At 40.7% G+C, this 109455-nt stretch overlaps 3 protein-coding genes across 5 annotated transcripts; 2 read left to right on the forward strand and 1 right to left on the reverse strand.

The window, feature by feature from the left end:
• The first annotated feature begins 2398 nt into the window (after positions 1-2398).
• STAMBPL1 (STAM binding protein like 1) lies at positions 2399-25382 on the forward strand. Of its 2 annotated transcripts, none has more exons than XM_014875385.2 (11): positions 2399-2685; positions 14722-14916; positions 15830-16047; positions 17461-17536; positions 18960-19055; positions 19676-20030; positions 20658-20782; positions 21670-21807; positions 22448-22560; positions 24080-24179; positions 25078-25382. In XM_014875385.2, the coding sequence occupies exons 2-11, from the start codon at positions 14833-14835 to the stop codon at positions 25132-25134; spliced, it is 1362 nt and encodes a 453-aa protein (XP_014730871.1). In that variant the 5' UTR covers positions 2399-2685; positions 14722-14832; the 3' UTR covers positions 25135-25382. The 2 variants fall into 2 exon arrangements, with proteins under 2 accessions (XP_014730871.1, XP_088025226.1); XM_088169100.1 differs by lacking the exon at positions 2399-2685 and adding an exon at positions 3546-3564.
• A 464-nt stretch (positions 25383-25846) lies between these two features.
• On the reverse strand, positions 25847-108542 carry ACTA2 (actin alpha 2, smooth muscle). Of its 2 annotated transcripts, XM_088169101.1 has the most exons (12): positions 108479-108542; positions 65626-65773; positions 61281-61348; positions 54615-54756; positions 33675-33846; positions 31821-31949; positions 30404-30514; positions 29830-29914; positions 29584-29745; positions 29125-29316; positions 28044-28225; positions 25847-27263 (listed from the first exon to the last, which is right to left on the reverse strand). In XM_088169101.1, the coding sequence occupies exons 5-12, from the start codon at positions 33801-33803 to the stop codon at positions 27120-27122; spliced, it is 1134 nt and encodes a 377-aa protein (XP_088025227.1). In that variant the 5' UTR covers positions 33804-33846; positions 54615-54756; positions 61281-61348; positions 65626-65773; positions 108479-108542; the 3' UTR covers positions 25847-27119. The 2 variants fall into 2 exon arrangements, with proteins under 2 accessions (XP_088025227.1, XP_014730872.1); XM_014875386.2 differs by lacking the exons at positions 54615-54756; positions 61281-61348; positions 65626-65773; positions 108479-108542 and adding an exon at positions 36387-36616.
• Positions 51010-63490, forward strand: FAS (Fas cell surface death receptor). The gene is made up of 9 exons (XM_088169102.1): positions 51010-51137; positions 56929-57076; positions 57617-57751; positions 59656-59764; positions 60276-60340; positions 60695-60775; positions 60912-60982; positions 61444-61468; positions 62283-63490. Exons 1-9 carry the CDS (start codon positions 51081-51083, stop codon positions 62696-62698), a joined length of 1107 nt encoding a protein of 368 aa, XP_088025228.1. The 5' UTR covers positions 51010-51080; the 3' UTR covers positions 62699-63490.
• Positions 108543-109455: the final 913 nt, after the last annotated feature.

The raw sequence follows: 109455 nt of genomic DNA on the forward strand, positions 1-109455 counted from the left end.
TCAATAAATATGCCTGCCAATATCAGTAAAGAACTTGAAGCTCTCCTAGGTCCTCAGTTCATCATGTCAGTGCTTGTCTATAAGACTGTTCCAGGGGGTAAAGATCACACCAGATGCTTCATCATTACATGGGAAGTCAGGAGAGCTCTGGCTCTGTGGGTGTTTCTGGGTGGGGGCATAAACCCAGATTCCTCAGTCAAGAATTGTGGAAAGTGAAACCCATTTGATAATAATCTGGGAGATAAAGACCAATATAAACAAAACATGTTTGTCTCTCGTACTACAGAAAACACATGCAAAGGACATCTTCATGCAAACATATGCAAGTGACACACCTCCTCGAGCAACGTGTGGAACCACTGGGGACTGAGTTCTCAGCTTCTGGAGACCATTGCGGTCCAAGACACAGAGTGGCTACTCTTGCCTACACCACATCATTTATAAATCCCAGTGTCCTGAGCACCCCAGGGAACTCAAAACACACCTGGCTCACCTCCATAAAGCAGCAGGGCCGACCCAGCACTGGCACAACAAACACTGCACCCAATACAGACAGGGGCTCAGGTCTGAAGGCAGGAGGAATAGGACCCACAATTCCAGCTTAGGTGAAGAGGAAGACAGGGGCTCTCTGAGGGCCTCCCTTCACCTCTGCTCTCATTCACACTTCTGCAGCAGCAGACAGCATTCAGATAAGGTGCACAGGATGAACCTGACAGTGTCACTTTGCACAGAACGTACAGTGCAAGGGAGGGAAGGAAAGGGAATCACAGTCCTAAACTCCTTCTACCCTCGCCAGTGGTCTCTTTTACCTTCTTCAGAATCCAGGCTAAAATGAATTGGAACTGATTCTTCATGAACCAGAGCACATGGCTCTGCCCAACTGAAGAAAGCAGTGGGCACACACTGGGGACTGCCTTTTCAAGATTATGAAGGAAGGTGGATGTAGCCATTCCTCAAAATCTGGTTGTGCGGACACAGGTCTGAAATTACGTTTACTCATTCTGGAAGCAGCCACCAAAGGCTGCCCCAGGACATCAGGTTCAAACCTTTTTAGAGCATCTTCCCATGCTGTACGAGAAGAACCAGCCATAGACACACCCTGCAAGAGTTACAGGGAAATATTCAGGTCAGTGACCAACAGTTCTTGGGAAAGAACACCATGTGCAGTGTCTTGAATATTAACACATAAATCAGCCTAATGTTCAGCCTAATTTCAGCTCTGACATAACTGAGTAAGGGATTGCCAGTTTTTCCAATGGAAGACAGTTTCCAAATACCCATCTGATAGGATCTCCATTTACCAAAGTTTCCTGCAACTAAACATTATCTTCTTATTGTCATCCAACAGAAAGGCAGTCCTTGAATTCACAGTGTCTGGACAACAGTAGTACCCATTCTTTACACTTCCCCTTGGAAAACTGTTAGCTACCCAGACAAAATCCTTGCAGCACTGAAAGTATCCATTCTATGTCTGCTTCAGGATAGGATTTACTCAATAGTTCCAATGAAAATCCTCCATGGCACAGACTGGAACCTCTATTTCATAACTCTCTCAGCCAAATCCAAGATACCAAGTGTTTTAACACAGTGGATTTTTGTTGCTTGCCCAAACCAGTCCCTCTTGTTCTTAAAGCCAGGACCAAGACTTGTGGTCTCACTCCACAGGCACTAGCACCAAGAGTGGTACTTCAAGGCCGAGATGCCAAGCAGCCAGAACATCCTCACATACAATGAAAGGAGGGAAGGAAAATGACATTACTGTGTTTGAGGGTGCAGAATGAACTAAATACAAGTATCTTAGATCTTGTCTAGACTTCCATGCCCAGGTTTGGGGTCCAGGAAAGGTGTCAATATGATCAATACCTGCCGAGCAAGTTCAGCAGGAAGACAACAGGAAGGTCGCCCAAACTTATCGCAGAGTGAGTAACTGCTGCATTGGCTGAACATTCCCAGCAGAGATCTAAACCAGCCCAGTGCCCTGCCCTGCCTACTCAGAAACTCAGGCTACCTCTTCTGCTTCAGCGGAGGAAGGCTCTCCTGTCTAGCATGCTTCTTCCCTCGTACCACAGCTCCACACTGACAACCATACCTCCAGTTTAACTTTCGTCCTTTTCTCATTACCCACAGCTTCCTTCGTAAAGGGGTTAACATTGTTTCCTCTCAGTTAGCCCTTCCCAAAGTTCAGTAGAGCCCAGATGAGGTGTGCATAACCTCGGGTACCCAAGCAGATAAGGACTGATTAATGATGGCCGGGCTGACAGCGGGACCGTGGGAAATGCGGAGGGGATACATCTCAGGTGCGCACGGACCATGCTGCACCCCAGCACGCTCTGCCCTCGCCCCCCGGCAGCTCCGGGGCTGCGGTGGCGGCCGGAGCCCGCAGCGCAGAGCGGGACGCGGCCACGCCGCTCTCCCGGCGCGGCGCAGGCTCCTCCCTTCGCCCCGCACGGTGACACGGCCCGGCTGCGGCGGCGCAGGGCGCTCGGTGCCCGCCGCCACCTGCCCGCCCGGGGCCGCTCCCGCTCACGGCGCCCGGGCTCCGCGTCCCGGCGGGGCTAGGCGAGGCGAGACGGGAGGAGGAGGAAGAGAAAGAGAAGCAAGAGGGCCAGGCCGCCCCGGCGCTCCTGCCTCCTCCGCCTCGCTCTTTGTCCACGGCAGCCGCCGCTCGCACGGATGCGAGACCCGGTAAGCAGCATCGCCCTTCCCGCTGCGGGGAGTGCGGAGCGCGGAGCCGGCGAGGCGCTGCTCCCGCCTCCATGCCGCTGCTCTGCGCCAGCGGCCCCTGCGGGCAGAGCGACAAGGGGCTGGTACCCCTTCCGGGGCCGCAGCCGTGGCAGCTCCATCCGCCCCTCGGCCCGGCCAGCGTCTCGTCCTCGCCCCGGTGTCAGGGGCGGCGACCCGCGGAGGCCTCTCGGAAATAGCCCTCCTCCGGGCAGGGCGGAACAACGGGCGGGAGCGGCTCGCGGGGCGTGCGAGCAGCGTGGGCAGTGCGGTGGCACCGGGGGCTCGGGGCTGTGCGGGAGGCGGCGGGCAGCGAGCCCGGCCGGCTGAACCTGCTGACTCCACTGCGTCTACGCAAAGAGGTGGTGGCAGTGTGGTGGGGAGTCCGGAATGTTACCGTGTGCCAGAGACAAATCAAACTGATAACAATATTTGTTTTTAAATGACTTCCATATATATATATGAAAGATGATAATCGGAACAGAAAGTGAAAGAATCTGAAACAGTAGAAATAGTGTTCGCTGAGCATCAGTAACTTTCTGCTGAGCTTTATCTATTCATATACTTGGTTTTCTACCTGCCTCCTTTTGACCTCTGTAGGATCTCAGGTGTCCTTCTGGAGTGCACTGAGGAATCTAACTCACTCTTGCACATGTTGCCCTGTTTCGGAAGGATGCCCAAAAGTCTCTTCTGGGGGAATTCCTCTTGGTCTGGAATTATGTGTATTTAATATGCACGTGGTTCTCTGAATGTTCTGAGAAGTCATGGGCAGGAAAACCCCACCTTCTTCTGAGAATGAGAAGTAGTGAGATTGTAAGATCTTGTAGACAATGTACTCCCCAGGTGAGCACCAGCTTTGAGAAAGTTCTGTCTTCATGGAATAGGATTTCTCCCTGTTGCAGGTTTAAGTGGATTACTAACCAAAACTGTAGTTGGCACATGTTGATGACTTGCCTTAGGCAGCCAAGTCCTAGAAAATAGGATATAGACCTAGAACTTCATTGAATATTCCCAGGAGAATTGAGCCCAGGTTTGTTGTGGGCGCTGCTCAGGCAATATACTCTGAAATAGATGAGTTTTCTCATGTACTAAATGCGTTACAACTGATATATTGCATGTCTAGGTGCTAAGTGTTTGGATAACTAAACCAAAGGCTAGGGTTGAAAAGTCTGGAGTTTCATAGATCACAGGATACTATAGGAATGCAGGAAGCATTCATCCCAAACTCTGTATAATCTGTAGGTACCAATTTCATAGCTGGGAGTATTTGTGCGTGTGTGTGTACAGTATTTTAAATGTCTGTAAGTGCAGGGGGGTATTTTGTAACATTATGTTTAAAAATTGTCTTGATCAATCCTGAAGTCATTTGGATTACTTGATACTGCTCTGCAGACAATGTGAAGGCATTTCTTATGTGGTTTTCTTTATGTGCATGAAACATGTTCAAGGTTAGGCCTTAAGGCTTTTCCTGGAAGTTAATCACCAAGATCAGGAAGAGTATAGCTCAAGGTGAGGGATGTTGTAAAATCTTCAGCTGCTGAGGGAATGGCAAAGTGACTTGTGCATGAAGATACTGAACAAACACTGCATAAAACTGAGTATTTGGTCTCTGTTTGCTGGACACGTATGAATAATGGCTTTTTCTGATTTTGTCAGACTCCTGAAATGTTATTTCTGCACCAAAGATTTCACTTTCAATTTGTGTTCTGAAAATTAGTTTACTGCCATGTAAAGGAAGTCTTCATCTATACAATTCTAATAAAATTAGAACATTTATATTTTCATGCCAGGAAAAATATTTTCTAGTCATGCTTTCCATTATAAATAGAAGTATCAGTCCATGAAAGAAAATGATCTTTCTTGTGCAGTTCCTGAACAATCCATGTGCAGAGGCTTAGTACTGTTGTTGCAAAGAAATTCCTATGATAAAAATCCAGCCTTTTCCATCTTGCCGGGCTGCTGATGCCTTTCAGTAATGCTGTGAGTCAGGCAGCTCCTCAGACACAACCCATTGCCTACCACTTCCTACTGGCAGCTCTGGATGAGTCACAGCTCAGCACACAACATATGGAATTGCGTTATGGAAGCTGTGGGCTCTCCACATAATCAACGTAGGAAGTATCTTCCTCTTTTAACATCTCTGAATCACTGTCAGAAAGCCTTCAGAGACATCTATTGCTCTCTGTTGATATAAAAAGGAGCTTGTATAGGCTGCAAAGATCAATAGGCTCAGCCTGACAGGAAAAGCAAATAATTTGAAAGGCTCAAAGGTAGACTGTGCATAGCTTCACTGGGATGAATAGCCTGTTGGCCTGCAAGGGTACAAAATGTTAACCAGGAATCATCATGCTCAGCTTTGATATTCTGGATAATTCAACTGACTGCCAAGCAGCCCTGTGAGCTGACTGTGTTACAGCCAGTGCTGCTATAAAACATGTGCTTACCACTGTCAATCGTAGAAACTTAAGTAAGAGAAATTAAATATTGTAACCATCCAAGTAGGACAAGCAGTCTAAAGCTCACAGAATTCTTCTTATGGAGCCAGACATCCCTCTTATTTTTCCTGGGGTTTATTTGCTCATAGCATGCTACATCCTGAATTGTCTAGAATAGGGGAGGAGGTCAAAGGTTTCCTTATGAAATCAACTAACTGCATTATTTTAATATAAACATTGTACTACAGAAACATGCCAGATTAAATGGTAGCTATTCATACTGATTGACCACACTTCATCCTGTGGTAATCTCACTATCCATTTCTTACCTGACCTTTCCTTATTTAATTATTTGTGTACAAAACAGTTAGAATCCCTTGAACTAAGGTCTCAAATTATTTTTTCTATATTTGAGGCAAAAAAAAAAAAGCTTCATTCTTTTTAGACATTTTAATAGTCTTTAAATAAATGGTGAATTTCTATGTCAGAAATGCCAAATAAATTTGGCTCTCCTTTATTTTGTCCCTATATTTTGAGCTATAGAAAGTAAGACAGCATAAGAATTTGTCATCAGATAGAAACAGAAATTGATTGTTGCAACCAGTTACTCAATTAACAAGTGTCCTTATACTATGGAGTCTGAAAGTACTCTAAAATTAGGTAGGATATACTTTGCAGAAAAACATCATTGCATTTTATAGGAAGAACCAGAAGATTCTAAACCCCTCTAGCCTAGTGGTACCTTGCCCCTGAAAGAAATAGGGATACAGACAGAAAAAATCTATGAAACCAAAGGTTTTGCAAGGAATCATGCTTGCTTTGTTTCTCGGAAGTCTATGAAGTTGCAGACCTCTGTGCTGATTTTAACCTCTCATTTGTTTCCCTTAGCAACACAGCTTCTTGTCTTCATGGTAGAATTTAGTTTTATCACTGATGTAATGGATTGAAACTATCTCCTTTTTCTCAGTATTTCAGTTGAATCATCAAAGAACAAATTGTATAAAACCAGCTCTTTCTTCTACTTCTGTCCTCTTCTGGGTCACTGTGCCCTGGTGCAATTTTCTTGGGGGATTGTTGTGGATTTCCCAAAGGAAGGAAATGGCACTGTTTTTCTACACCATGTCTAGAACATCCTTTTAGTGGGTCACTGGAAAGATGCTGTTCTGTGTTGCATAAGTACATTTCACTGACTGCCTAAGAAAGCTTTTGCTTGTAATCCAAGACTTTCTACATTGGTTGATATTTATCCATTATGTTAAAAATGTTTTTTTGCTGAAACTGAATGGTGTCACTAAAGAAAGGAGGGGGGAGGAAGGACTGTGCTTTGTTTTAACACAAGAATTCACAAGAGAAAGAACTGCCAGTTCACAAATGCACATGAATCCAGTCCATTTTTCAGGACATTCTGTTAAAAGTCACTAATATCTTTGTAGACAGAGCATAAGAATGAATCTGGTAATGAGCAGTCATCTATGTGTACAGCTCAAATGCATAGGATTATGTTATAGTAGCACAACCATGCTAGATGTTGATTTCAAAACAGCCAGCATAAAAATGAATGAGAAAATAGTTGGCACTCAGAGCTCTCCTCTGTGCTTTGAAGCAATAGGAGAGAGAAGCCTGTAGGTTCTGCATTCACATACTCTGTAGGGAGCAAAAGCCAGATTCTTGCACGTGCCATGTTGGACATTATCTGCATATTGTGGTGGTTTATCAGAGTCTTAGCAGACCCAGTAGAAATCTAATTTTATTTACGTAGCTTCTTGATGCAGTAATGTTTGTACCTATGCCAAGAGGAATGCTGTCCTTAGAAAACAGGTAGTCAATGATATCCAAGTAACTATGCTGACTAATTGCAGTAGTCAAAATATTTGCAAAATAGCTATAACAATCTTCAGATAATTAATTCAAACTTCATTTTGAAATGGGAAAACAGATCCTTGTGTCAGCCATTCTTTTTTTAGATTAAAATAAAGCTCAGATTTGTGATGCAAGGGACAGCACTGAGTGGCCTAAGCATATAAGAAAGGCTTGGGTTTGGCAGACCTGTATATGGAGGCTCTTCCCTGCCCATGGTTTCTGTCTCAGCACCCAAGCAGGTGAAGGTGCTGCTGTCTATCTGTCACTGACACAGTGTGCAGAGAGGCCTCTAGGCAGTGTGCTGGGCCATGGGAGGCATTGGTCCTTCACCAGTGAGAAAAAGGAAATGCTCCTGACCACCTTCTAGGTTCATGGTTGTATAGCTCAGCAGCTGCTTCTGGGAGTTAGTGGAGCTTGTGAGGAGGTCTTGGAACTGCTGTTTAAATGGAGCTGTGGAGCTAAGGAGCAGTGTCAAACTATGAACTGTTACTGAGATGGACTTTTCTAGAGCTGAGCTTAGTAGTAGCTGTCAAGAGCAACTTCTCCATTGAAAGGCACAGGGTTTTCAGAAACTGGCTCCTCACAGTGATTCCTTTCATTGAAAGGCCAATCTGTTGAGTTTTGTTGATTGGATATTTCCTCTGCACAAGAGAATGATCTTGCCATGACATTCAGTGCTTTGTTAGGGTTTTTTCCAGAAGAGACTTACTATACTAGCTGAATCACTTGCTGTGATGATGAATGCTTGTTACAAAAAGCATGTTGACAGATGAACATGCTGTTTCTTTTTGGAGAGAACCAACAGAAAGCAGTTTGCTATTTAGGCTGGTATTTAGCACATAACAAACCTAAGTGTGTGTGCATAAATGATTATGTGCTGTGCCAATACATGGCCTGGCATTTCAAAAAGAACTGGATGAGACAGGTGCCTGTATTTCTAACCTGTTTTTCACCAAATTCATTTGAATATCCACTTCCAAGCACAAAATTTTAAGTATCTGCTTCATGGGTAACTTATGGTCCTTTACCTTCATCTGACAATCACTGCTGTGACCTATTTAAAGTTTGCTGAGACAACTTAGTTCCACTGTGGGTAATTGAAAGGTGTTATTTGCACTTGCTAATTTGGCTATTTTAATAAGGACTGACCTCCTTATGGTTTGAGATGCATCTTTATTCTAGGATTCTGTAATCATCACACTTCCTAGTGCAGTAACATCAAGTATGTATTAACTTCTCATGACAATGGAAAAGTAAGCTTTTTCTTGTGTAGTGGTTTTGGTGCACCAATTTGAAATTTCCTGGCCAACACACGAATTATTGTTGTGCATCTAGGGCCGGCTAAATCGCCAGTGCACCCACTAGAATTTTTTCCTCATTTCCTGCTGTGAGATGGGATTAGGAGGAAGGCAAAACAGGTTCAAACTTTAAAAAGTACAAAGAAAAACTTTATTAGTAGAAGCTATAAGGAAAATTAATAAGAATTAGAATAAAACTTTCAGAACACTTCTCCTGCCCCCACAACTTCTTTTCTTTCACACTGACAATGTACATAAACAAATCAATCAGTTTACCATCTCTAAAATAGTCTTTCACCAATTTACCTGGGAGAGGAGACTTTTCTTCAGTCTATGGAGATTTTCTCCACAAGAAAGTTTTCTCGTAGCCTCGATGTCACAGGGATCAGCTGCCCTGGAGAATGGAAATCTGATCACTATGTAAAAATCCCTCCTGGACTGACAGTCTTCCCACAACTATTATCGAGGACCATGTCAACTTATGGGGCACACTTTAAGGATTGTAACAATTCAAACAAAAGCTCTCTTCGTCTTTGAAAACAGAGGTCTTTCTTCTTCTCTTCTCTGGGGGGCAGCAGGGATCTTCATCTTTCTATTAAATGTCTTATAGGATCACAGCCATTACAACATCTCCTTACTTCAGCACAAATGCCTCTGCTCATATCTACAGTTAGAACATTTCATCTACCCCATAATGCTTTTCTATGAGCTATAGGGAAACAAGAATCTGTTCTCCACAGCTTAAAAAAGAGAAATTTCAGTCCAAGAGTGAGGCATCTCCATCAATCTCTTCCACGTTTCATGTTTTTTCCAGGTGTTTTCATGCTGTTTCTATATGCATCCTCATTTTGATCTTTTTCTTTCGCTCAGGAGAGAGAACAAAGTATCTGCAAGTCTCATTTTGGGCAGTGAAAGAGCTCATATCTTGCCCAGGCAGTGGCTGGAGCAGTTGGGGTGGAGTATTTCAGACCACGCCAGGACCATGGGGGCCCAGCCCTGCGGGACGGGCCCGGCTGTCTCTCCCCTCAGGCCGTGCGGGCACTGCTGCGAGATGGGCCCGACCACCTGGAGCTGCCCCTGAGGTGTTAGGGCAGCATTTCTGCCATGCTGGGGGAAGGGGGAGGTAGCCAGCATCTCAGTGGCCCAAGGGCTTCTCCTCCCCTCCTGGCCCAGCCCCGGCCTGGGCCCAGCCAGGCCCGCAGGTCGCACAAGGCCTGGCCTCCGCCAGGCTCGTTACCTTCTGAGAGGCCAGAACGAAAAGAGACATTCCCTGGTTCTGGGTTTTTACACGTGTGTTTCACTAAGGTGCCTTAACTTTCTCATTGGTGTAATAATGTATCAGTCTTAAAAACCAGATTGGTCCTTGTTAGGTCCAAAGGAGGCTGACAGTGAACTGCTTCAGGAAATTCATACAAACCACCACATCTTGCCATAGGATGGCTGCAGAACAGTTCTCACAAATGTAGTTTCAAAAACTAGAATTATACCACATTTTAGCTTCTATATTATCAAATATTTCTAGATATGCTTTAAGAATCCTGATCCCAATGGAGTGAAGTGAATGATTTTGGTGGGAACCTCATGGAGGCTTGACATTCCACAAAAATATCAAAAAAAAGGATGAGTATTTCTGAATAATCTGCTATTAAAAATAAATAATTGCGTAGATTATTTTTAACCTAATCTTTGGAAAATTTTGCCAGTGATCTCTTTAATGAAGATTTTTTTGTAAGACCAATAGTCAAAATATTGATAAATGTAGCTGACAGCAATGAAGTTGATGTTATTATTAATTCCCTTGAAATTTAAAAATGCGTTACAAAGAGGAAACTAATGTTTCAAACTAATGTTACAAAGTGAAAACTATGTATTTAACGAATATTTATTGAAGTTACTCCGTTACTTGTTTAAAAGTCAAAAAACCTCGTTCGACATTTTAAAAACCTCTTCTGAAGACCTGAAGAGGGAAAAGCAGCCTCCAGATGATGACACAGATTTGAAATTCAATGCTTGCTCTCTGCAGTCAGTTTCTGGGAAGTCCTGACACCCTGAGCTTCTCTTTGCGTCCCCTTTGGAGCGCTGGAGCAGCACAGCTCCCACTGAGAGTCCCTGTGTGCATCCTTGGGCAGAGCATGGTCCTGCTGGGTGTCCCTGGCTTGGCTGGGACAGGTTTATAACCCAGAGGCAGGTGATCTCAGGGAAGGGCATTTCAGAGTCTGTCCCAGCAAGGCATGGAGACATGCACCCTTTACCAGAGCTGTGCCCTGACTGCACTGCAGGTGTTGCAAACGCCAGCTGTGGAAGTCCAGCAGCACTGGAGCTGCCACAAGCCTCGCTGTGCAGCCATGTGTGTCACCTCTCACTATCACACCATGCTTCTGTAACACACAAAGTCAGCCTGAAGGGCTCTGGGCACAGCCAGCGTGCCTTGTTTGTCCCTGGAAACTCGTTGAAATGCCAGCATGCAGCAAACTGTGAGGGCTTTGGAGAATTTGTGGTGAATATTGCAGATGTCAGAAGGGTTTGTAGGTGCATGTGTTCCCCAGATCTTCTCACACCACCTCTGTCTCATGAGCCTACTCCTGAGGTATTTGATATCCTTATTCTATCTTCATGTACTACTCTTGGCATGTACTTTCACTTAAAATTGCTCTCTTCTTTACATTTCCCTGGTACTTAGTACCATACTTGTTAGCCTGCACAGAAAGAATAACTTTCAATGCCATTTAAAATACTAATTTTCTCAGTTTGCTCTTTTTCTTGTGGCTGAAGGGCTTCGAGTTAATAAATCTGGATTTTTCAAGGATTAATACATATGATAATAATATGGGACATATAGGAAAGCAAAAGCCTGTTGAGGAGGAAATGGGATTTGGTGAGAAGTGTTATTCTCAATGAAGTCAAGAAAAGTTTCTTAACCGCTGAATAGATGTTAGATTATTATGTTCTGGTAATGATTATCAGAAAACTCATAATTAGAAAAAAACTTAATTTGAATGCTGAATGTCCTACCATTTCTCCTCAAACAAACATTACCTAAGTCCATCTAAGTTAACTGGAATACCTGAAATAGTAAAGTAAAAAAATGTCTCTTAGAATTTTGAGCATTTTAGAGTATAATATACTGAGACAGCTTCAAGCTAGCATTGGTATTTATCCCTTGTGGGTGAGGTTGGAGTGTAGTTCACTGTATTAGCATAAGTGTTTTGTGTGTTTGAGTAAAAATAGTTTCAGCTATACAGAGAGATTTGGTATTTGAATTTATCTTTACTCTTGTAAACTGACATATATGTTTATTATTGGGAAACAGAGTCACTTGCCAGAACTGGGCAATTTTTGTAGGCATTATACAAACTCTTAGGTGCCCTTTCAAAGCCAGGTCCTATCAATCTAGGACAGCACTGCCTCAGAAAGTGACAAATCTCTCTGCTTTGCTGGCTTCATGGTTCTGTCTGCTCCTTTGCATTTTGATTTTGAGAAGGAAGTAAAAGCCAATTTAATTTTAATTTGAATCAGCTACAGCTTGTTGAAGTCAGGGGAGGCAGCAAAGTGAGAATGCAAGGAAGGATGGGGAGGGTGAGGGGAGCCCCTTGGCAGTGTTGTGCCCTTTGACCAGCTGAAGGTGACTGTGAAGCTGAGCCACAAGGAACATTATGCACAGAGGCATTCCAGGCAGCTGGCAGACCTGCTTCTGGTGGTGTTTTTAGTAAAGCTTAACTCTCTGCATTTTAATTATTCATAATTCTGCCAGCATGTCCACGTGTTAAGGAGAATATCTTGGAGTGCAGTCATAAGTCAGCCCACATTCTTTATGGGTTTTCTTTTTTCTTAAATTACCCTGCCACCTGTAATAGTGAATATATTTAAATCAATATGATATTTTTGTAAAAGGGGCACAAATTCATCTTAGTATTTCTTCTTCATTTACAGTGTCTCGTTTTTAGTGTGTTCCTGAAACTAAATTTAAAAAGGCAGTTTCTTCTTTTATTTACAGGCATTCTTCTGCTAAGCTCTTTCACTGTGGTATGTCTTACGTTTTTTGCAGAGCTTCTTCATCCTTTCCAGGCTCTGAAACAATTTTGAGGAAGTGTGAGTTTCTGCTATTACCAGATGTCTCCTTTTTAAAATACCTGTTATTACACTTTAAAAAAATATTATAACTGATGCTTCTTTGGGTTAAAAGTTCACTGAATTATGTTTATTTCTTTAATATTCATAGAGCCAGTCAAGTTGAGAAATATTTGAATGTAAAGGGTTCCATGATGTCTTCCTGTAGCATTTCCAAAGAGATTTTGACTGGGGAATACCATAGGTTTCTTCAATAAGGACTTCTTTGGGAGTTCTGGCCCCCAAAAAACAAACCAAACCCATAATTAGTGGCTCTTGTGTTTGCCACTTGCTGCACTAACTTTTTTGCATCTGCCTACCAGCTAGATGAAAAGGTCTCCAAGGAGTGGTAACAATTGTAAGAAGCATTTGATCCATATTCCATGTCTTCAGTGGGAAGCATCTCACGAGCTTTGTCCTAAATGTCCATTTCCTCTCTAGGCCTTGCAGAAGAACTGTTAAGGGAGAAAGCTATGAAAAGCAGAATTAAAAACTGCTACAGAAAAGCTTTCTTGCCAGAAGCTACTAAATTAAATAAGAAATTGGAGAGAAATACATTTCTGCACCTTTACTTTTAAACTTTTTTTTTTTAATATACACGAGTGACTAGAACATGTTGCAGTTGGATGCAACAATACTTTAGACCAAATCCATTCTTTCATTCAAGTATTTTAGCTGACCCAGATGCTTCTAGGGGAAAGAAAATAAAAAATTCACAAGTGATGGATAAGTGAATGGATAAATATTTTTAAAATATATGCTTTTTAGGTCCTTTTTTGTTTGTGTGTTTGTTTGGTTTGTTTTTTGGTTTTTGTTCCTGAGTTCCACAAAGCATGTGAATGCAGAGTCTCTCACTGAAGATTTTATTTCTGATTAGAATCTGGGCTGCAGGGCCAAAAGTCTGACACAGACTCTGCACTGGTCAAGCTTTTAGCTCTCTCCTTTCACAGCTTCCAGATCTACAGTGCTTCAGTGAAGAAGGGTTTCAGGTGGAACAAGCCATAAAGCAGTATATTTCTTGGAGTAGGCTAAAGCAGAAATATTTCAATATCATTGTCCCATGGGGCCTTTCTACAGTTTGTGAATAGGGAATGAATAGGCTCTCCTGCCAAGCTGATCATTTACACCAGAGCTCTGTGTACTTAAATTAAATGTTTAGAGAACTGTTTTTATTAGCACTGCAACCACAACTAACATTGTTTTCTCAGATGTATAAGCCTTGTTCATTTTTTTGGTTACAAATTGTTCCAGCAGTTTGAATACCTTAATTAGCAAAAATTCTTGAAATTGAATTGCACTAATAGTTAAAAGTAAGGACTGATCTAATAGACAGTGCTGCTTTTTGGAAAAAAAATGAGGAAGACACATACACAAAAATCAATACTTGAGAAATATAGCTATCTAAAAACACATTAGGATTGTTTAACCCAGAGTCATCTGGCCTCTAGAGACAGGTGTGCTGATAAAACATCTTTGCTGAACCCACTCTATGCTTTTATAAAAGCATAAGCATGTTTATATTGCAACATATAAAGAGCCTTCAACATGCAGGGTCTAATCTGTTTTGATTGAGCACAGCAAAGTGAAAAAACACATTAGAAACTTAATTTTCACATTTCCTGTGCAGTTTAAGTATTTCATTCCTCTCTCAGAGCTAGGTTCTCTGGTTTGGGTTTAGTTTCCTTTTCTTGGTTTTGGTTTTTTTTCTCTCTCTCTTTTTTTTTTTTTTTTAATGACCACAATATCTAAATTTTCTTCTTTACTTGTTCAAAGCTGTGCAAGGAAGAATTTTTACCAGTTGACTCATCAGAGTGTTGAAATCAGCAAGCTGTGCAGGTGGAACACATGGTGTTTGAAGCATTTTTCTGCTTTATATTGCTGATACAAATTTGTGTGTAAAGTTTTATTTCTCATTATAGGCTTAGCAGGAAATATAGATACCAGGTTCATACTTCTTATAAATACGTGTATCAAAACATATGCTCAAGGAAGCACAGATTCTGTGATTAGTCCTCAAACTTCTGTGTTTATCACTTAATACTTGAAAGTTTGGAGGGATTTAAGTTGCTATAAATATTGTAAAAATAATTCATTGTGTTCAAATCTGCTGAAATAACCTCAGTACAGGTCAACTAGGTAAGCCCTTATGCATTCCCAATTTAAATTCTAGACACCTGCTAAGTTTTAAATTATTATTAAATGTGGAAGTACTGTACCACCTAGGTAATAAGTGAGTGCTGGCATGCAAAGTTATTTGACATTTGAATATATTTCTAATCGGAATGACTTATTTTTTCCAGCACATGACCACAATCAACATATCTATATTCCATTTTCCCTTGGGCTATTAAACCCTGAGACATCTGGTGGCAAATCTTGAGCTCAGGATTGATACTGCCCTTTTCAGTCAGATGGAGACTTTGGAGGAAAAGAGCAATCTCCTTAGTTTGCAGGCAGACAACAACATGGAACAACCATTCACTGTCAGCTCATTGGTATGTATTACCAAGAAATGCTTCAGTGGCTGAGCAACTTCTCTTTCAACTAGGAAAAATTTCAAGAGAGCTGTTTAGCAGTGGTGTCTCGGAACTCCATGGGTCTCTTCCTGCATGCTGCCACCTTCCTCCCATATTCTGCCTGATGGTTTTATTGGAATTTATTCTCTTTCTATATGTGTGATTTATGGGGTCTCAACAACCAGGTTTTTAAGAAGTTGAAATAAGCATTTTGATTAGAAAGAGAAAAAACCTAAAGTAAGAGGGAACAATTTGCAGTAGCCATTTATTTATTTATTTATTTATTTATTTATTTATTTATTTATTAGCTGGAAGGTAATGACCATAATAAGCAGCTATGGTTCTTCTTCAGTAATAAGTTCTAATTTCTTAGTATTTAACTGCCTCATTTAAAACTGGAAATGAAGATTTGAAATGAACTTCTGACTTACCAGAGGAGCTTATTGCTCTTTGTTTCCTGTACTATTTCTAGTCAAATGCTATACATCATGTAATAGGAGTCTGAGTATTCAGGACGTCCATCAAATTATTTTGGTAACTTAAGAAAGAACCTTGTAGAATTCATATGTGGGGGCTTTTAAAGAGGCACACTTTATATTGCTTATAGTAATCTCTACAGCAATTTACTTTTTTTTTTCCCTACAGATATTTTCCTAATTTTATCTTTTTTTGTTGCTGTTTTCAAAGAGAACAAGATCACTTTTCTTTTTGATCACAATTTACTTGCAGTTGAGAAATATGTTGGAATGTTTCAACTGTAGCTAGAGGTGGGAAACCAATGCCTATTTTCAGAAAAAAATAGCTGAAGATTTCCCTTGAGCTTCTTGACTGACACCACTTACTGAAAGCGAAACGGAATATTCTCTTTGCTAATCAGACTGTTCTTTTTCAGAGAAAGCTCGTAGCTATTCCTGACCACACAGACATCTCTGTGAGCCCAGAGGAGAGAGTACGTGCCTTAAGCAAGCTTGGCAGCAATATCACAATCAATGAGGACATCACTCCACGGCGCTACTTCAGATCTGGAGTGGAGATGGAGCGAATGGCGTCGGTGTACATGGAGGAGGGAAACCTGGAGAACGCCTTTGTGTTTTATAATAAGTTCATAACGTAAGAAACCACTTGTAGCCATTACAGCTTACAATTCTGAGTAAACTGAAATGGAAAGCTGCACTGAGAACCCATTTAGATAAGGAGAAGCTTGTTCAATGTGTTCTTGCAGAACAGCTTTGTTCTCTGGAGATATTTTACACTGAGCATAGGCTTTGTTAAAACTTCCTCTCACCTTTTCATATGGTTGTCCTATCCATGTGTGAACTGCCAGGCATGAATTAACCTAACATATAAAGGTTTGAGTTTACTTTGCCAGGCCATACCATGAGCACTGCTCCCTCAGATTATTCTTTATAAGTTAGCATCTTGGTTAAATATATTTTTTTACTTTAAAATCGATGTTTAAATAAGATTTCTGAGCCTTTAGTAGTTATGTCCTATGAGCATCTGCTGATCTTAAGGATGGTAGTATTGCACAACACTTAAAAAGCATGGGAAAAATGTTTTCTTGCTTCCTTTTTACTTCCATTTTCCCTCAAAAGGATTAAGTATAATTTATTGTTTCTTACAGGAATAAATGCAAAATCTACAATGTATGTTCATTGTATGATTATTCTCCTCACCACAAAAGAACAAATCTGGCCAGTTTTCATTACAACTCTCAAAATAGACAGCTGAAAAATATATCACTGGCAGATTTAAACTTTTAACCTAGCTAGCTTTGCTGTAGGATTGATTGGTTTGTTTTATTACTTCTGAAGGGGTTTTTTTAATGTGCATATTTTAAAATTTCTATAAAGGGGACATCCTTCCTCCCTCCTGATTTTTGTCATACTCTGAAAACTAGACCAAACCTTTCTTAGCCCACCTGTTCTTTAAATGTATCTATCTCTATAAAATGAGGGGCTGGAGGTGAATATTGTGCAAATTGCTGAAAGAATGATAGCAGCTGTGCTTTGCACACTCTTTGCTGCTGAGTGTTGCCATAATTTATATGTTGGGTAGATTAATAATTCTGCAGTTAGCTGTGCAGCTTGGTCTGGTAAAAATACCTGCTTTAATGAGAGTCAGTGCTGCATTCTTGTCTTCCACTGAAGAGTGAGCATTTTGGCTAAGAACAGATAAAGACAGTAGAAACAGGATTTATTAACACTGACTAGAGTGGAGGGTGTTTTTGAGGGATATTTTTAGATGCTGGCTGCTAGTTAGCCCTTTTTTTAACCTAACCCAGTACTAATGGAAACCAAAATATATTGGATGTGGTAAATAATCTCTTGTCTTTATTCTGTGTGTCCCATACAGGTCCATACCATAATATGTTAGTTTAAACATGTGTATAGAAACCTGGTCCAAGTCATCTGGAATTGTGTGTTTAACAGTTATGTGAAACTGATTTTACTGCCAACATGAAAGCTATTATGGATATTCCTCTGATTACTAAGGCAAACTCATGCATGTTTAATTTTCTAGGTTGTTTGTAGAAAAGTTGCCCAATCACCGAGACTATCACCAATGTGCAGTACCAGAAAAACAAGATATTATTAAGGTAGGGTTATGGTTTCCTGGTCTTATGAAATATTTTGCTCAGAACCTCTTCATTTTTCCTAGTACATATAGACCATAGCTTCTTTTCCCCCAGAACACCCATAGCCCATAGCAGCCATCACAACTTCAATTTCTAATACTTTTCTCCACTAGTCATACATGTTTTATTTTGGAAATTATATTGTTAATCTAAAATGTGAATGAGAATGGTCTCTGAGTAAGTTGGTAGGTTGTTGGGAGAGCTCAACTATTTCTGAAAGTTTGCATATTAAAAATGCACATGTTAAGAGTACTTAGTTTGATTCTGGTCTCAATTATGTGAACGGACAATGGTCCAAACTGACTGTTACAAACAGAAGGAGAAATGTGTGGCATTACTGATGCCTGTGCAATATCTGCTTACACTGCTAAATAAGTAAACTATATTTTTTTCTTTATTTATTACCAAATATGTATTTACTTAGTTTTTACCAGATTTTTTTCTCTCCTCTTCTATACAAAATAGTTTTTCTTTTGTTTTTTCCCCCTCTAGAAAATAAATCCTAAATAAATTTTAGGTATAGCCTTATACTGAATTTAAAACAGCTGGAATTGCCCAGTGAGAATTTCTAGTAGGACCATGAGTGTCTCTTGCCCCATGTCCCCATATTTGCTTGCTTTCTCTACTGTTAAACTGAATGTTTTACTCAAAACCAAAACACTTCATGCCAAAGTTCTGGCTTTGGTCCATAATGTAGGCTGAGAGAGGGCATGTAACATTGCTTTCTCCTATGGCACTCAGTAGGTTTAAGCACATGGTCTCTTTTCCTCCCTTGCTTACAGCATCTGAATTATTTTCTAGTAGCTTTCACATGACTAGAAAGCATTGGGTATTGGTTTTGCTTCATAAGTAATGTTGTTTTGCCAGGTCTGTGACAGAAAGCTACAGGTATAACTATCTCTTTAAAAAAATTTCTTTTTTCCCCACTTGGAAATGAGCATATTCCAACATATTTCTAACTGGGAAGTGCCAGAGAAAAATACAATTATCCTACCTGAAACTCTCCAAGTTTGCCTTAGCATTTTTTTACAAATTACACCTACAACCAAAACATTAGTCATCAGACACGTATTAAACAAGACAGAGATAAGAGTCATAGTAAAAGGACTAATCTTTGCTTGAGATAACAAGTAGCCATGTCACACCTTTCACTAATTTAGATCAATGTATCTTTATTGAAACCAGTGTACTATAAAAATTTCATAAACTGATGATTTATTGTGTATTTCCTCTTTTGCTTTTATTTTCCTGTGAGAAGAGCAGGTTGTTTTTCTGTTTTGTATTTTTTAAAAATATGTGTTACAGCTGAATTTGTTTTCCAAGTGGCTCTTTTTAAAAGTGAAAAGTAAACTTACCTATCTTTTTCCTCCCTCTCACCTCAAAGAAATTGAAGGAGGTTGCATTTCCACGGACAGATGAACTGAAAAGAGATCTTTTAAAAAAATACAACTTAGAATATCAAGAATACATGCAACACAAAGTAAGTTTTATATGATTATTAAATGTTGACAGAAATATTTTTCTGTCATATAAAACTTAAAAATTAAGCTGTAAAATGCCAGTTTTATGAGAACCTAATAATTTCCTGTGCTGCTTAGGAATGACTTTTCATTTCTTCTTTAGAATGAGCTGGCCATTTAAAAATAAGTAATGCAAATGTGTGCTAGGAAATACATGTGCTGCCATATTTACTTAATAACTCTACAAAGATCCAAATAGGTTTTTGGTATGCTCTGATTCTCTGTTATAAAGAAAATGAAAATTATTCTTATGTCATTAAGTGTAAAAAATTCCTTGGCTCCAAATGTGCTCCAGTTTGAATTGAGATTGAAGTCATTAAAAACAGGATCTATGGCTTAAAAACTTGTCTTAGAAAAATCATCTGAGAAATATTTTTGTTCCCTCTATCAATGCTATGTTTTCCATCCTACCTTTGGGGATACAGTTGTATTTTCCAGTTCAGTAAACAGGTTACAAAAGAGTTCATTTTTAATGACAGGATTGTATGATTTTATTGAACTGTTAGATTGCTCCTTTCCTACCATTTTTTGGTAGCATTTTTGGTGTTCTGAGAATGTCACTATGTTGTGTATGTTTCAGAACAAATGTAAAACTGAATTTCTGAAGAAATTAGAGCACCAAAAGCTAATAGAGGCAGAGAAGAAACGAATCGCACATATGCGGCAGCAGCAGCTTGAATCGGAACAGTTTCAATTCTTTGAGGATCAGCTCAAGAAGCAAGAACTAGCTCGAGATCAGAGAATCAAAGAGAGTGTGGTTATGTCTGAACAGATAGATGGAAGTATGCTGTCTTGTATTTCTGTGCCAGAGAACAGTTCCTTATCTGCAGTGCTGCTGGAGAAAAAAGAGAGGAGCAGCACCTCTGGCTGTGCTGGACTTTCACCGCCAGTAGAACGAGTCTTAAAGCCAGCAGCTACTCTAAGTGCTGTTCAGAGTAAGTGCAGACTTTTCTGTTTTCCCCTATTTTATTTCATTTTATTTTATCTCCCTGCATATGTCTTTATTTGCTGTGAGGATGTCCATACTGAAATAACCATGAAAATTTTTGTGCAAACACAGCAGCTCCTTATAGTTTCTTCATTTTAAGAGGGACAGTTGCACAGTTTCGCATTTTCCAGTTGAATACCAATGGATGGATATAGAGATTGAGATTTACAGTTCTTGTGAAATGAAATCTGAATCTTGCCATGGACTTCAAGGGAACAGAAACAGAACCTGCAGCGGTTTTCCCTGGAAAGCCCTGGCCTAGGAGATGGTCCCAGCTCACTGTCCCCTCAGGGACAGGCTAATGAGCGTATCTTGTGGGCTGGTGACTTCAATTTAGATGAAGTGCTTGTGCTGTTGATTTATTCTCATTAGAAGTCTATGATGTGATAAGTATAATTTTCCACTTGTAGTAATATAGTATAAGATACTTGTATATTACCTTATTTCAGGAATCTTCATTGTGTTAGCTGTGATAGCTGTAAATACCTTTTTATCTCTCTCTCTCTCTCTCTCTCTTTTTTTTTTTTTTTTTTTTTTTTTTTTTTTTTTTTTTTTTTAATGTATTCTTGGTTAGCTCAACTGGCCGAAGCACTCAGAGGTGTCATTTTGCCCAGGGATCTCTGTCACAAATTTCTGCTGCTGGCAGAGGCAAATACAGTAAGAGGAATAGAGACATGTGGAATTCTCTGTGGAAAACTGGTACAGTTTAACCCTCACATTTGTATGGGGAAGACATACTTGATAGTGCTGTATTAGCCTGTGATGTATTGATTTCAGAGCAAAAGCAAATATAAATGGTTAGCCTTCCATGTAATGAATTTCATATTATAACCTGAGTGGGCACTTCAGCACTGTGGTCTTGCTTTATTGGGGAAACGTCTGCTCTAAGTACACTGCTATTGTTATAAAGCCTAGCAGTTTTTTCAGCATGCTGGACAATACAGGCTTTTTCCAGTACTTTCTCTGGCATTCATCTAAAGTAAGTGAGGTTTAGTTATAGGACAATGAAATATAAAGACTGCCAGAATCCACTGGAGTCATCAAATTAATAATGGTCCAACAAAACAGAAATCCTCCCATCAAGCTGTAGAACATCTGATTTTCAGTCTGTATTTTTTTCCTTTGACCTACATAACACTTAATGTCCTTTGAGAGCAGGGAAAGATGTCGTGGCTGATGCTGACAGAAAGAATTTAAAAGATGATCCCAAGTGTATTTGAATTGCCTGAAGACAAAGAATAACAATCTTGTTCCAAGTTTCACAGAAAATCATGATAGTTTTCTCAAAGCTCTTTTATGTGTTTTTAATTACTTTAAAGGACAATCTTTTCACACTGATCTCTGAGAACATTTCAATGCAACAATCTTGTTTTTGACTAATATTACTGTGTATGTTTTCATGATAAAATGCTAAGGTATATTTTTAGGTACAGTATGTTGGTAGGGCCGCACTGGAGTCGGTTGAGCTGGAATCAATGGAGCTGTACTGTTTTGTTTTAGCTGACAGGCTGACATCTTTCAGCTTTTGATTTGGTATTTATTCCTTAGTTAATCTGTTCCACCCTAAGTCAATGTTCGTTTTGCAGACTCATAATGAATTTACTATTACACATGTAATAGTGCCAAAGCAAACTGCGGGACCAGACTACTGTGACATGGAGAATGTGGAAGAATTATTTGGTATTCAGGATCAGTATGATCTCCTCACTTTGGGTTGGATCCATGTATGTATGAATCATAGATCCTGGTTTTCCTATATTGGCTCTACATACTATGTGGGGGGAAAAAAATAAACAAAAAGAAACAACTGGAGTAATATAAATTTGCTTACTTAATTCAAGTTGTAGTGATGTAAATAAACACTCACATCCTCCACAGAGAACTCCTTAATGTGATTGAGGCATCCTGTTGACACAATGGGCCTGCTTTTGCAGGTGCAAATTTTTTTAATGTTGATTTAGGGGTATTATATTACTTTCTAATGCCATATTCAGAAGTCAGGGAAGGGAGTACTGTGTTTTTAAACTTTGTATTAATTTTTCTCTTAGAGATTTTGGACAATTAAGTAATTTCCATTTGTCTTGTGCTTCTTCATTCTACCCTTTGCCTCCCTATGATCAGAAAATTGCGTGTATATCTGATTGTGAGCATGCGTCCATAAATCTCATCCTGAAAAGCCTTCTTTTCTCCAGGCTGAACAATATAAAGCAATATAGAATCTGGGCTAATAAGAACTTTAGAAACCAGCCCAGGGAAGTACTGATGCTTTCACTTGTAAAAAATTATTTTCCTTCTTGAATGTATGTTGACCTTGATCTGCATGAAATATTTCACGATGCTGAGTTTTCCCTTTCTTTTTTGTAGACACATCCAACACAAACTGCATTCTTATCCAGTGTTGATCTTCATACTCATTGTTCTTATCAGCTAATGTTGCCTGAGGCCATTGCAATTGTTTGTTCACCAAAGCATAATGAGTAAGTTGTGATTTTTTAAGTAATATTTCGGTATTTTTCCCTGCTTCTTGTCATAAAATTTGATCAAATGCAAAGGGTACATATCAACTCAGATGAAGGGCATGAACATTGTGACCATGATGACTTTGTTTTCTGAAAGTTGCCTAGACTTGCATTTCAGTCAGCCTCTATGTACAGTATTGTTTCTGGCTTCTCTCTCCACCCTTCACAGACCCAGGTTTTAAATTTTACTATTTTTAGATATTCAGCTCAACAAAATAATAATTACAGGAGTTATTCTTCTGGAGTACTCATTGCCAATGCCCTACCGCAGATTTATCTTCATTCTGTCTGCTTAAGGATGTGGTGGGAGGTTAGGATTATTTCTCTAGAATGATATGAAAATTGCAATTTGCAAAGCAGAAGGGTAAACATCACATTTTTGAAAATAAGGATCTATTTTTGTATTTCATAAATTACAAACTATGTGTCTGGAAAAAAACAGAATAGTGCAAACATTAATGTGAAGGTTTGTAATGGAACAGGTTACCCAGAGATGTCATGAAGTCTACTTTCTTGGAGATATGCAAAACGTGACTGGACATGGTCCTGGTAACGTGCTCAAGGTAGTTCTGCCAGAACAGGGGCACTGGATTAGACAATCTTCAGATGCTCCTTCCAACTTCAAGGAATTTGTGATTCTCCTTTGGTGTGCCTGGCATCTCAGGGTGCTAGGGCTAGCTCCGTTGTTTGGAGTGTGCATTTCTTCAGCCTTTCCTTCTGGCCTTCTGCCTCAGTAGATGTGACTCCTGCCCTGGTTGCCTAACTTCCTAAATGGGCCCTTCAGGTGGCAGAGCTGTGAACACAGACTGAGAGGCAGGGCACAAGCACTGGGCTTTCTAACCCTGAGCATGCCTGCATGTCTTTCCAAATTCCTGCTCTTACAAACCTCTCTGGTAGTTGATGCTGATACCCTATAACCAAGTCTAACCTGTAACATTTATGTTGTCAGGTGCTGCCCTGTAGTTAATAGGTATCAATCTTCTTTACAGAAGGATGGCTTTGTAACATTTTATTCAATACTAAAGAGTTGCAGCAGTGCATTTTCTAATGTTTTGTGTTACATGATTACCTACAAGAGCGGGGAGGATGTACTCCCAGTAGTCATTCACACAGTTGGTTTAAAGGCTGTTCCCTTTTCAGTTGCCCTGGGTGAAATGCAATCCAGAGCACGTAAGTTTCTGGTTTGCATCTGTTCCTGTGTCAACCAGCCTTACCCCTCAGTGGCCTAACCTGCCTAACAGGAACAGTACCAGTACCGTGATCCTTTTTCTCCTCTTCCCCTCATCATCTCTTCCTTTCCAGGAATACAACTCCCCTTGATTTAAAATATCCCTAAAAATCCAACTCACCTGGGGCTCCTGTGTATTGTAGGTCACCAAGCACCTTTCTGTTGTCCTTTTAAGCTAAGCAATTTGTATGTGAAGCCTGGATATGTACTGCATAGTGTGTAACAGGAGTTTCATGTTCTTCTTTTCAGCACTGGCATCTTCAGACTGACTAATGCAGGCATGCTAGAAGTTTCTGCTTGTAAAAAGAAGGGATTCCATCCACATACAAAGGACCCTAGGTTATTTAATGTAAGTATATCATTCAACACAGTTTTTACTATTCAAACTCTTGAGATCAGATTTCTTGATAATTTTCCCCGTTTTGCAAATTCATTACCTTAATTCACTGACCAAGGTAGATAGATATCAGGAGACTACTTAAGCCATGAGGTGAGTGTTACAAGCTGCCATTCGAATGATGGTTAACCAGATGTAGTTGCTATCAGTCACCACTTTTAACTGCTTTCAGAAGGAGCAAAACCCACATTTTTAAATGGGAGTTACTCTTATGCTCTTCAGTTTTTAAGCAATGAATCAGTTCATCTCTCCAATTTCAGTGTCCCAACAAAACATCCCAGCTGCTTAAAAATTCAGCTATAAGTAGGTTGAGCCCTATTTCCTTCATTGCCAAAAGTTTGCCCTGGCTTCTCTGAGCATTTCTCAGTAACTGCTGTATCTTTTGATGTTTTAGTAGCAAAATGGTGTATGGCTGAGCAGGACAGTCAGTCAGAACTGTCTTCCTGCTAACACTGACATCTCTGATAAGAGTCTTTACCTTTGAATAATTAGGGGTTTGGGTTTTTTAATGGGGTTTACTTCCAATACAGAAGCATCTCCTATAGCTTAAAATAAAATTATCCAATCCAGACAAGTCATGCTGAGAGACATTGGAAATTGCTGTGTTGTCAGGCTCTCTGAATGTCAGCATTAGTCCTCAAAAGACAGAGGTCAGAGTTCTTTGTTTTGTTCTCTTTTTTCATCATTGAGTGTAGAGATAATGAGAAGGCAGTCCAGCTCTGAAAAAAATTAAGATTTTTTTGTTCCAGGTAGGCTCTTTTCAGTGTTTTTTTACAGAAGTAGTTAATGAATGAAGTTACTGGGTATTTTACTGAGATTTCTGAGAGTAATGGGTTGTCTTCTTCTGCAGCCATGTACCCATGTGGTTGGGAAAGACATAAAGATAATTGTGCTGGATCTGAGGTGATACCAATGAACCACATCAATGTTACTCTACAAAAGGCCAAAAGAGAAAAATGGATTCCTGTCTTTTCCTACATTTTCAGAAATTACTTTTATATTTATACATTTTAGATTGAATGGTTTGATATTTATTGTTCTAGCCTGTTTTGGAGTTATTTTGTTGCTCTGTCAAGATGGAGTTCAGTGGCATTAACCCTGAATCTGTAAACAAATCTCACCCATAAAACACAATAAAATGAACTTCAAACTGCAGTAACTGTGTTGAAATAGGTAATGCTTGTTTTGTCACTCGTTCACATTAATTGCCTTCTGAGAATTAGATATTTTTAACAGTGGTTGGCTTTTGCAACTTCCAGCTATGTACATCTCTTACAGCTTCAGTAAATTTAAGTTAAATGTAGTAGAGGCAAATCCATCAGTTTATGTGGTTTTTTCGTCCTTTTCTCCAGTCCAACTTCTACAGCTCAAGTTTCAGCTATTAAGCAGAAAATACTTAGAAGAAATACCCAAATCCTTTACCTGAGATCTGGTCCTCACCATTTTGGGATAGCAGGGATGCATCAGAGTCCCTTGGCAAAATGTGTCTTCTCCATCAACCTGCCAGTAGAGACTTTAAATTGAAAAACACTTCTTATCCTGAAAAGGATTCCCTGGATCTATCTAGAGTTAGACAAAAAGATCTAGACAGAGTTAGAAGGAAGAACCATACAAAGTTATTTGCTTTTACAAGAGTTTATTTAGTAACTGTTCCAAGAACCTAGATGACCTATACTTTAAATAATAAGGTTAGTACAAAGAGGGTTGCAACATGTGCTAACAGTCAGAAGCTGGACAAGATCTGGAACCCCGGGGTTATGAAGACATGGTAAATAACAGGTGCTGTTGCAAAGAGCTTACAGTTTGAAAGATAACAAGTAATAGACAAGTGAGGTAAACTATTGAATTGAGAGAGGAAAATAGGTTAATGAAAATAAATAGCATCCTTTATCCTGAGCTCTAATGAATACAGATTGCAGCAAGTTCCTTAGAAGTGACCTTTTCCAGGTCTGTCTCAATGAATTCTTTTTATATATATACTTCTAAGATGGTATTACTGGCTTCAGCTTCTATGCATATACTTCTAGCTGATCTGTTTAAGATTATAAATGGAACAGAAAAATCACAGAAAAAATTATTTTAGCTACTTTGAACGCATTACCCCCCCTTAAAAAAAGTTCTGAAGAGAAAGTATATTAAGCCAGCTTAATTACCCTTTAGATCTTGCTAGAAATCACAAAATAAAAATAATAGGCTGCACTCGTCCCGAGGGCATACAATAGGAAAATCATATGTTTGACCTACTATTAGTGTTTAGATATGCTCCCAAAGGAACAAGTTTTATTTCTTTAAAGAAAATACAGAATTGTGGTACATATCATACACCCCTGGGCCATGCACTGTAAGAAATTAGCTTCTCCAGCATGACAGCTGTGAAGTAAGAAGTGATGTGGATAGATAATATTTCTGGATAGAGCAGATGCAAAGCAGAGTGCCCATGCTCTTCCTGATATTGAACAGATGCCGTGCTCCTTTGGTACTGCCTAAAACTTTGTAAGAACCATGACTGGTTCTGTGTGCAGATTAAAATGTTTTCTGAGGCTAAACTTTGAGAATATGCAGCCTGAGAGGTGAGCAACTTCCGGCACTGGTATCATCAAGCTAAAGGTTACCACCATTTCTGTTAATCCCAGTACAGTGTAATAATAAATTCATGTCACAAGATGGAGCTTCAAGCCAGCTGTAATGGCATCTCCACACACACACGGCTTGGCTTTTGTTTTTGTTTTAAATAGGAGCAGCAATTTCATAGCATATTTAAAATTTATTTTAAGAAATACACAGTATCCAATTAATTAGATTAATTACGATGAAGGATTTATGGAATGAAATTATAAGAATGCATTTCCCTGAATACATTCACACTAAGGAGACATATAAAGAAAAAGCAATTTAAAAGCATTTGCGGTGAACAATGGATGGGCCAGCTTCGTCATATTCCTGTTTGCTGATCCACATCTGCTGGAAAGTAGAGAGGGAAGCAAGAATAGAGCCTCCAATCCAGACTGAGTACTTGCGTTCAGGAGGAGCAATGATCTGTTTAAGAAATAAAAGCATTAAGTACAACTGAGTTGAATAAAATAAATTTTTATAGAAAAATACGAAAGCAGGGGTATGCTATATTAAAAAAAAACAACACTACATCTCTGTGGTAGCGCTATCCATTGCTGCAAGCAGAAAAGTTTAAAATTTGCTGTATAAATCTATACCCTCAAATGCTCTGCCTGACTCAGCCTCCTCCGTGACCCCTATCCCTTGTGCCTTCGTGTACTCCTGGGCACATATGAGGAAAGGGGAGATAATTGCTCTGGAAACACAAAATGACAGTCCAGGTGGGCTTGAAAAAAATCAGTGACCTATGGAGTACTCCTTTTGGTATAGCTGATAAAATGTTTGTAAAGCAAAGAACAGAGGATTTGAAGCAGCAGAATGTAGATTAGTTTGTCTGGGTCTCTTTTTTTCAAACTTATAAGCCAAAGACAAAAACAGCATTCCCTTTCTCTCATGTCCATCAGACTAGAAGGGCTGAAGAAACTCACATACAGCCTCAGAGGAAAACTTATGCTTCTGGGTTCATGCTGTTCTTTGGCCACATTAGGACATTTGACAGAAATCAAGATGAACAACGAGATGAGAGAAGGCTCTCTTGTTCCAGCACCAAAGCCACCAGTTGGTGATTATTTGCTAGATAATCCAGATGTGACTAAAAATATGTTAAAAGCACTTACTTTGTAAAGTGTTGCATGTTTCACTAGATCTTTGAGGACTTTGTAAATGCCAGCTCATGTAGTCTACAATTGATTGCTCTATACATACCTTGATCTTCATGGTGCTAGGAGCCAGAGCAGTTATTTCCTTCTGCATTCTGTCTGCAATACCCGGGTACATTGTGGTGCCTCCAGACAGCACATTGTTGGCATAGAGATCCTTTCTGATGTCTATGTCACATTTCATGATGCTGTTGTAAGTGGTTTCATGAATGCCAGCAGACTCCATGCCTGGGGAAGGTACAGAAGAACACTGAGGAAGCAACTCTGTATAGAGACTTAAAATTGTTAATGCAGAACTGACATGCTGTTTAGTGACTCTTTGGAAGACATCAGTCTCAGAGCTTTGGAAATCTGGAAAGTCATTCTTCAGTTGCCTGAATTATTTGCTTAAGGGTTTCTTGGTGTACAGCCCTCTCTCCCCCTTACGCACAACAACTCTTCCTTAAAAAGAAAGATGGGAGTATGGAATAGTAAAGTTTCCACTAGGCTTTTGCAGGCAATCTCAATTGTCCTAAGAATTCCTTATATGGTCTTGAAATAATTTGTTTTCTTTTTTTTTTTTTCCCCTTTTCAAATTAAGTCAACTCAGAGACAGATTAGTCAAAATATGTCCTAATACCTCTAGGTATGCAACTACTTTATCTCTGAGTTGAAATTCTGCCTACTGGCAGAACTGACATTGTGTGACCTAGTTGCAAATCTGCCTTCATGGATGTTGATTAGCGTGGCATCGTCTTGGCTTTGCTCCGAAAAGGCAATGAACCATGGATTCAGGATTTGGAGCAGTCTTTTGGAAAAACAAAAGTAGGTCTTGCTGCCTGCCTGCCCCTCCCACTTCTTCCCACTCCTGGCAAGCACATTCAAATATACAAAATGGCGCAGGCCCAATGCCAGAAGGCAGGAATAAACATTGTGGGTTTATTTTGGGAAAGCATTTTGGCTAATTGTTTAGTATTAAGTTCTTCCTACCACATAAATAGCCCTGTTCTAAAAGATTGTTTTATAATAGGTGCTAGGACACACTGGTGTATAGGTCTGGGTGAGTTAGCAATGGAGCACAAGCAAAAGGAAATAGGGACTTGGTATTTCTGTGCAGTTTGCCAAAACAGAAGAGTCACTGAACCTACCAATGAAAGATGGCTGGAAGAGGGTCTCTGGGCACCGGAAGCGTTCATTTCCGATGGTGATCACCTGACCATCAGGAAGCTCATAGCTTTTTTCCAGAGAGGAAGAAGATGCAGCAGTGGCCATCTCATTTTCAAAGTCCAGGGCCACGTAACAGAGCTTTTCCTTGATGTCACGGACAATTTCACGCTCCGCTGTAAAGAAGATTCAGACTTTAGCATGGCATTCAGGAAGGACCCAGACATGTTGACTTTCATCTTCCCTTTCATCCTTTTCATCTCTTTCATCTTCCAACACCCTCCCCATATTTTAAACAAATCATCTGCTAGTCTTTCAAGAGACTTTCACGTTGGAGACCTTCTCATGCCTATTCAACTGCAGAACCCCTGATAGTCCTTCTGAGGCCAGTAGAAACACTGGACATGAACAACCCTCCTTTCCAGCCAGCAGTGTGTCCTTACCAGTGGTGACAAAGGAGTATCCACGCTCCGTCAGGATTTTCATGAGGTAGTCTGTCAGGTCCCGGCCGGCCAGGTCCAGACGCATGATGGCATGTGGCAGGGCATAGCCTTCATAGATGGGCACGTTGTGGGTGACACCATCCCCAGAGTCAAGCACGATCCCTTTGAGAAGGTAACACATGGTTCACTCCCATCATAGCCACAGAACTATTTCAGACATCTATGCCATGCTCCCCTGAGGCTTACCTGTGGTACGCCCAGAGGCATAGAGGGACAGAACGGCTTGAATGGCTACATACATGGCTGGCACATTGAATGTCTCAAACATAATCTGAAATGCAATTAAAATAATTGTCTTAACACTAGAGGGCTTAGTTGAAGCAGTTTCCTGGAAAAGAGGTAGAATACATGATTTTCATATTTCTCTATGGCTGGTAAAAACTAGAAAGGGAAATACAAAATCTAAATAAAAAAAATATTTTTCCTGTGAGATATCTCCCTGTATTTGGCCTATATCTTTATCATATTAATACAGCAACATGGACATATTAAAGATAATTTTTTAATAGGCCTGGGCATAAAAACAGATTAAGATGACATAAATTTTGGGCAGACTGGAGTGCTCACATTCAAAGTGGATACAATGATTTTCTAAACTATATGTAATAATACATAAATATGACAGGTGGTCACTATGTGCTTTCCATCTTCCAATACTGAGAGGAGAGAGTACTGGACAGCATGACTAACTGGAATGATGACATTCACATCCTGTTGAATGAAAAGGTTGGATTATTCCACAGTTTTAGTGGGACCTTACCTGGGTCATTTTCTCACGGTTGGCTTTGGGATTCAGCGGTGCCTCGGTCAGCAGAGTCGGGTGCTCTTCTGGTGCAACCCGCAGCTCATTATAGAAAGAATGATGCCAGATCTGAGCATAATGAGGGAAGCCAAAGGAAAGAAACACCATCAGTCAGCAGCTCAACATCACTTCGAGACAGGTGCCGAGATCCAGCACTCTGCTTACAGCTCTAGATATAGGCTGGAGATGTTTCTCATGCAGTTGTTCTTACTGCCTCCATAGATACTACCAGAATCACTGTCGAAAGAAAAGCACTATCCTCAGGCTTTACTACCAGTAAGGTACGACTTAAGGTAAGGAAAGGAAATTAAGGAAAATTAATATGGTACTTTTACAGTAGAAAAGACAGAACAGGACACACTTGGTTCCAGCAATGCTATTCCAATAATGACTGAGAGGGAAATAGTTCTGGAACAACTCAGAGAACATATACAGAGTTCAATAGATAATGGGTTTCCTGTACAGGCCTGCCCAAGAATTCATGAAAGGAAATAAAGATAAATGGTTTGTGAGGTTGAAAGTCGACTTGTGTTTATCACCTCCACACAACTTGTTCCTACAAGCTGTAAAAATCTGAGGCCAAATGGACTGCAATGAGGAGGTTAATACACTGATAAGAAGTAAAACAACCAGAGATTTTGGTCAGAAGGCCAAGAAGTATTTGCTAAGCTTGTCTTCAAGCTGGTGGTGATTAGGAACTGGCTGATATGTTTGGTATCTAAAAGATTTTGCTTTCAAGCAAATTCTACAATACTGAGACTCATTAAGTGCTGGGTGACCCCACACATTTTCAATGTGTTGGGATGTCCAGACTGATCCAAACAGCCCTATTTTCACAGAACAACATTAAATGCAGATACCATTTTAGAATCTTATAAATTATATTATCAGTACAGACTGCCTAGAAACATGGTTCTGGAAACCTTTGGCTCTGAAATGGATGCATTGCACTGCAATATTGCTAATCTTCCAAATATGAAAAAGTATGTATGTAAACACTGCCCTTCACATCAGTATCGAGTACATTCTTTGCAATTTTCCAGAAACAGATACCTTCTTAAATTCCATTTTTTACTAGCAAATTGATCTATTCCTTTTTTTTTTCTTCCTTCCTTTCTCTCTCCCCCTTGTCCCCTTCTCAGTAACTAGCAAAGATCAGGCTGGAGTAAAAGAACTCCTAATTACAATTTTGATGTACTCCTACTGATACTCAAGCTTTAAACACACATTAACCTTGGCTGTCAACAAGCTTCTCCTTGAACCATACTGGATAGCACGACACTTTCATCTAAAATTTAGTGGATATTCTGGAAATACTTGGTTCAAGTAGTTCTGTTTACCAGCAGTACACATGAACTTTTCAAAGCTGAAGTACCTTCTCCATGTCATCCCAGTTTGTAATGATGCCGTGCTCTATGGGGTATTTCAGGGTCAGGATTCCTCTCTTGCTTTGAGCCTCGTCACCCACATAGCTGTCTTTTTGACCCATACCAACCATCACACCCTATAAAATAATACAAATTGTGTTAGTATCTCAGGGAAAAGTGTCATAAAGTAGACAGAACATTAGCTGGGAAATAGATCCAGTTGCCAGTTATACTACTTACAACATAGTTTGCGAAAACTAACAAATGGGGAATTATGTGCTGCTCTTAAATTGCTAATATTAAATGTCTGGTTATTAAATCTCTGGAGTCCATATTTCCACTGCAGTTAAGTAAACAGAACAAGTACAATATTAAATGCATCAAGGTAAAGTGGAAAAAAATGAGTTGTTTTAATGTTTATTATTATTTAAGGATGAACAGTATGTTAAATGGTAATAAAGTGGAGTAGAAGCAAAAAGTGATATTGTGCCATCTAAGGGTCAAGATGGAGTGATACACACTTTACAATTCCCAAAGCTTAAAGTTTCAACATTTTTTAATCCTCTAGTTGAATGCCATAGTACTGTAATTAGGGATGGACAATTTAAATCTACTGTGTGGACTTCTTTACAGATATTTTAATGGATCCTGTAGAAATTATTAAAGGACTAGAAGCTGGAAACTACTCTGGACATACACTGGTCTCTATATTAAAATCAGAAACAACGGAAAAAAATAGAATCTAGTAGGATCCTTAAAGTGCATAATACTCCTAAGAGAACTTAGTCATTACAGATTCCAACCCTTGGCATCTCTAAATCTATGTCTTAAAAACAGGCATCGCAAAATTGCAGTTTTTAATGGGATGATCCCTTCTAATGATCAGGAAAGAAAGGTTCTAGCAATCTGTATTTGTTTCCACAAATATGGCTTTGTTTTGAACAATTAATATCATTTACACTAGCTACAGACAATGGCATTTGAGTACACTTTTCAAATTATGGTAATTCCCAGAGGCCTCAGTTAGCCCTCCAGTCCTAGTTTCTATATTGAAAGGCAGGTATTTCTCCAATTCTGGAGAACTTAAAATATATTTGCTGATGATGAAATGATATGATGAAATTAAGTGATAAAGTGTGCATCTTACAAAGGGCCTGCCTCTTTTTACCAGGGCCTTGGGTAACAGCAGCAATTAGGTAATCTGTTAATTACATAGATTAGTTTGCTGGGATCTAGACAAGCTGCTCTAATTCATGCTAATGGTGATCTGTCTCATAAAATCTCTATAATTAACAGCTCAGATAATAAATGTATTTTGCAAACTATTAAAATATAGTGGAATGCATCATATATGCAAATGTAAACCTTGAAGCTAAAGAAACTCAATTATAGACAGGTGCCCATTTCTGACACAGGTAAATGAATAAAGTCAGAAAGGTTAGGAGGAAGCTAACTGAAAACTTCGGCTTCCTCCTTTAGTCTTCCACACATCATCTATCATCAGCTTAAAGGGCATTCAGAATTTCCAGATGTTCCTCTGTTGGGCTCATTTGGATTTTGGGTTAGGTTTCTTTAATTAGCTTTACTCATCTAGTTCTCTCGGTGATTCAAAATTAAAGGATAGGGAAAAGATGGCATAGAAGGGAGTGAAAAAAATTTAAAAGGATTCCTTTCACAAGGCAAGAGACTTCCTTTGATTCAAGTGAGTGCACTGCTGGACTCATTTGGCCTAGAAATATTGTAACACAGATCAGCCTAGGCTGGACTAGCCCCAGACACAGATGGCCCTGGCTGAAAAGCTGGGGACAGAGCAGCAAAGCCTTCTACAAGCCTAGTAAGGAACAACTAAAGTAGTTCACAACCTGGTGCCTGGGACGACCCACAATGGACGGGAAAACTGCTCTTGGAGCATCGTCTCCAGCAAAGCCGGCTTTACAGAGCCCCGACCCATTGTCACAAACAAGGGCAGTGCTGTCCTCTTCTTCACACATCTTCTACTGCAGTGTCTGCTGGCCTTCCAGTCAGAAAACAGCCCTATGAAAACAGCAGGGAAGACTTACATCAAAACCAAAAATCACACTCAGGTAGCGGAGCCACCCTGGCTCTAGGAAAGCAATGAGGACCTGTAAGGAGGGGTATGGGAACCACAAGGGCTGTGGGGCTGTGGGAGGGCACAGGCTTCCTTCTGAAAGCATGAGAGCCTTCAACCATCTCTGCCAAAGGGCTGTGTGCACTAGAGATTATCCAAGGAATTCCAGAGGAGACTTCCAGCCCTGCAGCATGGGCAGAGAGATCAGGGAGCAGCAAATGTTTATCTAAATTTGGTCTCAGAAATCCACTGCTGGGAGAGGGAGATAAAAGACAACGCTGGACGGACAGCTGCAAAAGCAAAGATTCATTTGCCTTGAATTCAGCACAACTACTTCTGCTATTCCATCACCCTGACAAAATCCTGACACATGTGGATAGCTGTTAAAGGTAAGAGCACTTCAACTTCCCCTTCTGGTCTTAAGCATCCAAAAAACTAACTATATTAAATGCTATGCATGTACCAGGGGTGTTTTCCTGATGCAGATATTAATCCACTGGCGAAGAAGGCCAATTAAGTTTACATTTAACCTTTTAAAAAGGTAGAAATTTTCCAAACAAAAAAAGGGGAGAAAAAAAGAAGCAAGTTTTTTCTAGTTCTCTCCTAATCATTCGGGAAAATAAACCCACCTTTAAAATTAAGCCAGAGACAATATGTGTTTTAAAAACAGGCTGTAACATCTGCTCTATCATCATTTCAAATCAGCTAATAAACTACATTTGAAGAGTGACAGAACAATTTATGTTGGCTCCTTGGCTCAGTAAAAAGAAACTGTTTTATTCCTCTGGCAACAGGAAGATAATATGGGTAATAAAAATGCTTTGAAGGCTTTGTATTAAAGTCAATTACAGAAACAAGCACTGAATACCACGACTCAAGAAGAACTATTTGCTCACAATTTATAGCGTGGTGGGGAATCACTTGGCCCACTCCAAGCCTAGGCTTCCATGCAGAGTTCAAAAAATTGCAATGTGTTAACAGCTAAGGGAGACAGCTGTCATCCCTGGACCAGCTGGCTCCACACGCAGTCTCCAAAACCTTCTGCTGCAGGAATACTGGAAGTGCAGGCAGAAATGAGAACGGGGTCAGCACGAGCCATGGCCAATGAGCAAGGGAGGCCACAATCTGTTCAGCCTCCACGATGCATGGAACAAGCACAGGCAGCTCTCCCAAATATTTCATTTGAGATCCTCTGCCTCTCCCCAGCCAGGCAGCCACGAGACATGACTGCAGCCCTGCTCGTGCAGGCTGCGTGGGCAGAGCTCCCAGCAGAAAACAAGGATAGGGAAATCCTAACTTTGTATTCCAGATATTTTATCATTATAACTGTGGAAGGAAAGTAAGTTGCAATTTTTTCATTTATTAAACTCTTGGGGAAACAGACTCTTCATATGAAAATATGTACTCAATGGAGTACAACTGTTATCTAACATGAATGAACAGACTGGTTTGGACAAACCATTTCCTAATTAGGAAATATGCTTTTCAGCCGTCTGTTTTTGGAACAGCCTTTGAGGTCAGGGGGGTTGCTCAAACCAATGCTGTTAATGCAATGCCAAAAATCACTTGGGGGAGGGGAAGAAGGGGGCAGGAAAGGCTACATTTCTGAGCTTAGTGGACTCTAAATGAAAACCATATTTAGTAAAGCACAAAAAGTTGAAAAATCAGACAGAGGGCTCTGCTACCAACCAATGAGTTACAGCTCAGGATTGCCATGGCAGGCAGTAGCAAGATCCTAGAGCAGCAAATGTCACTAAGTACTGTGGAAGAAAGGAAATTTTTCTCCCAAGTAAACAGTATAGTCTTTAGCCTCTTTCTTACCCCCGTTTTACATGTAAATATAATCAATCACCTCACCGATTTCCACAATAAATTATAAAGAGAACTCCAGCTCCACAAAACATTGCTGCATGTAGCCTGTTTGTTAATGAATGTTTGGCATTTTACAGAGCAGTAGTTTCATATACATAGAGACAAGGATGAATACACATGCATCCTCACTTTATCCTATTAGACACTGCTAATTTGCATACTTCCAGCTCCCCTTGCAGTCACATTCCACAAAACACTCTTTCACTTCACATTCGATTGAAAACACTGAAACAAATCTGCTAAGAAACACTACTACATACCCCATCAGGAACTCTGTCCCAAACTAGCACCCCAATGTCACACGAGTTCATTTAAACCAGAGTATATCTGCAATTCCAGCAATAGCTTTACATAAATAATTTCTTTATACAGTTGCTGAAGTGTTGGTAGAATCAGCAAAATTATTAGGGTAGAACTGTTCTTTCCCTTTCAGAATATAAAGACAACTCACTATAGATACTACAAGCATTTTATCAACTCAATTCTAATAAGTTTCTTAAGCAAATTACAGCACAGCAGTCAGTACATCCTCCTGAATAGCTTCCACTTGACACTATTTAATTGAAATCCTCCAGCAACCTGTAAATCATGTCATTGGTTCTGTGCCACTTACCCTGACAGCGCTTGGCTGGGGATGGCTGCTCTAGGGTGGTACACTCTGTATCTGAAATCTCAGAGGTTATATAGCCCCTTCATCTCTTCTCCTCCCACTAGCCTCCCAAACAAGGAGCAGAGACAGACAGAGACAGAGCTGAAGTCTCTAACAAAACCATATAGGGACCTTAATACAAAAAACTCTAATCTGGATGGCCACAGGCCCTGGGTCTCTTCCACTGCATTCCAGTGTAGAGCTCATGAAACAGGAGGAGACTTTCAGCTGCATAAGATAAACACTTTAAAACTTCAGGAGAGTTGCTAAAATACAGAGAGAGTGTGCCCACAATAGCCATGCTCTGGCAGGAGGATCATGTGTTCAAGCAAGAGAGGTCCAGAGCTTCACAGTAACATCCAAGAAATAGAATGAGAAATTGGAAGAGCAGTCATTTATAATAGGGAAGGCTATTTTTAAACAAACACCTTGCTGTCATTAAAGATTTTGATAAAAACAATGAATAAATATTTTTGGCCAGCTAAACAGCTGCTCAATTTTTCCACAGTCTCTTTAAAAACATAGCATTTTGCTCGTATAATAACTATTGCCCACAGGCTTAAGAGTAGTAAAAAAAGTGCTGGCTGTTGTACAACATGCACAGAAGAAACCTTTGAAGGTTGTGAAAATGTTCAGTTAAAAGATTGTTATGATCCCTCTGGTCTGTGATGGGTTAGAATCCATTTTGTTTCTCTGAAAGCTTTTTTTCCAGCTGCAGAACCTGTGGACCAAATTTGCTCTGGAGCTGCTCCACTGATGGCCACAAGTCTGGACTGTCATAACTTCACATCCCAAATTGTTCATAATTAAGCTGTTGAATTTTATAACCCCAGCTATATTTTTCACTGAATGCATTTTTAGCAAATAAAGGAACAGTTCTCACTGTACAAGTTATTTTCAGCACAGGCCTGGATTTCTACAGCTGTAGTCAACTGTTCTCTGGACAGATTCATTCTTGTGAAGCAGCTCTTTCACAGCCAACAATGTTTTGTTATTAAGTTTGTAGGGATGAAAAACAGCATCTCTTAACTCCAATATTAAACCTCACAAATTCAAAAGTTCTCCAAGCACACAAGCCAGGAGAGATGTGATAATCCAAGTGAGATCCTTGCTTTGCAAGACTTGTTACAACAGGGAGAGGCACTGTGCATTTGTTTACAGAGTGCTTGCTGCCTGAGTAGCTTTCATGCAAGAAAACCTCCCAGAAAACCACAGTGAAAGTTCTTCTGATGTGAAAATTTAAGGAATAAACTACTAGCAGAGATAGCAAATAGGCAGAATTATGGATTGAATACCAGAAGGAATTTAGCTTTTAAGGAAAGGAACTTTTTAGGAATGCAACTGTCTTGGAGAGTCAGAAACAGAAGCTAACAAGTGTTGGAACATGAGCCATGCAAAAGCTATTTATTATTTCACTTCCATCATCAGGGCAAAAGACAGAGATATTTAAGAAAAAAAATAAAAATGGGGGGGAAAAGAAAAAGAAAATATCCACCGAAGTAAGCAAGCCAAAACTAAGTACCTAAACAGGCCCTTTTTTGCATATCTCCAACTGACACGAAAAGGACAGCCAAAACCAAATTCTTTGTTTTCAAACAACACTCAATAACATAGCTGAGAAAACTTGCATACCCCATATAGAACATATGGTATTAGATCAGGGAACCTGGGTCAAGGGGAAGGGGAATTTCACACAGCAGAACCCTTCAATGCAGTATCATGTCTGATTTCAATACAAACATCAATTACCTTCTAGATCAGAAGAAACACACTCCAAGGTTTTCAGAAACATCATCCTTGAAATATCTTGAAAATACCTAGACTGGGACAAAGATTCAAAAGAATTCAAACTTTCTGGCCTACTGAGCAGAGGTTCACACTCCCAAAAAAGCTTAGTGGTGACTGTACTATGGTGGACACAGCACATGTGAGCTTGCAGAGCCAAGTAAACAACCCTTCAGTAGAGCTGGTGCATCATCCACACTGCTCCTTGGCATAGCTAGAAATACAGGAAACAGTTTTCTACAAGAGGCCTTTGTGAACATCAAGGAGACAGTGGCCATGCAGGTACCAGACTGGACCTCTGTTAAGCTTTGTCATGATTCCTGTAACCTTCCCCTGCTGCTTACCACAATTACTGCTGGTAGCAATGGTGGCAGCATCCCCTTGGCTGCTTTGAGGAATGGATATTTGGGTGGGGGTCACAAATCACCTTCCCTGTCAGGGGCACGCAAAATTTCAGGGTGCTCATGTAAAAATACAGGTGACACAGAGTCTCACTCAGAGCAGGCAGTTGTTGATGTGGTGGTACAGAGTAAATACTAGTTCTTTGGAAGGAGCTGCCATATGAAGTATATTTATTAGAGACAGGCACAGGCAGACTAGAAGGAAGAAGTTAGCCCAGAGGCTGATGGAGCAGTAGGGAATGGATACACAGCAACAGCACAGGGAAATGGAGAGGTGCTGCCCAGCCACAGCTCCAGAGCACAATGAAGAGCAGTGCTCAGCAGGCAGCTCGTCTCTGCAGTGGGACATTATGGAAAATGCCAGGGCAGAAAGGAAGGAAGGCAAACAGGTGAACTATACAAGGAAATTAGGTCAGTCCAGCTCCAGGGACATTATGGAATAAAAGAATTTCTTTTCTGTTTTAGTGATTCCATGCTGAAGTTATGCTCACACAAATATTTCTATACATAAAAGCTCATGTGAAAAAAATGACATTAGTAGATTACACCTTTCTTCTCAGTTACTTAGGTCATTGCCAGAGGGGAAGGGGGAGAGGGGAGAATAAACTCAGCATGAGACATGAATGAGAACCTAAAGAGAACTGCATAGAAGTCTGAGAATGAAGCCTAGATGTTGGGGATTAAACCTCTGAACCCTCTGCAGCTATGGACAAATAAGAGCTCATCTGAAATATATCTATAAACGTGGTGTGGGGCTTTGGAGGTTTTGTTTGTTTGTTTGTTTTTTCAAGGAAAATAACAAAACACCACTCCTGAAAGTAGTTTAGCTTTCCCTCTGGAGGCCACTTCCCATACCATCTCCTGCTGCCTGTCTTTCACTCCTTAACTCACTTGTACAGAAACTACACAGCACAATTTGCCTGGTGTGTCTATACCTCAAGGTTCTGTTCTTTCTTTGTATCTGTAGCCAAAACCTATGGTTTTTATTTAACTCCCCCTGAGAACTTCTTTGGTTTTCCATGCTAAACACTTTTGCAGTCTGCATCACAGGAGTATATCTGGAGTACAATCACAGAAAGTAAAAGAAGAGGAAAAACTAATTTTGCCTCTCCTCAGTATCTTTTCCCCTGATCTCTAAATAGAGATACTATCAATTAGATACTCCAATGCACATTGGGGACTCTCCTATTGACTTTAAGCACCTTTCAACATATCAGTGGAAATTTATCTGCACTTTCCTTACCTTCTTTCTTTTCAGTAACTTGTGTGGATTGCCATATGCACATAAAGTGTGCCTGGGACTCCACAGAAGCAGAGGCTGTAGAGCCACCCATGCCCAGGAAATGGGCTCCAGCTGGCCTGAAGAAGGCCCAGCACCCATGAGTCGATGCCATACTTTTTTGGTAAAGAAGGAACAGAAGCTGCAGGCTTATCCCAGTCTATAGAAGACTGTGAATAAAGTAATCCCTTTGCTTTACTTTATAAGGGAAAACAACTTCTGAGATATGCGTGGAGACCTTCCTGCCTCCATCCAATTGGCTGCTTAGGAATGAGGCTCTGCTAAATATGTCTCTGCTCCTTTTTATTTGGGGATTCCTTTCATCTTCGTAACATTAGCAGAATCTCTAAATGTTTTGGTTAGTCTGGCTTCAGGCCCTCTCCTCTATCTCATTGATAGGCTTTACACATCCCCACCCCCTATTTTGAGAAAGACAGGAATAAATAAGCTTTAGGGAGCAGAAAGTCACTTTAATAACCTGATTCATTGCAGCTGTCACACAGTAAACATCTGTAAAGTGTCAGATTAACCATAAACTGTCAGACCCATAGATTAGCTTTCTCTGTGATTGTCAGGCCCCTGCACTGGTCTCTCTCTAACAGCTAAGACAAAATTGCTCTAATAATTTTCAAATATGGCAGTTTTCAACCTACAAAGTTTGGAAAATAGTTTTGCCAGTGTTCTTCAAGAACTAAAGGAGACGGTGTTTGCCATCTGGGCCTCTTATGTAGGCTGATGAAGAAAATTAATTCACAACCTTCCTTCATCTTCTTAACAAGGTATCTTCCTCTATGGTAATGTGGTAAAATTATCCCTCATTCGAAATCAAAGGAACATGTTCAAAGCAAAAATGAGATAATGTCTCTCCCATTATCCTTCTTAGATAAATAAACAGCACATGAGGACAAGTCCTGCTGGGTCAGGCTGATATCCATACAGCTCAGTATCCTGTGTCTGAGATTTCTTGATAGCAGATGCTTGGAAAGAAATGGTGGTAATTTTCTTCCTATATCCTTTCTCCTTCCTTATGTACAGCAGAAAGATTTCTTGAGACAGGAGTATGTACCCATATCCTCATGCATTTGTCCTCCATAAATTTGCCTAGTTTAAATAAATAGTTTTGAATGCCCTTCACAATCCTTTTTTTCTCTTCTTTTTTAATTTTTTTTTGGTAGAAATAAACTCTACATTTTTTCTGCAAGGCATCTCCCATAGCTCACACTCCAACTGGTGTAGACATGCCCAATGTTACAAGGAAAACAACAAATATATCAGGAAGATAGTCAAAGGAACACGGTCTATACCAAGAGCTGCAAATCCAGCAGAGATGCTGGATAAGCCCTCAGGCCAGTGGCCAGGGCTGAGCTCTGACCCACCGTGTATAAACTATCAGCAGCACCTCAGTAGCTTTGTCACAGCTCATACTGACTTATCTGCCCAAAATGGCACTACAGATGAGCGCCACAATAATGTTACAGGGGAGCCTCTCTCAAGAGCCAGATTCTCCAAGAGGATTAGAATCTCTGCAGCAACAAGCTATCCAAACTTGTCAAAATGTGAATGACATCTTCCCACCACATCACTATGGAAAACAAGTCCTGTACTTCCAGGGAAGTCAGAGCGACACAGCTTGTGTGTGGGACAGGGAGAGCACAGGGGTCCTTCCTCCACAAAACATCCCAGCTCCACAACCAGCACATTCCCAGACTGACAGCAACAAGGACATATGCTCCCCCCACCATTTTTGCAGGTGGTTGTCCTCTTATTATCTCACCAAGAGCAAGATTTCAAGGGGAGCTTGCACATTGTAAGAAATCAGATGGTTCCCATGAGAGAAACTTGCTGGAAGCGAGTTTCATGGAGCTATTACAGATTAACCCCGTGGGCTCTGAATGCTTAGTTATATCCCAGCTCAGCTCCTGCATGAGCCAATATCAAACCATGAGGAAAAGGACCTCTACAAGGTCATTTCTTTCACTAGCAAATTTAACAATTCGCTGTAGTGCCAGAGTCTCACTTTTCAGCTCTAGATGACTGCAAACTGTGGTGTCACTCTCACCACGAATGTCACTAAGCTGGTACCTGCCTCTGCCAAAGGCCCAGCCCTGGTCTCCATTTCCTCCTTCTGGCACTGGGATTAGAGCACTCAGAGGTAAAGTGTCACTGCAGGGCAGGACAAGGAGATGTGGCCACACTGCAGCTTCCTTGTCTTCTGCATGAGTCAGTCAGCACAACCTGCAAACAGCTGAGAGCACAGCTGAACTTTTTTGTTTTTTTAAACCTGCACAAGAACCACTAATTAACATGAAGGAATGAGCGTTGCATGGCAATAAACCAGAGAATGTACAAAATACACAAGGGGAAATCTACCACCTTTGTGACTAAAGTGAACACGCACTTTAAAAAATACCTTTGGATAAAAAGGAGATCTACTTTTGAAACTGGCATTATATGAAAGTGTATGCTGTTATATGCAAAGGTAAAAAATATTGTCGCAAATGCAAACAAATTTTATACATGTGCATTTTCTGTATCAGAAAAAAGAAGTCAGAAGTCAATTCGAAAGTTTGCAAAAACTGTTTGGGGCTTTTTTGATTTCAACTCCACTGCAAGAGGATGCTAAAAGAGCCATCAGTGAAGTTGGGCATGGATATTGCAGCAGGCATGATTAGCCTGCATCCACACAGGTGTTACAAATAGGCCAAAGTGCCTCCAGAAAAATCAACACTTACTTTCATTAGCCCTTAAAAATGCTTGAGGGGTTTTCCCCAGGAAGAAAGGAAGTTTAACAAAAATTTCAAGCATGTAATGACAAGAAGTAGCTAATTACAAACGTGCCAGATAAACACACCACCTTAAGTCTACCTATCACAGCTGCCAATACAGAATTCAAATAATAAAAAATAAAAGGAGATAATGTAATAAGCATTGAGAATAAGGCTGTATAAAAATTATTTCTTCTAAATTTTTTTAGGAGTATTATAAACATAGTTGTAAAAGCCCTCTAAGCTCCTTTAAATTATAAAACATTTTAAAAATACCCCTGCAGATCCAACATATGCAGAGTAGCATGCCTCAGAAGCTGAAGCCTTACAGCACAACAAGGTAGGGAAATCACTGCTGAGGGGGTGGAATTCTGTGGGACCCACCACTGGCTATACACCTTAATGCCTTTATCAGTGATCTGAACAACACAAGTTACAGAAAAAGGTCACAGATAAAATGTGTGTGAGTGTGTATGTATTTTTATAACTTGCTACAACCTACATTACAGATCTAAGATAAAACAGAATCCTCCCCAACAGAATGCTGTTTATAACATGAAGCCTTGAAAAGGCTCTTTACATGTGTGACCTGTGCAGAAGGATTCCTCCTCCATCCCCCCATGGCACGTTTGCCGAATATCGTTTTGGCTGATGAAAACACACCCAGGAACCTGGTGCTGCAGCTTGCAGAAAGGACAGGACTTCACTGGTGCTCTCCTGTGCCCCATGTGCACTGTCAGCTGCTGTGTCACAACTCCCTGCACCTCCTGGCTGCTGCTTGGCCCTGGAAGACCCTGACGATGACAGACAGCTGATGACTGTTGGTCATTTAGCACCCAGCTGTGTCTCATGCTCTAGCATATTCATTATAAACTGCTCCCCAAACGTGCTAAAGCCTCACAAGAAAACTGAAGCAGGCAAGTCTTTGGTCCTTGCTTTACAGATGTACCTCAGTTACATAAGGTTGTTTCTTCTTCCTCTTTCTTACAGGCAGCCATAAGAACTATGGAAAAGTACAGATAATGTGCTATTTTTGTTCAATAATTTGGTTGGTTTTCTGAAAGTGTAAAAGTATTTTCCAATCAAACTTAGGGTTTTCTTTTAACTCTTCCAATAAATGTGTTTTACATGCCCAGCTTTAACTACTTGCTCAAAGTCCCTTTCAGGCTGAAGAAAAAATTTTGTTCCTTTTCTTTTATGACTGTAAGGAAGGCTTAGATACATAATTCTGAAATGAACATAACCTTCCTCCTGAAATATGGAAAAACTCAGAACTCTCTAAAGCTTTTCCTCATTCCAGCGCATTTCCGGACCAATTCTTGTACCACTGGTCTCAAGGGGGATGTCAGGACTCAGGTCTAACCTGCCAGTGGGAGATTTCTTCAAACTCAACTGCTTTTTGATCCATTTTTGTTCTTCTTGCAAACCACTAACATCACTAAAAAAAAGACAAGGTCTCAGAATTATAGTTTCTACCTTGTTGTCAGTCATGTGAGTACTTCCCGAGTTTCCCTTTCTTTCAGTTCCTTGCTAGCAACTTGTTGAAGGCATAGTAATTCCTTCCCCTGCTGCAAAACACTGCTGTACAAGGATCCTGAAAATGCCTGGATGGCTTCCACATCAGGATACCAGAACTATGTACAACTCTTCCAGCTTTCTAATTAGAGCCTGTTACTTATTGCAGTGTATTTAGCTGTCTCTGGGAATTCATTTACAAGGTCAAATGCTCAGACCTCTCCAATATAATATAAATAATTTCCCTGCTCACTGATTACCCTGCACTACACAGCATGAATACATTGTTTAATACAAGGAGGAAATGATGCAATTAGCAGATCTTCAGCACAAACACGTCCCCCTTTCTGAATTGCATTTAAATAAAGCAGTGTTGCTATAGTATTTTATTGCTTTAGAAACTGCACACCACTCACACTGCAAATGGCCAGACCTTCTCAGGAAAAGGGGCTGGGAGTAACAGGGGACAATCACGCTTGGGAAAGGACTAACATCTGTGCTCTTTTACTCTGCATACAATACAAGCTACTGTTCTCATGAGGGCTGAACCTTCCCTATTACCTTGCTTTTAACAACTTATAGTTAACCTTTTGTAACTTGTTTTTGTCAGATCCTGTTTTTCAGGTGAGCCTCCTGAAGAGAAGACGTGGGGTTTGTACCAGGTCACTCAGGAACAGTGGGGCAGTAGCTGAGAGGGCAAGGAATAAGCTCCATGTACCAACAGCCCTTCACTGCCCCAAGCTGTGACACTCCAGGCCCTGCCAAGTGCCCAGTGCAAGGCAGACCACGCTGCCCCTTCAGGGAGCTGATGGAGAAGGGGTTGGTGGTCAGCCCTGCCTCCCAGAGAGAGAGAAATCCCCAGATATTGACATAGCTTTACATATGCTTTACGGATAGCTAGGGAAATCTTAGCTTAAATCAGGGCAATATCAAAATTACCATTGATTTAAAAAAAAAAAAAAATCATGGATCTCTGAAGTGAATAAATGAAAGATGAGAATTCAGTCCAAAACCTCTACTTCCTGAAGGTTTCATTTCCCTACATTTACAGCAAAGGCATATGGGCTCCTCTTCATTTCTCACATGGAACTGAGAAACTGCTCTCCTCTCAGCTGGCTACCTCCAGGCAGGGAGGTTTCCGAGCACCCCCAAACTGGGGGAAAAGTATGGGAAACCTGTGGCTTTAAGAGCCAGGGCCTGCACTACCACTAGACTCTGCTGCCCATCCCAGGGAATCACAAATGCATGTTCTGCTGTCCATCCCTCTGCAGTACCTCATCCAGTCTCCCATTCCTGCATCTGAGCTGGCTGACAGCAGGAGAGGCCACAGTGCCATGTGGAAAGGATGTCTCTTTCAAAATACTGGCTTCCAAGAAGTATTTGAGAAATTATTCAACTGAAAAATAACACTGATGTCTTATCTGGGAATTTAACAGACTGCTTCAGACAGCTAACTTCACTGCATTCCTTCTTGTTCTGACCACCCTTAGAGATGCACAGCTATCTAAGCACATCATTTAATTGCTGATGAGAACCACCAACAGAAAACAATCCACTGCATTTTGACAGAAATATAAATCAGTCTGTACTACATACTCAATTCATTTGCTACAGCTCTTAAAACCTTACTAAGCAGTGGGCTGTGCAGCTGAATAGAGAAGATATGACTCACTCCTGCAGCTTCAGCAGCTACCCAGGCCTCTCTTCTGTCTGTGCAAATGTGTTTGTGGTAGAAGTGGGGGAGTAGATGAAGGTAGGGAACAGTGATAACTCCCTGACCTCCAAACTTTGTTCCTACCACAACAACCCTTCTCTAGCAGGATTTTCCTGAAGCACACGTCCTGCTTGCAAGCACACAGCCTTGCCCAGAAGACAAACATTCAGAGTAAGATCACTGCACCCTGTTCTGGCTCTGAAGAACGTCTGATGTCACGGCGGATGCCAGACTGCATCTGAGATGTCAGTGGGAGGGATAAGACTTTTCACATCACTGTCATGTCTTCCCCACCCCCAAAGAATTTCTAAGGTTAAATGATATCAAAAGAAACCAAAACAAGAGCGTTTGGAGTCTCAGCCACACGGCACTGCTTTTATCTAGGCCTGCTAGTCTCACTTGTCAGATGATACCCCAGAAACAGAAGCATGACAGAGCAAAGTGAAACAGTGGAACTGAATTCCAAAGACGTAATATTTCTTACAATATCGGAAACTACAGCATGTTAAGACCCTTTAAAATGTTTCCTTTAGCTTCCCCTCCTCACTACCACGTTTAATAAAATTTTTCTTCTTTAAAATTACAGTGGAAACTTGAAGGGTGGCTCTTTGAGCATCACTTATTCAACATGGGAAATTAAGTCAGCTGGTGTACCTGTTAAGGCCATCTTCAGATTAAAGGTCAAAAGCAGAACTAAAGATCTCCTTTTATTCACATTTACCTTTTAACTCCAGACATTTCTCTGTAGATTTTTCCTCTTTCATCCTTACCACAAGGATTCAGCCTTGGATTTATCTCACAAATGCAAGAAACCCTCAAATTAAATCAGCAGTGCTCTGTCCAGGCAGTACTTGAAGGGAAAACGTTTGAACACTTTCTTACTTACCTCTGAAGAACATCCCTAGCACATTATCTCAAAAGCTTTTACAGTTGATCTGTTACACATTTGACAGTTAGCATTTGCTGTACACCAAGCTTTGAAAGTATAAAGCATAATCTTAGTAATAGCATCTTCAAAAAACAACTACAACCAATTTGCTTGAAAAAAAAGAGAAAATATCACCAGCCAGCCACTGAAGCAAAGCTGCTTGCTGCAAGATCTGGATGGATACAGAGCTCTGCAAAACAATTAAAACAGATGCATCTACAATCTATCAAGTCACAAAGTCAAATTTTATGATTTTATGTCAACCCATGTAATGTGCAAAATATTTGGTAAATAATGCAGCATTTAGAATCTCAGCATTCCCTTGCACAGTGCACACACAGAAGACTGGGACAGGATGGTCCCATGTCTAAAATAAAGTCAATAATCAACCCTAAGACAGAAACACATCTACATTTATGGTAAGGTTATAGTGATTGGCTGTAGGAGCCACCAGGCATCCAGCCAATTTGCTTTTCCAGTCTAAGGAAATGCTCAGTTTGTTTGAAAAATGTTTTGGGTTTTTTTTTCCCTGCTGTGAAGAATGCATTGACGTCATCAAACTGGGTCTGTTGAACAAAAGCATGGATCCAGGGCTGTGTCAGGAAGTTGAATTATGAGAAGAAGGACACACGTCTGTCTCAATTTTCTTTTAGAATGGCAGGGTCTGTGCCCAGCTCTCCTTTATCACCTTCTCCAGAAGTGAAGGAGGAGTCACTGCTACAGGAGACAAATGACTTGCTATGGGTTTCGGTTTCCACTCTGTTTTGTTCTAGGCTGTACTTTTGCTTCCATTCTGTTTTCTAGCTAGTGTGGGTTTTTTTTCAGGTAAACAGTAGCATCTATGGCTCCACAGGCTGGTATATCAGATCACCGTTACTTCTAAAAGAAATTCACTGCATGCCAGAACACCCTGATCTGTGATTTGGTGCAACACCAGGCAACACCCTTATGAAAAAAACCCCACAGGATCTTTATAAACCTCTCTGGTTACACCCTACTTTCCCTCTTCAGTGCTGTCATATCAGCTTCTCCACACGCAGAACAGGGTGCTATGGCCAACAAAACTACCAGATCATCTGACAAAGAACCTTTCACTACACCACAAACCCGGGTGACTGTAAGTAGTACATAGTGGTTTATGAAAAAAGGGAGAAGGACAACCTTTGGTTGTCAGAAGCTGGCCACGCCAGACTGCAACAAACAGCCAATAGTTCCAGTGGTTACAGATCTCCTCTGGTCTATGGGACTATAATGCAAAGGGTGGAGCAAGGTCCCTGTTCTAATGTTTCACAGAAGATCTGGAAAACAATACCACTAGCATAAAACTGTATTTAAAGACTGATGCCACTCTGATCATTTCCCAGTAGTGTTAGCTGATGCTTGTGACATGAGTCACACCACTGAGGAGGTTTGAATCAAAGATGAAGAAGATGCAATCGAGTTGCATGAGTAATGGATCACTCACTCTAGTACTGGAACAAAAATCAAAAGGAGATTAGTTATTCTTGAACATACATGAGGAAGGGGAGCGGCAAAACAGGAAAGCAAAAGAAAACAAAAGACAGGAACTGAAACAAACAAACCAAAAAACAAACCAACAATTATCTTCTAATGTGTATATTAAGTCAAAGGAGAATTTAAGTTTGATGGAACTACTTTGGTTAAGTTATACTGCATGATTAATCTAATTGCCCAATCTTAGTACAAAAGAACTGTTAAAGATTACCAATATGTAAAAAAAAATCTAAACCAACTATTTTTAAAAAAATTAAAAATCTGTAATAATTTAACAGAGAAAAGTGTAGTAGAAAGCAAGTCCAATCTTATCCTTCTTCCCCTATTATTTTCCTTCTGGAATATAAATATGGATTCAGTGTTCTGAGGTGAGACCAATACAATGTACAGGGCTCGGGGCCATCAATTATGTTTTATTGCACCTTGACAAATTTTTCTTCACCTGGAGAGACTGACTAAGTTAACCTTCTCAAAAACTTAGCAATCCATAATGTTGTAATACACCAACAGAGTCAGCTTCTTTAGGTGCAAGCAGCTTTCTGGAGAGGGTAGAAAAGGTTTGATGTCAGTTAAGGTGTGAATAATGATTCCAACTCAGAACACTAAATGCCAGAATATTGTAACCATGCGTGTCCAAAATTATTTCTTGGGTGGTTTTGCACAGAACAGAATTTTCTATGACCAGTGTACATGTGTAGATACAGGACAACAATTACAAGGGGAAAAAAGAAATGAAATGCATACACACACACATAAATCAAAGAATCACAGTTAAAAAAAAATTAACATTTCTCTTTAATTCTACAACCTTACATTTTTAAAGTGGAATTGCGAAGGAGCTAAAAAGTTAAGTATTCCTCGAGCTGTATCCCTTCCCAGAGTGATCCCTGTTCCCACATTAGGCGAGGCACAAGGCCATCTGCTGGCAGAGACATACTGCAGAGCCTGTGCTGCTTAGCAGGCCGCTGCTGACCCCTGGATTACGTTTTAGATGAAGGGTAAGTAAAGAAAAGAGTCAACGCTGCCACTTTTACTAGCCAAAAAAAAAAGCTGCTGCAACAAAAGGAGCAGAGCAAAGATGAAAACACTGGCCTTGTAGTCCTCACTGATACCAACTCAACAGTCAAACAACAGAAAGTCCTTCAAACACATTTATCTTTCTTCATTATATATATAAAATCCCCAGACAACTACAGTTACTAACTACACAAGGTATGACTTCAAGTCACATGCAGACAGTGTTGTTTTGACATGAATCTGGTGGCTTCTCAAACATCTCTCAAAGCTTCCTACCCAAGACAAAAACACTCCACCGCAAGGCAGCTACATGCACACAGTCATCACACCCGGGGGGCAGGGAGGAGCGCAAACCACATGCATCTAATAGACTCGAGTGGCAGCAGAATACCTTCTTCATACTCGGATAAATAGTGCAACAGGCACAGAGGGGTGTCACTGAACCCTGAGCAATGCCCAGCCACATAAGGTTTGGATTTTAGGACAAAACAGGATCCCCTCAGGTGATGGATTTGGAAACAATTCTAGCAACCTTTCTGCTGCAGCAATGATCCGGATCCGGACAACATTGCTTTCGGCCCCTACTCCACCCGTACCCGCACGCAAATTTCCGCTAAAATTAGCATCCTCACAGACACGCTGCTTTGGGTTTGCCAGTAGGAACTAGAGACGTGTAACCCAAGGCACTGTACCCAAGAGACATGCCTCTTCTTCGTTGCATCCCATACTGCCACTGGGAATGCAAAAAGATGATTGTTCAAGGGTACTCCAAAGGCAGCACCTCTAAAAATGTCTCAGCAGCACCTTTTGGTTTATCCGGAAGTGGTTAAAAAGCCTTAAGTGTTTAAAACAGTAGCTATTTTTTGTTGATGTTATGTATTGCAGCTAAGAGCCATATCAGAAGAAAAGCTGAAGGGTTTTTGAAAATCTGAGTCATAAACCACTCGAAAATGGTGTTTAAAATGAAAATACCAGCTCAGTTGCAGCCACGGTCCTCCCAAGGTGATGGAATCATGTCAAAACTTGAAAAATGAAAACACGTATCGGTAACTAACACCGTCACATCATTTCTGGCTTTAAAAAGCAGGCCAAACTACCAGCACTACAAACCACTGAAAGTTTGCAGGAAAAACACAAGAAGTGACTGGGAAAAGATAGAAAATAAAGTCACGGACATGAGCCACCCTTTCCATAGGACAGCAAAGGGCAGTACTGCCTGGTGCAGTGAGTTTAGCCTGTTCTGACTGCCTGCCCCTAGCCTATCCTATCCTTGGCACTACTACAAAATCAGAGTTTCTGCCTTCGGTGCGGAGGCAATTGCTCCTCCCAGCACCTGAAGCACAGAATCGAATGCCTCATTCCCAGCACTAAGGCTGTCGGCTTGGTGACCCCAAGGTCGTGCCTAGTATCCACGAGCCGCCGAGTGCGTGCCCCCGACCGAGCACCCACGATGCCCGGGACACCCGAGCGGAAGCTCCGTGCCCTCGCTCCCTGTCACTGTGGGGCGCTGAGCCCGGAGCTGTCCCGCCTCTGCCTGCGGCTCGCCCGGCGGCCGCAGCCCCAGCCCGGGGCCGGCTCCCTCCGCCCGGGCCGCCCGGCTCCACGGCCGCCCCGCCCCGCCCCGCCGAGCCGCGCTGTGCCGGAGGCGGGTCGGGGCGGGTCGAGGCGGGTCGGGACGGGCGAGGACAGGGCGAGGGCAACTCTGGTTGTCCCGCCGGAAGGTGCCGGGTAGCGCTGGCATGCGGAAGGTGCGGGACAGCGGCGGCGTGGCCCGAGGGCTCCTTCCTCTGCTCCTCGTAAGTGTCAGCCCGAGAGGGGCAGCGGGCGGGCGGCGGGGCCGGGCGGGACGAGGAGTGCGGCAGCGCCGGGCGTGGCAAACTTGTTACCGACATTTCAGTCAATTCTTTAGGCGATGTTTTAAGTGGAAAAAACGCACCTTCAAGTTCAGGCACTTTTGAAGGGTGCTAAGTGAAGTGCGCGTTGTGTAAGAGCGGACGGGGGGATGCAGGTGGCTGTCGGATCGTGAGCTGTAGGTGGGGGACCCAGGGACATCTGGCACTGGCCTCGGTCCGCAGCCACCTATAGCGGCCGGAGAGGCGGGCCAGGCACATGGGGAGTCCCAGTTCTGCCGGGACTCCGGGGGACCAGCCCGGGCTAAAACCGGGCTCGGAGGGAGCCGACCTGCGCTGCACCTCAGCGAATCCCTAACAGCGAGCAGGGAAAGCAACTTAACAACGAATACCTGCGGGGGAGGAGTTTGAACCACTGTGACAGTGACCCAGGAGAAGCTAGAGGAATAGTCCAAACCTGGCGTCTGTGTGCAGCATTTACTGGAAGCCATAGGGCAGGGCCTTGCCTTGCCTGAACCGTGCCCTGTGCACACAGTGAGTCCCTGCGCAGCTCAGCACTGCAACGCACTGGGTACAGCACAGCTCAGCCCTGGGTTCAGCACACATTGCTTCCCCAGCCCTGACTCTCCCGTTTCAGAAACAGCTCACTGGAGCTCACCTTTGAATTCCACACTGTGGGGTTTTATTGCTAACAAATGCAGTTTGTCAGGTTAAAATCAAGTCTTAATGTATAAACCACTCAAATTGTGATTAACTGATAAACTGTATAACAGGTAGTAAATTATTTAAAGTATTTCAGAGCTCTATCCATGCCCCTGCACAAATCATCAAAGCATAATTAAATACAAAGAAGGATTTTCATCTGTTGACAGAAGTGTGTACTAAAGGAGCAGCCAACTAGTGACACAACTATCAGTGTAGCTCAGTATGTTGATACTATCCAGAATACATATTAAGATTAAAAATACTTTCTTTTATAACACTGCTCCAGAGAATATGTAATTTCTGTTCTTATTTTCCAATTGTTTCGAAATTTCAGTGTACCTTAGAAAGACTGTAGCATTCCTACATAATTTCTATTTTTAAAAAGTTGTTTTAATTAGCATGTCGTTTCACTACTTATAAAATAACAAACCTGGTCAAAGTTTGGCATATTATTTGGTTAAACCAGAGCATGAAAACAGTTTGTTGAATGAGACCTCAATTTTGCAAGGAACTCCAAGCTGCACTCAAGTAAAAGATTTAGAGCTAGTCAGGCAAAAATAGCAATGGTCTATAAAGTCAGAAAACAGCTGTGTTCTCTGTGTAGAAAAAGCTACAAAACTACATACCACTGAGAGACACACTTGTCTTAGTTTAGAGACAAATTTTAGGACAAAATGCTCTGGAATGATAATTTCTTCTAAAGAGAAGGGCTCCAATAATTCCTTTTTGCCAATGAGAGAAATTAATGCTAGGGAGTGAAAGTGAAAAAAACCCACCTGTTTATTAACAAAGCAATATACCCACAAGGCATGGGAAAGAAAACAATTTTATACCCTGTGCTCCCTACCCAGCGAGGATGGTGGCTGCTCCCTTTGTGTCAGGGAAGATTAGGAAAAAATCCACGCAGCAGCTCAGGCAAAAGGTAGGTAGGAACCTGTTGAGCTTCTGGTGTTGGTCTGCTCTTCACAGCAGGTGAAACTGGTGGGTTTTAGTGTCCTTTCTTTTGCTGGCTCGGGTCTTTCCCACCGCCCCAGTAGGCTCACTGGACTGCAAGCCAAAACAGTTCAAGTGGAAAAAAAAAACAAAAACAAAAAAACCAAAAAGAAACAACTGAAGGATCTCTGCTGAAATCCAGGAAAAAGGTGGGGGAAGATAAAATAGCTTCTTGCCTAAGCAATCAAGAATACAAATGGAACAAAGGCAGCGAGCAAACAATCCATATCGCAGCCCGATGCATGCCAGAGAGAGAGATGGGCTGGGGTTCCCAGGCTCCTGCTTCATCCTAAACCTTTCTGGGCTCACAGCAGGTGATGAGGGAATTGAGTACCAGCATAAAATCACCTCAAGAAAACACTCTAAAGGAATAGGCTAGAGAGTGAACTGTTAGATAAATATTTTGTAATTATGATAACACTACAGAGCAGGCAATTTTCTGGAAGTTCAGAAAATGTACCTTTGAAAACAAGGCTCCTACATTACTGCACTGGCCTTTCTTCCTTATATCTTGGAAAATTAATACACACATTTAAGTGTACGTGCATAAACAACCATAAAATGATGGGATGACCCAAGACTCAAGTGAAAAGTATAAGGGCCTCAGTTTTGGAAACATGTCTGTGCATGTTTCCTCAGTAACCACTTTTATCTTTGCAGTAACTCACTGAACAAAGAGAAAGTCATAAGAAAACCATTTTGTGTTACAAAAAGAAAAGGGGGAGAGTTGCTAGATTTGTATTTGTCAAGCTCTAATTCATGCTTAGTCTCAACGAAGTGAGGTGAGAGCTGTTAATATATCACTCCCAACTCTCCAAATATTTACTAGATGCTCAGTAGTACTGTACTTCTAAAAAGCAAAACCCAACAAAATAACCAATCATAACGAACTCCCCAATATGTTGTTGCAATTTGCATGTAAGTCAGCTGAGATTTGAAAAGGTAATGGATTAAATTTGGACAGTGAGTGTTTTAAGGTGCTGGACAGGTTCTCTCGGGTGCATTAAACACACACATTTCCCTTGGAATTTAAGAAGCTCAGGGTGCTTCTAGTTGTGGGGAAATACCAACTCCCATTGTAGGGCTTTAAAAAATGGAACTGGATTATTTTTATTCTTCTTATAAAAAATATCTTAGAATGTGAAATACTATTTTTAGAGGTTTATTTTTTAACTATGAGATTCAGCCTTGGTGGGAGAAAAAAATGAATTGGAGGAAAAATGATACTGGAGGTTGTGGAAGCAGAAATTTCTTGTCATAGTGAAAGAATTGGATTAGAGAATCCTTTTAAGATTACTCTTTGTGTGAAATTACTCTTTGAAAAGGCCATCCTGACAGAGTTAATACAAGGGAGATTAATTACAGAGAAAAGTGTATTAAAATGGAGCTAGTTCTAGCAACCCAGCTTCCACAAGGCAAAAAAAAAAAAAAAGCAAGAAAAATCCCCCTCCTCCTTTTTTAACACCTAGAAAGCCCCTGATGAGCTCACACACCTTGGTCCATGTAACAGCTGTGGAGTGGAAAAAAAAAGGCCCCGTTCTGTGGCCATCAGTCTTCTCATTCGTCAGCATTTATAGATTAGAAATGGGAGAAGTGACTTGCTAAAAATAAAATGTATAACAGGAGATAACAGAATTTTTTTCCTCAGGTTTAACATTGTAAAATTTTTAAAAGTCCTGTATGCAAATTACATGTTCACACACTTCCAAAGCTGAGATTACATACCTATAAGCTGTGTCTTGCAGAAGCTTTCCTGTTAAAATGGATTCACATGTTTCAAATAATAGTTTTATAGAGGAAAAACTGGAGGTCTGAGAATCCCAAAACGACGAGTATTCAAAGAAATTAAAGTTCTTGTCACTGTGCCCTGGAAATGCAGATGAAAACAGGTTTCATAAAAGTGTCATTTCATCTGTTAGTGAAAGCATTTTGGAGGAGGCTGTTGGAATGAAGAAGAGGGAGCAGGTAGAAAACACTTTTCATTTTCTGGGCAATGCAAATGCAGAGAAACCAGAACCTTTGGGCTCATATAATAATTTTTATGGGTTCTGCTAAATGCAGATGTCCCCAAATGATTGATCTTATTCCCATTGACTGCTTAGTGCAATCTTCAGTTTAGATACGAAAACAATTTTTTTTTTTAGGTTAAGAGAGAGCCTCTGTGAGTCATTCTAGGCTGAAGACATACAACCACTGCTTGAGTGCATGTGTCATAAAAAAGCACCTATCATCCCTGCCTGTATAAAAGCCCCTAAACTGCTTCCTTTTCAATAGTAGTGATTACTGCTCAGTGACAACAGATAAAGCAACTAAGGTGTGTACAGGAAGCTAAATGAGTATTGACTCTTTTCTGTTTTTTTTTTTCCCTGTAAGACACAGCAAAATTTGTAAATAGCAAATAGTTTGCTTTTAAGAGGGTGCAAATCCAGGAGGAAAAAAAAAGTTTGAAAAAATTAGGGTGTTGCTTTGAAAAAACGTCTTCACAGTTTCATCATTATTCCTTCTACAGGAAGACGTTGTAAGACATCCCTGCAAGCAGAACCAATGTGTTTGGTGCTGCTTGAGTGTCAGATTCTGAGAAGTGACCCCCACTTCTTGTAAGTGTACCAGGAAGTTCATCTCCGTGAGCAGGAGCAGAGAGCATCCATCTAAAAATGTTGTGTTCTGTAGCCCCTCATACCAGCATAGCTCATTTGTATAAATGCATAAACAAGAGGCAGAGAGCTTTGTTCATGTAAGGGAACACATCTCTCTGCACACAATATGTTTACAGGCATTTGGTAAAATCAGCTAAGCTTTACTGGTATTAGTAATTTAGAAATATGTTTCCTTCTTTGATTATATCTTATTTTCTGCGTGATTCTTTGGACATTTTCTTCATACTGCCTTAGGAAAAACCAAACCAGACTGGTCGTACATCCCTGACTATATTTTAGTAATTATTTTTTAATTGGACTTTCTAATCCAGTGTTTAGTGAGACAGTTCTTCTAGGCAAAAATAAAACAAATCACACAAATTTGACATATCCATTTGAAAGCTTCTGTGAAGACTAACTTTTTAACATCATTACACTGGGATTCAGAGGAGACCACCCTGAAAGTTTGGCAGCAAAGGAAGAGAGAGCACCAAACATGGGCTGAGCATCCATATCCAGAGTTCCTCCAGTGCTAATTATGCTCTTTCAGCTGCTGGACCTTCACCTCCAAGTGCAAAGAAAGGTCTCCTTAATTTCAGTCCAGTAACTAATATCATATGCATTTTAATCAGAGAGATGCTAAGGAAATTAAATCCTTTCGACTTTCTTACTTGTGAATAGACTACAGGGTCAAAAGAAGTGGCTACCTGTAGGAGGAAATGGCCTTATTGGTTACATTGGTTACATGTAGTTAGTTAGCTACAGGTAGCATTTCCTTCACTTGAGAACCTAGTTTGATATCCAAAATGATTTTTCAGTAATTTAACATACAGAATTTTCTACATCTAACTGAAATTATGGTCAGCATCCATAGCTCCATTATGTAGACATCTCATATTTAGTGCATGCAGAGTAAATATAGAATTCTGCAGAAAATGTTGCTGAGAAGAAGGCAAACTATACCAGATTTATCCTTATCATTCTTCCTCCTTCTTCCAAAATAAAAAAAAAGCCTCACGGTTTGGCCTCTGGGCCACAGTGCTTTATTATTATCATGGAAAAGAGGCAGGACAGGGACCACTAGTAAAGCTCTACTGCCTAATGACAGAAATAAAAACAAACAAACAAAAAACCCCAACCACTATGCAATTTAACTTGACAGTGCAAAAAATTCAAAGAAATAGTTATATTTTAAATTAACTTGAAAGGAGAGTGCCTGTAGTGGTAGAGTTCTCGGCTTTAATATGGGCCCTCATTGTCCATTAAATCTAAAGTAGTCGACAGTTTTAATAAGGGAGTAAATATCAGTATGTTTAGTTGCACTATTAATGTGATTCTGGTAGTACTAAAACACACCTACAGTCCTAAACAGTTTTTTGGTCTAATTTTCTGTTCTCTCCTAGGTGGCTGTCTCAATTATTGAAACACAGTGCAAAAATTATACTGAAGCCCTAATAATGTACAATAGGAGGATCATTTCCAGGAGGGAAATTAACTGCAACAAGGATGAATACCAATTAGATGCTCAGTGTTGCAAGAAATGTAGAAGTGGTGAGTATGATTGTAAGACTGTGTTGAGAATTCATTAACAGGGAACACCACAGCATGCACAACTGCTTTGCACTGAAGTGGCATGGGGTGGTTTCCTGGATGCAGTGCTTCATTCCAGCTGTATCTGTTTTTGTTACAGGACATAAACTGCTTCAGAGATATTTCCTGAGCTCAGTGCACCAATAACTTCTCACTACATAACATGCTTGTTACAAAAGAGCCAAGAACTAACATACACATATTTGAAAGAGGTTGAAAAAGTGAAAACACATGCTTTTGCCTGCAAGATTCCAAACGTTCATGGGTTTTCCAATTTTTCATGTACAGTTTTGTTTGGTGTGTTCTCCTTCAGTATTAAAATGGAGGAAGATTGAGGATAATCAAATGTTATGTATACTACATTCCTGAAGTGCATCTACATATGCACAAAGAATATACATTCCATATTTGGAATCAAAAAGTACTAGGGATTAAAAATCAAATTCTGATGTTAGTCTTAGAGCTGGTGGCTTCTCTCTAAATTGTTGGTTTTCTCTACAGGTTTTGTTAAAAACGTCTCCTGCCCAACAGATATTATCAAACACTGTGTTCCATGTGAGAAAGGAAAGGAATTCATGGATCACCCCAATCAGCTGGACGAGTGTTGGAGATGCAGATTGTGTGACAGCACATTTGGTATGTCTATAGAAATAGCAACAGTAGCAATGACTCTTCTTTCATACAGGATTCCACTGAAAAGTCTCCACAATATCTTAACCGTGGTTAGCATGTACATTCAAAACTTTTAGTAGTAGAACGTGAATGAATTTGTGAGAAAGTAGTAAGTTTATCCTCCAGTTCCTTTTCATCAAGCACAAAGTAGGAAGCAAAATAGTTGGTCCATTATTTCTCCTTATATCTGCCTTTGCTTAGCCAAAGTCCATGCAAATCAGACACTGTGCAAACTGGTTAGAGTCAAGGAAGGCAAGTTCTCCCTCTTCTTCACCTCCTGTTTAAAACAGGGGTATAAGTAATGATGGTTTCTTCTGTAGTCTTTCATGTAATGGATAATATTGTTTAAAATTGGTTGTTGTCTTTTGAAACGCTCAGGATGCTGTGTGGGATACGTGTGAAAGTCTGTAAGAAAAGCCCTCCTGGGGCAGACCAGTACCCCACCTACTCCAGCATTCTGCATTCAGTGGAGGCAAGAGGTGATATTTAGAGAAGACACACACAAAACCTGTCTGCTTTCTGTGGTCTGTTCCCTGCAGTCTGTCAGCATCCACAGCTGGGGGAAAGGACATTAGAAGATCTATCCCTTCCTAGTCATTTCAGGGTCTGTTTATGAGCCCTTTTAGTTCATAAACCTGCTGGGTGACAGCAGAAATTCACTACCTGTTTCATAAATACCCATCATAGATTTTTTTTTTAAGTCCATTAAACTTATCTCCTACCAGTTCCACCAAGTGTCCTGTAGATCTGCTCTATTTGGATTTAGAGAATTACAGTTCTTCATTCTTCATACCCAAAATCAAGTTTAGTGAATGGAGAGACAGTTCTCAACTCAAATATGTTTGTACTCACTTCACCTCTTGCAATATCAATCTCTAGTGCTCTCCCCTTCCTTTAGGACCTCAGTATGGTTAAAAAACTTTCCTCTCATTTGCTACTATAATAAGCATTTTTGCATGGGTGCTGAAATTGGTAAGAGCAAAACAATTCGGTATTTTATGTGGTGTCACAATTATTTATATTGAAGGGAGGAAAAGGGTGGTGGGATGGCTAGTCACAACATTCCATGGACAGTAATGTAGTTGAAGAGAAGTCAGTAGACTGACAACAGGCAAGAGGAAAATTACCACTGAAGTTCCATATGAACCATTCTTACGATCACTCATGTTCACTATTTCTGTGAGTTACTTCAGCACTGGTTTTACAGTAGAAATTTTGAAACATAAAGTAGTTTCAAATTACAGCGGGGCACTGAATGTAGTAACTCAAAAATTTGTTCTATTTTCAATATGCCTATGAAAATAGCTTTCATATTATGTAGATACAGTAATTTTTAATGTAGAAGTATTTCTTTCATAGACAGAGATAGCATAATAAACGTAGGGCAGGAGAAATTTAATAATTTGTTTTGATTCTTAAGAAGAATACTTAACGTGGATATGTTAGACAAAATAGAGAGGGTGGAATTTCTCATCATTGGAGGTCTTCAAGGAAAGGGAAAACTTCTTGTCTGTCAGGGAGTGCAAAGAACCCATCTGCATTATCAAGTGGGGAGATTGGCTGTGTGATCTTCTGAGTTTCCTTCTGGCTTTACACATCTGAATGGGAAAAAGAAATTGGGATTTGGCTGTGCTGAACGAGTCCTCTTCTGGCAGAGCTGTATTGTGTGATGAGTTTTCTGACTCTCCTCCAGCAGAGGTCTCTCTGACTGCTCCATATTCCCAGTGCTCCTTAGAAAAGCTGTGTGTATCAGAGTTAAGCCTCTCCAGGACCAGCAGAGGTGGAGCTAGCAGCAAGTCTGAGGACAAGACTTTGTAGACAGAAACTTGCTTTTTCAAAGTAATACACTTAATGAAATCTATTTTTAGGTTGGGAGGTTGTAAAGAACTGTACCCCAGAAAAGAACACGCAATGTGCCTGTGCAAAGAACTATTATTGCAGTTCTGCAGAATGTGACCATTGCCAGCAATGTACCACGTGAGTTTATGGCTTCATCACTACATATGAAATTGTTAATATATAATCACTTTTTTTTTTTCCCAGCTGGTTTCAAGAGAGAAGGTCATCTATAACCTCAGGGAAAGCATACTGACTGAGTTCAGTCTAGTCAATTTGCAGCAATTAAGGTTTTCCAAAGGCATGCAGAAAATCTTACATATCCACTGAGTGTATATGTTTTTCAAAAAGTGTAATAAAATAATAAAAAGAGTATCTGAGCTTTCCTGTTATCTATGTGTGATCTACTGCTACATTGAAAAATAATTTCATATGTTTTCCCACTGCCACAAGTTTCCATGCCATTTTCATACCTATTAAATTCCAAACCCCATGATCAGGGGTTTGGAATATGAAACCAGCATATTTATCAGCAAAATATGAAATATTTTGCTGATAAAACATCCTAGAAGATTTTGATTTGCTCTCTTAACAGCTTGAGAGCTTAAGAGAGAAAAAGTCCCCTAATAATTTGTGTTCATATTTTCTGCAGATGTGAAAGTGGTGCGATTGAAAAACAATGTACTTCATCTTCAGACACTGTATGTGGAACAAAAGGTACCATTTTAAAACATAACAAGGTCCATCATGTGCTGTATTTTGAGAGGCAATTGCAATTGTCCTGTTCTACACAGTGGCCCTAGTGATTCCTGACAGCTCAGGGCATTAGTCCTACTGGGCCCTGTACTGACCTGCAGAGCATGATTTTCTCTTGATCACTGTGCAGGTGTGGGAGCTGATAGTCCTTTTTAGGGGCAGCTCACAATAGGTATATCTTTAACATATTTGGCTTTTGTCATTAGGAAAAAATAGGATGGCTTTTAAAATATGACACCGTCTTGTTTAAAATTTGGTGTGCTGCTGTATTGCATTTCTTGAGTTAACTTTCATGCAAATTTTCCAATGTTCCAGGAGAACCAGTTATATTGGGGGTGATCATTCCTTTGGCAGTTTTGGCAGCTCTACTAGCAATAGCTGGAGTAATATGGTGGCGTAAGTGATTCCCTACTTATTCCTATTACACCCTGAGTGAGATATTCAGATGCTTATTCAAATACAATTTTATATTCTTGGAGTCCAAAGGAGAGATATCTTGCCCTAGATTTTAAAAATGTTTTTTTTGTTTCAGGCAAGAGAAAACAGAAAGGTGTTACAATCAGTGATCACCCAAATAACATAGTTTACAAACCAGAGCCTTTTGTAAGTATTGCTACTTTGATCATAAAAAACTCAGCTTTATGCAAAGAACTTTTTTCCATTTAAATTGCACTGGGTTTCCCCAAACATTTGTGTGCCTCTTTTCTATGACATGAATGAAGTAACTTTCACCACAAGGACTCTTTTGGGAGAAGTAAGAGAAACTCTTAGGAATGCTTCCTAAGTCACATGACCACAATCAAAACTTCATAAATCACCAGGCCTCCACCAGCCCAGGATATTCCTGTCCCTGTGCATAATTTTAGGCAATAGCAATTGTGAGTTGATTCCCCAAACTTACCCAAGTCAAAAGAGGTCTGTCTGTCTGGTCTGACTCTCTCAATCTTAAAATAGGAATCATGGATAAAACTAAAAGAAAATTAAAGAAGTATTATGAAATGTATTTGTCCTCTTATATATCCACTTGCTTCTACTTATTTCTCTCTTGCTTTATTTTTTTTCAGGAGAGTGTACCTCTCATAGACACAGGTAAGAGACAAGGAACTTCTCAAAATTCTGTAGAAAGAAAAAACAGAGATACAGATACATAAGTCCTAAATTAAAAAAAAAAAAAGAGTATTTTTATGTAGACTTTGCCACTGTCCAGACCTGTCATTCCAGCACAAAAGTGCATGCTTACTAAAGAAGTGGCGGTTCATATAATGCTCATCAGAGCACTTAGTGGCATCATGGAAGTCTTGCCTCAGGAGGAATTTCTGTTGTATAGGGAGCAATTACTCATTGTCTACAAGTGAATTGCAGTTCTGCACGTGGTACAGACACTAGGAAACAGCAAACTGTGTGTTCAGTAACCATGGATAATTATAAGGGGGCAATCCCACAGTGGGATTGAAGATTCACAAACCCACATTATGTCCAGGGGAAAATCCACAGGAGTGATACACAAAAGGAAAAAATACAAGCTCCAAAACGGTATCACTACAGGAGACCTGTCCTATTTCAGGACGTCTCCCAACACTACTTTGAGAAAAAACATGAGAGATGACCACACTTCAGTGATAGAGAAGGACAGGAGAGGTTACAGAGGGAACTGATACTGTGTTTTAGGTGGTAGAAAGCAATATTGATGCAAGCCTAAATCTGTGAAATACATAGTATTTGGCAGGAACATGTGAAAACAGATCTGCCATGTATTGTAAAAAATCACACATAAACCATACTGAGTCACAAATACCTGAAACTTAATCTGGTTTGGATAGGAGAAGTATCAAATCTGAGTGCAGGTGATAAAACCCAGTAAGATACAAGTGCCAGGTGCATTCATTTCCTTTCACACTCCTAGATGCTGACCTGAGCAGCCACGTTCCTGGTATTGTGGCAGAGATGACACTCGCAGAAGTCAAGAAATTTGTTCGTCACCACCATGTATCAGAACCTGCCATAGACCAAAGCATTCAGGATTGTCTTGGTGATACATCTGAACAGAAGATTAGGCTGTTTCGAGCCTGGTATCAAAGTCATGGGATGAAGGGAGCCTATGGAACCCTAATAAGCAGCCTGAAAGAGCTAAAAATGTGTGCTGCAGCTGATAAAATTGAGGAAAAGCTGAAGGCAGCTATTTCCAGCTCTCAGGAAGGGGGACAGTCTTGTAATCCTGACACTGAGCAAAGCAAAACTTGCTCTCAGAAGGGCAGAAGCTCTTACAATGATAGTACTGAGCTAAGTAAAGCCTATACTGGTAGTTTGGAAGAGACCTAGTGCAGAGTAATTTGAAAACTATTTCTAAATGAGTATTTTTCTAATATAAATAACAAAGCTTCAAAATGGAATTTTCATTGGCAGTGCTGATTGAACTCAAGTAAGTTATTATATGCAGAAGTAATAATTACAAATGTTGTAGCAATATCCTTCCTTGAAAAGAAGTTCTAGCCTTTTTTGGCTGTTAAGGACTGGAAGAAGTTTTATGACTTTTTTACTAAAAGGTGCAATATAAGACTCCAGCTATAGGATTCATTACAAGAGGAAAAAGGTTATCATTATTTGAAGAAAAGGCATGGTTTAAATCCATAGTACTGCATTATTTAATCCATGTAAGGTTTTGGTTACATTAAAAATGCAGGATGTTCCCTTTCTTTGAAAGGAAAACTCTGGTGTTATGAGACTCAAAAGTGTATCAGGAAGAGTACTTGAAAAAAAAAAGTTACCTGCCTTCCATCTGATGAATTTGAAATATAGGTGTTGCTGTGTAGGTTCTACTCTGCTGCAAATACAATTTCTATCTTTCATAAAAACACTTCTGTGTGTATATGTGTACAAGTTTTCTATGCAAAAAGCTCCCAGTTCTATGTAAAAATTATTACCTCTGTTGTTCTCAGCAATGTTTGTAAGCCTCTTCTAGTGTTAGAACCCTTCAAAGAAATAGGAACCGAAGGGTTAGCAGCACAACAGAACCATCATTTCTGGAAGGCATCCTTCAGAGTGTATGATGCTTTTTTAATGCAGAAACTGATAGAATGAAAGCATTTTTTTCATTAAAACGTCTGCATAATACATGACTTCTGTCTTTCTTAGTATATAGATTTCATGTTTAGGTTTGCTTTTACTCGGGTTAGAAAATCAGGATAAAGGAGATAATTCTCATGAAAAAATACCTTACCTTTCTTCCATCACAAAGTGCAGAAGACTCAGCTCCTAAATTCAAAGGATCATTACAGTGCTGGAAGATTTACTGTGAGGCCTTTCCCTCCCACACACCCATTTGTGCAAATCTCACAAAGTCTTTCAACAGAACGGGAGATTTTCCTGGAAAGGTTTGATTTTTCCAGGTTACACAGTAAGAAAGATGACTTTCTTTGGCTCTGTGATCAGCTCCCTAGAGAAAATCTCCAGCCAGTATCAGGACTCAGCCAGAACTGGAAGAGACCTACCTAGGCTTGCTCTCTCCTGCCTGCCAGTGTGTGGGGTAGGGTCCCATGGCTGCCACCTGTCCACAGGACCTGGAAAGGGCAAGGTAGAACTGGCCACAGGGTGCCAGAGGCTGGCAATCAACCCCTGCCATTGCTAGGTGCCCACAGCCCATGTGGCAGGTCCTCCAAAATGCCACATGGCTGGAAGTGAGGTATCTGGAAGGCAGTACATGGCCTTTGGAAACAGCTAAAAATCTGTGTATGGCATCAAGCAGGAGGCTGAAAGGAAAAGCAGGGTGTAGCTTTGAACTCATTACATGTTTCACAGACTTGACCTGTTAAAGGTCTCAATGACACAGAGCATGTTTTGCCCAGGCCCAATTTTTGTTGTGCAGCTCTTAAACCCTATCCATGCTAAGCACTCGAGAACCTTCCATCCCACTTTGGAGCCTCTAATCTAGCTGCATTTTCTAAGTGTCTAATCCATTAGTATATTGCCAAAATCCCCACACTGTGCTGCTTTTCGAAGGAAAACCTTCAGACTGCTGCAGTCAGCATGGTTTAATAGCCATGGGCCAAACTGTGCCCCCATGGACTGATTAACACCTGGCATTGTATGAATGGCCTGTGTGTGAGCTATCTGTGCACAGCTCTCACACACTGTCACAATGTGTTGCTCCTTGTCCTGTTTTGGTCAGGGTCCACATATATAAGAGAGTAAAATATCTGCCTTTCAGAAAAGCAGCACAGCAGTGGCGTTGGCTGTGCCATCTTTTATAGGATGCAGTTGTGTAGGAGCACAGCGAAGACAGGAAGGAAGGAGAGCTCCATGCTCTCACAAACCCTGGTAGATAGGCTGCTCCCTATACCATGTCCCATCCAGGAAGGCATGAATGCACCTTAAAGCTGTTTTGGCAGATGCTTGACTTCAACTTTTTCTTCCCTTGGCTCCTGGCATTGTCTATCTGAGTGAAGCATCTGACCAGCAGAAATGAAGGCAGTCCACCTCTCAGGGTTCCAGTGGAGCAGGGAACTGACCAATCTGAACTACACTGATCTTAAAGTAGAGCCACCAAACCTCACAAATTTCTGACAATGAAATAAAATGATAATTTTTTCTTTCATCACACTACAATTCCCCAACCTCAGCATAAAAAGGACGATTTAGAAGAAGTCCCTGAGCAATGAGTCACATTTTTTTAGGAGATGTCTGCAAGGCCCAGCTCAGACTGCCATTAGCTTTGATGGTTAGCATAAGTCATAATTTTTTGTTCTTAACTGGAACACTGTGGCTCAAGTGGGAGGATTGATTGTACTGTGCAGTTAGTTTCCCAAAGAGTCTGTGTGTGTCTACAGGGCAGTCAGCAGCGTGGAGCAGAGCTGCATCAAGCTTAGAGTATCTGGACCAGGGACTGAAAGTGATTTAGTTCTGCTGACCTGCAGTAGCACATCCAGATTTCTACTGCCTCCTGCTTCTGACACAATTTTCAAACTAGGGCTGTATAAGAAAAAAGAAACCGAAGCCCAAACTCCCCTGTTTTATGGAAACACAGCATCAGAAAAGCAAGTGAAAACTGAAACAGAAACTTGCCCAGGGAATGACTTGTCACTTTTTGAAAACCAGATTACAAAGGAAAAGTTCTCTCTTCAAGAAGCCAAAACTTTGCAAAACAATCCCATTTCTTATGCAAATAGTACACCCAAAACAATTGTTATTTTAAAATAACTACAACAGAAGAACAGGAACATAGAAATAAAAGGCAAGAGGGATGATCTTACTTAAGTTCCTTGCAAATTGAAAGTGACCACGTGTGAGATGTTTGTTGAGAAATTCCAAGGGCTGTTTAGCTGTGTAATCCACACCAGCTGCTGATCCATGCTGCAAAATGTAGTGCAGTTACAGCTGCTCTGCAAGCAAACCAAACACCTGAAGATGACAGAAACAAAAGCAGTAATACATTGTGGTACCAGAAGAACACAGGAATGGTTAAAGACAACTCCAGTGTAGAGGACTGCTGCAATATGAAATAAATTATTTTCGAAGTTATTCTGCAGGCTGCCAGTTCTTGAAAAAATGTAGCTGAGTAATGAAGTGCTCAGTACAAAGAGTATGAAATGTTTCTGCACAGATGCATGACAAGCATATTAAAGTGTGAGAGAGCTCAGGCTTATTTCCTGTATGAAGGAGAGAAAAAGGAAAACAATACCAACAAACTCATGAGACGAATAAAAGAGTAGTGGGAAAAGAGTACTTGAGTACGTGGAGATAGGCAGTTTTCCTGTTTTGAGGGAAGATACAACCTCAAAACTCACACCCCTCCCTTGCTGTTTGTCAATACTTTGATTCTGGACATCAAGGGGAAGCTTGCATTCCTGCTATCCCACTGCTAGCAAGAGCAAAAATATCCACTATGTGTATCCAGCCTCTAGCACAGAGCTGTGGTTGAGAATTATGAGGGATGTGGGAACAATCACAAAACAATGTACAGTCAGTGTTTTCTGAAGAGCTTTTCAGCGGTTTTAGTTGAAATTCCCTTCCAAACTGAAAGCAAGATTTTTAAAGCTTTCAGAATGCTAGAGAGCCCTTTCCCATCACTTTACACAATAGTCTCTCAAGCCTCCGATATTCCAGCAACTATGATAGATAGCAACTATTATTTTCAACCTAGTGAGGAATCAACAAAAAATGTCTGTGACCAAAGGGATGTTGGAAAAATAGGTCCTGAACAAACACAGGAGAGGAGTAAGTGATGAAAAGCAATGGCAGGAGGAAACCAAAGGCAGAGACCTTGGAGAGACAGCACTGAACAACCCACACCCTAGGAGCATGCAGAACACAAAAATCACTGACCCTGCCTCCCATACATCTTCCCACAGTGATATCCACATGACTGGCTGGCTGTAGGACAGGATAGATCTACTTGTATGTGTGTCTTTGGGATATGAACAAGAAACTGATGAAACTTAAGTACCCAGTTTAATTTCCTGCATATTTATCCTGTAGTCAGTGATGGAATTTATATATTCTCCAGATTACCAATATCTGAAGATTTACATTTCTTGGTCTTTCCCTAGTCCTTCCTTAAAACTACACAAAGATCCCTCTCCAGACTTATCTCTGGGATAGCTGAAGCTGGAGGGAACGTTTTATGATATTCCTTAAATTGCTGTGAAGCTCAGTGGAGTCCCTAGCATGCCTCTCTCTGTCCCTGTTGGGACTGGCCGTACCCTGGCACCTGGTTCTGCTGGGTGGGGACCACAGCTGTCACTGCAGCTCATGGGAGGGATGGCCATGATCCGGGCTGTGTCAAGAGGGTTTGAGGTTCAAGGTCTGTCTCAAGGATGCAAGGACAACACCTATGCCTCTGCTTTGGGGGAGTGGAGGGGCGACTAACTTCATACCGGAGTGTCCCTTCATTTATCCAAGAATGAATAGAGATCACTAAAGAAATATTTTTAAACTTCCCAACCACATCTCTTCAGACTTAAATCCCTTTAAGCTTGTTTAAACAAGCACGCTGGGCAGTGGGGGTTGTTTTGGGGGCTGGGGGTGGCAGGTAGAGGCTGCGCGGCCATTCGCGGAGAGCACAGGCGCTGCCGGCTGTCCTTGCGTGTCCCCGCGGGCAGGTGGCAGCCTGTGTCCGCGCTGTCCTTGCGTGTCACCAAGGGAAGGTGGCAGCCTGTGTTCGTGCTGTCCTCACCTGTGTCCCCGCGCTGCCCCGGGCTGGCGTAGCAGGGACAGGGCACCTACGAGCGCTTCCTCCCGGCTCCTTCCCGGCCCTCAGCATCCTGGGATGAACGAATGACTCCCGCGGGGAAAGGAGCTCGCATACGAAGCTTCTCTCTGGCAGAGCTGAGCCTGTCATTGTGCTGAGCCAGGGCCAGCTCTGTTTGTACACGAGATCCCTCAAATCATGTTCCACGAGGTTTAAATGACACCGACAGTGTCATAAAAACTCCGTGTGACAGCTTTGGTGACACACCCCAGGTCTGAGGATGAGCACAGCCTGGCTCCCTTCGAGCAGCCCTGGGATCGGGCGGCTCAAGGGTGCGACACTCCGCTGAAGCACGGGCGGATCACTCGGCATCGCTGCTTTTAAATTTAATACCACATGGATAAACGGTGTCATAACAACACATCCAGGCTGCAGTTGGCAGAATGTGAATGAAGTACGTGCTGCAGTACCCGTGCCAATATGAATGTGCACTACCTTAATAAATATTCACTAATAAATTACATCAGTTGCGACTTAGGCATTCGCTTTGATTCTAACTTACACAACTGCCAAAATACAATCAAATGTAGGTGTTAGCAATGCCTGTGAAAGCCTAGGGAAGACAGGATAGCTGTCCTGAAGTTTGGCCTTCTGAAGGGTACTTTTTGTACCTCCATAATCAAGTGAAAAAGCAACTGGTGAAGCTCAGGGAGGAGAAGGAGTGGGTGGTAAGAGTTTAGAGGCTTTTTGGAGGAACTGGCTTATGAATAATACCCTTTAATTACTGCAACATGCTATCGTAAATGATCTTGTCTTCTTTCTTTTCCAGGCTCATTAGTTAACCTATCATTTTAAATAACTGTACATTAAATGCAGTCTTCTGTTCTAGCTACATAAATGTTGGGAATAACCACCTCATGAAGTTCATTGCCAAGATTTTTTTTATTTTTAATCTCACAAAATCTATAGCTGTTACTTCCATCAGAAAAACTGGAACAACTATGAGTTCTTGAAAATATATAATCCTGTACCAGGAGACAGCAGACAGAGGTTGCAAAGCACTCCATGTATTGTGCTTCTTCTGTTAGGTCTATTTATGTATCTTTGGGAAACAGCAAATCAGCAAGGAGCTGTGCAAGGTACACAGCTCCTTTACTGAGATGTCTTTCCTGAGAAAGCCCCTCCTTGTAGGAGCTTTATTCACACCTCCCTGCAGCACTCAAAAGCCTCTCTCTGGCATCAGACACATTGGTATAAGGAACTGAGTAGAGAGCAGCCCATAAAGATGCTATAAGGAAAGCAATGAGCAATGCCACCCAAATCACAATTATAGGTTACAGGAACAGCTACTCACAGGCAGTCTTTAGTGAGCCCAGGTCAAGTATTCTGATAAAGAGTTACATTAGCAACTGCTAGTTACAATTTATCAGGTGACTCAGGGAATATACACTGTAGGGAACAGCAATAAGCCTGGAAAACTCATATTATATGGTTATATGTCCTCTAATAATTGCTTGCCTTTACAGCTGTAAAGCTATTAACCTGCTGTCAGTGCAACTTTTTAAGGTCTCTTCTTATTTGTAAGTGAGAACAGATGAGTTCTCACTCACTATTAAAGAGCTGGAACATGAGGGCTGAGACAAGTTAAAAGATCTGTTCTGCATAAGTCAACAGTCTTTCAGAGACCAGCTTCATCCTCCCTCATCCAAAGACATTCCTACACAATCACAATAAAAATGCACACATCTTCCAGGAACTGATGTGTTTTTTTATTCCCTAACTCATACAGCTATAAACCAAGCCTCAAAAGAACATCCAAAAACATTTTTCAAAAAGAATTACTGTTTTCCTACTTTTTTCTCTCAGCTGTGGATGTGTTTCAAAGAAAGATAGTCATGAATAGATTGTCTCCCTTAAAAGCAGGAAATGGTTCTTCCAAACGTAACTAATTCGAATTAAATCAATACATTATGTTTGGACAGCAACCAGCTGCAGAAAATTTTAGCAAAGCAAGTGTTAGAAGCTGTAAGTACTTCAAAATAGGACTTCAAATGCAGTCCTGCTCTACTTGATTTCAAGTTAGCTCTTAGTATTGAAGACACTAACTATTATTACTAGAAAGCAAGCAGAATTTTTCTTTTCTAGGCAACATTCCACCGGAAGATCTAATCAGTTATCATCTTACACTCACTACTTAAAAATCTAACCAGACTTACAGAAAAATTTAGTACAGATAAGTCCACGGGGCCATTCATGACAGAGTCAAAAAGCAAAGCAGACTTTTAAAATCTGAAACAACTAGAACAGCACTATTGGAAGTAAAGGCATTACTTAAAATGCAATGATGCCTACCTTTTTGGTATCTTGACACACTATCAAACACAGAAATGCAAGCTCTTCCTCCTCCTTCTGCTCTGACCTCACATTAATTGGTGCTGGAGATGTCAACACTGACACGAGCTCTAGCAGCACTTGGCTGGAATAACTTTCTCTGCTCTGGAGCAGAAAATTGCAGTAGCCCACCTTCCAGAGCATAAGTCTGGGCTATTTGAGGACATCTCTTTCCTCATCACTCTCATTGAGCCTGTTCTGCTATGTGTACTGAAATATTCATTGCTGAGTAAGTTTGAGATGGATTCTCTCCGTTCTAGGGCGCCCTAAATGATTAGGTTAGCCACATTAGCTATCAGGTGGCCACACATCACAGGAAAGGCAGCCAAGAAATCATCATTTGAAAAGCCAAACAATGTTCAAGGGCTCAGCCCTGGGAACTCACTTGTTGACACTGGCATCTACTGAGACATTAGGTACCTAAGCTTTTTTGTGGAACAATTTGGGTTAGATTGCAGGAGTTAGCAAGAATAAAAGTCATGCTGTGAAGAGAGCGTTACACTGTCAAGTTTCTTACTTGGTCAGACTACACAGTGCATTGGAATTTTTCTTTTGTGTTTTTCTTTTTTCCTAATAAGGTGTCTGAGACTTTCTTCTTTGAGAACACTTTTCTGTTTAAAATATCAAACAGGAAATTAGGTCTTCCAGCTAAGGTGAAACCCAGGAATTTTCCTGTTGAACAATGGACTCCAGAGAGAGTTCCTATTTAGATAAGAAAGGGCTGGAAATTCCAGCCACCTTAAAATAGATGAACAAAAGTCCTTCTGCTCCAAAAGCTATTGGTATTTTCTGAGACTGAAGGTCATTTTTGCCAGTCCTTTGTCCTGCCAGTTCTTTGCCAGAAGGGTTTACTAAATGTTTTTGTCCTATCTCAGAGATGGAGACTCAAAAACTCCCCATATTGATATTTCACAATTCTACTCTTCAAAACTATCTTAATATTCTTAATTCTCAGTGTATTTCCAGCCCTGCCATACTCACTACAACATGGAGAAGAAATGGCTCCCATCCTTTTAAGAACAGCCTTTTGCATACTTGAACATCATTAATTGTCATGCTTTTTGACTCTCCTTTTTTTTCTGGCACCTTTAGATTGCACAGTACTAGCTCTTCCAGTGTTTCTTTGGGGGGCATGTCTTGTATTACAACACAAAAATGAAAGGAACATTGTTTTTCTCCTTTTTTGCATGATGACATTGGCAGAATTAAGCAGGTTAATTCAGTTACCCTTGAATTTCCCTATGGCTGCCTATCTCTGAAACTTACTGGTTAGTCTCCAAAGCAAGAGTGTACTTTTAGATGTATAAATTTCTGTGTACATTGCAATCCACAATTCAACAATTTCCCTCAAATGGCAGTAGGTATGCTTAGGGATAAACAATGTCTGATCCTTTTCGAAAAACTTATGCTCAATTATTTCAGTCTAATTCTGCTAAATCTCCTGTATTCATTGCTAACCCAGCAAAAGAAGCAGAAATTATGCAGTTAGTGTTTTAGTGCCACAAATACTTGGCAAAAATGTAACATCTGAAATGAATTTCCTTGGCTCATAACCAGGCACGCTTTGCAAGTGTGAAGGTATTTTACACAGGACCAAGTTTGCTGTCACAACCAGGCCTTGGCTTAGTCTGGCTCTTTTATCACACATCCTCTGGGAAAAGTCCCATGGAGTTGGGCTCTGTACAAAAATATTGGGTATTACTATGCTTTGGATTTAATTTCCAGGGGAAGTCTTGCTTTCATCAGAATGAAGTCTGTATCCATGTAGTTTAGAGAAATAATCTGAAAGAGCTCTGTGGATCTGTTTCCTTTATTCTGCTGTCTTGCCAAGGGTCTGCTGAGGAACTCTCTCATTTCTGCCTCGTCTTTAGTGTAAGAAGGCCACAACTACGCAGTTTGTTTCTTTAAATGGATGTTTTTCTGTTACTGTGTCAGGTCTTAAATACATTTCTTAACTTTCTATGGAATCATTAAAAGAGTGGAAATGTTAGATCAAAATTACGAGAAAAACACTTTAACATTTTATGCTTACTAGAGACCTTAAACCCCTGCCCTTTACTGTCACAGCTTTGCTGCTTCACCCATCTTTTCACTATTTACTTGCAAAATACTGCCAGACTAGTACCAGGAATTTTGACCAGTGAAGAATTAGCTCTTTCCTGGAATTAGTCTTTAAAAATTAATTTCAACATAAGTCTCATGGCCTTTATGACTGCTGCTCTTTCTGAATCATTGTAATGGCTTTCTGAATCATTATAATTAATCAACTCCTTTCCCACTGCTGGACATTGCAGGCAGCCAAAGAAGGTGCTGACTTTTAAGACATGACTCTTGGTGTGCCCTACCTGGGCTGCTGTCCCCACAGGCAGCCAACACACTGTGCTCCACCACAGATCATCACTCTGCAGCAGCAGCAGGAGCTGTGGAAAACAACAGTGAATGAACAAATGAAATAAATACAAATATATTTAGATTCAAAATTAAAGTTTTCTCTTGAATATCAAGAGCAAATGGTCAACCTCCTAGGAAACAACACCTTCCCTAAATACACAAATTTAGGTACTCGTTCAGAGAAGGTTTTAGGATGTGTGTAGACAAGAAATTCATTGAAAACACTGCTCAGTGCCGGAGGAAACTCTTATTTTAGCAATAAGATATTTTAAAAAGAGCTGAAATTAAATTAGATATTTGGATATCAGTAATAATATATGTATTAAACCAAGCAAGGCAAGTACATACTTCTGTCCCTAATTCAAAGGCATAACTTTATGTATAAACATATAGCGGCTATGACAACACATGCAATAATCTAGATGAACAAAATACTGAAGAATACTGAGAAACAGGCATCATGTGCCCTAAATGTCACATATCCATGTGTTCTGTATGCTATTCATTACTGGAGGGATTCCTTTCATGCCAAGGGTTAGTGTAAATATCACACCACTAAGATCTACAGATGCAATTACTATGCTCACTGTATCCATCACTACACCCCTTGTCAGATGACAATGGTGAACCAGTTTATTACCAGTATAACTTTGGATTCCAGATAATTTCTGGAGCTCAAGTCTAGGCAGGCATCTAATTATCCCTTTGGATCTGCATCCCTGGAGATGCTCCTTGACTTACCAGCTTGGAGGGAAGCTCTGTGACCCAAGCTGTGCACTAGCTCCTTTGGCACCTTTCCCTACACAAGCTGTCAGACTTGCTGCATTCTGATGAAGTGAGAGGGAAAAGAAAAAGAAATACGGAAAATGTTTAACAGAAGGCCCATCTGAATGCAAATAAAGTAAACAACATGTGCCACAGTGACAGACAAATGTTTGGAAGAGCACAGTGCTAGAGGGCTGCCAGCGGTCACTCAGCTGAAACAGCTCCAGGATCTGGGACGTCAGTCACAATGTTTGCCATAAACCAAAACACAGCTCAGCTCAGCAAACCAGCCCAGCACCGAACACAACCAGCCTCTAAAAAATCATTCTGAGGCCTCTCAGGTTTGTTGCAGTTTGAGATCTGGTGGTATCTGACAGAAGTTCATCTCATCAGCCTCTCTGCACTCCCACTAACCTGCCAAAGCTCTACATTTGTAGCAGCATCTGAATATCCATGTTAAAATACACAGTGCACTACTTGCAAATGTACTGTAATTGCAGACATATAGATATATCATATTTTGTCCTTTACATGCAATCTTTTTAGTGGCCACAATGGTACAGGTGTTCAAAATATAAGCCACAGATTTCAAAATTCACTTTCTTCTTCTAAAAATCTGGTTTTCTTCTTCCATCTGAGCATCTGTTACTTTTAGTTATGTCAGGTAACAAAAAGCTACTGGCACCTCCAGAATGAAAGCAGCGAAGACAGTGGTTCATCACAGATGCCAACACCTCCTCTGGTACCACAACACCAATTTAATGCCTCCTGCCTCCCCCAGGGATTAGCAGCACTGCTGACAGCCAGGCAGACAGACAGCAGATTTCTCTGGATATTCAAAATTACATTTTCACAGGGCAGGTATAGGATAGACCGTAGGGAGACAGCCCAAATAAATAGGAAGAACTGTAAATACATGGTAGGAACCCAGCTAGAAATCACAGCTGATTGCATCTGGGATGCACACAGGAACCTAAGATGAAGCAGGAAAGGATTTTGCAAGAAACCAAGCTGAGAAGAAAACAGACATGGTAATATAGAGACTGTATGAGAAAAAAAAATAAATCCATAAATGGGTAAATTATTTCTATTTCTAAAAAGTAACTGTAAATAAAAGGAAGTTGATAAGGAATGCTATCAAAGCACAAAACAACAGGCCTTATGGCTGCCTGTATATTTGTTAGACATTTTTCTGCCTTGGTCCGACCAATGTCAATACATGGTGTTTCCCATGCCATTGCTGTCAGTAACACACCTAAACACAGCTAATTTTGGTCATGCAGCTACAAAGAAAGAGCTTCCTTGTTGACTATTGGCACTAATCAAGCCTAGGCCTATAAGAAGAATCCCTTGGAAACTAATAGATTGAATTTTCCTTACATTTATATGGTTGACATGATTCATTCATTTCTATAGAATTATTTTTTAACTTCTACAGTGTAAGTTATACTGGAATTGCAACACGATGATATCTCCTTAGCACAGAACTTAGACCTGACCTTCCAGACAGCTGGTCTGGAAGAAGGCTGTCACATTGTGCAATGGCTGCAGAAACTTTCGGTTCCATCCATGTGTGGAAAGAGTCAAAATAGAGAACTGAAGAAGATTTGGGTTTTGAGATGCGTAGGAAAAAGCCCAAACCAAGGGCTATGATGTGTTGCATTATGATACATCACAGTAAAAGAAATTCCTATTACCTAATATGCAAGAAGAAACGAAAATGAACTACAATATGTACCAGTTTGATATTTAATGGGTTGTTGCTCCAAGATAATTCCAAGACTTAAATTTAAATAGAAGGGTGCACTTGGCTTTGGCTTTTATTAACTGGATAAATGTCAATAATTCAGATTGTTTGAACAGCTGCAGCCATACCACTTCAAGTGCAAGATAAAAACTTTTGCATGACAAACAATGTGACAGTGGCTTCACGTAGGCTCCATCTGCAAAAATTTGGTTTTCCTCCTTCACTGTTAAATGAAGGTGTCAAAAAATAGTAGCCAAACTGCATAAATGGCCATATACATTTCTTCCCCTCTGTCACCTACCTATCCTTAAACCTCTTAAAGCTCTCTCTTTTCTTGGATTGCACTTGATTTTCTGTCATGGCCTCTAGCATGTCCAGTGTTGAGGACAGAAGTACACGGGTTTTGTTGCATGCACACAAACAGGGTGTGCAATGCACAGACTGCCAGTGTGGTGCTCCTTGAAAGCAGTGGAGCTACTGTTCAGGCATGGCACACACCCCCAGCAATGTGTGTGCATGCCTGGGGAGGACACACAAGGAACAGGTGGCCACTGCCAGAGTACTTTGTGCAAGTCACTGCCAGCCACCTTCTTCCTCAGGTGTAACCTGAGAGCACACAGGGACTGAGCCAAAGAACTGTTCTGGCAAGAGAAATAGCTTTTACCTGGAAACCTTGAGCTCCTCAGCCCTTCTTATCTGATATTTGCCCATCCTTTTCTAGCTTGGAAACCACCATATGCACTCCAGGATGACAGGCAAAGAAACAGCTCCCAGCTTTGTTCCAATAACTTGCTAATATATTCCTGGGGCAAACAGGAAGAAAAACATTGGATGCTTTGCCTGGTCTTGAGGGCATCTGTTTCTCACCTGGCAGAGTTGCATTCCTGCCAAAGATCTTGTTCTGCACAGAAACTTTCCACATGCAAGACTGACCCTGGAAGAAGAGGAATTTTATCAATCTTTCCTTGAGGTTCTTCATTTTTTCTCCTCTGCCACAGGTACATTCTAGACAGTGACAGAAAACCTGTGGGCTTAATAGAAGGTATTTTTTTCCAAACCCACAGCTCTTCTGTCCTAAGTAGCAGAAGGGATCAGAAATCCTGCCTTGCAGGATACATTGCTTCCAGCACTTGACTCCTATCATGCCATCCACCCTTACCAAGGGAAATAGTCCACATTTCAAGCACCTTTGTGAAGAATTTCTAAATTTTGCTTTTTCCACTGTGGCAAATCTAAGGTGTCTCTTTGCTCCTTTCCCTCAGGGAGAGGCAGCCACCCTCTGTGCCTGGCAAATTCACCATGACAGACACCACAATGCATCTCCCAGAAAACGCTTCACAAAAAGAACTTATTCCCCATACTGTTGTCCAGAGTGAGTTTGCTGGGGAAGAAAAAAATAGGCTGCTTCCACAGTGTAAGAATGGTTTTGTTTCCTGACTTCTTAATGCAGATATGTTAAGACTGCTTTACTAAGTAGGAACAACAAGGATAACATCAGTGAGAAGAAATAAAGACGTATCCAGGATATGTTTGAAGCAGCTGAAGTTTAAAGCATCGACTGAAACATGGACAGAGAAAGCATGTTGGGATCAGAGATGGGGAGAAAATGAGTTAAGTGAACAGCAAAAGCTGCCTGATTATGTCATGTTTCTGTGTCAGTAGCTAACAGAGGTGCTGTAGAAAGGGATGTGTCACTGCAGGAAGGAGAATCAGCAATACCCCTTGACAGAAAATTCCAGAATATGTACACCTCTCTGCCATGCTGATTAACAGCTCTGGCATGCCCTATGTTCTCATTTTGCCGACAAGATGCAGAGTGTTCACCATTAAGCAGCAGCACCAGACATGTTTATTCTGCTTTCACCATTATTTCATGACAGAGATGACATGGATCTCAGCCCAAACTCCTCCACTGCTCATCTGACCCAGCTCCTCTTCCTCTTCCTTAAAAGATGCAAGAACAATCTCCTGCCTCTGTCCCTTAAAAAACCCAACATCTGGTCAGTCTAACTAGAGCTAGCTAAGTCCCTCCATCTTCCCACTCCACCACTTCTCACTTCCCCTCCTGGAACAGGGTTTTATAATTGTCTCTGTTCCCCGGTGCTGGTGGTAAAGGCTCATCCGCCCCCAGATATTGCACTTGATAAGACCGCAAAGGAAGAAGAACATGTCTCACATGGAATCAGTGTACCACAATCTCGTGATCTGCCTCTTCCTCCAAACTTGGCATAGCAGTTTCCAGAGTGTTTACATGGAAGTGGTTTGGTTTTGTCTGGCTGCTTACTTGTCATTTGTTTCCTCTGCTTGTCTGTTTTCTCCACTCTAAATTCTCATCCTAAGCAGAAGTTTTATTGTAGTGGCAGGCAAATCCTTTTCTGGCCACTATAAAAACCGTGCATGTATGGCAATCCCTTCCTCCCTAGTGTGGGCTCTCCTAAAGCCAGGTGCAAATACGAACATTAGCACTGGGTGCAAGTGTCATCTCAATTTTACAGGAAGTTATTTTTTGGTTTGCTTTTGCTTGGTTGGTTGGGTTTTCTTGTTGGTGGTTTTTTGGTTTTTTTTTTGGGGGGGGGGGGGGGATGTTTAACTGACCTTGCATGAGGACATTCAAAATCAGGGAGCTTTGCTTTACTTCCTCCCACCACATGCCAAGCGAGATTTCTCATTTCATTTTCCTACAGGGTGTGCCAGCTCCCTGCCCCAGGACACTGTGCACCTGGAGATGCCACCAGAGCCCCTGGCACTGCTACACCCAGACAGCTCTGGCTCAGAGACTCAGGAAGCAGCTGCCAACAGAACTGAGGCCATTTCCGAGTTCCTCTGGCTTTCCTTGCTCTCTGGGCTGGCACGGTCCTCCCACCAGAAACTGGGATACCAACACCTCCCCGAGGTCCCTGGCAGAAGCCCCAAAGCAGTTCCTCCCCTCACAGACCCAGAGGGACTGCGGCTGCCAGTGAGGTAGGGGAGGGACCTACCCTTGTACACACGGAAGAACAAAACCGTGTAGGAAAAACCCCATCAAAATGGGAAACTAGAGAAGCAATTACTTATATGCAAATTTTAATCTCCTGTGTGGTTTGAGCTCTCAGTGAAATCACTAAGATTTTTCCAGCAATCAAGGGCAGTAGTAAGCCCAAAACCAATTCAAACTTTTCAAGATTCAGAAGAATCTAAGTTCTTATCTGGGTAAGTGGGAGAAGGGCTGAATTCAATACATCCACATTGATGCATAAGAAAATTTGCTGCTCACATTGTTTAAACCTATGTGGTGGTACTTATCTAAATGATCAGAACCTAAATATAAAATTTTTCCTCCAGCCACTGCTGAGAACACTCTAGTTCTCAACAACAACTCTCAACAGATCAAACCCAGTCATCACTATAAAAGTTGCAACAAGCAGTCACTAAAGCTTGGACTTTCACAATGTAAAGATGTTTTCCTACCTCAGAGACTCAAGAAGAACTTCTGGTAGTATATTACAGACAAAATGTTTTGTTGACTAATGTAGCAATTCATCTTCTGTGCTACTTTTTTTCTCATAAGAGAGAGCTCTCAAGAAAATTAGAACCAGTCTCTGAGGGGGGGGGGGGGGGGGGGAAATTAAAACATGCAAACAACAAAAAACCAAAACATAATCCTTGTTACAAATTTAGTCCCATCCAAAACTCTGTGTCTGGTTATTGCTAATAGGAAAACTATTTGAACATTTGGTCAAAAGTCAGGGGGTCAGTCAGTCAGCAGAGGTTACTCAGGAATTTTGCCACAGCAAATTAATAGGTTCAAATGGCAACATGACTGGAAATTACAGTTTTTATCTCAAATAAAATCACCTGATCAGGAAGTCTCATCAGAAACAAGTGTCCTGCACTCTGCAAGAGCCAGCCAGGCGAGTCTGATCTTGTGTACACTGAACTCAGTGGGAACAGCTCCAGTAGGTTCCCTGGAAGTAGGAGTAGTAGTAGTACCTTGACTAATTGAAATTAAATATAAAACCTTTTTAATGACTAATCATTGACTAGGATGCATTAAATTTTACTAATTTTCAAAAAACGTTCAAAAGCCTGTAAAAAACAATTTTTTATCTCCCCTCATCAAAATGAAAAAAAAAATCCAGCTTGGCATAATTGAGGATTCCCTTGGTGCTGACTGCTTGGACCATAGCCTTAGGGCAGAGAAGTCCATTTACACAGGAGACAATACCATTAAATGCCCAGGTTTACTTCTGAGCCATAAATCAGTCACCACTTATATAAACACCCAATTTTACTGAATAACAGACAAGTCTCCTCCAGCTCCCAGGAGAAATGCCAGCCCACAGCTCACTGAGCCTTAATTTTTCTACTTCACCACTGAGAGACACAGCCCACAACTTCACCTTTAGACCTTCCTGAAGCTGTTGTGCAGCCAACACCAGTTAAGAGGCTGGAAATGCTCCTGCAGGTAACAGGGTGCCCGTACTTGGCCAGGTCCTTAAACTTGCATACTTTTCATTTCAAAATTCTGCCTCAGCAAGTTGCTCTGGACGTAACATTCAAATTATAAAAAGAGCCACAAGCATTATTTTTTTTTTTCAAAGATCCCCTCAGTGCCATCTAACTTAGCTGGCAACAACATCAATAATGTTACATAAGAATGACAAAACTGCCTATTTGCCAAGAGAAAATTCATTAGATATTTGTTATTGTTCTGACACCACAAGGTGAAACTTCTCAATTTCTATTCAGCTGCTCCAAAGAGAAAGTGGCTGTAGTCTTGGCAGGTGTTGTTCCTGGTCCATGGAACTCTCCATGGATCTGTTGTGCATATAAATGGACATTTACAAGACAAGGAACTATAGACTGCAAAGCAGAGAAGCAAACGTGTAATACTATGTCCCTCAAAAATTTTGTGGAATAAGAAAGAATTTCTACATATCACATTGCCTTTTCAATTACTGCCATCAGAAAACTTCTAATAAGTGTTTAATTTTTACTAAAGTCATGCAAGTTAAGCAACACAAAAGGACAGGAATCAGTTATTAAGACACACCAACAGAGTCCTATGGATTCAGAGTTGTCCCAAGGGCTAGGCTAGATTTATATAAAAGGATGTAGTTTGGCTTTTTCCACTTTACCCAAATTAAATCCAGCCAGATACTAGCAACATTCTCTTTAATCTCAAGGGAAAACATCAATAATTAAGGAGGAACACAAATTCAGAATGACTGTGCTTACATGATCCTGAAGGAATTGATCTTGAGACTGCATTCCCAAGGCAAGGGCTTCTGGGAATGGAGAAATTCCATGAAGTGACCTTTAGATTCTTTATTTCTGGAAAGATATAGAGGGAAAAGTCAGCAGACTCTTCCAACACCAGCTTTCCTCTTCTTTATAGCAGCAAAGGTTTAGGGGCTCCTGCTCTCCTGCAGGTGAGGGCTCCCCAGCAGCAGAATGACAGAACACCCTGTGCTGTTTGCATGGCTGCTGCTGCAGCCCACAGCAGTGCCCTGCTCAAGGGGTTCATGGCATGGACAGCTCATGGCCACGGGCACAGCTCACACAGGCCACTGTCTGCCTTGGGATGCCATGGGAATCCCCCAGCACCATTCCCTCTGCTCCCCTCTGCCTCCCTTTCCTGCCATGGCAGGGCAGTAGAACAGCCACGTTCAGCCCAGACTTCCCTGTGACTGCTCTGTGTGCGAGTCAGCCTTTCCTGCTGCTGCCTTCTTTTCCCAAGGGCTTTACAAGCTCTGCCCAATCTCAAGCAAATCTGACAACAGGATACTAGCCACAGAAAAGGTGTTTTCCAGCTTGCAGATAAACAGATAAGGAGGATATAAATTTTATAGTGAAGAAAGGGGTAGAGTGGGGATGCCACCTAGATTAGACACTGAGGAATGCAGGCACAAGCCACGACTCCACAAGACCAGCACAGCCTTAACTCTGTGCTTGTGCAACACTGTCAGTTGTGCCCACAGGAACATCCAGTCCTTTGGGTATTAATCTGGGCAAAGTAGGTATGCCATCAGTACAGGAAGTCAAAATTGGTTCTAATTGCACTTTCTCACACCTGCAGAAACTTGCTGTCCTTGTGACTGTTATGCCACCATCAAGTTTGCTTGAAGGCAGCCAGAGACTGGGTAGGACACTCTTGGGAAAAGGAAATGGGAGGATAGCTGGCAACAGAATTAGTCACTAACATAAATCTGTTTAGACAAAGATTACCAAAATATAACAAAAGTAATTGGCAAAACCTAAAGCTGCTTCTATAAGTGTTTACTTATGAAGCAGCTTCCATAAACAGAGAACTTTCCCAAACCTGAACATAATGGAGATTATTTGATTTTCAAGGCAGTACAAGTGTGTTACGCAAGCAAAGATAATTCAAGAGTTCTCTATTTTAAACATGACAACATTAGAGAAAGACTTAGGGAAAAACTAATACAGGAGTAGAGAAATTTTGGATTGTACTCTACAGAAAATTTCTGTTTGTTAGACTGCTGTCTTCCTCTGCATTTTCTGCTCTACCATTCAAGAACTTATCAAACATAAAATCAGTTATTTTGTGCCTGTAAGTTATTCTATGTGAAGGAGAAATATGAATACAATAATGTAGTAGAAACAAAAAAGCAATGTGGTTATCCACCCTCACATCACAGCCATTCTGGCATCTGTAGGAAAATTCATGTTTTGATTATGGTTTTGTTACACAAAAAATTATGTAGCAATACTGCCTTAAAGCAGTGCCTGCTAGCTATTTAATTCTGGCACACCAACCTTCCCCACCACACCAGACCATGGAATTAAGGAAGAGATCTGACTTTATAAAATAAACTAAAGATGACCATTTCTCTTTTTCCCCTCAGCATTATTTTCTCAGGGCAGACCACTTCCTGAGGCAGCTCACAGGGAAGCTGGACAAACATTTGTACCAGTGCTTCTGAAAGAGCAGCAACATGCCACAGGTGCCTGGGGTCGGGAGCTGGAGCAAGAACATCTTTGCTGATATGACATTTAGGACTTCCTGCTGTAAATCTTCAGCCTCAGGCTCTGGCTGGGCCATATGCAAAACCCAGCTGTGGTCTTCTGTTGCCAGACTGGGCATGCCACAGGCAGATCAAACAAACTGTTGACTCTTTCTAGAAACATCCCAGGACCTCCAGCAAGGTCTCCCTGTTTGCAGGAGTGCCCACAGGATTTATGGCAACTCATGCTGCCAGTGTGACTACCCTGCATGTATTTCCATCAACCAAACCAATCCCTTCTCTCTGGTGCCTTCTGCTCTTCTTCAAACAGGGTTATGAGCCATGGTTTTAATTTCAAGTGTTCGACCTGTTTCTAGTCATTACAGCCTGATCTTGCCCCCAGATTTTGTCTTCAGCTGTGACTTTATGAGTCACTTGCCTCAGTCCCTCTCCACACCCTTGTTTTGTATCTGGCACACTGTGTGACCGTGTCTTATCCTTCTGCTGGATCTCATCCACACCACAATCTCTCTTTGGGAGCCCAGGGGAGCTGACAGGGCTGTGAGCACAGTCAGGACACCTCGTGGTGGCTGAGAGCCTCAGGGAGATGCCATGTCACACAGATGGCTTTGTGTGTGCCCCAAAGGGGCTGGCAGAGAGCACAGCCAGAGTGGGGCTGCCTTGCAGGACAGCCAGAGACAGCAGCAGGGAGGGGAAGGTGTCTTGCCCATACTCCTGGGAGTTTATCCATGTTCTGAGCAGGACTGTATGTCCTGAAGGGCAGGCCCCAAGAACTTTGCTGGTGGTGTTTTCCTGCACTCAGGAACAGTTTGTCTACCTAAGAGAAGCAGAAAGGATTCATGGGGGAGAAGAGAGGAGGAGGAAGAAACCCCTCATCAAAACAGGACTCCTGGGAGTCAGAATAACCTCAGCTCCCCAGTAATTCTAGGAGATAATTGAAAGGCATTGTAAGCTTTTACCTGGCTAGTAAAGAGCTTGTCCTTCCCACCTATTTAAGATTCTCATTACTTTCTATCTTTGTAGCTGGAAACAACTCACACAAAGTGCTGTTGGTCCCATCTCCTACCCTGCTCTGGCCTGAGACTCTGCCTTTTTGCCTTCTGCACCTCTGGAGCAGTGCCATATCCTCTGTGACAGCCCCCAGCCTGACTTCACAACACTCTGTAGTCACAGATGTCATTTCTGCCCCAGCTCTGGAACAGGTCCCAGAGGCACACCTCTCACTGTGCCTTCTCAGCAGCCTTGCTGCACATATTCCTCCAGCTGCAGGCTCCTGGAACTTGCCCTGCCAGCAGGATCACAAGTACAGCTTTTGCTAAGAGGAACAGACACAAGACAGGCACAGCCCCAGCAATGGCTACTGAGAGCAGTTTGTGGCAGTGCATACCAGGACAGCTGGCTTCCTCATTAGCCCTCTGGGGACACTTTTCCCTGTTCACATCACCCGGGCCCATCTGCTCTTGTCTTGCCAGCTCCTGTGATGAATGGGTGCTGTACCAAACAAGTCTGCAATAGATACTTGTGGAGCCTCCTTCCTCCAGTGCATCTGACTCTCCTACACCTTGGATCCCATCACATCAGTCCAGGCTGCTCACACAAGAGGTCCAGTCCAAGGGTCACAGTGCCTCTGTGGAGAGGAACACAGTGAAACCATGAACGTCCCAGAAAAGCAGCATTTCTCCCAGACATACTCCATACAGGATCAGCACTGCTCTGGACTCTTCAGTAAGTGCCTACCACCTCACAGATGGCCCAAGTGGAGAACTGCACCACTTTGAGTAAATTTGTATAACAAAGAGCAAGTGGGAAGAAAATGACAGGTTTAATTTTCTCATTTCAGGAGTATTGATATCCTCAGATAAAGCTGGACGAGCACCAGTGGTTTATTTATAGCCACAGATCCCAGACACAAAGAATGGACTGGAAGCCACTTTCTTGGACCCTGATGTGACTGCCATGAATCAGAACCACACAAGTGCCCCGGGGCCTTGCACAAAACATCCCGTGGGAGCAGCACAGGCAAGACCATGCTGAAGGCTGATGCAGTGCAGTGATAAGCCCACCCCTGGAGCAGTCACCTCTTCACCTCTCCAAGACCTGTACTTATCTCTGCTCCACGCACCCAAGCCCTCCAGCACACACTGCAGCATAACAGTACCCATGATCTGGGGGGTCAAGAGCAGGCTGCAAAATGTGCCTTGTGTCTGATCATCAGCAAGACTCAGGCAGTATGCAAGATAGAGATTGCAGAGTGACAGTACTGGATAAAATCACTGACAAACACTGAAGGAAGCTCAAAGACAACAACGTATGTTTCTTTGTACAGAGGCTGCAGAAGCTCAGCCAAGCTAAAATCCATGATGTAAGGGTTGATGCAGCATTCCTTGCTAATTCTTGGTAGGAGGTTAAAGCAGAACACTACTTTCACAATGATAAGATCCAAGTAATGACTAGCTCTGACATTGCTTAGAAAAGCTACTTCCCCAGACAGTAAATGATCCAAGAAACAGAACACTGAACCACCAAACTGCTCCAAAATCCCCACAAGGGAACAGACATCAGAAAAATCTGTGATACACCACATTGCTAGCTCATGCCAGCACAAAATCATAATTTTCTTATGATCTTACTTACCGGAGTCAGACCCAACTAGAGCCATAGCTTTAACTGTCTCAAAACTTTTCACCAGAAAGATCTGCCATCCCCACATTTTAAGTACACCCAAGAGCACATCTCACTGATTTTTGGGCTTCCACATTGTATGCAGATCCTATCACATCTTCTTCCATCTACCCTTTCTCAATTTGGCAAGACAGTCAACAGTTCAGTGAGTGTTCTGTTTATCCCTCCAGGAACTGAGTTGCAGATGAGATCAGATCAGGGTATTTTATGCTGGTTAAGCCTGCATTAACAGGCAGAAGTTCCAAAAGAGAACATCTGGGTTTGTCAGGAATGTCATCATAGGCATCAGGAGAAACACTGACCTACTGTGGGTCTTCTGCCCTTCAAAGCCATAGAGCCTCAAACACAATGTTCCTGCTTGATGGCCTCTCAGTCAAGTAGAAGGGCTTGTTCTTCTACCTCAGCCAGTTTTGGAAAGGGATTTGTGTTGTCTCAATTCTCTGATACAACACAACAAAGCAGCCAGACCAAACCCAGGGTATTGAAGCAATTAATGGGTGAGTACATCTCCTTAGGTTGTCACCAGAGCATTGCCACAGCATTTTTACCCATCCTCTGCCAGAGGCCCATTTTGCCATGCAGAGTTTGGTGACTTGTGGTAGTTGCCCCAAAATTAATCTTTTATATTTTGACATTGTTTTGGGGCAATGAGATGATCTAGGTAGGGGGAAAAGTTAGTGGAAATATATTCCACTTTAGAATTCAAGTGCCAATTTCTTAGAAGTAAACAACAAATTACTATTTAGCTGCTAAACATTTAAGTGATTTCAATGACAGTGTGTTTAAACTCCTCTGACTCAGTTTAGCTTTTTAAGACAGACCAAAGTTATTATTTTACCAAAAGTAGGAGAATAAGGGGGAAAAACCATGTGGCAGGGAGAACAAGAAGGAGAGGCAATGAGAGAAGAAGAGAGTGTAAAATTTATAACTGACCAGTCTTATCAAAGAAAGATAACTTGGAATGTGACTCATGGATCTAAAAGAAATATGTGATTGTTAAGTCAAGAACATTAAAGTTTAGATTTTATCGGTCTGGCCCATCTGCATGTGAGCAGCAGGAAGGGCTTTCCAATCCTTGCTCCTCAAGCTTGGACACCAGCACTGAGCTGCACACTGAGGAGCTTCCAGAGTATCCCAGCCCTTACCCACCTGACTTACAGAGCTCACTGCTAAAGGCTGGTGATTGCACTGCAGAAAGGAGACAGGGGAGACAAGGCCATGTCCCAGCTCATCAGTGTGCTAAACAGAGAAAAGCCTCCCTTTTGCATAAAACCTTAAATTCTGAGTCACTTTAAACCTATAACGAAGACTAAAGATAAAATGCAGATAAAATACCATTTGTTCATCACAGTTAAGATAGAAAGAAATTTATATTTTTTACAGAAATTTCTTATGGAAGTGGAAAATTCTTGTCCTGATCCCCAGATTATTTGTCTTTCAAATGGGTTTAAGTTATATCGGCCTTGGCTGAGACCAGATAAAACCAACCAGTTCAGGATGATGGTTAGTTTGGGATGACCGCCTCCCACAATATTTAAAGCAAGCTATACCACATTTCCACAGCTTTGTTTCTTGACATAAGCTCCACACCATACTTTTCACAGATTGGTGGAAAACACACAGGCTCTCTCAGAATGCACTGAGGCACCTTTCAGAGACAGAGAAGGTTAAAGAAGAGGGGGAAAAAAAAAAAAGAAAAAAGTTTTCTCTTCTTCCCACCAACTGCAGCCTTACACTCTTCATGGCACTCCTGCATCTTTTCCCTCCCCACCTGGATCTGGCTCTTGACTCCTCACAGCCAAGTCAAGTGTGGGGAATCATCTCAGTCCCTTGCCCTCATGAGTCAGGAAGGACTGAGCATGTTCTGCCATGAGAGACCTCCAGAAAAATTTGATCTTCTATTTTAAGAAGATATAGCTGATATACTTTTCAGTAAGCCATACCTGTGAAATTGTTGCTCAGAAAAGCAATGTTTGTTACAGATTCAAAGGTCACCACCCTCTGTTGATATTTGAGGCTGACATACAAGGGCAAGAGACCACCTGAAAGACTGTATCATCAGAATAGTTTTAGCATTACAAATAAAATGAATTTCGATACCTAATGTAAACTTAGCCCTTTTTATTTGTCTATTATGGAACCTAATCCACTGACTTTTCTCTTAATTTTATCCTCCTAGTCTTACAGAAAGATTGACATTGAAGTATTTAAGGCAGATTTTGTGCAGTGACTTTCATGGGGAACTGGCCCAAAATTTTTGCTTTTTATGGTTTCTACCAAAAGCAAAGCTGCCCTTTGCAGTGTTGCATAGTTGGTAACAGACCATGTATCCCATGTAAAGCTGCATGCAAAGATACAGGATTTTGGATGTCATTTCTGACCAGACTCTTGCTCTCTTTAGTTAATAGTATGTCGTGCAGGTTTGCAAAGATTTGTATACATGCCTTGGATATATTCTTGCTAAAGTAGAATTTGTTTTGGTGTGTGGTCTGCAGAGACAATCTGTTGAAATTTGGCCTTAATAAAAATGTAAAAGCTTCATGTCAGATAGAAACTGTGATAGTAGATGGTCAGCCACACAGTCCTTATTGGTATCAAAGTGTAAAAACCCTAATAATTTTCTTAAAATAAATCTGAAGGCATTTCCAGCTTTCAGCAGAGATTGTTTACAGTATTTGAATACAAGGAAGGTCAAACACACTACACTTGGCACTGCTGAGAACTGGAAAATTTTTGAGGAAAACCAAGAAAGGTCATGTAAAATAAAGCTGCTGAAAAAATCCCATTTCTTTACTACATTAGTAATTGAGGTTTCAGAAACAGTCACAGAAGAGCACAGGGAATTTCCCAAGGTTTCAGGATTTCTTGCCTATTGTTCATATTTAAAAGCAAAAACACATTTTATAACAGAAGGGAGGCAACTATGAGATATAGTTAATTTCCAGCTAAATATGAGATTATAAATGCAGAGACAACAGCACAACAAACCTGAAAAATCCAGCTAGTAGAGAAAGTAACAAATTCACCAGAGACCATTGCTTCATTCTTTCCAAGTTGTATCAAATCTGTTTGCTGAGATCCCATCAGCGCTCACGTAACGCAGCTGGGCCATCTTCCAACCCACTTGAGCTGTCCTTATCTGAAATAAAACTTTCCTAACTTATTTAGGTTTACTAACAATTCTATTTATAGTTGTTACATGCTTTCCTTTTACACAGAGGCACAAAATGAGCAGGTCACCAGGAACTGAACTGAGAGTGCCTGGAGCAGGAGAGGTCACACGTGAGCACAGTGGGCAGTGGGAGTTCAAGCACAGGTTCACAGTGAAGTTAACAGTGAGCTGCTGACAGGGCAGAAAGATGCCCCACAGCGTTTGACAGATTTGTGCCACTGGCCTCCACCAGCCACATGCATCTGGGTTTTTCCAAGGACTGTACAGAACTGAGCAACAGGAGAACTCTGTTAATATTTATCTGCTAGGTAACACTCCCTGTTTAAGGGCAGAATCCACATGGATCTTAATGGATGTCTCTGAACTGCTCTTTCTGATGATGATGACTGAAAACTCACCAGAGAATCATCTCCCAGACTTTCATGATCCTTAATGCTCATATGTCTCCCTAACACATTACATTTCTTTAACAACTAACCAAATCTTCCTTTACTGCAGCTGAAACTCACTATTTCTGTCCTACCTAGAGTAGGTATAGAGAAAAAAGAGCCACTGCTTCTATCTTTGAAGCAGCTCTTTATGCATCTGAAGACCAATATGTTTCCCTTTAGTCCTCCTTTTTGACTAAGTGGCTTAAGAGCCAATTTTTTCCATCTTTCCTCATAGATCATGTATTCTAAAAGGCTCCTTATTGCTACTGTCTGGACTGTCCCTAATCTATCTGCATCCTACAAAAGCCATATTGCTATCACCAGATATGGAGCCACAGCTAACATTTTCCTAATGTCAAGTGGAAAACCCTGATGTCCCCTGTAACCTAAGCTTTGTTTATATGACCCAGGATTTGTCATTTGCAGAATTGCAGCACGGTTGATGCCTTTCCATACTTTCACCCACTCAATCCTTTTTTCTGTCGTCTAAACTCTGGTTCCCCACAAAAATCTGTGACAGACTGCTTGATTTGTTTTAAAAACACATCCTATTTTTATCAGAACATTTCTTCAGTTTGTTAAGATCATTTTGAATTCCACCGTCCTTATAAATAGTATCAGACATGCTCATGAAGCACCTGATTCTTCCACTTTATTCATCCTGTACTAGGTTTATTTACATCACATTTCCCTGATTTGCTTATCTGAACAGCATCAAAAGCCTTACTTAAATCACAAACATCTAAAACCTACTCCTTCCTGCATTATCACAAGGTCAGTTAATGGGAATCTGAGAAAGGAAATAGACTGATCTGTTTAGAAATCCTTTCCTTTTTTATGATGATGTGAATTTAAACTAAGCTGGTGAGTCTTAGCCTTCAGTTCTTCTTTCCTACTTCTCACTGATGCAGAGAAAATACAAAAAGAGTGTCTGAGCAATAGATACAAGTGTACATTCAGCTCAGCTCAGCAGAATTTTGCAGATGAAGCTGCTGAAGTCAGCAGTATGCCAGGAGATAACAGGAAAAAATTATTATGGAATTAAAAGTACCAGTATGAACAGTTCAGTGAAGTAACATGGGATCTTCTGGAAGGTCAGACACTTCAGTAGCTTTCTACTGTTATGCAAGGGAATATTTTCATACATTAGATCTCATGAAATCATTGAAGCTAGTCAGTTAAAATATCACTTAACATACTGATAGAATCAGTAAAGTTGGAAAAGCCTGACTCCAACGCCCTGCTCAGGGCACAGCCAGTTTTGAATTTGGATCGAGTTGCTCAGGGCCTTAACCAGTCAAGCTCTGAGAATCTGGTGTTCATATTATTTTTCCAGAAGTTATTCACTGTGAAAGGCTTTCTTGGGGACTGCTGCTGCAATTTCCCACGTGGGTTGGCTTTAGCACACATGCTGCCTGTGCTCCATCTTTGCTTCTCTCACATTAGATGTGGCCAAAGGCAACAAGTGGTGCAAGCCACCACTCTGTACCACGTACTTGTTTATTCTGATTAAATAGGTATTCCTAAAGAAGTGCTGCCAGCAGGTATTACATGAACTGAAATGGTTAAGTAGCAACCAATTAACAAGAGGAATTTATTTTTCCTCCCATAACATCTTTGTGCTTACAGAATCACCTATTAAAACCTTCCAAAATGTATCAGAACTACATCTTCCACCCATATTTATGGTATTACCTAATGTAGAAAAAAACCTTCTGGGGACTAAGAGAGAACAAGGAAGTGGGATTTGGCATCAGCAAGCGATTTGAGAGGATTCACAGTTTTTCATAATGAGAAAGGAGAATTTGTCTGTGAAATTACTACTCTGCATGGAGCAATGCAAATTGCCCTTGGGGCAGGGGTAAGATCTAGAGCACCTCAGTGGCGGAATGGAAAGTATGAATGCCTCTGAATGCTGACACAGAACACGTAGGTGTGCAGAACTATTATATTTCACTGAGTGAAAGTCCTCGGGCCTACTCCAGTTTCAACCACCTGACATTATCTAGTAGAAACAAGTCAACTGCAGGTTGATCTGTCATGGCACTGCTGGAGGGAAAGTGTGAGTAGATAACGATTCTCTTTACCAAAATGCCCCTTCATCTATTCAGCTTCAAGAAATGGGAATCCCTTATGAATAGAAAGGAATGTTCCCATGTTCTCTCCTGTGTTTTAGGGCATGCAGGTTGGCATCAGGCTTAGAGCTCTTGGATTTATTTAAACTATTTCTTCTCTGGAAAACTTATAGCTTTTATGTACATGTTTAATGGGAAAAAAGTTAATTTATTAATTGACACACACTTATCTAACCTCAACACTATTTTCAGCCAACTTCTTTTATGCACTACAGATTCATAGCAAAAAAGAAACTTTTCTAATAAAATTAAACTAAAAAAGGAAGAAAATTACAAAAGAAATATTAAATTTTCAAAATTACAGTTTTAATGTTGACTCTTCTGAGGAACAATCCTATTCTTTATAGATTTCTTACCTGTTTGATTCTGTTACCACTTTCCATGTTGAAAAAAAATGACCCTGAAAATAAAACATGATCTATCACAAAGTAAATAATCTGATTGAATTGTTTTCTGGGAGAAAAAGAAGAGCTATAGTCTGCTTCAGCTTGTCCAATTCCCACTTGCAGTCATGCTAATTTTACTTCTTATATGAAGAAACCAATTTATTCTTGCCACTGAACCTTCCTGCCATTACCAAAACCAAAATCTGAGATGCAATGATGCATCCAGCTAAGCTCACCATGGCTCAGTTTCCTCTAATGAGTAGAATGAGCTGGCTGATCTTGCCTCCATCCATCCATGCCTGCCCCTTGCTCTCCATCCAGTTAGCTGGATGCACACTGGGATCCTTGAAGGGAGTTCCACCTCTTAGCCAGTGCTCCTGGCTGGCAGAGCACTTCTTTCCCCATCCATAGCACTACCCTTAACTGTGCTGCAATCATCTTGCTCCTCAGTTTGAATTTGCAGTCTCGACAGAGGCTTTCAGCCTAATGGCTCACTCCCACCTTGGAGCATGAGGAATAATTTGGGAGGATTGCTTTCAGTTTAGAAGTGATTGCCATTTATTAAAGCTCTGTGGGAGACTGGTACTGCCCTGGTGCCATGTTTTCACTGCCATCATGTACCAAAGAAAGATTTTTTCCTGAAAAGCAACACCGGCTTTTTCTGTCACACCAAAGTGCTATTTCAAGATGGTAGGTGGATGCTCCACCCCCCAAATTACCCCAATATTAACTCAATTTCTTTTTCCAGCCACTGGTTCAGAGCTACAGACAATCACACACAAGAATCATTAAACCCAAGATCAAGGAAGAGCTATGCTTTTGTTATATGACTTGAGGCAAGCTGTAGGACAATTCGATTTTCCCCAAAAGATTTCCTATTATTATATCAGGTGGTCTTGTTTGGTTTATCTCATCCACTATTAAAATGATGTTATGTGACTGCCAGAAGAGAGTTCTGGATCATTACAACAAATTTCCTAGAAATGCATCAGATTTCCTTGCCACACAAATACATGTTTTGGAACATAAAGAATGGGCTTAGTGTGAACTACCTCTACCTAGAGAGGTAATATGGAAATAAAGACTCAGTCTCAAGATCACCCAAAGTGTTTGTCTGCTCTGGACCTGGCCAGCTCAGGTAGAGTCCAGACATGGGCAGAAAGTCTTTGACTTTTTGAACCTTCTCATTTGAAGGAGGGGCCCATAGGGACCACCTAAGGAACAGAGAAATCCTGTTTCTCTGGGAAACTGCTCTGAAGGAAAGGGTAGAAGAGGAATTAAAGCAGACTAAGTATGCTTAGTTTCTTGGATAAAACATGAAGGATTGCACACATTTTTAGCCACAGAAGTTGAGAGAAGAGGAATAGAGGAAGACCTAAAGGCATAATGTTAGACCTGAGAAGTGGTTTGAGCTCCTGAAAGGAGGTGTTAAATCATTGATAGTGAGAACTCCAACTAAAGAAATGCTAGATTGCTAATACCTAACATGAGGAAACATCTCATTAATAATTTTATAAGAATAAACTTTTATCTGGACGACAAAAAATAACTCTCATCAGTATATGCTACTTATTCAGCTCTCACTAAGAAAGGAAGCCTTTAGTGCTTGAACAAAGCATGAAAACTGAAAAGGACAACTTAATGACTCATTGCAAATGTTTAAATCCCGAAGAGAAGGACATGTCCCTAGAGGAAACATCTGGGCAGATCAAGGGGTTTTACCTTGTTTTTTTCTGGGAAACAAAATCTTTTCAAGTCTATCTTCTTCCCATAAGTAGACAAAACCCTTAATGGAAAGCCAATTTTCACAAGAAGTACCAGATTATTTATATTTGGTGAAGAAAATACATGTATTACACTGAGTGAGGTGAACAATCTGTCAACCATTCTGTAAAGAAATTTTTCATTAACAGAATCAGTTAATCTTAAAATCAAAAGGTGTTGGGTTTTATACAGTGCAAATTGAAAACAAATTAATCTCATTTTCTAAATCTCAGTACTTCCTAAATTGCATTGTCTCAGCTCAGCCTTGGTAAAGTTTGATAAGTGATGGAAGAAGCAGCTGGGAGCAGGCTGAATCTTTCAAGTCTACACATAAAGCAAATACATACAAATGTCTCTGACATCATAGAATTTGCTTCCTAAATTAAATTGAATTTGGCCTTGACTTACAGCTGCCCCAAATGTTTATGCTAGGCTGATCACTCTGCAAGTACTTTCTGAGATTAGATCCCACTTGTTTTGCTGTTTCTCACAAAAGAACTCCAACATTTTCATTATCCTTGCTGACACGGTGCACCATGTGATATCTGATGCTGTCTGTGGAATTGATTGGCACAACAGGACAGCACACATTCCAGTTTTCTGCTCATATCAATGAGTATCACTATAGGAAAAAACCTTTATTCTTACCCTCAACTTGCTCAATAAAAGGTACCACGGATTTTCAGCACACTGTAATGAACGACTGACAATTTTCAAATGTCCCTGCAAGATGATTCCAGTGCAGAGAGCAAGTATTTTCTTAAAATACTTCCCTGGGTCTCCTTTCTTACTTTTTGTCTTTACCATATAACAGGCTTGAGAGGGAACATAAACACTTGAAAGATCACTTCAAACTTGAAACCAGTCATCTCTAGTGTGTGCAGCAGAGAGGTATACATTCCAGTGAGCAGGAGAAAGTTTGGAAATGAAACAATTATTCTAACATTTTGGAAAATATGTGTGATCCAATGGTATAATAGAAGAACAACATTTCTGAAAAAGCTGCTTTGAAATACACAGTTGGAGTTCATGCATGGACTTGGTTACAACTTCCTCAAGTACTTGCTGTGCTTTGGGGAAGCATCATAAAAATTAGGAGCTTCTACGGTATTTAATAAGTTGAAATATTTAGTCACAATATGGGTAATTGTCTTGTGCAGTACTTGATGAAAAATATTATGCTGACTTATTATCCATATACTTTATAATTTAAATAAAGATGTCCAATTTTTCAGTAAATATTGTCTTTATAGGAAAATGCAGTAGAGTTTAGCATTTCCTGTGTTTACATAACAATGTTCACTGAGACGAATTGCTGTTACTGGCTGGCCCAAAACCATTAAAATAATATATCTTTTCTAACTTAGAAATCACATATTGAATAGATAAAAATCACATAGTCTTGAATACACACATTGCTCTTGCAATGACACTAGCACCAGGGAACCAACATAAAGAAAATGAGCCCAGCAGGGACCACAGGAAAATGAATACAAGATTCTGCACAAGTTTCTCAATCAGACAACAGGATAGAGTGGCCTAACACATTTCTGAGAAAAAGTGGCACTCTGCATCAAGATTTTGTCAAGAGGAGAACAAAAAGAATAATGTTACTAAGCCACACCTGAGACCATGAGCCTAAATCCAAAACTACAGGTCTTGCATTTAGGCAAGTAGAGGCAGTAGACCTCTGACAAAGCATGCCTTTTTGAGTATATCTGGAATATCACCAGGAGGTCAATGACCAGACATCAGCTGTATCATCTGCTACTGAGAGGCCCTTAAATGGGGTACTTTTGATGTTGCTAAACAGGAAAAAATGGAGCATGATAAAAACTTAAGTATAAACGTTTGCTGTCAGTACTTACACTTTTAGTTTTCCTCAAGACTTACTTTTGCCTATTCTGATAGCCACTGATGCAGTCTGCAGAGTCCTTGTGTCCTGCAGGTAACTTAGTTTAAGGGTAGGGGACATTCTATATGAAGTAATACACATGAATAATATTTTAACTGATATTAAGCATATGAATACAATGTCTTCCAGAAGAAATTGCTTATAAAGCAGAGATAGCAATAGTAGTGACACATTAATCACGAGAAAAATTGCAAAACTAGCAATAGTTTACTATTGATTGTTGATTATTTTGAAGTAAATTGTTACTCCAGAAATAAGAGGGACAAAAGCTTGCTCTCCTCACTACAACTTGCCTTTTCTTGCAAAAAATATATTAACAAAACTTGTTCACCCTGTATTTCATAAGGATGCAATTTGAATAAACCTCTGAATAGCTCCCAAAATAGAAAACTTCTGTGGCAGTAGGGTGTTGGGAATATCTGTTATACTTCTCTCAGAGTCTAGAATAAATCATTGAAAATGCAGGAACCAATCTGTATGACAAGGTGCCAAATGTAGCCATAGTAAATCAATAGTAGTGTCCTGCCTTTTAGCCCCTGCCTAATATTCCCAAAATCAATCTCATCAGGGTTACTTTAACATGCTCATGAAAACAGAAAGCTCTACCATGACATTTAACTCATGGTTTTTTCCCTCTGTTAGGAGAAGTAACTCATCTCCCAACTCAGTTCCCACTGCAGGTTTCTCAGAAGGCAAAGGCCAGTGCGAGGTCCCAAAGCCTCTCTGTCCATTACTGCTAAGTCCAAATGAGGAATAGTCAGCTGAAAGGCAGCAGGAACCACACCCAGCAAGAAGACAAGTCAAAACTGGCACCCAGCTGCAGAAGAGTTTTTCCATATTTTTAGGGATAAGTGATGCTGGGGAACTCAATCCATGTCTGGCTTGAACCAAAGTGCTTTTTCCTGTGTGCAAACAGAGAAGAGCACATAATTGAGGCTAATTGCTGTAGTTTCCACTGCCCATGTTGGAATGAGTTTAAAACAGCCCAAAACAGTGTCTGTCCTCTCTCATGTTCCTCCCAGCTGGTTCCCAGAATGGAAAGGCCAAAGGAGGGGTCAAGAGATGGTCCAGAAAGATTAGGTGCTTAAATAATCCACAAAGCAGCCCAGAAGCTCTGGCGTGACAGTTCTCCCCAATGCTTAAAAAAACCCAAACCCAACCAAAAAAAAGACCCAACACTTGACATCAAAATTAATTTCTCCGAAATAGTTGCTGTGTTGAGGTGAAGCTGAAAAACTAGTTCCCTTTAAAGTCAAAATTTTGACTCCTGAGTCATGCTGGAAATTAACATTAACCAAATAATTTTTTGGAAGTGCCTTCTCAACTCTATTTTAAGGGCTGTTTGTGTGGCCTATCTCCTGATGAACTAAATTTCAGAAATCTCAAGAAATTAATGGAATTGTTTGCTCAGGATAGCCATGGTTCTTCTACAAGGCAACCTAATTCACAACCTTCATTGTCAGAAGGACCTTGGAGGCTGAGTCCTTGTGCATGTTCTGAAGAAAGCCTGAAGTTCTGTTTGCAGGCAACTGAAACAAGATATACACACTCTCACTGTTCATGGATTCCTTGGAAGTAGAGCTTTCCACAAAAATCTGTCTAGCTCTAGAAATATTCTCTGCTGTGAAGGAAGTGTTCACCTATTACTTGTGGCACATGTTTTAACACAGTAAATTAAAAATTTTCCAACTCCTTCTGCAAAAAAAGTCAGACAGAGCCACAGTTAGGTGGACACCTTTCTATCAAGGATGTGCTTGGGCATAAGTTGTGCAGCCCTCTGCTGAAGGAACAGGCAGCACATAGCAAAGTTCTCATCCTTTTCTTCCAAAAGGCACATTTTCAGTCTCTCATAAATTAAAAGAAACTTACTTCTCCTCAGTTTGTTATTAGCCTTCTAAACAGTCAGAAAAACACTTAGATGTAGGTAGAGAGTCAGATATTTAACAAGAAAGAAAGAAAGGATGTACTTAAAATATCAAGAAGCCCAGTTGAGTGTGCTCATCATTTGGGTGAAGATGGCTCTGACAATATACTCTCAAAATACACCTTCTTCAACTTTTGGTGTGTTTTTTTCCAGCTCTACTACCTGAACAAACTTTTGTGACAATTCTGTCTCTGCTCAGGACAGAGGCCCGTGTTATTCGAAGGCACTATACTAAATAAGGGATCAAAACTATTTCTACAGAAAGATTCACAGTCTGGGTTTCTTTGAATTAGTTTCAAAACGACCAGCAACGTGCAAGGTCAGCTTTATCAGAAACTTGTCAGCAGTCCATATCTCAAGTCTGAAACAAAGTTGGAGTTAACTATCCCATTTCTTCCAAAGCTAAAACCCTCTGCTTGTTTCTTTTTGTCCTTAGACAAATAGAAGGTCATAATGTTTACACTTCTGAATCTCACAGAAAGAAGATGATTCATCTTTGTGTCATCCTGTGCTTTTCTCTGCAAGGGAAGGGATCCAGGATTGAATCCAACATTCAACCCTTTTGATCCCTGACCACTTGAGATGCTTGTTCTCATTAGGTGCATTGAGAACATTGGGCCAACCTGACCTCCTATGTCACAATCCATGAATTTCGTTCAGGTTGGTGCTGACCAAGGATGTGAGTCATCTGAGAGACCCATTAAAGTAGGAGAGAGCAGGAGAGCTCAGGTGTGTCACTGCTGCTGGCAGTGCTGGTGGCACCAGGCAGCTGCAGGGGGGAGCCTGTGAGTGATGGAAGCAGCAAGGGGCTCCCGAGGCACACCAGAGACAGCATGAAAGGAGACTTAAGGAAAGCAGAAAAAAAAATTAAAAATTAAAGATAACACTATCTTCATCCAAAACAGACTCTACTTTTTTCTCATTTTCAAAACCCTCTTATTTCCTTTTGTTTCATCCCAAACTCTGTTTTGTTGTTCCCAGCCTTCCTTTTCTTTTCCTTATTTTGCTACCACTAAAAAATGAATTCAAAAACCTCCAACTTTCTCAGCAAAGGAACATGCAAATTGATCTACTTCACTAAGAAGATTTTTGGCTGTCTCTGTCACCCAGGAGTTTCCCAGCATATAAATATCTGATTAATGTGAGATTTGAAAGTAACATTCAAAGTTACATTTTCAAAACTGATCTAAAAATACTAACAGAAGTTATTATTACGTTTCCACAGCAGAAAAATTCCCTGATTTCCCATAATTATAGCTAAACCTCACAAAGAGAGGGTATAATCAGAATAATAAAACTGTTTGTTGAAGCATTCTCTTGGTAGGACTAAAAATTGCAGTTTCAAGCAAGATGCTTTTTCTTTATGGAAACTGAAAGCATGAAATTTTTAAGAACAATATGGCATAAAAATAAATTTGACATAGTAATATTAAGTCAGTTTTTTATTAGAAATTAGCATTTTCTAGAAGACAGAAAGAAGAGACATTGCTGCTGAGCCTATTCCCTGTTAATGTCAGCAAAGGCTAATGCAAGCTCTGCAACAGAAAGAAAGCCATCAATAGAAGGAGGCTCCTCTCTCCCCGTGCAGAAATTAATTCGGGCTTTATTTTATTAAATGGAAAAAACGTATTTTGCAAACATGTTTTTAACCCTACTCGTGCCCTCTCATATATAATGAATCCCCTAGATTTATTTTTCAAAGCAAGAAGTTACAAATGGCAAGAATGGATTTTAAATTAGACATAGATTCTCCTACATTATATCTAGCCGGGCTGGTTCTCACCTTAATTTGAATTACTTCAAATTATTCCTGAAAATCCTCAAAATGAGAGAAATATCCCTTGGAGCCAGACTACAGCATCAGAAAGGCTGTTCTTCTGATGTGGAAGTAAAACTATCCTACTAGATGTTCCTCCAAGAGCCTTGGCTATGGAGATTACAATGATAAATCTCATCTCCAGTGAGTTGCACAACCTGGGAAACTTCCTTATTCAGTAGGAGTTACATCAGCTTCCACACACTGCCAACCTCTTCCTTCCCTCCCACTCAGGCAGACACTCACTGGATTAGGCTGACACTTTCATCGATCCGTCTACATGTGCAAATATGTTCCCATTTCCACATCCCACAAATATGCAGAGGCTTTTTGTGTCAGCGAAATTGTGATGCCCAAGAAATGTCAGGGCTGATAGGAAACAAGCATCATAGTAAGAAGAAGCTAAAGCTTAAAATGTTTTTTTGTTAAAAAAAAACAAAAAAACAAAAAAACCCCACAACAAACAACAACAAAAAAACCACAAAATAGGAAAAAAAAAGCTAAAAAAAAAAAAAAAGCTAAAAAACAAACAAACAAAACAAAACTCCTGCACTTTGAAATCCACAGAATAAGTAAGTTATGGACATCAAGAAAATTCTGTCCAGCTGCACAAGCTGAGCAGCTCAATACTAAGGCTGTAGGGGTGATGCTCATGAAGCAGATTGGTTTGATCTGCATTTAGACATTACTCATAGTTCTCTTATAGGTTATCTCTGCCCTCCAGAAACTCTCTGAGATCTAAGGACTTTAAAAGCTCAAAAGAGATTCACATTAGGTGCACTCAGCTGAAGAGGAATGACCAGCTATCATCCCAACCAAATCCACCAGGGCAACAGAGCCTCCCAGACCCTACACTTATGCCTGGTGCAGCCACCTCCAAGTACCTGAAATACAGCAGGCAACACGGGCTCTCATTTCTATCCCTGCAGTCACTACGGCTCCAAACAGCTAATGTTGTTTCTGGGGTTTGCTTGCTGGTAGGCTAATTCTAAGTCAAAGCCCCACCCTGAGCCTTGCTCAGCAGACCCTGAACCCAGCACAATCTTTACTGGCCACAGAAGCTCTCTTGCTGCATTAACATAAAGATATCATGATGAAAGAGCAAGGCCCTTTCTCGACTTCATTCTGCAGGTGACTGATGCTAAATTTACCTTGCGTTCTTGGACTGGAATTAACATTTGAGAAAGCAATGAAAACACTTGCAGGCAGACATCACAGTATTCCTTTATCTCTTCACAGGCATTACAGTAACAATCAAGAACAAACTTTGCTGTCCCAGCCCTACTTTCTCAAGTGCTGTCCCTGAGCAGTTTTATATTAACATAGCAGATATTTCAACATCTCTGAGAAACAAAGCATCTGTTCCCAGGTGCTTAGAATCCCACTCTACCTGACAAAATCCAGAAGAAAAACATTCTCTCTGGATCATTTCTTCAACCAGCTCTAACCAAAATGCTATTTTACCCATCTTCATAACCAGAGATTAAGCACTTTAGTCACTACCAGACGTAGAGACAATATTTTCTGAAGCAGTCAGTCAGCTCTGTTTCTGTAGCTCCCATGAGCAAACCTTCCTCTCCATGTCCCGCCTCACACACTAATCCCAAACCAGAGACCACCCTTGGTTCAAACACAGGTACCCAGCTGGAATTTAGAGTAATTAGCCTTTTTCCCACTGTGGTACAAGCTCAAAGCCTCTGCCATGTGAAGCTGCAGCCGCAGGAACTGGGCAGAGTCTTCGAGGGTCACACAAGGAGCAGCAGCAGGTCCAGCTTTTGGGAGTGCATTTGGAGGGATAAGAAACAGGGCAGGAAAAGGGTTACCTCATAGCCTTGTACTATAACTTCAGTCAAATTATGTCAGAATGGTGTCATGCTCATGGAAAAAAAGGAGAAAGAAATGTTATTCAGAAGTTTTATGACAAAAATTTCACTTCCTCATTAAGGTTCACTCTGCTGATTACATTTTCCCCATTATATTTCCTGAGCCAAGCTTTTGTGCTGCACTTGAAAGAGAATGATTGAATGAAGGAACATACATGCTAGGAGACTTCCTGTCAAGTCATTAATGAACAAAACCCAAAACACTCATAATTTCTGAGCATATTCTTTCGACAGAATTTTTGCTGTTTTTAGTTCCTTTACCTCTCAGAGATGGGTCAGCACAACAATTTTTAAAATCTCTCCTTATGGTTTTCTTGAGTTCAACATGTAAAACATACCCTTCAATTTTCTGCTCTCACCAAGTCTAGCAGCTAGTAAGTAAAACCTCAGTAAGTGAATTATTAAATTCAAATAAATTTAAATATTACAATTAAAAAGTACAATATTAATATATAATGTTAATGAAATATAATAATATATTAATATAATTATCACAATTAATTCAATATAAATACATTAAATATTACAAATTATACAGTAATATTCTAAATAAAATTATTTTAAAAGTAAAATTAGCTATGAAATCCATACTATGCTTCATCTAGAAATGTTGCAAAGATGCCTTTCCTTCTTAAGTTTTGTAATACTAACACTTTGAGTTACCTATAGTTCCAGTCCTCATAAATAAAGCCCTCAAATAATGTTTTGCAACAACTGAAATCAATAACAAATTTCACCAAAAGCAAGAGTATTGTTAAGCAAAGAAGACAATCAGCAAGAATCCTTTTTGGAGGTCAAAAAGAGCTGTTAAGTGTTCCAAAGCTATTAAAAACTAAGTGAAATAGTGGGTTCTGGGTTTTTATATTATTTTGATATTAAATTGTTACTTTGAAGCAACGTTAATTTTTATGTTTGCAGAACAAGCCCTCTATTTATTATCAACCTTACATTATATATTTTGGTTTTGAACATGCTATAGGAATTAAAAAACCCAAACATTATTTCAAGTATTATATTCTATTAGGCAATCCAATATTGCTGAATAAAACCAGGCTATAGGTGTCTTATTCTCCAGCAATTTTGCCTGGTTTAGCAAGGCATTATACACTTCCTACAAATGCTGTTATTTGTTTTTATAATGGGTAAATTGCTGTGTAGTCTGCTAGGCTTCCTTCCTTTCTTCCTTGCTAAAATTAGTTGTTCATGCAACAATCCATCACTTCCATCCTTCCTGAGCCCTATAGTGAAAGCAGGTTTGGATTTTAATTCTCCTCTAAACCAGTATTTGATGCTTATCCTTTTTGAGTGTCAGCTGCTTTCCAAGATCATAAATATACAATCCTCTCCACTTCTCCATTTATACCTTACATCCAGTAAATCAAAAGATTTACAAACTCAGCTCCCATGTCTCATCTGACAATTTACAGATCCACCCCTGAACCAGTTACTTTTGTCCTAACAAAACTTTTGTATGCCAAGGATCTTCTTGGAGATGTTAAAATTACACCTAAAACCCAGCAAAATCTAAAAAGATCTCACAATTCCCTTGAGTCCTCAGACTGAGGTTATGCCTAAATCTTATAAATTCTTTTTGTACACCATCACCAAGGAATGTTATTCTCTTATGTATCTAAGACTTGCTCCTTAGGTAGTCATCTCATCACTATCATGTCTTTCTCCTAAAAAGGATGTTCTTGACCTTTTCATACAAAATCCACATCCTATTTCAAAATTAGTTTATTTCCTGTGCTAGAACATCTTAGTCCTTTTGCATCTTTCCTTTGCTGAAGCACATCAAGTAGAGGCTATTGATAATCCTCTTTAAGATTTTTCATAACAAAATGTATTTATGTTCACAATTTCTCATACAAAATCAAGGTCAAATCACAGATTCCACCGCCAGCCATGCTTGTTGCCTAGTCATTACATTTTACATTTCTGCCCTTGTGTTTATATCCACTTTGCCCTGGAAATGAGGAGGATTTTCCCACTAATCCTTGCAATGTGAAAATTACAACTCTTCTTCAAGTACCTGCCTAAAAACTTTCCCCTGCTGTGACACTTACTGACCATTGAAAACAATTTGGATACAATGACCCCCATCCCTCTCTGTGGTCACTGCAGTCCTATTGTCTCTGCACATGGGTGCTCCAGACACTTGTGTTGTTTTACTCTTAAACCACAACCTTTGTGAAGCAGAAACCTTTTACTCTGTGCTATGCACAGAACAACCTTTTTCTGTAACTACATTTTTCTGGCATTGCAATATTACTGGCAGTAACAATAGTAACAAATAAAATGTAACTCAGAAGATTTGTGAGCTGGAAAATAACTAAGTTGAAGAAATCATTCACAAGATATTGCTCTATTTATTGGGTGAGCTCGAACTAAGTAATAGTTAATCTCTGCATTGAGACAAACTGGGTGTTTTTTTCTATTTAGTTTTCTCAGAATTCTATTGTCAAGAAGTTGGACATGATGCAAAAGGAAGACTCAGGATGTGACCCCATTTCTCTAGGAGCTATTCTGGGGGAGTATGGTAAAACCTGTTTCTCAATTCTTCAAGTAAGTGATTATTGATAACAAAACTGAAGGAACAATAAATCTGTATGAAACAGAAGTAATTTTGGTACTAGAATGGGTGATAGTCAGAAAAACAAGGAGCATTCAGGAGAATTAATTCAGTTGCCAAGTGCACTACCCTCTCTTTTATACACATCTGAAATCTGATGTAAGAGTGAGGAGCATTTTCTCTTAAATGGAAACAGCCTTTAGGGAACAGCACTTGTTTGGTTTACATTTTTTAGCTGTGACTTTACTTGTGAGACACTGTGGTTTCTACAACTGCATTATTACTAATCTGTTCTGGAAATGTTTGTACCTTTAGCCTGAAAAAGCTATTTCTGCATTATTTTTATTTTTTCCAAAACCCTAAGAAAACTCTAAGATAAGGGTGATAATTAAGATCTTACATAACACAGCAGGAGAAAATTTTCTGGAACAATAATTTCAAGATAGGAAATGAGCGTGTATGACAGACATACTTGTAAAAATTCTAGACTAAGGAGCGTTATGGACATCTTCAATACTAGCATGGTACTTAAGGAAAACAACATAATTTGGAAAAGGCATAGCTGAAATAAAACTAGAACTGTAGACTATCGTTAATTACATTTCTATAGTAGCTAAACATTGCAGCAACCAGCAAATGAATGTTGCTTTTTATTCCATGTCGATTTTGGAAAAGAATGTTTAATCTGGAGAAAAAAAGAAAAGGATTACTAAACTGAACTATTTGTATTCTTGAAAGAAAAATGTGCATTTCTTGTTTTAAATATGTGTGTTTCCAAAAGCCAGAATCATCTGATATACAACAGGTCAAAATAGGAAAAACAATAGAAAGGGTAAAAAGCTTTGATTACATTTTTTCATACTGAACATAACAAAGACTGAAAAACAAGGGAAGTCTCTGGCATTGGTAAAACCCGTTTGAGACTGGGAACTGGTGTAATTACACCAGTCACATTTGCTTTGGTGCACAACACTTGGCCTGTGGTGTCCTCCTACAAGATAAAATATTCTAAAAGACCAGGGCTGCAGCAATGAGATCAATAAGCAACGTTTCCTGCAGGAATTCTTCAAGAATTCCACCCCTCAAGCTTCACTTCCATTTCTCAAGGTGCTCTTCTCAGACTCAATTACACGGTGCTAATTAATTGGTGGGTGAGAGGCTGGACATGGGCTGGCAAGGTGCACTCACAGCCCAGAGGTCCAGCATCCAAAGCAGCAGGACCAGCAGGTTGAGGGAGGGGATTCTGCCCCTCTGCTCTGCTCTCATGAGCCCACACTCAGGGCACTGGGTCCAGCCCTGGGATCCCAACATAAGAAGGACATGGACCTTAGGGACAAATCGAGAGCAGGGTCACCAAGGTGCTCAGAGGGTTGGAGCACCTCTGCTATGAAGAAAGGCTGAGAAAGTTCAGGCTCTTCACCCTGGAGAAGAGAAGGTTTTGAGGGGACCTTAGAACACCTTCCAGTACCTAAAAGGGCTTCCAGAGAGCTGGAGACGGACTTTTCAAAGGGCAGGTAGTGATGGGACAAGGATTAAAAGAGAATAGTTTTAGGCTAGATATAAGGACAAAGGTTTTTACAGTGAGGGTAATGAAACAATGGCACAGGCTGCCCAGAGTTCAGTGACCTAAGACCAGAAAGGCATTGAGATATACCAAATACTGGTCACTATTCCAAGATATACACCTGTCTCTCAAGTGGAGGCTTTCCTTTCAGACAAGTGCATAGCAATCTTAAACAATGAAGGATAAAAAGAAAATTCAACATATCAGTATTAAAGTATATGTAAATCAGGATTAAAGCTCAGGCCCTTTGCAGGTATGATCAATCCCATGTGCTGAAGAACTGCACTGATCCTGAGATCTCAGGTTCCCTGAAGTACCAGGAGCTCTCCAAGAACCGCCTACATGAATTGGGTACATAGGAGCTAAGGTCTGTTTGGCTCCTTGCCTGAGACTAGAGCATTAAATCCCACACACTGGAAGTGGTCACAGATCTCACACCCAACACTTTCCTCATAGCAAAAGCAGTCCTGAGCTCCCCTCCCAGAACCTATCAACATTAGGGTAACCTATTGAACCATAAATCCAGAACCTATTAACACGAATAGATAACACTAAAATAAAGAGAAAATTAAGCTTGATTACAAGACATGCCTTCCACAATGCAGGACAAGGAAGCAAGTAACACTTTTATGTCCAAGGAAGCTCATTTCCACACTGTGCTTCCCAAGGCACTCTGATGCCAAAGGGCAAACAGAAACCATGTAGAGCTGTGCTTATGCAGAGAGGAGCACCTGTGAAATTCTGCTCCTGAAATACCTATTTCTCACTTTTTTGTACTGCATACTGTATCTTTAAGTGCTGGCCAGAAGCATTTTTCACACAAATTAACTACTGGGAATTTTTTCTCAGAAAAGAGCTCCTACAGCTCATGCACTGAAAACCCTAGCAGGAAATATAACATAAAAGCAGCACAGTCAGAAAATACTCTAGTCAGGGTAAAACCAAGAAAGAAGAAACTATTTAGATGAAGTTTTATGAGCTATACCTGCCAAAATTCCCACATCAGGTTTCATGGGTTTATGCTCATATTTTCCAATAGCAGATATTTTCTCCTTTCAGAGTAAAGAGGCTGCACTGTCATCAGAGGAAACCAACCAGACAGAATACTCTCTCTATAGTCAAGATCACTCTGAAGTCAAACTGAAAAAAATTACTCTGATAGTTTGGCTCAGTAATTCCTCCCACTTAGCTTATAATAAAAACAGGTAATGCAAGGTTCCATTGTTCCTTGTGGTAGCTGAGCTAAAGGTTGCTGATAAAGCTTAGAGTCTCTATTGGCATATTAATCAACCTCTGTAACAAATGCCTTTACCTACAACCTGGTTTGCATGAAGTGTTCACGTATCAGTGTTCAACATGTCTAAAGATATAGTTTGGGGTTTTTGTACTTTAATGTTAACCTTTACCACTGTGAGTTGCTTCTTGTGTTTCTCTGTATCATTCTGCATGAGAAATTAACTCAAATATCTGGTTGGATCAGAATCAGCCACTGTTATGTGCTTTGCACTTAATGGGATTTCATCATCATTAAGCAGAGAAATATACACTCTGGGTCTAATTCTGAACAGAAAAAATTTTCAACTGTGGAATTATGTTTAGACTCAGAAGGTTAAAGGAAGCCAGATCCCCAGTCACTGAGACAGGATCTGTCCCTCCCTCCTTACCAGGCACTTGGAAATGGCAGAGAGAATGACCCCTGGGACTGCTGAAGAGTGCTCACGTCATGGCTCTGATGAGCTCCGGTCTCCAGCACAGGAAAGGAGCGAATGAGCTGCCTTATCTCGCTGAGGACAATGCCTCATGTCATTGTCCTTCCTTGTATTGTCACTGGACTCACCCACACGTCATCCAGACATGGCAGCCATCTCCTCTGGCAGGATAATCAGGGATTAGTTGCCTGCCTGGCATCTGTGTACCAGATGAGGGGAAATAAAAGTTTCAGCTCACCTGTGGCTGAGCAGATGTTTTTTCACACCACTACAGCTCACATGTGCCGTTACCCCCTGAGTTGATATGTCTCTGACAACACCACATACTTCAATTGCCAGACTTTCTCCTGGGCTCACAAGGGATTTTCTCACATGGGAAAATTTACAAACTGTAGTGTAAACATCTCAGCTGTACAGGCCTCTGGTTACATTGCCATCTGTCAAAACTCTAGAAGTCTCTAATGCATCTGGCAAACAAACAATCACAAATCCAATATGAAAGTGAAAAAACTTCCAGGGCTACAAGATCTACTTCTATGCTTTGACCAAAACAAATCTTCTTAAAAATACAACACTTAAGTTCTTGAATTGAGAAACAATTAAAATGTTTTATAAAATCACAGTAATTGCCTCTAAATAAAAAGCAAGGACTGATGTTTCCCCTTGTGTTGCATGGGGTGAGGATGATGCTGGGTATTCCAATACAGGACATGCAGACAGTCTGCTCACCTCAAGAGATTTCCCTCCAAGTTTCCTGCAGAACAGTTTCCTGTCAGAGTATGTTTGTCTATGAGAAAACATCATTCTCTCAGCAGTGTCTGATGGAGACAAACCCTTGCTACAGGAAAACAGAGCCCTGCTAAGAAGACAGTGAGACAGCCATTGCATCATTCAGCACTGATTCATCTTAGCCTTGACTGGTATCTGATAAACAATAAATAGCCTATGTACTATTAACACTCTAATCACTTTCACTCATATTTGTTCAGATCAAACACAAAGAAACAAAATGTGATAAAACTAAATATTAAAAACCCACCTGCTTTAGACTTGCAACTGGAAACTCAGCACTCAAACAAACACTACACATCCTTTCTGAGAATTTTGGGGGTTCACAGGAGTACATTTAGTCTTGGTTTTGTTCATTACTGGAAAGCAGATGCTCCAGTGTAGTCCAGAACTCACTCCCTTCATCATATGATTTTAATGTTTTCTCTGAACTCTCTTCTCATACTCTGATCTGTTTAGCTCTTCCCTCTGCTTTTGACTTTATCCTCAGTGGGAAAACATGAAACACTTGTTACAAAATTAGCCTGCTCAATCCACCTACATATCAAGTTCTTGACATTTTCAATATTCCCAGGAATCAGTATTTTAACCATGGTCTATTTTCAACATATCTGTCTTTTGGTATCCATTCCTTTCATCCTTCATTCCTTTTCCTCTATGTACAAGGCACACCCTGATAACCTGTTTCTATCCTCTAGCTCTAAGTGTTGTTATCTGTTCTCATAATTTTACAACAACTTAGATAACAGAGGTTTTTTGGCAATCTGAAATCTAATGTACACAAAACTGAAAAGGGAGTAACATACAATGGAAGAGGGAAATTACTTAAAAGGCAAGCTCCCAATAAAATCACCTAGGAATGTGCCATGCTAGTGTGCCAATGAAATGTAGTGCAGACCATGGGCACTATTGGTCACTGTGGACACAATAGTCACCATGACTATTTAACAAAGAGTTATAAACACTCCTGTAAAATAAGAGCTCCAATCCAACCACTTGCTTTTATCCAGACATGCTTAATTTTAAATCTGAATCAAACCCATATTTTTTCCCCTAAGCTTTCCAGAGCTAGCTTCCCCAGCTAATCCCATGCAAACATTCCAGATCACCAGCCATATATCCTTAGATGTTACAGAAATGTTTTGCTTCCACACTACAAACTGGCAGCTTCACTAAAGCTAACTAGAAGTACAATGTTAATTGTTGGATATCTGCTTTCGACAACAAAAAGCATAAACCTTCAGTAAGTAGCTGACCAAATGGCTGATTTAGGCTCATAGACAGTAAAGGAGCTATCATGAAAGGAATGGTGAAGTTCAGATGTTTGTTGCAAAGTGTTCCCAAACAAGCAGAAAGAACATTACTATATTTGCATCTCCTCACTTGAACCTAAGCCTTTTTTCTACCCAAAACCAAGGGAAGAGACTTGGAGACTGGCTTCTCCTTGAGTCTTCAGGTTCAGCCCACAGATAAATCACAGCAGTTGTTTCTACGACATTTCCTGCCCCAAAGAGCCAGCCAAGAATCCTATCCACAATCTCATCATGTCAAGTATTACAACATCCTTTTAACAGGAGCTATCAAGCAGAGTCTTGTCTTGCTCCAGTTCACCTAGAAAGCAGCTGAAAAGATTAACTCTCTCATCTTTTCTCCATCACATCCTTTCCTTGTTGGCCCCCACACAAATCCTTTTCAAGGCCTTCCTGATTTCTGCCTATCTCTCCATCTACACAGAAGGATTAGCTCCTAGCACCATTCAGTCTGTTCATCACCACTGCTCTTCTCAGGAAGGCACCTCTTGCAAAAATTCATTCTTGCAAGGACTACCCATTAAACAGGAGCAAAAAGCATTTTGTTGTCCTTTTCTGAGGACACAAACTCACGGTACACAGTTAAGAATCTGCTTCCCTACCTTCTTCCAACATCTTGGACCTTCCTGTCGTCCCATGCTTTACAGCCAGGGCATAGACTGTATAGGAGGGGGTGTGAGAAGCGGAAGGAATGATGTTTGTAGGCACCACATGTTTACACAGTACCAGCCACAACAAAGATCTTCATCCACCAGCACAGCTGCTGGACACTCTGACAATGAACAAACACTAACAGCTTGTCCAGTAGACAGGCTGCTTGATCCAGGCTGTAAATGCTGAATCCCTCCCCAGCACAGCACAGATTTCACAGCTGCCTTCCTTCCAGCTTGGTGCCCCTGAAGAGGATGCTCCTGGAGCTCCCAACACTCAGCTCCACTCCCACCCTTCTCACAGGAGCAGCCAAAGCTGTGACAAAGCTCCCTGGGCAGCTGGGGACTTGTAGCAGACCCCTGCACTGATGCACCCCAGCTGCTAAGAGGGTCCCTTCCCTTCTGAGTGGGTGTTTACATCCCCAGTGCTTATGATGAAGAAGGAAAATCATGACAACAGCGCCAGAAAGTGATTCAAGGCTTCCCAGGAAGCACTTTCCTGTTGAGATGACTGCGCTCACTGTCCTACTCACACTCTGCTGACAGACTGAAGCAAGTTCAAGGGGTCAGAGACCTCCCAGAGGATGCTGAGGGAAGGGAACCGGCAGAGCTCACTATAAGTACGTCCCAAAGAGAAGGAAGCACAGTGCCACCGCATCACACTGCAGTGGGAACAGGGACAAGGGGGGAGTTCCTGCTGGGAGCACCCCTGCCAGCTCTGCAACTCCATCAAGAACTAAGTCTAGATTTAAAAAAGTTCATCTCCCTGCTAGCAGAAAGTAGCAGAAAAGCCTCTGCATTGGGAGTAGGGCCCTTCTGGGGTTCATTGCTCCTCTTCCAATTGTGAACACTGAGGACAGGTAAGGGTGAAAAATACTGGGGGCAGCAGAGAATTGGAGAAAATTCAAAAGCCACCTATCTCCCTCAGG

This window comes from Sturnus vulgaris, chromosome 8 (assembly GCF_052056855.1).
Source record: "Sturnus vulgaris isolate bStuVul1 chromosome 8, bStuVul1.hap1, whole genome shotgun sequence".
Lineage (NCBI taxonomy): Eukaryota > Metazoa > Chordata > Aves > Passeriformes > Sturnidae > Sturnus > Sturnus vulgaris.

Coding starts and splice junctions, on each gene's coding strand:
- ACTA2 (XM_088169101.1), bottom strand. CDS start 33,803: ATGTGTGAAGAAGAGGACAGCACTGCCCTTGTTTGTGACAATGGGTCG. Junction 29,746..29,829: donor TGCCTCTGGGCGTACCACAG/GTAAGCCTCAGG, acceptor ACCTTCTCAAAG/GGATCGTGCTTGACTCTGGG. Junction 29,317..29,583: donor ATACTCCTTTGTCACCACTG/GTAAGGACACAC, acceptor TCTTCTTTACAG/CGGAGCGTGAAATTGTCCGT.
- STAMBPL1 (XM_014875385.2), top strand. CDS start 14,833: ATGGAGACTTTGGAGGAAAAGAGCAATCTCCTTAGTTTGCAGGCAGAC. Junction 19,056..19,675: donor AAGAATACATGCAACACAAA/GTAAGTTTTATA, acceptor TGTATGTTTCAG/AACAAATGTAAAACTGAATT. Junction 22,561..24,079: donor TGTTCACCAAAGCATAATGA/GTAAGTTGTGAT, acceptor TCTTCTTTTCAG/CACTGGCATCTTCAGACTGA.
- FAS (XM_088169102.1), top strand. CDS start 51,081: ATGCGGAAGGTGCGGGACAGCGGCGGCGTGGCCCGAGGGCTCCTTCCT. Junction 51,138..56,928: donor GGCTCCTTCCTCTGCTCCTC/GTAAGTGTCAGC, acceptor GTTCTCTCCTAG/GTGGCTGTCTCAATTATTGA. Junction 60,341..60,694: donor CACTGTATGTGGAACAAAAG/GTACCATTTTAA, acceptor CCAATGTTCCAG/GAGAACCAGTTATATTGGGG.